The 115,294-nt window shown below is 55.3% G+C and overlaps 2 protein-coding genes across 4 annotated transcripts; one reads left to right on the forward strand and one right to left on the reverse strand.

Moving 5' to 3' along the window:
- Positions 1-33,772: 33,772 nt before the first annotated feature.
- On the forward strand, positions 33,773-43,530 carry LOC146334025 (peroxisomal membrane protein 11C-like). Its single transcript, XM_084825140.1, has 5 exons — positions 33,773-33,891; positions 36,633-36,824; positions 42,458-42,636; positions 42,871-42,921; positions 43,069-43,530. Exons 1-5 carry the CDS (start codon positions 33,826-33,828, stop codon positions 43,313-43,315), a joined length of 735 nt encoding a protein of 244 aa, XP_084681266.1. The 5' UTR covers positions 33,773-33,825; the 3' UTR covers positions 43,316-43,530.
- Positions 43,531-44,131: 601 nt separating this feature from the next.
- On the reverse strand, positions 44,132-84,707 carry LOC146334026 (rho guanine nucleotide exchange factor 18-like). 3 transcript variants are annotated; one of them, XM_084825138.1, is made up of 22 exons: positions 84,423-84,707; positions 72,127-72,194; positions 71,426-71,492; positions 68,534-68,672; positions 67,391-67,500; positions 65,743-65,883; positions 65,302-65,552; positions 64,820-64,945; positions 59,903-60,020; positions 55,728-55,976; positions 54,154-54,230; positions 52,510-52,688; positions 52,269-52,360; positions 51,793-51,981; positions 51,549-51,689; positions 50,969-51,099; positions 50,218-50,268; positions 49,865-49,912; positions 48,003-48,461; positions 47,090-47,426; positions 46,667-46,789; positions 44,132-46,570 (listed from the first exon to the last, which is right to left on the reverse strand). In XM_084825138.1, the coding sequence occupies exons 4-22, from the start codon at positions 68,590-68,592 to the stop codon at positions 46,437-46,439; spliced, it is 3,015 nt and encodes a 1,004-aa protein (XP_084681264.1). In that variant the 5' UTR covers positions 68,593-68,672; positions 71,426-71,492; positions 72,127-72,194; positions 84,423-84,707; the 3' UTR covers positions 44,132-46,436. The 3 variants fall into 3 exon arrangements, with proteins under 3 accessions (XP_084681264.1, XP_084681263.1, XP_084681265.1); XM_084825137.1 differs by having other exon boundaries at positions 44,132-46,573; XM_084825139.1 differs by lacking the exon at positions 84,423-84,707 and adding an exon at positions 79,972-80,109 and having other exon boundaries at positions 44,132-46,573.
- Between the last annotated feature and the right edge of the window lie 30,587 nt (positions 84,708-115,294).

Here is a 115,294-nt window from a genome sequence, read left to right on the forward strand (position 1 = left end):
GAAACTTTAGCCCCATTAGAAGAGACGCTTTTATCGTCCAAGAGTCTTGTGGCACCTGAAGGACTAACCCGATGAGAAGTGACATTTGGATCATCCAAGAGTCTGGTGGCACCTCAAAGACTAACCCAAGTAGAAGAGAGTTTTGGATCGTCCAAGAGTCCTGTGGACCCTGAAAGATTAACCCCATCAGAAGAGGCGTTTGTATCGTCCAAGAGTCCTGTGGCACCTAAAAGACTCACCCAAGTAGAAGAGACGTTTGTATCGTCCCAGAGTCTTGTGGCACCTGAAAGACTAACCCAATGAGAAGCGTCGTTTGGATCGTCCAATACTCTTGTGGCGCCTGAAAGACTAACCCAATTAGAAGAGCGTTTTGGATTATCCAAGAGTCTTGTGTCACCTGAAAGACTAACCCGATGAGAAGAGACGTTTGGATCATCCAAGAGTCCTGTGGTACCAGAAAGACGAACCCAATTAGAAGAGAAGTTTCGATCTTCGTAGATTCTTGTGGCACCTGGAAGGTTAACCCGATGAGAAGCGATGTTTGGATGGTCCAAGAGTCCTGTGGCACCCGGAAGATTAACCCGATTGGAAGAGACATTTGTATCATCCAAGAGTCTTATGTCACCTGAAAGACTAACCCAATTAGAAGGGACGTTTGTATCGTCCAAGAGTCTTGTGGCATCTGAAAGAGTACCCCAATGAGAAGCGACGTTTGGATCGTCCAAGGGTCCTGTGGCACCTGGAAGACTAACCCGATGAGAAGAGAAGTTTGTATTGGCCAAGAGTCCTGTGGCACCTGAAAGACTAACCCGATGAGAAGCAACGTTTGGATCGTCCAAGATTCTTATGGCACCTGAAAGACTAACCCAATGAGAATCGACGTTTGTATCTTCCAAGAGTCTTGTGGCACCTCAAAGACTAACCCGAATAGAAGAGAGTTTTGGATCGTCCAAGAGTCCTGTGGCACCTGAAAGACTAACCCAATGAGAATCGACGTTTGTACCTTCCAAGAGTCCTGTGGCACCTGAAAGACTAACCCGATGAGAAGAGAAGTTTGGATTGTCCAAGAGTCCTGTGGCACCTGAAAGACTAACCCGATGAAAAGTGACATTTGGATCGTCCAAGAGTCTTGTGGCACCTCAAAGACTAACCCAAATAGAAGAGAGTTTTGGATCGTCCAAGAGTCCTGTGGCACCTGAAAGACTAACCCGATGAGAAGACACGTTTCGATCGTCGAAGAGTCCTGTGGCTCCTGAAAGACTAACCCGATGAGAAGCGACGTTTGTATCTTCCAAGAGTCCTGTGGTACATGAAAGACTTACCCAATGAGAAGAGAAGTTTGTATCGTCCAAGAGTCCTGTGGCACCTGAGAAATTAACACTCTTAGAAGATTGTATTGTCTAAGAGTCCTGTGGCAACTGGAAGATTAACCCGATTAGAAGAGACATTTGTATCGTCCAATAATTTTGTGGCACCTGAAAGGTTAACCCCATTAGAAGAGGCGTTTGTATTGTCCAAGTGTCTTGTGGCACCTGAAAGACTAACCCGATTAGAAGCGACGTCTGTATCTTCCAAGAGTCCGGTGGCACCTGGAAGATTAACCAGATTAGAAGAGACATTTGTATCATCCAAGAGTCCTGTGGCACTTGAAAAACATGTTTGTAACATCGAAGTGTCTTGTGGCACCTGAAAGACTAACCCGATTAGAAGCGACGTCTGTATCTTCCAAGAGTCCGGTGGCACTTGAAAAACTAACCCAATTAGAAGAGACGTTTGTATCGTCCCAGAGTCTTGTGGCACCTGAAAGACTAACCCGATGAGAAGCGTCATTTGGATCATCCAATAGTCTTGTGGCGCCTGAAAGACTAACCCAATTAGAAGAGCGTTTTGGATTATCCAAGAGTCTTGTGTCACCTGAAAGACTCTCCCAAGTAGAAGAGACATTTGTATCATCGAAGAGTCTTGTGGCACCTGAAAGACTAACCCGATGAGAAGAGACTTTGGATCATCCAAGAGTCCTGTGGCACCTGAAAGACAAACCCAATTAGAAGAGAAGTTTCCATCTTCGTAGAGTCTTGTGGCACCTGGAAGGTTAACCCGATGAGAAGCAATGTTTGGATGGTCCAAGAGTCCTGTGGCACCTGGAGGATAAACCCCATTAGAAGAGACATTTGTATCATCCAAGAGTCTTGTGGCACCTGAAACTTTAGCCCCATTAGAAGAGACGCTTTTATCGTCCAAGAGTCTTGTGGCACCTGAAGGACTAACCCGATGAGAAGTGACATTTGGATCATCCAAGAGTCTGGTGGCACCTCAAAGACTAACCCAAGTAGAAGAGAGTTTTGGATCGTCCAAGAGTCCTGTGGACCCTGAAAGATTAACCCCATCAGAAGAGGCGTTTGTATCGTCCAAGAGTCCTGTGGCACCTAAAAGACTCACCCAAGTAGAAGAGACGTTTGTATCGTCCCAGAGTCTTGTGGCACCTGAAAGACTAACCCAATGAGAAGCGTCGTTTGGATCGTCCAATACTCTTGTGGCGCCTGAAAGACTAACCCAATTAGAAGAGCGTTTTGGATTATCCAAGAGTCTTGTGTCACCTGAAAGACTAACCCGATGAGAAGAGACGTTTGGATCATCCAAGAGTCCTGTGGTACCAGAAAGACGAACCCAATTAGAAGAGAAGTTTCGATCTTCGTAGATTCTTGTGGCACCTGGAAGGTTAACCCGATGAGAAGCGATGTTTGGATGGTCCAAGAGTCCTGTGGCACCCGGAAGATTAACCCGATTGGAAGAGACATTTGTATCATCCAAGAGTCTTATGTCACCTGAAAGACTAACCCAATTAGAAGGGACGTTTGTATCGTCCAAGAGTCTTGTGGCATCTGAAAGAGTACCCCAATGAGAAGCGACGTTTGGATCGTCCAAGGGTCCTGTGGCACCTGGAAGACTAACCCGATGAGAAGAGAAGTTTGTATTGGCCAAGAGTCCTGTGGCACCTGAAAGACTAACCCGATGAGAAGCAACGTTTGGATCGTCCAAGATTCTTATGGCACCTGAAAGACTAACCCAATGAGAATCGACGTTTGTATCTTCCAAGAGTCTTGTGGCACCTCAAAGACTAACCCGAATAGAAGAGAGTTTTGGATCGTCCAAGAGTCCTGTGGCACCTGAAAGACTAACCCAATGAGAATCGACGTTTGTACCTTCCAAGAGTCCTGTGGCACCTGAAAGACTAACCCGATGAGAAGAGAAGTTTGGATTGTCCAAGAGTCCTGTGGCACCTGAAAGACTAACCCGATGAAAAGTGACATTTGGATCGTCCAAGAGTCTTGTGGCACCTCAAAGACTAACCCAAATAGAAGAGAGTTTTGGATCATCCAAGAGTCCTGTGGCACCTGAAAGACAAACCCAATTAGAAGAGAAGTTTCCATCTTCGTAGAGTCTTGTGGCACCTGGAAGGTTAACCCGATGAGAAGCAATGTTTGGATGGTCCAAGAGTCCTGTGGCACCTGGAGGATAAACCCCATTAGAAGAGACATTTGTATCATCCAAGAGTCTTGTGGCACCTGAAACTTTAGCCCCATTAGAAGAGACGCTTTTATCGTCCAAGAGTCTTGTGGCACCTGAAGGACTAACCCGATGAGAAGTGACATTTGGATCATCCAAGAGTCTGGTGGCACCTCAAAGACTAACCCAAGTAGAAGAGAGTTTTGGATCGTCCAAGAGTCCTGTGGACCCTGAAAGATTAACCCCATCAGAAGAGGCGTTTGTATCGTCCAAGAGTCCTGTGGCACCTAAAAGACTCACCCAAGTAGAAGAGACGTTTGTATCGTCCCAGAGTCTTGTGGCACCTGAAAGACTAACCCAATGAGAAGCGTCGTTTGGATCGTCCAATACTCTTGTGGCGCCTGAAAGACTAACCCAATTAGAAGAGCGTTTTGGATTATCCAAGAGTCTTGTGTCACCTGAAAGACTAACCCGATGAGAAGAGACGTTTGGATCATCCAAGAGTCCTGTGGTACCAGAAAGACGAACCCAATTAGAAGAGAAGTTTCGATCTTCGTAGATTCTTGTGGCACCTGGAAGGTTAACCCGATGAGAAGCGATGTTTGGATGGTCCAAGAGTCCTGTGGCACCCGGAAGATTAACCCGATTGGAAGAGACATTTGTATCATCCAAGAGTCTTATGTCACCTGAAAGACTAACCCAATTAGAAGGGACGTTTGTATCGTCCAAGAGTCTTGTGGCATCTGAAAGAGTACCCCAATGAGAAGCGACGTTTGGATCGTCCAAGGGTCCTGTGGCACCTGGAAGACTAACCCGATGAGAAGAGAAGTTTGTATTGGCCAAGAGTCCTGTGGCACCTGAAAGACTAACCCGATGAGAAGCAACGTTTGGATCGTCCAAGATTCTTATGGCACCTGAAAGACTAACCCAATGAGAATCGACGTTTGTATCTTCCAAGAGTCTTGTGGCACCTCAAAGACTAACCCGAATAGAAGAGAGTTTTGGATCGTCCAAGAGTCCTGTGGCACCTGAAAGACTAACCCAATGAGAATCGACGTTTGTACCTTCCAAGAGTCCTGTGGCACCTGAAAGACTAACCCGATGAGAAGAGAAGTTTGGATTGTCCAAGAGTCCTGTGGCACCTTAAATACTAACCCAATGAGAAGCAACGTTTGGATCGTCCAAGATTCTTATGGCACCTGAAAGACTAACCCAATGAGAAGTTTGGATTGTCCAAGAGTCCTGTGGCACCGGAAAGATTAACCCGATTGGAAGAGACATCATCCAAGGGTGTTGTGTCACCTGAAAGACTAACCCGATGAAAAGTGACATTTGGATCATCCAGGAGTCTTGTGGCACCTCAAAGACTAACCCGAATAGAAGAGAGTTTTGGATCGTCCAAGAGTCCTGTGGCACCTGAAATATCAACCCGATCAGAAGAGACATTTGTATTGTCTAAGAGTCCAGTGGCACCTGGAAGATTAACCCGATTCGAAGAGACATTTGTATCACCCAAGAGTCTTGTGGCACCTGAAAGACTAACCCGATTAGAAGAGACGTTTCGATCGTCGAAGAGTCCTGTGGCACCTGAAAGACTCACCCGAAGAGAAGCGATGTTTGTATCTTCCAAGAGTCCTGTGGTACATGAAAGACTTACCCAATGAGAAGAGAAGTTTGTATTGTCCAAGAGTCTTGTGGCACCTGAAAGATTAGCCACATTAGAAGAGACTTTTGTATCATCCAAGAGTCCTGTGGCACCTGAAAATTTAACCCTCTTAGAAGATACGTTTGTATTGTCTAAGAGTCCTGTGGCAACTGGAAGATTAACCCGATTAGAAGAGACATTTGTATCGTCCAATAATTTTGTGTCACCTGAAAGGTTAACCCCATTAGAACAGGCATTTGTATTGTCCAAGAGTGAGCCTAAAAGACTCACCCAATTAGAAGACATGTTTGTAACATCCAAATGTCTTGTGGCACCTGAAAGACTAACCCGATGAGAAGCGACGTCTGTGTCTTCCAAGTGTCCTGTGGCACCTGGAAGATTAACCCGATTAGAAGAGACGTTTGTATCGTCCCAGAGTCTTGTGGCACCTGAAGGACTAACCCGATGAGAAGTGACATTTGGATTGTCCAAGAGTCTGGTGGCACCTGAAAGACTAACCCAAGTAGAAGAGAGTTTTGGATCGTCCAAGAGTCCGGTGGACCCTGAAAGATTAACCGGATTAGAAGAGACGTTTGTATTGTCTAAGAGTCCTGTGGCAAGATTAACCCGATTGGAAGAGACATTTGTATCATCTAACAGTCCTGTGGCACATGAAAGATTAACCCCATTAGAAGAGGCGTTTGTATCGTCCAAGAGTCCTGTGGCACCTAAAAGACTCACCCAAGTAGAAGAGACGTTTGTATCATCTAACAGTCCTGTGGCACCTGAAAGATTAACCCCATTAGAAGAGGCGTTTGTTTCATCCAAGAGTCCTGTGGCACCTAAAAGACTCACCCAAGTATCATCGAAGAGTCTTGTGGCACCTCAAATACTAACCCGATGAGAAGAGACGTTTGTATTGTCCAAGAGTCCTGTGGCACCTGAAAAACTAACCCAATTAGAAGACATGTTTGTATCGTCCAAGGATCTTGTGGCACCTGAAAGACTAACCTGATGAGGAGCGACGTTTGGATGGTCCAATAGTCTTGTGGCACCTGAAAGATTAACCCCATTAGAAGAGGTGTTTGTATCACCCAAGAGTCCTGTGGCACCTGAAAGACTAACCCAATGAGAAGAAAAGTTTGGATCGTCCAAGAGTCCTGTGACACCTAAAAGACTCACCGAATTAGAAGACATGTTTGTATCGTCCAAGAGTCTTGCGGCACCTGAAAGACTAACCTGATGAGAATCGACGTTTGGATGGTCTTGTGGCACCTGGAAGATTAACCTGATTAGAAGAGACATTTGCATCATCCAAGAGTGTTGTGTCACCTGAAAGACTAACCCGATGAAAAGTGACATTTGGATCATCCAAGAGTCCTGTGGCACCTGAAAGACTAACCCGATTAGAAGAGAAGTTTCGATCTTCGAAGAGTCTTGTGGCACCTGAAATATTAGACACATTAGAAGAGAGTTTTCGATTGTCCAAGAGTCCAGTGGCACCTGGAAGGTTAACCCGATGAGAAGCAACGTTTGGATGGTCCAAGAGTCCTGTGGCACCTAAAAGACTCACCCAATTAGAAGACATGTTTGTAACATCCAAGAGTCTTGTGGCACCTGAAAGTTTAGCCCCATTAGAAGAGACGTTTTTATCGTCCAAGTGTCTTGTGGCACCTGAAAAGCTAACCCAATTAGAAGACATGTTTGTATCGTCCAAGGGTCTTGTGGCACTTGAAAGACACCCCCAATTAGAAGACACGTGTATATCATCGAAGAGGCTTTTGGCACCTGAAAGACTAAGCCAATTAGAAGAGACGTTTGTATCGCCCAATAGTCCTGTGGCACCTGAAAGACTCACCCATTTAGAAGAGACGTTTGTATCGTCCAAGGGTCCTGTGACACCTGAAAGACTAACCCAATGAGAAGCAATGTTTGGATCGTCCAAGTTTCTTATGGCACCTGAAAGACTAACCCGATGAGAATCGACGTTTGGATTGTCCAAGAGTCCTGTGGCACCTGAAAGATTAACCCGATTAGAAGAGACATTTGTATCATCCAAGGGTGTTGTGTCACCTGAAAGACTAACCCGATGAAAAGTGACATTTGAATCGTCCAAGAGTCTTGTGGCACCTCAAAGACTAACCCGATTAGAAGAGACGTTTCGATCGTCGAAGAGTCCTGTGGCACCTGAAAGACTAACCCGATGAGAAGCGACGTTTGTATCTTCCAAGAGTCCTGTGGTACATGAAAGACTTACCCAATGAGAAGAGAAGTTTGTATTGTCCAAGAGTCTTGTGGCACATGAAAGATTAGCCACATTAGAAGAGACTTTTGTATCGTCCAAGACTCCTGTGGCACCTGAAAAATTAACCATCTTAGAAGATACGTTTGTATTGTCTAAGAGTCCTGTGGCACCCGGAAGATTAACCCGATTGGAAGAGACATTTGTATCATCTAACAATCCTGTGGTACCTGAAAGATTAACCCCATTAGAAGAGGCGTTTGTATCGTCCAAGAGTCCTGTGGCACATAAAAGACTCACCCCAGTAGAAAAGACTTTTGTATCGTCTAACAGTCCTGTGGCACGTGAAAGATTAACCCCATTAGAAGAGGCGTTTGTATTGTCCAAGATTCCTGTGGCACCTAAAAGACTCACCCAAGTAGAAGAGATGTTTGTATCATCGAAAAGTCTTGTGGCACCGCAAAGACTAACCCGATGAGAAGAGACGTTTGGATCGTCCAAGAGTCTGGTGGTACCTCAAAGACTAACCCAAGTAGAAGAGAGTGAAGAGACGTTTGTATTGTCTAAGAGTCCTGTGGCACCTGGAAGATTAACCTGATTAGAAGAGACATTTGCATCATCCAAGAGTGTTGTGTCACCTGAAAGACTAACCCGATGAAAAGTGACATTTGGATCATCCAAGAGTCCTGTGGCACCTGAAAGACTAACCCGATTAGAAGAGAAGTTTCGATCTTCGAAGAGTCTTGTGGCACCTGAAATATTAGACACATTAGAAGAGAGTTTTCGATTGTCCAAGAGTCCAGTGGCACCTGGAAGGTTAACCCGATGAGAAGCAACGTTTGGATGGTCCAAGAGTCCTGTGGCACCTAAAAGACTCACCCAATTAGAAGACATGTTTGTAACATCCAAGAGTCTTGTGGCACCTGAAAGTTTAGCCCCATTAGAAGAGACGTTTTTATCGTCCAAGTGTCTTGTGGCACCTGAAAAGCTAACCCAATTAGAAGACATGTTTGTATCGTCCAAGGGTCTTGTGGCACTTGAAAGACACCCCCAATTAGAAGACACGTGTATATCATCGAAGAGGCTTTTGGCACCTGAAAGACTAAGCCAATTAGAAGAGACGTTTGTATCGCCCAATAGTCCTGTGGCACCTGAAAGACTCACCCATTTAGAAGAGACGTTTGTATCGTCCAAGGGTCCTGTGACACCTGAAAGACTAACCCAATGAGAAGCAATGTTTGGATCGTCCAAGTTTCTTATGGCACCTGAAAGACTAACCCGATGAGAATCGACGTTTGGATTGTCCAAGAGTCCTGTGGCACCTGAAAGATTAACCCGATTAGAAGAGACATTTGTATCATCCAAGGGTGTTGTGTCACCTGAAAGACTAACCCGATGAAAAGTGACATTTGAATCGTCCAAGAGTCTTGTGGCACCTCAAAGACTAACCCGATTAGAAGAGACGTTTCGATCGTCGAAGAGTCCTGTGGCACCTGAAAGACTAACCCGATGAGAAGCGACGTTTGTATCTTCCAAGAGTCCTGTGGTACATGAAAGACTTACCCAATGAGAAGAGAAGTTTGTATTGTCCAAGAGTCTTGTGGCACATGAAAGATTAGCCACATTAGAAGAGACTTTTGTATCGTCCAAGACTCCTGTGGCACCTGAAAAATTAACCATCTTAGAAGATACGTTTGTATTGTCTAAGAGTCCTGTGGCACCCGGAAGATTAACCCGATTGGAAGAGACATTTGTATCATCTAACAATCCTGTGGTACCTGAAAGATTAACCCCATTAGAAGAGGCGTTTGTATCGTCCAAGAGTCCTGTGGCACATAAAAGACTCACCCCAGTAGAAAAGACTTTTGTATCGTCTAACAGTCCTGTGGCACGTGAAAGATTAACCCCATTAGAAGAGGCGTTTGTATTGTCCAAGATTCCTGTGGCACCTAAAAGACTCACCCAAGTAGAAGAGATGTTTGTATCATCGAAAAGTCTTGTGGCACCGCAAAGACTAACCCGATGAGAAGAGACGTTTGGATCGTCCAAGAGTCTGGTGGTACCTCAAAGACTAACCCAAGTAGAAGAGAGTGAAGAGACGTTTGTATTGTCTAAGAGTCCTGTGGCACCTGGAAGATTAACCTGATTAGAAGAGACATTTGCATCATCCAAGAGTGTTGTGTCACCTGAAAGACTAACCCGATGAAAAGTGACATTTGGATCATCCAAGAGTCCTGTGGCACCTGAAAGACTAACCCGATTAGAAGAGAAGTTTCGATCTTCGAAGAGTCTTGTGGCACCTGAAATATTAGACACATTAGAAGAGAGTTTTCGATTGTCCAAGAGTCCAGTGGCACCTGGAAGGTTAACCCGATGAGAAGCAACGTTTGGATGGTCCAAGAGTCCTGTGGCACCTAAAAGACTCACCCAATTAGAAGACATGTTTGTAACATCCAAGAGTCTTGTGGCACCTGAAAGTTTAGCCCCATTAGAAGAGACGTTTTTATCGTCCAAGTGTCTTGTGGCACCTGAAAAGCTAACCCAATTAGAAGACATGTTTGTATCGTCCAAGGGTCTTGTGGCACTTGAAAGACACCCCCAATTAGAAGACACGTGTATATCATCGAAGAGGCTTTTGGCACCTGAAAGACTAAGCCAATTAGAAGAGACGTTTGTATCGCCCAATAGTCCTGTGGCACCTGAAAGACTCACCCATTTAGAAGAGACGTTTGTATCGTCCAAGGGTCCTGTGACACCTGAAAGACTAACCCAATGAGAAGCAATGTTTGGATCGTCCAAGTTTCTTATGGCACCTGAAAGACTAACCCGATGAGAATCGACGTTTGGATTGTCCAAGAGTCCTGTGGCACCTGAAAGATTAACCCGATTAGAAGAGACATTTGTATCATCCAAGGGTGTTGTGTCACCTGAAAGACTAACCCGATGAAAAGTGACATTTGAATCGTCCAAGAGTCTTGTGGCACCTCAAAGACTAACCCGATTAGAAGAGACGTTTCGATCGTCGAAGAGTCCTGTGGCACCTGAAAGACTAACCCGATGAGAAGCGACGTTTGTATCTTCCAAGAGTCCTGTGGTACATGAAAGACTTACCCAATGAGAAGAGAAGTTTGTATTGTCCAAGAGTCTTGTGGCACATGAAAGATTAGCCACATTAGAAGAGACTTTTGTATCGTCCAAGACTCCTGTGGCACCTGAAAAATTAACCATCTTAGAAGATACGTTTGTATTGTCTAAGAGTCCTGTGGCACCCGGAAGATTAACCCGATTGGAAGAGACATTTGTATCATCTAACAATCCTGTGGTACCTGAAAGATACAAACGCCATTAGAAGAGGCGTTTGTATCGTCCAAGAGTCCTGTGGCACATAAAAGACTCACCCCAGTAGAAAAGACTTTTGTATCGTCTAACAGTCCTGTGGCACGTGAAAGATTAACCCCATTAGAAGAGGCGTTTGTATTGTCCAAGATTCCTGTGGCACCTAAAAGACTCACCCAAGTAGAAGAGATGTTTGTATCATCGAAAAGTCTTGTGGCACCGCAAAGACTAACCCGATGAGAAGAGACGTTTGGATCGTCCAAGAGTCTGGTGGTACCTCAAAGACTAACCCAAGTAGAAGAGAGTGAAGAGACGTTTGTATTGTCTAAGAGTCCTGTGGCACCTGGAAGATTAACCTGATTAGAAGAGACATTTGCATCATCCAAGAGTGTTGTGTCACCTGAAAGACTAATCGTCCAAGTGTCTTGTGGCACCTGAAGGACTAACCAAATGAGAAGTGACATTTGGATCGTCCAAGAGTCTTGTGGCACCTGAAAAGCTAACCCAATTAGAAGACATGTTTGTATCGTCCAAGGGCCTTGGGGCACCTGGAAGATTAACCCGATTGGAAGAGACATTTGTCTCATCCAAGAGTCTTGTGGCATCTGAAAAAGTAACCCAATTTGAAGACAAGTTTGTATCGTCCAAGGGTCTTGTGGCTCCTGAAAGACTAACCTGATGAGGAGTGACGTTTGGATGGTCCAAAAGTCTTGTGGCACCTGAAGGATTAACCCCATTTGAAGAGGTGTTTGTATCGTCCAATAGTCCTGTGGCACCTGAAAGACTAACCCGATGAGAAGAGAAGTTTGGATTGTCCAAGAGTCCTGTGGCACCTGAAAGATTAACCCGATTAGAAGGGACATTTGTATCATCCAAGGGTGTTGTGTCACCTGAAAGACTAACCCGATGAAAAGTGACCGTTGGATCGTCCAAGAGTCTTGTGGCACTTCAAAGACTAACCCGAATAGAAGAGAGTTTTGGACCATCCAAGAGTCCTGTGGCACCTGAAAGATTAACCCGATTAGAAGGGACATTTGTATCATCCAAGGGTGTTGTGTCACCTGAAAGACTAACCCGATGAAAAGTGACCGTTGGATCGTCCAAGAGTCTTGTGGCACCTCAAAGACTAAACCAATTAGAAGAGACGTTTCGATCGTCGAAGAGTCCTGTGGCACCTGAAAGATTAACCTGATGAGAAGAGAAGTTTGTATTGTCCAAGAGTCCAGTGGCACCTGGAAGAATAACACGATTAGAAGAGACATTTGTATCATCCAAGAGTCTTATGTCACCTGAAAGACTAACCCAATTAGAAGGGACGTTTGTATCGTCCAAGAGTCTTGTGGCATCTGAAAGAGTACCCCAATGAGAAGCGACGTTTGGATCGTCCAAGGGTCCTGTGGCACCTGGAAGACTAACCCGATGAGAAGAGAAGTTTGTATTGGCCAAGAGTCCTGTGGCACCTGAAAGACTAACCTGATGAGAAGCAACGTTTGGATCGTCCAAGAGTCCTGTGGCACCTGAAAGACTAACCTGATGAGAATCGACGTTTGTACCTTCCAAGAGTCCTGTGGCACCTGAAAGACTAACCCGATGAAAAGTGACATTTGGATCGTCCAAGAGTCTTGTGGCACCTCAAAGACTAACCCAAATAGAAGAGAGTTTTGGATCGTCCAAGAGTCCTGTGGCACCGGAAAGACTAACCCGATGAGAAGAGACGTTTCGATCGTCGAAGAGTCCTGTGGCTCCTGAAAGACTAACCCGATTAGAAGCGACGTCTGTATCTTCCAAGAGTCCTGTGGTACATGAAAGACTTACCCAATGAGAAGAGAAGTTTGTATCGTCCAAGAGTCCTGTGGCACTTGAAAAACATGTTTGTAACATCCAAGTGTCTTGTGGCACCTGAAAGACTAACCCGATTAGAAGCGACGTCTGTATCTTCCAAGAGTCCGGTGGCACTTGAAAAACTAACCCAATTAGAAGAGACGTTTGTATCGTCCCAGAGTCTTGTGGCACCTGGAAGGTTAACCCGATGAGAAGCAATGTTTGGATGGTCCAAGAGTCCTGTGGCGCCTGAAAGACTAACCCAATTAGAAGAGACATTTGTATCATCCAAGAGTCTTGTGGCACCTGAAACTTTAGCCCCATTAGAAGAGACGCTTTTATCGTCCAAGAGTCTTGTGGCACCTGAAGGACTAACCCGATGAGAAGTGACATTTGGATCATCCAAGAGTCTGGTGGCACCTCAAAGACTAACCCAAGTAGAAGAGAGTTTTGGATCGTCCAAGAGTCCTGTGGACCCTGAAAGATTAACCCCATCAGAAGAGGCGTTTGTATCGTCCAAGAGTCCTGTGGCACCTAAAAGACTCACCCAAGTAGAAGAGATGTTTGTATCATCGAAGAGTCTTTTGGCACCTCAAAGACTAACCCAATGAGAAGTAACGTTTGGATCGTCCAAGATTCTTATGGCACCTGAAAGACTAAGCCGATGAGAAGAGACATTTGGATCATCCAAGAGTCCTGTGGCACCTGAAAGACGAACCCAATTAGAAGAGAAGTTTCGATCGTCGTAGAGTCTTGTGGCACCTGGAAGGTTAACCCAATGAGAAGCGATGTTTGGATGGTCCAAGAGTCCTGTGGACCCTGAAAGATTAACCCGATCAGAAGAGACGTTTGTATTGTCTAAGAGTCCAGTGGCACCTGGAAGATTAACCCGATTCGAAGAGACATTTGAATCGTCCAATAATTTTGTGGCACCTGAAAGGTTAACCCCATTGGAAGAGGAATTTGTATTGTCCAAGAGTCCTGTGGCAACTAAAAGACTCACCCAATTAGAAGACATGTTTGTAACATCCAAGCCTCTTCTGGCACCTGAAAGACTACCCCGATTAGAAGCGACATCTGTATCTTCCAAGAGTCCTGTAGCACCTGGAAGATTAACCCGATTGGAAGAGACATTTGTATCATCCAAGAGTACTGTGGCACTTGAAAAACGAACCCAATTAGAAGAGACGTTTGTATCGTCCAAGAGTCTTGTGGCACCTGAAGGACTAACCCAATGAGAAGTGACATTTGGATCGTCCAAGAGTCTGGTGGCACCTCAAAGACTAACCCAAATAGAAGAGAGTTTTGTATCGTCCAAGAGTCCTGTGGCACCTGAAAGATTAACCCAATTAGAAGAGACGTTTGCATTGTCTAAGAGTCCTGTGGCAGCTGGAAGTTTAACCTGATTAGAAGAGACATTTGTATCATCCAAGAGTCTTGTGGCACCTGAAAGGTTAGCCCGATTAGAAGAGACGTTTGTATCATTTAACGGTCCTGTGGCACCTGGAAGATTAACCCGATTGGAAGAGACATTTGTATCACCCAAGTGTCTTGTGGCACCTGAAAGACTCTCCCAATTAGAAGACATGTTTATATCATCGAAGAGACTTTTGGCACCTGAAAGACTAACCCGATTAGAAGAGACGTTTGTATCATCCAAGAGTCTTGAGGCATCTGAAAAACTAACCCAATTAGAAGACATGTTTGCATTGTCCAAGGGTCTTGTGGCACCTGAAAGACTAACCCGATGAGAAGAGCGTTTTGGATTATCAGAGTCCTCTGGCACCTGAAAGATTTATCCGATTAGAAGAGATGTTTGTATTGTCTAAGAGTCCTGTGGCACCTAAAAGGCTAACCTGATGAGAAGCGACGTTTGGATGGTCCAATAGTCTTGTGGCACCTGGAAGATTAACCCGATTAGAAGAGCGGTTTGGATTATACAAAGAGTCCTCTGGCACCTGAAAGATTAACCCGACTGGAAGAGATGTTTTTATCGTTTAACAGTCCTGTGGCACCTGAAAGAGTACCCTGATGAGAAGCGACGTTTGGATGGTCCAAGAGTCCTGTGGCACCTGGAAGATTAACCAGATTAGAAGAGACATTTGTATCATCCAAGAGTCTTGTGGCACCTGAAAAACTAACCCAATTAGAAGACATGTTTGTATCGTCCAAGGGTCTTGTGGCACCTGAAAGATTAACCCCATTAGAAGAGGCGTTTGTATCGTCCAAGAGCCCTGTGGGACCTAAAAAATTCACCCAATTAGAAGACATGTTTGTATCGTCCAAGGGTCTTGTGGCACCTGAAAGACTAACCTGATGAGAAGCGACGTTTGGATGGTCCAATAGTCTTGTGGCACCTGGAAGATTAACCCGATTAGAAGAGACATTTGTATCATCGACAAGAGTCTTGTGGCACCTGACAGACTAACCCGATTAGAAGAGTGGTTTGGATCATCAAAGAGTCCTCTGGCACCTGAAAGATTAACCCGATTGGAAGAGACATTTGTATCGTCCAAGAATCCTGTGGCATCTGAAAGACTAACCCAATGAGAAGAGTAGTTTCGATCCTCGAAGAGTCCTGTAGTACCTGAAAGACTTACCCAATGATAAGAGAAGTTTGTATTGTCGAAAAGTCTTGTGGCACCTGGAAGATTAACCCCATGAGAGGAGGCGTTTGGATCGTCCAAGAGGGGTGCGGCAGCCCAGCCTCCCTGGGGGCGACGGGACTTGCGGCCCGACCCCTCTGGAAACGCGGGGGCCCGCCGGGAATGATGGGAGCCACGGCCCATCTGGAGGCCAGCTGCGGACGATGGACACCTGGTCCGGGCCGTCCGAAGGCCCCATCTGCAGCGACGGGCCTGCAGCCTCCGCGGAGCCCCAGGGCCGGCTGGGGATGATGGGCGGCGCAGTCCCTCGGGAAGTCTGCCCCCCGCTTCCGTCCGGGCGGGGTCAGCCCGTCTCCCTCTGCCCAGGGGAGGAAAGTTTATCTCGGCCGCGATCTCCCCGCCCGACCGGGGGGCTTGTTTTCCCCGGGCTGCTCCCGCCCCTTCCCCGCCCCCTCCGCGCGGATAGGCTGCCCGACCTCGGGGGGCGCGGCCGGGAGGGCGCTGCCCTATGAAGCGCGCCGCGCCGGCGCCCCCGCTCCACAGCGCCCCGAGCCCGCGGCTCGCCCCAGTGTCCTGCTCCCGTCGGTCATCCGCGGCGGCCGGACTCTCCCCAGTCGCCCGCCTCCGTCGGGCGGCCGCCGCCGCCTCCCTGCGCGGACTCTCCCCAGTCGCCAGCCTCCGCCGCCGGCCCGCCATGCTCTTCGACCGGCTCAAGCGCTTCGCCGTGCTGCTCGACTGCCCCGAGCTGGCCGCGCCGCCCGTCTTCAGCTCGGGCGAGAGCGTGGCCGGCCGGGTGGTGCTGGAACTGTCCGGCGAGGCGCGCCTGGGCGCGCTGCAGCTCCGCGCGCTCGGCTGCGCCAAGGTCCACTGGAGCGAGTCGCGCTCGGCCGGCTCCAGCACCGCCTACACGCAGAGCTACAGCGACCAGGTGGACTTCCTCAGCCACCGGGAGACCCTCCTCGCCCCGCCGGGTAGGTAGGGGCCCGGGGGCGGGCGGGGGGCCGGTTTCCGCCGCTGGCCTCTGAGCGCGCGCAGAGGGCCTCCCCTGCGGCGGCCCATCTCACGCTCGCCCGCTTGCAGCCCGTCTCTCTCGCGCTCCGACGCCCCGGGGGTGGGCCCGTCTCTCCCGGCCGGCGCCCCTCTGCCCAGGCGCCAGGCCGGAGCCGAGTGGGCGCAGCTGGAGAGAATCGTGGCTTCGTAGGGTTGGAAGGGGCTTGTGAGGCCGTCGAGTCCAACCCCCTGCTCAACGCAGGACTCCAACTCAGAGCAACCCTACAGAATCATCGAATAGTAGGGTTCGAAGGGGCTTGTAAGGCCATCCGGTCCAAGCCCCTGCTCCGTGCAGGACTCCAAGTCAAGCACCCCTATAGAATCATAGAATAGTAGGACTGCTAGGGGCCTACAAGGCCATCTAGTCCAACCCCCTGCTCAATGCCGGACTCCAAGTCAGAGCATCCCTATAGAATCATAGCATAGCAGGGCTGGAGGGGGCCTGTAAGACCCTCGGGTCCAGCCCCCCGCTCCATGCAGGAATGCATTGATGTGTCTCCCTGAAAGCCTGCCCCCGGCTCGAGCCGCCCGAAAATCCTTCGGTCACAGGCCCCCGCGGCTGTGGCGTGCGCTGCATTTCTGCCGCTTGGCTTCTGCACGGCAGCCCACCAGGACTTTGAGAGGACCAAAGAGCAATGCAAAGGGCCGCTGTTTATTTATTCATTAATTGCATTGATTAGATTTATTAATTGCCCCTCGGGCTGGTCGCCCATTTGCTCTGGGCGACGGCCGAGAATAAAAACAGCCCAAAACGATAAAATCCTGCGCTGAAAACGTTTCAAAAGCCCCCCGAACCCCCTGCTCACTTTTGCCCCTGTCTTTCTGCTCCCCACAGACAATGGGGGCGTCACCGTGCTTCACTCGGAGGGCTCACTCCACACCCCTCCAGCCCCGCCCGGAGTCCTGCCCAGGGTTCTTCTCAGGGGAGGCGCACGGCAAACGCCGGCCTGCAAAAACGAGTCCTCGCTGCACCCCGTCGGAAGCAATACAATTACTCCGTTAGTGCGTTTATTATATTTCTGCACTGCCCCATAGCCGAAACACTCTGGGCGGGTCTGACAGGGGGTTGGGCTGGATGGTCTGACAGGCCCCTTCCAACCCTACTATCCTATGATTCTATAGAGATGCTCAGACTTGGAGTCCTGCATTCAGCATGGGGCTGGACTAGATGGTCGTACCGGGCCCTTACAACCCTGCCATTCTATGATTCTATAGGGATGCTCTGACTTGGACTCCTGCGTTGAGCAGGGGGTTGGACTTGAGAGTCTTAAAGGCTCCTTCCAATCCTACAACCCTATGATTCTGTAGGGACCCTCTGACTTGGATTCCTGCATTGAGTGGGGGGTTGGACTTGATGGTCTCACAGGCCCCTTCCAACCCTACTTTTCTATGATTGTGTAGGGATGCTCTGACTTGGACTCCTGCGTTGAGCAGAGCCTTGGACTCGAGGGTCTCACAGGCCCCTTCCCACCCTGCTCTCCTCTGATTCTATGAACCCACGAGCAAGACCTGAGGATACGTGGCCATCAAGCCACGCAGAGCCTTCTCCGCCTGCAATTTCTCTACGCTCCTTTAAAGCGGGGTACCCTGAGCATGGCCGCCCCCTCCAGCTGCGGGAGGGTGGTCCGGCATTGCCAGTGCCCGAGGCGGCATTTGGCTCGGGGGGGGGCTGGGGGATGCTGGGAGTTGTAGTCCAGCCACCCAGGACGCTGTGGAGATGTCTTGTGTTCCACAGGTCTCTTAGTCAGCAGGCAGCCGCTTGGACGGCTGCCTGCCCCCGAAACGGCAGGGGTAAAAAGGGGGGGGTTCGCTGGGACAAGAGCCTGGCCGGCTTCTGCCAGATGCGGAACCTCCTGGTGTCACGAGGCTGCAGTGACCAACTGCTGTTCTCTTGACCCGTCTGTGCTCGAAGGCTGGCTTCATTTAGGATCCATTGGGGCTTTGGTTTGCTGTTCCTGTTCCAGAACTGGGCACAGAGAATCATCGAATAGCAGGGTTGGAAGGGGCCTGTAAGACCATCCAGTCCAACCCCCTGCTCAATGCAGGACTCCAAGGCAGAGCATCCCTGGCAGATGGCTGTCCTTCCTCCCTGGGACAACCGCCCAAGTCCTTGAAGAGGCCCAAAGCGGTGTTCTCACCCCGGCCGGCTGGCTGCCCCAGGAAACCCACGAGCCAGGCAGGAGTGCAGTTCTGCTCCCCAGTGTGCTGCCTCCGAGACAGGGCCAAGATCCTGTGCCACTTTCTGTAATCCCCCTGGGAAGCCCGTTCAGGGGAGAAGCCTGTCCTTTGGTCTGCCCTGCGCACAAAGGGCCCCGGGCCCCGCCAAGTCTCCTCCGCGGTAAACGGAGGCTTTCGGGTGCCGCTGGGGTCTAAGCTGTCTGATACGGGCAGAAGCCGTTTGGGTTTGCGTGCTGGCTCTCTCCATGCCCCCATCTTTGGAGAGCCGCAGCATTGAGCAGGGGGTTGGACTGGATGGCCTTGTAGGACCCTTCCAACCCTGCTCTTCTATGATTCTATGATCGCAGGGCCGGGCTGCCAGTAGGCCTTGGCAAGGGGCTAATCCGCCCCTCCACGAAATCCCAACTATGTCCCTTGGCCGCGTCTCTTCTTGCCTTGTGATTGCAAAAATAGCCGGGGTGGAGGAACACGGCCAAGGACACTGCCTGCCTGGCACTCCCGGCGCGGCAGAGCAGACATCCCCTCCTCAAAAGGGGGTCTCCGGTTTCAGCCGCGTCAGGGGCAGAGGAGCTGGTAACTTTCCGCCCCGCGGCTCAGCCGGGAAGCTGAATCCAGGTTCCCTGCCCCTCCATCCGATGGGGCTGCTCCTTGGCGAGACGCAGAGGTGCTCTGCACGCATGCTGAGGGCATGTTCTTGGGCAACGACGGCGCAGGGCGCTCTTCCTCACCCGTAAGACCATCCAGTCCAACCCCCTGTCCAAGTCAGAGCATCCCTAGAGAATCATAGAATGGCTGGGTTGGAAGGGGCCTGTGAGACCATCCAGTCCAACCCCCCGCGCCGTGCAGGAATCCAAATCAGAGCATCCCTACAGAATCATAGAATAGCAGGGTTGGAAGGGGCTTGTGAGACCATCCAGTCCAACCCCCCGGGCCGTGCAGGACTCTAAGTCAGAGCATCCCTACAGAATTGTAGAATAGCCAGGTTGGAAGGGGCCTGTGAGACCATCCAGTCCAACCCTCCTGCTCCGTGCAGGAATCCAAGTCCGAGCATCCCTACAGAATATTAGAATAGCAGGGTTGGAAGGGGCCTGCAAGGCCATCCAGTCCAACCCCCTGCTCCGTGCAGGAATGCAAGTCAGAGCATCCCTACAGAATCGTAGAATAGCAGGGTTGGAAGGGGCCTGTGAGACCATTGAGTCCACCCCCTGCTCAGTGCAGGACTCAGAGCACGAGTAGGCTCATCGGAGAGACTATGGTCTTTCAGATTGCCTGGACCCGAGCCTTGTAGGGATTGATAGGACATGACCAGCACTTTGAATTGTGCCCGGAAGCAGACTGGGAGCCAGGCAAGCTGTTTGAACAGGGGAGTTGGAGGTGGCAGGTGGGGTCGTGGACCAAAGGGGCAGGGCGAGAAGCACCCCAAACTCCCAGAAATACCAGCATGTTTCAGCTTGAAACACCCCTCGAAAGATTGTCCCAGAGAGGAAAGCCAGGATCTCTTCTCGATCCCCCCAGAGTGCAGGACACAGAATCATGGGCTCCAGTGGCAGGAAGCCAGATTGTGGCTGGCCATTAGGAGAAACGTCCTGACAGTTAGAGCAACCCGACAACGGAACCCGTGACCTAGGGAGGTGGGGGACTCTCCCACACTGGGGGCATTCGAGATGAATCTAGACCGCCAGGGGTGCTCTGACTTGGTTCCCTGCCTTGAGCAGGGGGTTGGACAAGATAGCCTCGCAGGCCCCTTCTGACCCTACTCTGCTATGATTCTGTAGGGATGCCCTGACTTGGATTCCTGCACTGAGCAGGGGCTAAAGTCCGGCGGTCAGTTACCTCTAAGCCAATGTCGCCAACTCCGGGGGGAAACTGCGTGCGCGCGCGCGGGGGGGGGGGGTGTTTTTATTTTGCAAGTGGCCTCCCGAAACACGTGGCAGAGCTGGGGCCAAGCGGAGCCGCCCTTTGCCCCCGTGTGCTTTGGGACACGTCCCGTGGAGAGCGGTTGGATCTGGGGCAGGGGTCACCCGGGAACCCGAGCTCGGGGCAGCGCCTCTGAGCATGCGCTGGGTGCGTCCCGTCTGCGATGAGGGCAGACCTGGGCCCCACAATGCGGCTGCCCCATCCTCAACTGGGTGCGAGGCTGGCTAGAGGACGGGACGTTTCCGTCGCTTCTGCGTGGCCTTCCGTCGCTTCTGCGTGGTGGGCTGCGGACAGGGCCAACGACAGTCCTCGGTTTGAAGGTGTCCAGTCCAATGCCAGTTTCAAGGAACAGCACCGGAAGAACTGGGTTAGCGGTGCCGAGAGAGCAGGCCGAGCAGGGAGGCACGCCGCTCACCTGGTCCCCCTCTTCCGCATTAGCGAGAAATGCGCTATATCCGACCTCCCCGTCCTCCCTAAGCGGGCATCCATGCGCACGTGCAACTTCTGTGCACAGGAGTCTCCCCGTATGCCCTCTTTCGGGACTGAAAGATCCACGAGTCCAGCACCCTGGAGTATCCCACATGGGCCGAGCCGCTAGCGAGACTGGAAACTGAGCCATGCGGGGCCGGCGCCATGGGGCGGCACAGCTGGGCACCTGCCAGGGGCCTGCTAGAGCCCCCCATCCTTGCCGCTGCACCCCCCCCCCCCGTGAGCGCCTGCCGTTTGCTTGGGCTCAGGCAACGGGGGTGGTGAGGAGGAGGAGCAGGCCACAAGGGGGGCGAGCAGGCCGACTCACTGAGGGACGGTGCCTTGGCCGTGCGCCCCCCAAAACCCGCAGCAGTGTTTCCACACCAGTCATCCCCCGCCGCACGCCCTCTTTGCAGGCGGCGTCCCTTGGCGGACAGTTTCCTCCCCTGCCCCCCTGAGGGCAGCATGCGCCCCCCCCTCCGCCCACAGTTGTGCAACCCTCCGTCTTGCTCACACAGGATGAAAAACTCAGGCCCCTTCCCTGGCCTGGAGAACCAGAGGAGCCAAAGCGGCCCGCTGCTTCCTCCCTTGTGCAATCCAGGCCCCTTCAGACAAACGGGAGTGGAAAGTTTGGGGGATGTGTTCCTGGGAGCGGCCTCACTCTCATTCAAAGTCCTGCTCCCTGGGGCGTGGCTGGCATCAGGAAAAACTTCCTGGCTGTTGGAGCAATACGACAACGGAACCCATGACCTAGGGATATGGTGGGCTATCCCACACTGGAGGCATGCAAGACGAGGCTGGACAGCCATCTGTCTGGGATGCTCTGACTTGGAGTCCTGCATTGACAAGGGGGTTGGACTAGATGGCCTTGTAGGACCCTTCCAACCCTACTATTATCTGATTCTATAGGGATGCTCTGACTTGGACTCCTGCACTGAGAAGGGGGTTGGACTAGATGGCCTTGTAGGACCCTTCCAACCCTACTATTTTCTGATTCTATAGGGATGCTCTGACTTGGACTCCTGCATTGAGAAGGGGGTTGGACTAGATGGCCTTGTAGGACCCTTCCAACCCTACTATTTTCTGATTCTATAGGGATGCTCTGACTTGGACTCCTGCATTGAGAAGGGGGTTGGACTAGATGGCCTTGTAGGCCCCTTCCAACCCTACTATTATCTGATTCTATAAGGATGCTCTGTCTTGGACTCCTGCATTGAGAAGGGGGTTGGACTAGATGGCCTTGTAGGCCCCTTCCAACCCTACTATTATCTGATTCTATAGGGATGCTCTGTCCTGGAGTCCTGCATTGAGCAGGGGGTTGGACTAGATGGCCTTGTAGGCCCCTTCCAACCCTACTATTCTCTGATTCTATAGGGATGCTCTGACTTGGATTCCTGCATTGAGAAGGGGGTTGGACTGGGTGGTCTTACAGCCCCCTTCCAACCCTGCTATTCTATGATTCTATAGGGATGCTCTGACTTGGACTCCTGCATTGAGAAGGGGGTTGGACTAGATGGTCTTGTAGGCCCCTTCCAGCCCTAGTGTTCTCTGATTCCATAGGGATGCTCTGACTTGGATTCCTGCATTGAGAAGGGGGTTGGACTGGGTGGTCTTACAGCCCCCTTCCAACCCTGCTATTCTATGATTCTATAGGGATGCTCTGACTTGGACTCCTGCATTGAGAAGGGGGTGGACTGGATGGTCTTAGAGGCCCCTTCCAGCCCTAGTGTTCTCTGATTCCATAGGGATGCTCTGACTTGGAGTCCTGCACTGAGCAGGGGGTGGGACTGGATGGCCTTGTAGGCCCCTTCCGACCCTGCAATTCTACGATTCTTCTGAACGTCCACCGATTGGGCTCTCGTCTCCTCTTTGGTGTGGTCTACCCTCCCTCCTTCCCTCCTAAGGGAGCCTTTGAACACCCCTTTGGCATGCGGCCTCCACAGGTAGCCCCCTTCCCTCCGACACCGGAGCTTCCAGGACACCCTGGGGACACGAAGCAAGGGTCCCGTTTTGGCGACGAGGCCCGCACAGGAAAGTTGGGTCCGTTCCCCCTGTGGCAGAGGGGCTGCCAAGCCCCCTGCTTGCTTTGAGGGTTGCTGCGTGCTGTGCACCCCCATATAGCCGGAATCACCCCTTCCCCCCCGGACCGGCGTCTTCCCTGAAAAACAGTGTTTTCCTCACCTGTTCTTTTGCGTCACCGGCACCGGTTTGACTGACCTGGGTCAGTAGCCACAGGCTACCCGCGCCTCGTGTTTATTGCCCGCTTCCTCCCAGGATGGAATTTTTTTATGGCCCGCAGCCCTTGCTCAATTGCCGCCTGCCTGGAAAGCAGCGTGGCTGAAAACAACATGTCTTGGGCTAAACACCTTGCGGCCGCCGAGAGGCACAAGCAAGCCCGGCCCCGGCCTTTTACTGTCTTGTTTTCGACCGCCACATTATGTGGGTCAAATGTGTGTTTTCCCTCGAAGCCGGAGGGGAAACGTCTGCTGTCATGCCACCCTATTTGTCCTGACAGTCCGGAGAAAACTGGCCAGACGCTTCAAGGGTAGGAGGAGTCATTGGGTCGGTCTGATTCGGTACAGCTCGCCTAGGATCAGATCACGGAGGAATCTGCCTTTGCCTCAACATTTATTTCGAACAAAGTATTTTTTTAATTTTTTTTTATTGCATTTATACCCCGCCTTTCTTCCTCTCGCTAGGAACCCAAGGCGGCTTACATCCTCCTCCTCCTCTCCATTTTATCCTCACAACATCAACCCTGTGAGGTGGGTTGGGCGGAGAGTCTGTGACTGGCCCAAAGTCACCCAGTGGGCTTCCAGGGCCGGGTGGGGACTAGAACCCGGATCTCCCGGCTCCCAGTCCAACACCAACCCTCCTTCTTCTCCTTCTTCTCCTTCTTCTTCTTCTTCCTCCTCCTCCTCCTCTTCTTCTTCTTCTTTTTATGCTATTTTTTATCTGCATAAGTGACATGAACAGCGCCAACAACTGAATCAGTATCAACAGCTTCCCAGCAATACAGCATTCTTAGGAGGACACAGCAATGACGAAAAAGAGGGGGGGAAAGTTCAAAATACCAGTTCAAAATACCAGTAATCTGGTTTGTCAGGCCTCCCAACCCTCCTTCTTCTCCTTCTTCTCCTTCTCCTTCTCCTTCTTCCTCTTCTTCTTTTGAAAATACTTTAAATGCTATTTTTTATCTGCTTAACTGACATGAACGGGGCCAACAACTGGATGGTCTTACAGGCCCCTTCCAACCCAACTATTTGATGATTCTATAGGGATGCTCTGCCTCGGATTCCTGCATTGAGCAGGGGGGTGGTCTTGATGGCCTTGCAGGCCCCTTCCAACCCTACTATTCTAGGATTCTATGGCCATTCATTTAAAGGAATGGTATTGTTTTAAACCGTTGTTGCCTTGCGCATCGCCCAGAGCGGCTGGGTGCCGAATGAAATCAGAGAAAGAAATGACATTATTATTAAATAATACTTTCTCCCAGTATTACATTAAGACATTTAATTAATGAAACGAATACATCAACGTCGGCCCTCCCCTGGCTGGGGAAACCCAGGGGCATTTTGGCGAGGGATGGGGCGCCTTCTGGGGGAAAGCCGCCCCTGGGGAAAAGCACGGAGGTGTGGGTCGTGCGCCCTCTCTCTCATGTACATTCATGCATGTGTGCACATTCGTGCATGCGTGTACTTTCATGCATTCGTGCACATTCACACATCCGCACACATTTATGCATGCGTGTACATTCACGCCTTCGTGCACATGTATGCGTTCTACACGGGCCCAGTTTCGGAAGCTCCGGTCCGGGCAGCCTGGTAAGACATGGAGTGGCAGATGGATCTGTGGTGGAGCCAAAGCACACGCGAACCCCCTCCTCTGCCGAGGCGCCCCCGAAATGTGACTCGGCGCTGACCGCTCCCAGATGTGGGTCCAAACATCATGACAACATCCTTCGCAAGGAGCACACTGCTGGCCGTGGGAATGCCCCGAGAGGTCAAAAACACACAGGCGCGCCCTCGGGGCAGGGCTGCGGCTGTTTATGAGAAACATTACCCCTTTGCACGGCGAGGCAAAGCTTCCAAGCCGCTCGGAAACGTCTGTTCCCCCTGAGGGGAAATATTTCACCCACCCGCTTTCGGTTTCTTCAGAAAAACAATTTCAGAAGGTCCGCGCGCCATCTGACTCAGGAGAGCACATGATGTGTTGACACAGTCAACAGGAGTGCAGCTCCCACGGCCAAGGCACAGGCAGTGGGGACGGGAGAGGGGCCCAGAGCCCTGCGGCCTCCTCGCGCTTGGCCCCGGAAGTTGGCCCAGTCAGTCAGACCAGCAGCTGACACCCAGCTGTGTCCAAAGCCGCCCACCCCTCCAACTACATGATGTGAGGCTGCAGCCTGGCATCGGTCAGGTCACCCCAGCTGGAACGCTTTTACCCATGGCGATCATACGATGGGGAACCACGTCACTTGGACACGCGAGGAGAGGGCCGTCGCGCGGCAGTACGGCCCTGCTTTGCATGGATAGAACCATGGAATAGTGGGGCTGGGAGGGGCCTGCAAGACCCTCGAGGCCAACCCCCTGCTCCATGCAGAAAGTCAAGTCAGAGCATCCCTAGAGAATATCGGATAGTAGGGTTGGAAGGGGCCTGTGAGACCATCCAGTCCAACCCCCTGCTCCATGCAGGTAGCCAAGTCAAAGCATCCCTATAGAATCATAGAATAGTAAGGTTGGAAGGGGCCTGTGAGACCATCCAGTCCAACCCCCTGCTCCATGCAGGAAGCCAAGTCAGAGCATCCCTATGGAATCATGGAATACAAGGAGATGCCTGGTGTGGAGAAAGGGGAGAGGGAGACATTCCCCCCCCTCTCATGATGCCAGGACCATGGGGGTCGTCCCATGATGCGGACTGGGGGGAGATCCAGGATGGACGACAGGAGGTCCTTCCTGGTGCAATCCACGAAGAACGTTGGTGATGGCATTCGAAATGTCATGACCCAATGGTGGGATTCGCTCCCACACAATGGTGGGAGTGGTGGCCACCCGTTTCGGTGGCTTTAGAAGGGGGGGAGACCAATTCTTGGAGGAAGCTCCTAGTCCTGATGGCTGTTGAGCAGCGGGGTTGGACTCGATGGCCTTGTAGGCCCCTCCCAACCCGACTATTCTAGGATTCGGGGTGCTGCCTCAAGTACCCGGGGCTGAGGAACATAGGCGGGAGGGTGCCCTTGCCCTCATGTCCTGCTTGTGGGTTCCCGGTCGACGGACCTTGGTCTGATCCAGCACAGCGCTTCTCGTCTCCTTGTGTTCACGGCAGAAGCAAGAGCCCAAGAGGGCACCCCGCCCTACGCTCTTCCTCCAATTAATACCCTCCCACCAGCCCGGTCTCTGGGTTGGCCGGCCACCGGGTATTCAGAGATTTTCGCTGGGGTGATGGTCCGGGAACAACAGGGCTTTCTCCACCAACACCGTCGGGCTGACTGAACTGTCCACTAAATGCCTGGGGTGGAAAAGCCTGGAGCCGGTCCTCCGGGTGTGCAGGATGCATGTCCCAGAATCCCCAGCCATGCTGGCTGGGGGCAGGGGGGCAATTGGAGTTGCGGTTCAGCCTGCAGCGGGGGGAACGGCTGCTCTGTTCCTGGGGCCGCCAGCGGATTTGCTCGGCCAGGATCCAATAACCGCAGGGATGCACAGGAGAAACAAGAGACGCGGCGTGACAAAGAGTCTTGTGGGACCTAGCACATTTATTGACGCTTTTGTGCACGTAGGATCATAGAATCGTATCACAGGATAGTAGGGTTGGAAGGGGCCAACAAGGCCATCAGATGCATCACATCACTTTTCCAGGCCAGATTCAAGGTGTCGGCTTTGACCATTAAAACCCGATATGGTTCCGTCCCGTCCCATCTCCAGGAGTGCCTACAGCCACACCAGACAGGCCGCTCCACACGGTCGGCCTCAGAAGTCTGTCCCAGCGAGGCTGGCGAGGACGAGGGGCAGGGCCTTCTCCATGGCGGCCCCCGCTCTCCCCAGGGAGCTCAGCCAGGCCCCCTCTTTGCTGAGCTTCTGCCACGCATTCAAGCCGTGGCTGTTCAGGCAGGCGTTTGGGGTGGGGTGGGGGTATTTTAGGAAAGACGGTGTTCGAATGTGGAATTGTATCATTTTGAGGATCTTTTGTGGTTCTTGTGTCAACAGACAGACACGGCCGACCCGTAAAATACACGATTTCCCCCCCTTTTTGCGGCATTTTTCACAGCAACAATGGACAGCCACAAATCCCAACAGACCACACGCGGGTCCATTTCTTTACAGCCTTTCCGATTGCTCGGGGTCTCTGTTTGGTGCGGGCTAAGTGTCCCAGCAAACTTGGCACGCCTCATCCTAACAGGACGTGCCACAGAGTGCTGTGTGTCTTAGGAGGCTGTTGTGGGATCAGCGAATTCAAGCACTAGATGCCACGTCCTGTAAAAAGGGTCCATTTCCACCTGGCCCCTTTGTGCCTGGGGATGTTTTGTGAATTGCTCCGTCAGCGCGAGCTCCCAAAAGTCTGGTTTCCGTGTAAGCAGAGAAAGTTCATTTGCTGATTTCCACTTAGCCAGAAAAAAGACAGGAATTCTTGGTGCCTTCTTGGTGCATTAGAATCCATACAGAGGGACAGGAGTCTGTCAGGACAGCCATCTGGCAGGGATGCTGTGACTTGGATTCCTGCACGGAGCAGGGGGTCAGACTAGATGGTCTTACAGGCCCCTCCCAACCCTGCTATTCTCTGATTCTATAAGGATGCTCTGACTTGGATTCCTGCACGGAGCAGGGGGTTGGACTGGATGGTCTTACAGGCCCCTTCTGACCCCACTATTCTATGATTCTATGAGTCTCCGTTCTGCAGATTCTGTCGTGGGACCTCGCCGGCCAAGGCTTCTCCGTGGCCCAGCAGAAAGCAACCCATCACCCTGGGAACTGGCGCAGGAACGGCCAGGATCCGAGCCGCGGGCCGCTGGGCCGCAAAGGGCAGGAGCCCTGGAGAAGCGGGGATTTCGCAACGGCCTGAACGCACAGAGAGTGCCTTGGTCCTGTGCCCTCCCCGGCTGGGCTCGTCCAGAACTCCACATGCCAGAAGGCCGCAGCTTCCTCCATTCCTCTTTCTTCGCACCCCGAGGCGCCATCGGGCCTTGTGACTCGGCACCCTGGCCGGATGCCTCTTCCCTGAGGGAGAGCTTCCCCTGGGCTGGGGAGGCCGCACCACTGTGGCTCTCCCTTCCCCTTGCCCACCAGCGCTCCCTGGTGGGGCCCTTTCTGACACGGCCTGGCCCAGCGTGGCACCCTCCAGCCGTGCCAGACTACAGCTCCCAGGGTCCCCAGCCAGCCCGTGCTGGGAGCCGTCGTCCCACTTCTCCGGGGCACCGCGGGCGGGGCAGTGCTGGGGTAAAGCCCGGGGCAAGTGCCCCGGGACAACACCCTGCACAAAAGTCGGAGCTGTTATTTTGGGGAGTGGGGGGCAATTCCCCCCCCTTTCCATTTGCGAACCGTCGGTGCCCGGGGTGTCCAATTAGTAGCTCATTAATTTGCCGGTATTGCCCCGCTCTTTCTTTTTTGGGGAGGGGGGGAGACGGACCCGGCCCACTGGCCCCAGGGGCTGGAACAACGAGCCGTTCCCCCCGCAAATGTCGGGTGCGATCCCTGCCTGTATGTCGGGCGCAGACCCTATTGAAAGGGAGCGCTACAGGGGCGAGATTCAAGCCAAGCCAAGATAGCCCCCACCCCAAGCTGGTGCCTGGCTGGGAATGATGGGAGCTGCAGTCCAACTGGAAGGCACCAGGCGGCTTCCTCGCCCCCTCATTACCCGCTGGCAGATGGAATCCCCCCTTCACCCACCCTGGGAGTCGGAGGAACAGCTGGACAATCTGCCTCCCCTCCCCGAAAGGGATTCGCACTCAGGCCCGGGTCAGGGAGCAGGGGTGGTGTATGGAGCCGTGGAAGCCTCGCTCCAAGAAGGGGATTCCGGCCCCAGGGCCTCTGCTCCTTTCCTCCGCTGAAGCTCCCCGAAGTGCCGACCGAAGCCCAGCCAAGTGCAGCTGCCAAGACCCATTGGACCCTATACATTCCAGACGCGGCTATAGACCGATCATTATAATTAGAGATAGACGTTGTGATATTTACATTTAGAAATATATTTCTAAATATAAATATATTTATAATTTGTTTCTTTCAGGCATGCAGGGAGCTGGACAGCCTCCCCCCACCCCGTCTTAACATGCACAGGATTACGCCCGTAGTGATGGGGATTCATTCTTCTGTTCGCTGCCTTGATTTTGTGAACGTAATTTCACAATCGCAGACGAAAGGCATGTGCTCCCAGGGTGCACAGCCGGCCCTCGTTTCGGAAAACGAGTGCACGCTTCCCGTGACCCATGTCCCCGATTCTTGCGCAGAGCGGCATTTTGGCACGAAGCCCCTGAAGCGGGGTCCGCGGTCGCAGGGGAAGGGCAGGAGCGTAAGAAAGCATGCCCCCCCTGGGAGGGAATGTGAGCCATCGCCTGTGCCAAAGGCGGAACCCAGAAAGGCGAGGGGTCCCATGAGAGCGTTTGCCCCCAAGCTCGAGGGGCTCCGAACGCATTCGGGCACGTATTTTTGCCCCCTGGGTGTCCAGAAAGGCCGAACCCTGGTCCCTGGACTGGCCCTCCCCGCAAGGGAGGACAAAAGAGGAGGCGGGCTTGCACAAACAGGGCAAATGGACATGCCCAGAGGCAAATGTAGAATTCTGGCACATCTCACCGGAGGGCAGAAGACTCTTAGCTGGTGAGCCGTGCCCCCGGCAGATCAGGCTGCCCTCTGCATGTGTTCTGATGGTCCTTACCGGGGGGGGGGGGGGGCTAGGTCTTCCCTGGAGTTGGAAGCGATGCTGCTCTTCATGCAGCCCTCGATCGCATTGGCCTTCTTTGCAGCTGCGTCACAGGAACCGAATACACGGATACAAGGTGCGGGGTACGTGGCTCCACGACGCAACCAGTGGGAAGGATCGTGGCACGGGTGCCGATCACAAGCTGGAGAGGAGCCCACAACGTGATGGGGCTGCAAAAAAGGCCAAGGCGATTGGGGGCGGCATGGCTAGAAGCAGAGAGGCCCCTTCCAACCCGGCTGGTCCAGGATTCTAAGACTCAGAGAAATCCCCTGCGGGCTGGTTGCCTCGTTCAAAGAAACCAGGCGGGAGGAATCCAGCGGTGGCCCCGGATCCTGGCCAGGCGTGTGCCTCTAAATCCAACAGGTAGAGCGGCCATCTCTGCACTGCGTTCTCCTCCTCTGAGGAGCCTGCCTGCCCGCAGCTCACACCCTTCCTCAACGCCCCTTTCGCTCCTCGCCTTTTGGTGTGACCACAGTGAACTTGGAGCACAGCACGGAGACCGCGTGGCGTTCGCCGGATGCAGCGCCCCACGTTGATCCGGCCTCGCCTTTCACAGAATCACAGAATAGTAGGGTTGGAAGGGTCCTGTAAGACCATCTAGCCCACCCTCTGCTCAATGCAGGAATCCAAGTCAGAGCATCCCTACAGAATCATAGAATAGTAGGGTTGGAAGGGGCCTGTAAGAACATCGAGTCCAGCCCCCTGCTCAATGCAGGAATCGAAGTCAGAGCATCCCTACAGAATCATAGAAAAGGAGGGTTGGAAGGGGCCTGCAAGACCATCTAGCCCACCCCCTGCTCAAAGCAGGACTCCAGGTCAGAGCATCCCTACAGAATCATAGAATAGTAGGGTTGGAAGGGTCCTGTAAGACCATGGAGTCCAGCCCCCTGCTCAATGCAGGACTCCAAGTCAGAGCACCCTGGACAGCCATCTGCCCATCCTCCCCACAATCCCACGAGGTAGGCCAGGGAAATGAACAACACCTAGACCCTAAAAAGGCGTTTCACGGCAATGGGCCATTCGAAGCATGCAGGGCAGCGATGGGAGGAATCCCAGCCCTTCCTCCCTCCTCCGGCGGCGAGGGCCTCCAGCTGAAGCAATCCGCCCCACACCCCCCTGCCCAACAACACCCATCCTGGCCAAAGGAACCTCGGTCTGCCCTCGTCTCTGTTTGCAGATGAAACTGGTCCGGTCTGGCCCAGGCGGGCCGCCAGACATGCCCCACTGTCTCTCCAAGCACAGCCGGCCTCAGCCCCAGAAACAGAGCCGCTCCTCTGCCTCTCTCCGCCTGGAGAGCCGCTCCTCTCCCTCTCTCCCAGACAGGGGAGACCACAGGCGCCAGGCCTGCCGTTTTGCTCCTGCCATCCCGCAAAACCCCCCAAGCTGCTGAGCACATCCAGCCCGTCCACGGATCCGTCCGGCTGGCTTGTGTCCTACATGTCTCCCACCGCAAAGCAGTGCTGCGGGGGTTTATCTTCAGTTCGGGGTTCTTGTCCGGGATGGCCGGCCCGTTTTCCGGGCCCGTCTTGGACGTGCCCATTTGCCCTTGTGCAACCTGCACCTTCCCTGGGGGTGCCCCAGGGTTGCCAACTTCCAGACCGCACCGCTGCAGATGTTGGCTCCCTTCCAGGGGCAGCCCCTTGCAGCCCCTCCCCGGGCCGGCACAGCGCCTCCGGGCGGCCAAAGAGGCAGCTTCCCGGCTCGGAACTGGCGCCGGCCAGAAAGGTCTGGCTCCTGCTCGGCAGGCTCCCCAGCCCGGCTGAAGAATGCGGTGGGGTCTGCTCAGCTATTTGAGGTATGCCCCCGGCCGGCCTTGGCTGCAACCCTGAGCATGTTCACGTGGCCGCGAACGCTGCTCCTCGCCTGGGATGTGCTCCCAAGGTATTCTGTCCGGCTGGATGGCCTCATAGGCCCCTTCCAGCCGTACAGTTCTAGGATTCTATAGGGATGCGCTGACTTGGAGTCCTGCACTGAGCAGGGGGCTGGACTAGATGGTCTTACAGACCCCTTCCAACCCCACTTTTCTATGATTCGATAGGGATGCTCTGACTTGGATTCCTGCATTGAGCAGGGGGTTGGACTCGATGGTCTTACAGGCCGCTTCCAACCCTACTACTCTATGATTCTATAAGGATGCTCTGACTTGGATTCCCGCATTGAGCAGGGGGGTGGACTAGATGGTCTTACAGACCCTTTCCAACCCCACTGTTCTATGATTCGATAGGGATGCTCTGATTTGGAGTCCTGCATTGAGCAGGGGGGTGGACTAGATGGTCTTACAGGCCCCTTCCAAACCTACTGTTCTATGATTCTATAGGGATGCCCTGCTTGGAGTCCTGCACTGAGCAGAGGGTTGGACTCGGTGGTCTCACAGGCCCCTTCCAACCCTTCTCTGATTCTATGTGCATGAAAACACCATTCAGATGCAACAAGGGCAAGACTAGAACCGTTTGCAACCCGAGAGCAGCAGGACGCAGAAGTACCAGGGTTTGGGCTGCTCCCAACAGCGGGAGCGCACGAACCCTGGCAGGGGGATTTTGGAGCAAGGGGGCAACATGCAAACCCGGGACGTGGCGTCTGCCTCTGTAGGACCTGGGCCCCGAATCTCCCCCCGCCCCATTCCGGACGGAACAGAGGTGATGGGCAAGCGACCTGCAGCCCTCAAGGCCATCCGGGGGTCCAGCCGTAAACAGAAGGCCGTGTTTCGAGTCTCCACATCCCGCAGGGGTCAACCCCGAGAGGGTCCTGGGGCCATGCAACCTTCGAGCTGAGGATGCTGCGCTTGTGACAGGTGTTCCAGGCAGGCGGCCAGGGCCAGGCTGCTCTGGCCCTCTGTACATGCCTAGAGGGTCTTCCTCCATGGAGAACTGGTCAAGCTGGGTGGAAGCCCCGCAGGCTATGCGTGCTTTGCTGTGGAGGGAGCCGCAGCCAGGTTGACCTTGCCTGCCTGTGGCCCTCTCCCCGTGGGATCCCCCCTTCTGCCCCCCTCGCTTATTATGGGAACACTTCTGTGCTCCTCGCCTTACAGCCCCTGGCAACCCCTGGCAGCATCTTTCCCTGCCTGAGCAAACCTGGCTGGCACATCCAGAGGTCCCCGCAAACAAGCAGGACGGGCCTGTGGGCATGTGTCCCTGCTGCCCTCAACTGGCTGCCCGGGGTCACTTGCGCCAAGCCACATCGTGCCCTCGAACCCGGAGCAGAACTCGGATCAAGGAACCGAAGAACCTCCGAAGAGCCCTGAGGCTGGGTTGGACTGGGGAACACCCAGCCCAGCCTTCTGTCCACACCGTGGCCAGTCCACGGGAAACCCACGGGTGAGGCGGGAGCGTGACAGCGCCTTCCTGCCAACATTCCCCAGCGCACTGCCTCTGAGAGTGGGGCGGGCAGAGAGCCATGAGGACTAGCAGCCCTCGATCTGCTTGCTGGTGATGTTAAGGCAGGCTTTCCAGGGCGCAATCCTACGCCCGCTTAGGCAGGAGAGGCTACAATCCCCAGCACGCTCTAGCCAGCCAGCCATTTTTGAAGCAGGTCCTGGATTTCATAGAATCCTAGGATAGTAGGGCTGGGCGGGGCCTGTAAGACCATCCAGCCCAACCCCCTGCTTAGTGCAGGAATCCGAGTCAGAGCATCTCTATGGAATCATCGAATGGCAGGGTGGGAAGGGGCCTGTAAGACCATCTAGTCCAGCCCCCTGCTCAGTGCAGGAATCCAAGTCAGAGGAACATGGAGGGAGAGATCGGAAACGGGGAGGGACGTTCAGTGCCTGGCTGGGGCACGCGGGGAGTTGGGGGGCTTTCCCCTGTCTGAACATCCATGAGGCTGCTCATAGCTCCTTCTTTCTCTCTCCAGATTTCCCTCCTTTTCCTTCCTCTCTTCCCTTCCCTTGCTGTCTCTTGGCCTCCATTTCAAGCACCAGCCGAGATTTCTTTCTTCCAATCTCTCACTCCCCCCTTCCCTCCTCCCGCATAAAAAAAATCCCTTTTTCCCCCTTCCAAGCAAGAGGTGCAACCGCCTCCCCACCTCCTCTGCTTTTTGGCCGCTCCGGCCTCCCGTCCCCCTCCGCGCGCGCGGCCTCCTGGGACTTGGTGTCCTCCCTCTCAGGCCCCGCCCGCCGGCGCGGATTGGACGGAGGCGGCAGACCCGGAAGCGTTGCTATGGCGGCGGGCCTGTTCTGCGGCCTAGTCTCGCTGCTGGAGACCTACCGGGGCAGAGACCGAGTGGTGAGGCGGAGGAAGGCAGGCTGGCCGCCCCTCCAGTTGAGGGCGGACTACAGCTCCCATCAGCCATACGTTATTTATTTATTTATTTATTTATTTATTTATCGGGAAAACCATAGCTTTGAATATAGGAATCTTTGCCGGCAAGGTGATGTCTCTGCTCCTTACTATGCTGTCTAGGTGGTCTGGTGCCCCCATCTCTTTCAGAACTTGCCAGAGTTTGTTGTGATCCACACCATCAAAGGCTTTAGCGTAGTCAATGAAGCAGAAATTGACGTTTTTCTGGAATTCTCTTGCTTTCTCCATGATGCAGCGAATGTTGGCGATTTGATCTCTAGTTCCTCTGCCTCTTCGAAACCCAGCTTGTACTTCCGGTAGTTCTCGGTTCGCATGCTGCTGAAGCCTAGCTTGTAGGATTTTGAGCATCACCTTGCTGGCGTGTGAAATGAGCGCAATTGTGTGGTAGTTTGAACACTCTTTGGCGTTGCCCTTCTTTGGAATTGGAATGTAAACTGACCTTTTCCAGTCTTGCGGCCATTGCTGAGTGTTCCAAATTTGTTGGCATATTGAATGCAGAACTTTAACAGCATCATCTTTTAGGGTCTTAAATAGCTCAGCTGGAATACTGTCATCTCCGCTAGCTTTGTTGTTACTAATGCTTCCTAAGGCCCACTTGACTTCACTCTCTAAGATGTCCGGCTCAAGTTCAGTGGCTGCAGTATCATGGCTATCAGGGACATTAAGATCTTTCCTGTATAGTTCTTCTGTGTATTCTTGCCACCTCTTCTTACTCTCCTCTGCTTCTGTTAGGTCCCTGCCTTCTTTGTCCTTTATCATGCCCGTCTTTGCACAAAACGTTCCCTTGAGATCTCCGATTTTCTTGAAGAGATCTCTAGTCTTTCCCATTCTGTTGTTTTCCTCGATTTCTTTGCATTGTTCATTTAAGAAGGCCTTCTTGTCTCTCCTTGCTATTCTCTGGAACTCTGCATTCAGTTGGGTATATCTTCCCCTTTCTCCCTTGCTTTTCGCTTCCCTTCTTTCCTCAGCTACTTGTAAAGCCTCATCAGACAGCCACTTTGCTTTCTTGCATTTCTTTTTCTTTGGGATGGATTGAGTTGCTGCCTCCTGAACAATGTTACGGACCTCCGTCCATAGTTCCTCAGGCACTCTGTCTATCAGGTCTAATCCCTGAAATCTATTCCTCACCTCCACTGTCTATTCATAAGGGATATGATTGAGGTCATACCTGAATGGTTTAGTGGTTTTCCCGACGTTCTTCAATTTCAGCCGAAATTTTGCAAGAAGCAGCTCATGATCTGAGCCACAGTCAGCTCCAGGTCTTGTTTTTACTGACTGTATGGAGCTTCTCCATCTTTGGCTGCAAAGGACATAATCAATCTGATTTCGATATTGACCATCTGGTGATGCCCATGTGTAGAGTCGCCTCTTGTGCTGTTGGAAAAGAATGTTTGCTATGATCAGCGTGTTCTCTTGGAAAAACTCTATTAGCCTTTGTCCTGTTTCATTTTGTACACCAAGGCCATGCCTGCCTGTTATCCTGGTGATTTCTTGACTTCCTACTTTAGCATTCCAATCCCCTATGATGAAAAGGACCTCTTTTGTTGGTGTTAGTTCCGGAAAGTGTTGTAGGCCTTCATAGAACCGATCAGCTTTGGCCTCAGTGGTTGGGGCATAGACTTGAATTACTGTGATGTTGAATGGTTTGCCTTGGATTCGTACCGCGATCATTCTATCATTTTTGAGATTGTACCTCAGTACTGCTTTTCCCACCCTTTTGTTGACTATGAGTGCTACTCCATTTCTTCTACGGGATTCTTGCCCACACTAGTAGATATGATGGTCACCTGAATTAAATTCGCCCATGCCTGTCCATTTTAGTTTGCTGATTCCCAAGATGTCGATGTTCAATTTTGCCATCTCATGCTTGACCACTTCCAGCTTACCTTGATTCATTGAACTTACATTCCAGGTTCCTAAACAATATTGTTCTTTACAGCATCGGACTTTCTTTTCACCACCAGACACATCCACAGCTGAGTGTCCTTTTGGCTTTGGCCCAGCCGCTTCACCCTTTCTGGCGCTACTTGGAAATTCCCTCTGCTTTCCCCAGTAGTATACTGGACACCTTCCGCCCTAAGGGGCTCATCTTCCGGCGTCAACTCTTTTAGCCTTGTGATACGTTCCATGGGGTTTTCTTGGCAAGAATACTGGAGTGGGTTGCCATTTCCTTCTCCAGCAGACCACATTTTGTCAGAACTCTCCGCCATGACCTGTCCGTCTTGGGTGGCCCTGCACGGTGTAGCTTATGGCTTCACTGAGTTACGCAAGCCCCTTCGCCACAGCAAGGCAGTGATCCATTAAGGGGACGAGGCGTCTTACAAACACTAAAGCATGTCCAAGTTGCAGCCCATTAGGGGCCCCCACCAGCACGGGGGGGCTGGCCTGGCAGCCTTGAGATGCACAGGACTGCAGTTCCCATCATCCCCAGCCAGCATGGCCCTTGTCAGGCGATGTAAATGTGCCATACGGGAAATAATAATGGCCCTTGGAAGCCCCGTCTGGAGGATGTGGGGCAAGCTGAGCCTTTGGGGGCGATGTTTGGGTGGCTGCTTCTGTTTTAGGATTTGAAGGTTTGTCCCGGGACCTGCCCAGAGAGATGGGGCTGCGGGGCAGCACAGGAATGCCATTCATCCACCGACCCCCGTTTGCTCTCCGTTCCCAAGGTGCGCACACTCACGTACGGTTGCCAGCTGGCCGGGGGCACCTTGGTGGCCAGAAGACACCCCAGGGAGTCACCGCTGGGCCGCAGCCTTCTGGCTGCCTCAGCACAGCTGAGCTGCTGCCGGACCATCCTGCGCCTCTTCGACGACCTGCCCATGCTCGCCTACACCCGCCAGTATGGGCTGGGGGCTCAGGTAAGCCATCCTGGGGCGTGGGGCCCGGTAGCTTGCGTTACACAGCCTGGGACAGCCGCCTGCACACTGCCCATATATCCGTATATGGGGCGTTATTATTCACTCCTCCCTCCCGTTTCCGTACCGCCCCAGAGCAGAAGCCCTCCAGGCGCCAGGCAGAGATGAAAGCCTTCACGTGACGTTCTGCAACCCACCGACAGACGGGCAGCGTACGCAGAAACACACAGGTGTCCAAAGCAATTTTAAACAGCAGTGAGACAAACTTGCTAAGGTCCGGTGTACTGCTGAACCTAGTTATTGCTGAACCTTAGTGCTGGGCATATTGCCGAACCTAGTTAAAACCCCGTCACGTGCTGCTGCGTGCCGAAGAGAAGAGCGGGGGCTTAGCCTGGTACTGAACAGATAACAACGTTGGCGGCTGGCAGGCCTCATTGGGGAGAACCTTCTGGAAGGGAGGGCTGCTGCCGAGAAGACCCTGTCCGTCGTGGCCACCTTCGGAGCCTCCCTCAGAGGAGGCACCAGGAGGAGGGCCTGAGATGTGGGATGCAGAGCACGGCAGGTTTGTGCCAGGACGGGCGCTCCACCAGGGATGCGCCGACTTGGAGTCCAGAAGTGAGACTGGGGTTGGACTTGATGGCCTCGCAGGCCCCTTCCAACCAGACTATTCTATGATTCTATAAGGACGCTCTGACTTGGATTCCTGCATTGAGCAAGGGGGGTGGACTAGATGGTATTACAAGCCCGTTCCAACCCTACTTTTTTATGCTACTGTAGGGATGCTCTGACTTGGATTCCTGCATTGAGCAAGGGGGGTGGACTAGATGGTATTACAAGCCCGTTCCAACCCTACTTTTCTATGCTACTATAGGGATGCTCTGACTTGGATTCCTGTATTGAGCAGGGGGTTGGACTAGATGGTCTTATAGGCCCCTTCCAGCTCTACTGTTCTATGATTCTATAGGGATGTTGTGATTGGATTCCTGCATTGAGCACGGGGTTGGACTAGATGGTCTTGTTGTTGTTCAGTCGTTCAGTCGTGTCCGACTCTTCGTGACCCCATGGACCATAGCACGCCAGGCATTCCTGTCCTGCGCTCTCTCCCGGAGCGTGCTCAAGTTCATATTCATTGCATCCGTGATGCTATCTAGCCATCTCATCCTCTGCCGTCCCCTTCTCCTTTTGCCTTCAGTCTTTCCCAGCATCAGAGTCTTTTCCAGGGAGTTTTCTCTTCGCATTAGGTGGCCAAAATATTGGAGCTTCAGCTTCATTATCTGTCCTTCCAATGAGCAGTCAGGGTTGATTTCCTTTAGGATGGACTGATTTGACCTCCTTGCAGTCCAGGGGACTCGTAAGAGTCTTCTCCAGCACCACAGTTCGAAAGCATCAATTCTTCGGCGCTCAGCCTTCCTTATAGTCCAGCTCTCACAGCCATACATTACTACTGGGAAAACCATAGCTTTGATTAGACGGACCTTTGTCGGCAAGGTGATGTCTCTGCTTCTTACTATGCTGTCTAGGTGTGCCATAGCTTTCCTCCCAAGGAGCAAGCGTCTTTTAATTTCATGGCTACAGTCACCGTCTGCGGTGATCTTGGAGCCCAAGAAAGTAAAATCTGTCACTGCTTCCATTTCTTCCCCTTCTATATGCCAGGAAGTGATGGGGCCAGATGCCATGATCTTAGTTTTTTTAATGTTGAGTTTCAAACCAGCTTTTGCACTCTCCTCTTCGCTTTCTGCCATTAGGGTGGTATCGTCTGCATATCGGAGGTTGTTGATAATTCTCCCGGCAATTTTAATTCCGATCTCTGATTCATCCAACCCGGCATTTCTCATGATGTACTCTGCATATAAGTTAAATAAGCAGGGTGACAATATGCAGCCTTGTCATACTCCTTTCCCAATTTTGAACCAATCGGTTGTCCCATCTCTGGTTCTTACTGTTGCTTCTTGACCCTCGTACAGGTTTCTCAGAAGACAGGTAAGGTGGTCTGGTACTCCCATCACTTTAAGAATTTGCCACAGTTTGTTGTGATCCACACAATCAAAGGCTTTAGCGTAGTCAATGAAGCAGAAATAGACGTTTTTCTGGAATTCTCTTGCTTTCTCCATGATGCAGCGAATGTTGGCGATTTGATCTCTAGTTCCTCTGCCTCTTCTAAACCCAGCTTGTACTTCTGGTAGTTCTCGGTTCGCATACTGCTGAAGCCTAGCTTGTAGGATTTTGAGCATCACCTTGCTGGCATGTGAAATGAGCGCAATTGTGCGGTAGTTTGAACACTCTTTGGCGTTGCCCTTCTTTGGAATTGGAATGTAAACTGACCTTTTCCAGTCTTGTGGCCACTGTTGAGTGTTCCAGATTTGTTGGCATATTGAATGCAGCACTTCAACAGCATCATCTTTTAGGATTTTAAATAGCTCGGCTGGAATACTGTCATCTCCGCTAGCTTTGTTGTTACTAATGCTTCCTAAGGCCCACTTGACTTCACTCTCTAGGATGTCCGGCTCAAGTTCAGTGACCGCACTATCATGGCTATCAGGGACATTCAAATCTTTCCTGTATAGTTCTTCTGTGTATTCTTGCCACCTCTTCTTAATCTCATCTGCTTCTGTTAGGTCCCTGCCTTCTTTGTCCTTTATCATGCCCGTCTTTGCACAAAACGTTCCCTTGAGATCTCCAATTTTCTTGAAGAGATCTCTACTCTTTCCCATTCTATTGTTTTCCTCGATTTCTTTGCATTGTTCATTGAAGAAGGCCTTCTTGTCTCTCCTTGCTATTCTCTGGAACTCTGCATTCAGTTGGGTATATCTTCCCCTTTCTCCCTTGCTTTTCGCTTCCCTTCTTTCGTGAGCTACTTGTAAAGCCTCATCAGACAGCCACTTGGCTTTCTTGCATTTCTTTTTCTTTGGGATGGATTGAGTTGCTGCCTCCTGAACAATGTTACGGACCTCCGTCCATAGTTCCTCAGGCACTCTGTCTATCAGGTCTAATCCCTGAAATCTATTCCTCACCTCCACTGTATATTCATAAGGGATATGATTTAGGTCATACCTGAACGGTTTAGTGGTTTTCCCGACGTTCTTCAATTTCAGCCGAAATTTTGCAAGAAGCAGCTCATGATCTGAGCCACAGTCAGCTCCAGGTCTTGTTTTTACTGACTGTATGGAGCTTCTCCATCTTTGGCTGCAAAGGATATAATCAATCTGATTTAGATATTGACCATCTGGTGATGTCCATGTGTAGAGTCGTCTCTTGTGTTGTTGGAAAAGAGTGTTTGCTATGATCAGCATGTTCTCTTGGCAAAACTCTATTAGCTTTTGTCCTGCTTCATTTTGTACACCAAGGCCATGCCTGCCTGTTATCCCGGTGATTTCTTGACTTCCTACTTTAGCATTCCAATCCCCTATGATGAAGAGGACATCTTTTTTTGGTGTTAGTTCTAGAAGGTGTTGTAGGTCTTCATAGAACCGATCAACCTCAGCTTCTTCGGCCTCAGTGGTTGGGGCATAGACTTGAATTACTGTGATGTTGAATGGTTTGCCTTGGATTCGTACCGAGATCATTCTATCATTTTTAAGATTGTACCCCAGTCTTACAGATGGTCTAGATGGTCTTACAGGCCCCCTATAATCCTATCTTTCTATGCTTCCATAGGGATCCTCTGACTTGGATTCCCTAATTGAGCAGGGGGTTGGACTAGTTGGTCTTATAGGCCCCTTCCAACCCTACTTTTCAACGATTCTACAGGGATGCTCTGACTTGCATTCCTGCATTGAGCAGGGGATTGGAATATATGGTCTTACAGGCCCCCTCTAATCCTATCTTTCGATGCGTCTATAGGGATGCTCTGACTTGGATTCCTGCACTGAGCAGGGAGTTCGACTGGATGGTCTTAGAGGCCCCTTCCAACCCCACTGTTCTATGATTCAATAGGGATGTTGTGACTTGGATTCCTGCACTGAGCACGGGGTTGGACTGGATGGTCTTACAGGCCCTCTCTAATCCTATCTTTCTATGCTTCCATAGGGATCTTCTGACTTGGATTCCTGCATTGAGCAGGGTGTTGGACTAGATGGTCTTACAGGCCCCTTCCACCCCTACTTTTCTATGTTTCTATAGGGATGCTCCAACTTGGATTCCTGCATTGAGCAGGGGGTTGGACTGGATGGTCTTTCAGGCCCCATCCAACCCCACCGTTCTATGATTCAATGGGGATGTTGCGACTTGGATTCCTGCATTGAGCATGGGGTTGGACTAGATGGTCTTACAGACACCTTCCAAACCTACTTCTAGAAGGATGCTCTGACTTGGATTACTGTACTGAGCAGTGGGTTGGACTAGATGGTCTTGCAGGCCCCCTCGAATCCAAACTTTCTATGCTTCTATAGGGATCCTCTGACTTTGATTCCTGCATTGAGCAGGGGGTTGGACTAGATGGTCTTATAGGCCCCTTCCACCACTACTTTTCTATGATTCCATCAGGGTGCTCTGACTTGGACTCCTGCATTGAGCTGGGGGTTCGAATGGATGTTCTTACAGGCCCCTTCTATCCCTACCTTTCTGATTGTATAGAGATGCTCTGAGTTGGAGTCCTGCATTGAGCAAGGACCTGATGGTCTCGCAGGCCCCTTCCAGCCCTGCCATGCCACGGTTCCATGGTGCTTCCGAGCAGGCCTCTCCTCTCCCTGCCCTACAGACGCCATTGATACCAGGCGCTCCCTTATTGGAAGATGCCGGGACCCTCGTTGCGGCCAGAAGTGAAGAGGCCGATATTTAGCCTGGGAGACGCTGGAGAACACGAGACGCACGCACGCACGCCTCGCCCAGCGCAGGCCCGTCCCCTCGAAGGCGAGCAAAGAGCGTGTCGACTCCCGGGGAGAGGGTGAACCAGCTGTCGCCCTTTGCCCCTGGGGAAGCCACCTTTGCCCCCGCCCTGTGTTGACGGAGAGACAGGAGCAGGGGATGTTGCAGAGCACTTGTCCGTCAGGGCGGGAGACCCCCAGCCCATCACCTGAGAGCGCGGCACCAGGAGATGCCCGTGGAGAGCGGTTGGCGCCTTTGGCGTGCAGAGCACATATCCCGCTGCAGAGCTCCACGCTGCCCTCGACGTCCGGTCCGTTTGCCCCAGAAAACCCTTCTTCATTTGATTTCTCCCCGCCTTTCCATAAAAAATAAAGGGGGTTGTGGAGGCTTTTGCCTACTGGCAGGAGCATGTGAGAGGGGTCAGCCTTGCCTCTTGGCGGGCAGGGAGCGGCCACCAAGAAGGCCCCTTCCGCTGTCTCTCTCTCCCTAGCAAGAGGACCGAGGGCTTCCCCCAAAGGTCTTTGTGCCATCCTGCTTTGCACTGCACTCAAAGCACGGCCCTGGCATGCCCTCCGGAACCCAGGCCCCTAGGGCTGGTTCTGTCGGTCATGAGGGGCACCCGTCCTCCTGCACTCGAGCTGTGTCCCCAGGACAAAGGCGCCCCATGGGGGAAAGGCAGGGCAGGGCATGGCGCGGGGGACGGGCAGTGAAGGCGAGGGGCGGGAGACGGGCAGTGAAGGTGAGGGGGGCAGGAGCGGGAGACGGGCAGTGAAGGTGAGGGGGGCAAGGAGCGGGAGACGGGCAGTGAAGGCTCGCCTGCTTGCGTGTTGCAGGAGGAGGATGCAGTGGTGCGCTGGCTCTCCGTCCTCAACAACCTGGCCGACCAGCTCTACTACCCCTGCGAGCACGTGGCCTGGGCTGCCGACGCTGACATCATCCGCGCCGACGCAGAGAGGTGGTGGGCCCGCAGCACGGCCCTCTGGGGGCTGTCTCTGCTCCTGGGGATTGCACGGTGAGGAAGGGGAAGGCAGCATGGGGAAGAGGGCGAGGACGGGGACGGCAGCGCTTGGGAATCCTTCCTCTCCGACTGCAACTCCCATCAGCCTCAGCCAGTATGGGTAACAATGGGAGGTGCAGGGCACCAGGCCCGCCAAGGCTGGGCTACCCTCCCCCCCCCCCCCGCAGCCACAGTGCCCCTGCCACGAGGCCACTAAACCTGGGTCTTTCTCCCCCCCCCCCATCCCAGCTCTCTGCGAGTTTTGTCCCAGCTACGGAGAAAGCTACAGAAACAGGCCAGGTAGGTCTCCTTTCACCCCCAACGCCTCCCCTCCCTCAGCACAGTGGCTGACCCACACGGGCCGGGGCCCCCCTCCCGCAGCTGACGGGCTGGGGGGGGGGTGCAATTCCATTGCATGTCATCAAGCCTCCCTTGCTGCATTGGCAGATTCCCCACTGCCGGGAGCTGCTCCCCACGCACGGGCGCCGTGGAGCAAGTGAGGGCCCGAGCAAAGGCCGAAGCGCTGACCATCGCGGGCAACCTGGCTGACCTTGCCAATGCTGTCCATTGGCTGCCCCCAGGCGTGCTCTGGGCAGGGAAGTTCCCGCCGTGGCTCGTGGGCCTCATGGGGACCATCTCGTCACTTGCCGGCACCTGCCTGACCTGTGCAGGGGACAGTGGCGCGACCGCCTGAGGGGCGCCATGGGGAGGCTCCGGCGGGAACGGTCAGCCTGGGCTCTCTGTCCGGTCTCTTTCCACGAGGCAGAGCTATGCTTCCGCCCGCGGGAGCTGGCACAGCCTGGTCTGCCCCACTGAGTTCCGCCAGGGGGGCCGCCCCACTGGCGGGCAAGAACCGGGCGTCTGGCTGCGTGGCGACCCACGCCAGCAATAAAAAGTAAAACCTGATGGAGGGGCTTGTCTTTCTCGGGGCGGGTCCTGGCATTACAACAGACCTCAGCAGCAGCCTCCACCTCCCCGGTTCTTTGCAGAGCGTGGCAGGCGCAATCCTGTTTGTTCGCGCAGCTGGGCACGGGTTCAGCTCCTGCGCAGCAAACCTCTTTCCACTCGAGGGCCAGTGGCGGGAAAGGGGGAGCCCTGGCGGTTGGGTGGGGCAGCAGCCCAACAGTCCCCCCCCTTGGACAAAGCTCAGTGAGGGATGGCCGCGGGGCTAGTAGTCCTGCCAAGGGCTGCCTCGCTCGCCCCGCCCCACCCGGGGCCCGCCCCACCCGGGGCCCGCCCCACCCGGGGCCCGCCCCACCCGGGGCCCGCCCCACCCGGGGCCTGCCCCACCCGGGGCCCGCCCCACCCGGGGCCCGCCCCACCCGGGGCCCGCCCCAAGAGAGCAGCCCCACTCCCCCATCCCCACTCCCCCATCCCCACTCCCCCATCCCCACTCCCCCATCCCCACTCCCCCATCCCCACTCCCCCATCCCCACTCCCCCATCCCCACTCCCCCATCCCCACTCCCCCATCTCCCCCATCCCCACTCCCCCATCTCCACTCCCCCATCTCCCCCTTGAAGGCCCTGGCAGCGTCCTGTTGGAACAGGGTGCTCGGATTCAACCCCCTCGCTAGTTTTTGGGGCCCTGGTGCTGTGGCGCCCGCAGGGGGCTGTCCGTCTGGGTGTCCCACCCAGCCTAACAGGGTCCTACTGGCCATAAATGGTGCTGCCCAGGCTCATGACTTAGCACCCGAACTCGAGCCCTGAATGCGATTTCACCAGGAAAGGAGCGGCAGCTCTCCTCCGCAGCAAGCGGCCCCGTTGCGCTTTCCGGGGAGGAAGGACCGCCCCGAGTGTGCCAGCTGTTGGCCGGGAGAGAGATCAATCAAACGAATTGATGAGGAGCAAGAGGGAGCGAAGTGGGCAGCCTGGGCTTCTCTGGCGACGCCCCACATTTAGGTATCCCCGCAAAACTTGCAGAGCGAAGCGCAGGAAAGGAGGACGAAGGGACTCCAGCGCAAATTTCATTTTTGTCGTTTTAATTTGGGGGGGGGGGGTTGTGCGTGTCCGGGGTTCAGCTGCACCACCCTGCAGCGGAGAACCCATTGCGATCACGGCCCAAAAGGTTGCCATCGTCTTGGGGTGCCATGACACCGGTGCAATCAATGCAGTAGCGCACAAATCTGACACAGCAAAGTACGATTGGACACTGAAGACCCGCCGGCGTTGCAGAGAAAATGGAAAGGGAGGCAGGGAGCAGGCCCCGCGGATTAGCTGCGGCGGAATGAGCAGCGAGGGGGGACGTGCAAATGGCGTTTGGGGCAGAAAAGGGGGCTGGGGCACTTCCCCCCAAAGCCTAGCGAAGCGGCGTCCGGCCAGCTGAGTTGATAATGCGGGAGCTGGGCCTTTTTGATAGTCCGAAGCTGGGGGTGGATGTGCTCCATGGGAGACGGACAGAAAGGGAACTGGTTTCGAAAACACCGCCCGGATGTCTGCGGTGCTCCACTTCCGTACCAACACGCACACACATAGACACGGGGAAGGGTGGCAGAAGTGGTCTGTCAGCACTCAGAGCCCCTATTGTGGAGGGAGGAGATGCCAAGGGGAAGGTGGCTGCGTGCGAGCAGGAGCGCCGCGACTGTGGCAAAGCCGCTCCTTCCCCACTGCCGCCTGCAGCCCGTGTCTTCCGGAGGCGCTGGGCTGTCCCTCGTACGAGAGTGGCGATCTCGCCGCCACTTCCGTGACATCCGCTGCTTCGATCCCGCAAGGGTGGCGTGCGGCTGGGAAGATGGCCACGTGGCTCCTGGTGGGATTTCGAACGTCAGCTGACGCTCGAGCCCTAAAAGCCAACGCGGCGGTGCCGCCTGAACGCCCTGACCCCCTCGGGCTCCCAAAGGGCTCCAGGAGGACACTGCGCCCCATTGAGCAGAACCAAAAGAACAGCCGCGGTGACAGAACAGGACCCACAGCGCGGAGCCCCCCGCCCCGGTTCATGGAGCAAGCCATCGGGGGCAGCCCGCTCTTGATGGACACAGCCTGACCAGAGGAAGGCAGGCACACTTGAGATTTCCGGGATGCAATGGCGGGATGCCCAAAGGCTCGGGAAAGAGTGCAAGCTTAACATCCTTTGGTGGGCCAAAACTTTACCCCAAAGCAACATGCTGGGGGGGATCTTAATGGTGCGGGAGGCTCACGGATCTTGTTGTCAGCGCTTGTTGCTGGCGAGGGGCCGCCTCCGGGGAGAAGCGGATTGCGGGGAGAAGCGGATTGCAGGGAACCCCGCGACGGGCGGGGCGAGGACGCGAACCCCCATCCCGAGGCAATTCTGGAAGTGGGTCCGAGGCTCTCCGTGCCCTTCGTTGGAGGAACGCTTCGGCTCCTGGGGCAGCTGCACTGCCCCTGCCCACCGGCCTTTGGAAATGGGGTGTGCCGTCGGGCCAGCCGCCGTTGCAGCAGAGTTTGGACGCTGCTCCTGGCGGCAAGCATCCCAGCGCTGCCCCGCGGACTCTGCCTGCAGAGGTGCGGGGAGCAGGCGGGGAGCGCTTCGTTGAGCTGCCTCGGGCACGGTCACAAGGGTGCCCGCCCAGCGCTGCTGGCATCCTTGTGCCCCCCAACGTTCATGGGCGAAAGGCAGCGCCGAGGCTTCCCTCTGTCAGAGAAGCAGCTCCCGAGCGCTGCTGCGCACTCTCTTCCCGCCCGAGAGCCAAGCAGGAGCGAGTGGAGGCGGGCGACGGCAAGGGGTCACACTGGCCACGCCCCTGCACGGAGAAGGCCCCCAAAGGGCATCCCCCCTTTGGAATCGATCTCTGGGAAAACCTGCCCAGCTCCGGCCCCCAAACGAGCAGCGGACAATCGGGACCTTCTCGGGCGCCGGTCAGAAAAAGATCACGTCCTCCTTACTGCTGTCATCCAGGGCAGGCGGCAGGGCGTGGACGCTGTGGGGCTTGAAGAGGCTGGCGGAGGGGGGCGGCGCTTGGGGGTGGCCGCTCGCGGCAGCGCCAGGCGGCTCTGCTGGGAGAGGAGGAGAGGAGAGGGTTGCTACAGGGGGTGGGAAGGCCAGTAGCTGGGTCGGCTGCTCCGGCCGAGCCTTGCGGCCCAACTTACCCGGCGGGGGGGCCACGCCCTGGCTGTGTGGAAAGACGGGGCTTGTGGAGAGCCGGCTCCGGGGAAATGGCTCCTCCTTGCCAGCCGGCCTGGGCAGGAGGAGCGGCCGCATGTCAAGTGATGCTAGAAGCAGGGAGGGAATGCAGGGACAAAAGTTGGTTCAGGGGTCACCCAGGAAAGAAGGGTCGATACTCCGCAGAGCAGTCTACCTGGCCCTGGCAGCCTCCAGAGGCAGTGGGCCTCCCATCCCATCATCCCCAGCCAGCTGAACGGGGAGTTGGCCCAACCGCTCTGGGAGCGCCGCAGCCCTGGACGTACCGACCAGGCTCCTGGCGCCCTGAAAACCACCACTCCTTTTCCGGAGGACCAGTGGGTGCCACGACGCCAGGCCACGAGGCTCCCAGCACCCTGTCGCTTGCTCACCCGAGCTGTCGGCCCGGTGGGAGGCGGCCTTGCCGGCCTTGCCCCCCTTCTCCTTGCTGCCCTTGGTGACAGCAGCCAGCTTGGTGGGGATCTGCTGCTGCACGGCGGCCTGCTTCTGCAGCTGGTTGGTGGTGCTCAGCAAGTGGAGGGGCACCTCGCCCTTGGGGGCCAGCACCGGGCGGCCCCCGTCCAGCGCCCTGCTGTCCCGGTGGGCCAGCTCGGCCCACTCTGGGTAGTCCGTCCCGGGGCCACTGCTTCGCCGGCTGGGTCTGAAGGGCGGCGTCCCTCCTTCCAGGCCCTCCCCGTTGAAGCTCACCAAGGAGCTCAGGCCATGCGCCTGGAAAGGGAAGGAGAGGTTGGCACCCCACACACACCAAAGCCCTCTGCCAGAAGGGCAAAACCAAGGGGGTGTGGCTCAGCGAGAGAGCCCTAGCTTTGCAGGCCAGAAATCCCCGGTTCAACCCCTGGCAGTATCCCCCGTACTCCCGCCTGAGACCCTGGACAGCCATGCCCGCCAGTCGGTACCAACACCACCGGGCGAGGTGGACCCAGCGTCTGAATGGCGGAAGGCAGCTTCCTAGCTTCCGATTTAATTCAGCACTTCATTTTGGAGCATGAGGACTAGAGTCTCCCTTGGCCTTGAGGGAAAAGACTGTCGCCCAGGGGCAGAGCCCTCCCGTCGCAGGTGGAAGGCCCCCGGCTTGATCCCCAGCAGCGTCTCCAAGCGGGGCTAGGAAAAGTCCTCGGATCATTCCCTTCAGTACTGCCTAGCTCAGCCCTGCGGGCCCACACCCTTCCCTACGTCCCCATTTAACCCCCCCCGCCCCCCCAAGAGTGAAATGCAGCGGCTCCGGCCCCCGGGCAGCAGGCAGAGATGGGGGTCCTGGTCCCCGGCTGCGGAGCAAGGCCTCACCTGGCCCGCCTCAGGGGAGAAGGGCCCCGGCCCGGCATGCGGCTGCTTCTTGAGCTTGTGCAGCTGCTCCAGCCGCTCGCGCTCCCTCTCGACAGCCCGCTGGGCCTCCCGCAGCCGCTCCAGGTCGTGCTGGTAGCCCTCGCGCTGCTGCTCCAGCTCCTGCTGCTCCTGGGCCAGCCGCTCCTGCAGCCGGCGGGCCGCCTCCTCCCGCTCCTGCAGCCGGCCCTCGGCTGCCTCCAGCTCGGCCCGCTGGTGCTTCCGCTCCAGCTCCCAGCGCTGCTGGGCGCTCCGCAGCTGCCCCTGCAGCTTCTGCACGCTGGCCAGCTCCTCCCGCTGCTTCTCGAAGTCGCGCTGCCGCTCCTGCGCCAGCAGCAGGCTGCCCCGCGTCGACTGCTTCTCCCGCTCCAGCAGGGCGCTCCGCTGCACCTCCATGTAGCTGTCCTGCTGGGCCATCACCACCTGCGAGGGGAGAGGCGCCCCCTCAGCCTCCCACCGAGGCAGCCCGCCACGTGTCCCGTGGGCCCCCCCTTTCCCGGCGCACTCCCCTACACACAGATGCCTCAGGCATTCATGACCAACAGGTCTGCGGCAGATGCAAATCTTCAAAGACTCGTGGGCTACAAAGGACGCCGCCATTGCCTGCCGCCTGAAGGGGGGCTTGCCAGCTTGGCTAATGCAGGGAGGGGGTCCCGCCCTTCCAGGGCTGCTTCCCTGCGTCGCCTCTCGTGCACTGCCACCCGGGCCGGCCGCCTGAGTGCCGCCCCGACCTTTCCCTCTCCGCTCTGGAGGGCCTTTTCTGCTGTGGCCCCCCGGCCGTGGGACAAGCTCTCCTTGCGCACCTCCGTTGCATCCCTTCCGGCCGCAGGTCATTTCCCCAGGCGTTGCAGCATTTCAGCTTGCGAGGCTCGATTCATGTACTACATTCCTATCCCCTTTCCCTCCTCTCCTGTTTCATTCTCACTGCAATGACCGTGTGAGGAGGGCTGGCCCAAAGTCGCCTGGGGAGCCCCTGTGGCAGCTCAGACCCAGATCTCCTGCCTCCCAGAACAACACTCTCGCCACTACCCCACACTGGCTCTCTGCAACTGGGCTTTTCGCTTTGCTGTGTGACAGCCAGCTTTAAAATTCCTGCCTCGCTGCTAGGTCTCTTTGTGGTCTCATTCCGGTTTCAGTCCGGCTGTGGCTGGAATGTCTTCTGTATTTTGTGCTGTTTTCCTGCCTAACGTTTTCTGTATTGTACATATTTGATCTTGTTTTATGGTTTACTGTTTTACAGATTGGATATAGATTGGATATTGTTTTACTGCGCGCTGTTTGTGACCTGCCCAGAGAGCTTCGCCTGCTGGGCGCCACGGGAGCGAAATGAATAAATCAGAAATAAAATAAGGGAACTGCTCTGCGCTGTCGTCCAGCACCTCTTGGGTCACAGCCCCACTCTCCTCCTCCCAGCTCCCCCCAGAGGCGCGCCGAGCTTTTAGAACGGGGGACAGCCGCGCAAGGAGTGGGAAGCGGTTGGTCGGGGGGTGGCGGCCTTCCGGAGGCGCTCCAGAAGGCCCCGAGGAAGCGGAGAGGCTCTGGTGGTTGTGCCAAAAGGTCCCCCGTTGGCTGCCGGGAGATGCCCCCAAAGCGTGGGGGCGCGGAATGTGGCACCCCCCCGGGGAATGGGCCACGAACCCCACACGCACCACTCTCGCACCGTCTCGGGGCTGTGGCGGAACAGCCCTGATGGACCCTCCCGAGACTAGACTTTGGGGGGGGGGGCTTTCCTCATCCAGCCACCCCCCCTGCCCCAAAAGCTCCCAGAAGTCCAGGCACATCAGTCTTGAAGGCCAAATGACATGGGGGGCAGGTGTGCAACTCACCTGGAGGTTGAGGAGCAACTGGGAGAGCGTCTGTATCCTTTGGACAAGCTGAGGAGAGGCACGAAGGGGGGGTCAGCAGAGAGCCCCCTTTGTGACCCCGTCAATCCCCCCCCGCAGTGCTTCGGGGATCCCAGATCCAGGGAGCCAAGAGGGCTTTTCTTTCTCCCCCTGAACCCCCACCGAACCGCTCCTTCCCCCCCCCCGAGAACCTGCCCTGCAAATGCCCCGCGGGGCAGCACCGGTGAGGCAGCAGCCTGGGGAGCCCAGCTGCAGCCTGCTTTGTGGAGGGCGGTGGTGGTGGGAACCCCAGCCCAGGTGTCTACGGGCAGGGAGAAATGAGAGGGGCCCAGTACCTCCAAATCGGTCTCCATGCTGCTGTTCTGCTCCAGTTTTGGGTATTCGCCCTACGGAGAAGGGGGGGGCACCAGTTTATTAGAGCCCTTATTAGAGGGCTAATAATTAAGAGTCATTTGAGCCCCTGGAGGGGGCTCATTCCCCATCCTCGGCTGCCGCCGCCTCACAGATCTCGCCCTTCCCTGCAGAAGCTCAAACAGGTAATTCCCGCCCCCCCATTATAATCCTCACAACAACCCTATAAGGGAGGGCAGGCTGAGAAAGAAAAGGCCTGGCTCAAGGTCACCCAGCGAGCTCCATTTCTGATGGGGGATTCGAACCCAGCTCTCCCCAGACCCGCAGCCACTGCTCTGACCATGCTGCTTTCTGAGAGATTGGGGAGCCCGGGAGCAGAGCCCACTTTGAAGGGTGCGGAAGGGCAGGGATGGGTCCTACGAAAGCACGCGATGTCAGCGCTCTTCTTTTCAAGGAAGAAAAACAAGCTCCTAGGCCTCACGGAGGGCACGTCTGCTGACGCCTCCGGAGCGGCTGAGCCGTGTAGGTGCCCTTCCCTCCTGTCCCAACTTGGACTGGCAGAGGGGGCGGAGGGAGGGGGCGGAGGGAGGGAGGGAGGCTGGAGCGCAACGCTTCGGGGACAGAGCCATCAATCTGCCCTAGGCAGAAGCGTCCACGAGCCGGACACACCACCATCCCCCGGGCAGGATGGGGACCCCCCCGCAGACGCTCCCCAGGGGAGCCAGCTCCACGTACCGAGCGCAACGGGGGCCCTTCATCCCCGGCAGGAGGCGGCTCCGGGAACAGGGCCTCCGGGCTGGCTGGGAGCCCTCGGCGATCCCACAGCCGCGGCTCTCCGCTGCAAACCTTCTTCTTGAAGCTGCCAGCTGGAAAAGAGGCGGCGGCACTCGGGGGGCGGCCCAGGCTATCACGCGGCCCCCTCCAAGCTGGCCACCCTGGCTCACAGCCTTCCCAGACACCCCGGAGGAAAGGGCAGCAAAGCAGGGGGGCGGGGGGAGCCAGACCAGACTACAGCCAGACCAGAAGCGGGGCCGAAACACACACAGATGCGCACCAGCCCGGGAAAGGGAGAGCCAACACAGAAGCGGCATCAATCTGCTCGGCCAACACAGAAGCGAGATGTCTCAGCTGCGAATGGCACTGCTGCAACGGGACGTCACGAGCTGGGCTAAGCAGCCAGGCAGAGCTTTGGCCTTCTCTGTCCCGGGGACCCGAGATGTGGAGAACGGCAGGGAGCGAATGGAAGGAGTGAGCCAAGCGCAGGCGGGGGTGTTTTGGGGGCTGCCCGTTCCCCCATCGGATCCCCGCGGCTTACTTTTGGGCAGCCCGGTCGTGGTGCTGTCGTAGCCCCCGAAGGTCTCCGCTCGCCTCAGCAGGCCGGGTCCAGGGGTGTCCTCGGGACGAGGGCTCCCGCTCCCACCCAGCTGGGCAAACAGCAGACCCTGCAGACCCTCCACTGGAAGACAGGAGCTGGGTTCAGCGCCGGTGCTCACAGGCCAAACAGTTCGTCCTCCTCTCCATGGCGCCCACCCCTCGGCTCCCCCCGCTGCTGCACCCACCTTCCATCACGGCCCTCTTCAGGATTGCCTCACCCTGCAGGCTCTCCGGAGACTCCGCTCGGCAGAAAAGCCGGCCCCGGGAGCCGGGGGCCGGGTCCTCAAACCCGCTCATCTCTGCCATCTCCAGGTAGATCTGCTGCTTCTCGCTGAGGCGCTCCAGGATTTGCTCATCTTTCACGCTCAGCCGGTCTGGAATTGGGGGGGGGGGGGGAGAGAACGGAACCTCTGAGTGCTCGGTTCTCTGAGGTCCGGAAGAGCCCGCCCCGCGTCCGGAGGAGGGAGGAAAACCCGGTGTGGCGTCCCGCAGCTTCCCTTCTTTCGTAGGAAGGGGCTGCCCCCTTCTTTCGTAGGAAGGGGCTGCCCCCTTCTCCGGGAAGGAGGAAGCCACGCGCCCTCTGGGGGTGTTGCCCCCGAGCAAGCGGGCCTGCCCTCCTCGCAGCTCGCGGGACTCCGCTCTGCAAGACAAGAGCCGTCACCTTGGAATTCCTTCAGCTTGGCCGCCCGCGCTTCGGCCCCTCTCCGCTCATCCTCAAGGTCAGCGAGGATCCAATTGTCCTCGTCGGGGCAACTACGGAGAAACGGAGCCCAAAGGCCCGTCCGTCATACGCCAGCCAAGCAGGACGCCCTCTGCCACCTGCCCGCCCGCTCATGCTCTCTCTTCCCCCGAGGGGGGGGGAGCAGGAAGGGGCAAGTGGGGGTCGCCCTCTGCACGCCCACCTCTCCGCTGCCCTGCGGATCTGTGCCATCCAGAAATTCCGCTCCTCCTTGGAGCTGGTGTAAATCTCGTACATTTCCGGCCCTTTCAGGGAGGCGCTGATCAAGAACATGGCCCGCTCCTCGCTGGCCACTTCCCGGGCGATCAGCTTCTGCAAAGAGATCACTGGCGGCTTGGAGTCCTGCAAAGCGAGAACCGGATCGCCGTCACCAGAATCCCCGGTCCACCTCGGGCAGCCTGAGGGCCTCGGGCCAGCGGAGGGCTTTCTACCAGCCCAGACATGCCCCTATCAGGGCAGGGATAGCTTGGCGTCAGGCACCTACACTCTGGTAACCTCCAAGTTAGACTACTGCAACTGTGCTCTACGTGGGGCTGCTCTTGAAGATGGCTCAGCAGCTGCAGCTTGGGCAAAACGCGGTGAGTGGACTGAGAACAGGGACAAAAAGGCCCCAACATACGGCACCAGTTCTGGCCTGCCTGCCTGGGCTGCCTGCACGTTTCCAAGCCGAATTCACGGCCTACGAAGCCTGACACGGCTCGGGAGCACAGCACCTACCCATTCACCACAACTGTCCTCTGAGGCCCTCCTCTGAGGGAGTTCGGAGTAGGGCAGCAAGGGAGAGGGCCTTCTCGGGGGTGGCCCCTGAATTGAGGAACGCTCTCCCCAGCGAGCTGTGCGAGGTTAAGAGTTCCCTCTCCTTCCAGGCAACTGATGGCCAATGATGGGCTCCGTAATGCAGCAGTCGAGTGATTTGCGGTTCTCACTGATATTTTCGTTGTCCATTAAAATAGCACAACCCCATAAGACAACTGTTGTAGCTGTTTGGGGTTTTGCGTGTTTGGGGTTTTGCGTGTTTTAATCTCACTGCGCGTCAACGTGAGTCTTTTGAAAGAGAGAAACTAGTAAGAAATCCAATCACAACAACGACGTAGCAAAAGGCTACATAATCATCACAATACTTCATGTCTATGCTGCAGTTCATGGGGAGCATGCAAAGCATCTCTCTCTGTCTCTCACAGAATCATCGAAAAGTAGGGCTGGAAGGGGCCTGTCAGACCATCTAGTCCAACCCCCTGCTCACTGCAGGACTCCAAGTCAGAGCGTCCCTACAGAATCATACAAAAGTAGGGTTGGAAGGGGCCTGGAAGACCATCTAGTCCAACCCCCTGCTCAATACAGGACTCCAAGTCAGAGCGTCCCTACAGAGCGACCCCAGCCATACTCCAGCCATGGAAAGGCTGTGCTGTGCTCAGCTCAGCAGCGGCGAGCAGGGCCCGCCGCCCCATTCTTTACAGAATGGCCTCCCCAGGTCACAAAGCGCGGGTGATTTCGCTGAGCAGCGCCCAAGTGGTTTGCGACATTCCGGGCCGGGGGGGATTAAGGGGCACGTCCGAAAGACATCCGAACGAGCCATAGCCCAGCCCCAAGAAAGGCGCATTGCTGCTACGATCCCCACTGAGCATTGGAGGGCTGAGGCCCAGAGATCATGGCTTCCTAGAGGGGCTGGGGGTCAGGGCCAGTCTCCGGCTCTCCACTGGTTGCTGGAGGACGGCTCCTCCATGCCCCTGTGCAGGCACTCGGAGAGGCCCGAGCGCTCCAAGTCGCCCGCCCCGCCTGCCCACGGCGCAAAGAGTCGGACACGTACCACGGAGGCAAACATGTACTTCTGGTCTTTCTCTTGCAGCAGCAAAAGCACATCCGTCAGCAGAACGGCCAGGATGTCTGCCGAGGTGAGCAGAGAGGAAAAGGAGGGAAAGAGCATCAAAACCCCAACAACAACGGACAAGCGGAACACCCGGGAGGCGCTCTTTGGATTTTGGTTGCTGGCTTTGGCGTGCCCCGCCCTGCAGACTCACCCCAAGCGGAACGCCACTTTGGAGGCTCTCTTGCCACCACGTTTCTCCCCTTTGGATTGGCAGCGACTTGGGGGTCCCTTCTGCGCCCACACACACGGCCACGTACGAGCGGCACTCCGCTCTGGGGGCACGGCGGTATGTTCCATTCGTTAGAGTGGCTGAACATGGCCCGGCTCCAGCTGTTTTGCTGGCCCGGGGGGAATTCAGTTGCCCAGTGGCCGCTTCCACACACGCACATGCTGCACTTATTACGGGGAATGATCCCAGATCAAATGAGTCCAATACTGCATTTTCCAAGTGGCGGCGGGCCTCCAGGGGGCGCTACTTGATCTTTAGCTCAGAGGCCTCCCCCCTCGAGGAAAGGGAGGAACAGCAGCCTCACACAGGCTCCGCTGGCAAAGCCTGGAGGGGGGAAGAGAAAGCTGGGAGGGGAGTGGGGATGAAATGGGGCATCCGAAAGGCAGCATGCCTGGCTGGAACGAGCCTGGCAGGAGCGAGTCACAGTCTGGCCCTGCTTTTTATCCTTTTAACTGCTGTGTAATGCGCCGAGAGAACGCTTGCCATTGGGCGGATTAAGAAAAAAACATTGTGAAGAAACAAAGACGCCTTTGGCGGCAAGGCTCGCTTCTTAGCTTTTCGCAAACGCCACAGCGCAGCGGCTCTGGGCAAAACAGAAGTTGACCCCAGGCGACTTGGCTGCTTCTGCTGCCCCTCTTTCGGTTTCTGGGCAGGTGGGGCAGCCAGGAATTGTATATAGTGCCGCAGCGGCATAGGATCCTTGGATCCTCAGGCTGGAAGGGACCGGCCAGACCATCGAGGCCAACCCCCTTCTCGATGCACCTTTAAAGGCACGTCACTGCTCCTTCACCAGCCCCTGCAAGCAGGTGAAAGGGGGCACCGGGGGACACATTTTCTTGGGGGGGGCTCTGACCTCACGCTGCTGGGATCAGCACCCCTCACCCCCAGGGAAGAGAGGAGCAGAGGCGAGACTCTGGGCAAGTCCCACAGAACCAGTCAGGGTTCAACTGCCGAGGGACGGGGGCTGGGGGGGATCACCTACGCGAAGAGGTGGGCCCGACATGCTTCTCAGGAGTGTGGAGGGGTGCCGAGGCGGTGCATACTCCGAGCCGCCGCTCCCCCATCCCCTTGGGAGCCCGGCTCGGCACCGACAGCTCCCCAGCAGAGCAGCAAGGCCCCCCCCCCGTCTCTGGACCGGGCCAGCGCCCCGAGAAGCAGGTCATCAGGCTCCGCTAAGCACCCTCAACTGGGAAAGCTGACAACGGGGCGAGCGCCCCCCTCCTGGAGCGCCCTGCCAGAAACAGCAAAGCGGCGACCCCCCCCCCCGCCGTCGAAGGGGACACACCTTTCAGGCGCCCGGAGGCAGCTTTCCACGACAGCACCCCGTCCACGAGGAGGCGCCGCTGCAGCATGTCCTCCTTCCGGAAGACCAGGCCGTTCTTGAACTTGCCCGAGGACCTGAGCTCCATCTTGGCCACGATCTCCCGCAGGCGATGCCCTTTCTCCGCCTCGTTCACCTTGGCGTCCACCGCGGTGATAGCCGCCTTGATCAGCGCCAGGGCTTGCGTCAGCTCTCCGTACTCCTGAGTGCCCGCTGCGGAGGAGAGGCCGAGGAGCGGGTTCAGGAGAGGAGAGGAGAGGCAACTCAGGGCGTGTGGGTGGGGATCATTTCCAGCGAGGAGCAGGCTGCAGACTCGCAGACAGATCTCTGGCGGCACGAGTGTTCAGGGCCCGGGCGGTGCAGATGGAACGCGGCTGGTAAAAGGGGTCCTTGCCCACACAAGCTCATGCCACAGTAACACCTGCCCACCAGCAACGACTTCAAGGACGGCTTTCCCCACTCCCGACCAACCCAGGGTTTAGGGGTTTGCCTGCAGTGTCCTCCAGGAGCGCACCCACAGCAGGGACTTTTCGGTGGCGGCACCCCAGTTCTGGAACACCTTTCTTGGAGAGACTGAGCTGCCCCACGACGTCGTCACTCAGGCGCCAGGTAAAGACGGCTTGTTTGGACAGGCTTTGGGGGGGTCTAGGCAAGGGCTTGGGCTGTTTTGGGGCACTGCTGTGGCCGCTTTCTTGGATTTTATTTTGCTTTTGTAGTGTCAGGGTTACGACTTTTCTCGTTCGTGTATCTGCAGTGTTTCGATGCAGTTTCTGGAGTGGTGGGCCTTAACGGAGAGCGTGTGTTGTATAGTTTTGACACTGGTTGTTGGCTGCCCTGGGGTCCCTACGAGGAAGGGCAGGACGCCCATCGTGAGCAGGGGGTTGGACTTGATGGCCTTGTAGGCCCCCTCAAGGCCCCTTCCAACCCTACTATTCTATGATTCTATGAAAATTAAAAACAGTGATGTATTATTCTTATCCTGCTCTCCGACTGACTGACTCGGAGAGGCCGGCAGGGATGATAAATGCAATACAAAGAAGAAATGAGCTTAAAACATAAGACAGGTGAGACTGTTAAGAATGCCAGGGAAATCACATGGCCCATGTTTTGGGGTTTTACCCAATCCTCAAGGACGATTGGCTAAAGATGAAATTGAGATTCTGTCAGGATACAGATCACCTCTGGATACAATAATGATTCTTTTTGGTTACGTCAAGGAAGTTGTTCCATCTGATGACGGAGAGATGATAAAATATAAATAAAAGTATGGGAATATAGGTTATATATATATATATGTTAAAGTATGGGAATATGGGTCATATATATATGTTAAAGTATGGGAATATGGGTCATATATATATATATATGTATGTATGTTAAAGTATGAGAAGTTAGGTATATATTAAGGTATGGGAAGTTATGTATATATTAAAGTATGGGAATATGGGATATATATATATATGTTAAAGTATGGGAATATGGGTCATATATATATGTTAAAGTATGGGAATATGGGTCATATATATATGTTAAAGTATGGGAATATGGGTCATATATATATATTAAAGTATGGGAATATGGGTTACATATATATCTTAAAGTATGGGAAGTTATATATATATGGTTAACTAACATTATTTATTTATTACAGTCATATCATGCCTTTTTTCTGCCTTAAGAAACCCACGGCGGCTTACATTCTCCTCCTCCTCCATTTTATCCTTACAATAACAGCCCTGCGAGGGAGGCTGGGCTGAGAGGCCGTGACTGGCCCAAAGTCACCCAGTGAGCTTCCAGGGCCAAGTGGGGACTCGAACCTGGATCTCCTGACTTAATATAGTACGGGTTAGAGAGGGAAGACAGCAAAGTAACTGATTGACAGAGCCGGGCAGTATGCCAGCGAGGAGGATTGTTTATACATATTCCTGTTTTCTTCTTACTTCTTTTTTATATTCAATATGATATACTTTCTATAAAGTTTTGTTTGGGTGTGTATAGATATGTACACATTCATATATATCTCTAGAAATGATATTATTTAAAATATAGCTAGTATGAAATATATTAGTGATTGGTTATTATCTCTTATCCTTTTCTTTTTTCACACTATTATTTCTACTCTCATTATTATGAGACTTTGATTACTAGTATCTTTAGCTGGCTAAATTTTCCACCTCTATTATTATATATTATCGGAAGGGAATAGATTATTGGAAGGGCATATATTATAAGTTGCCCTTCAGATAATATTATATATTATCTGAAGGGCAATATACACTTTGTGGAAATGAATTGTATGTTTCCTTCCGTGTTATAAGACTGACGATACGATCCTGAAATTGAAGGTAGTGAAGTGTAATCACGGCAACGATAGAGGTATAATTTTTAAAATAGAATGATACTTGACGTCTGTGTGCAACGCAGTTAAAATTTAATCCCTTGAAGGAACTTTATTATATTTTTTCTTTGCTCCTTTTCCTTTCTTCCCCCTTGCCTTTCTTTCGATTTTCTCTTTTCCCCCTTTCTTTTTTGCTTTTCCTCCTTCTTCTTTCTCCTGCTATTGCTGTGTCCTCTTGAGAACACTGCATTGTTGGAAACTGTAGATAATGACTGGGTTGCTGCTACCATTTCATTTATAAAGACCAAAACTAGAATAAAAAGTGTTTTCAACAAAATAACAACAACAGATTGATAGAAAAGTGGTCATCATTTGTAATGTCACCGGTGCAATAAAGAATCAGGAGGACGTACGGCCTTTTGTGTGACTGGGAACTTTGTGATATTTGCTGGTTTTGCTGATCAATTTGATTATATTCTATATTGTTTGAACTGATGATGATGATAAATGGTAGGGGGGGAGAATTCCAGAAAAACAAAAAAGAGCTTCGGCTATTGTGCGGCATAGAAATGAAATAAATAAAAAATCAGGCAGGGGCGAGATCTAGAGCAGCCTTTCCCAACCTGGTGCCCTCTGGGTACATTAGACTACAATGCCCAGCATCCCCCGGGGCCCAAAGCTGGGGAAAGCTGATCTCACAAGACACGCAGGCAGCCCATCAAAAGGGAAAGGTCTCCAGTTTCTCGGGGGGAAAGACTCCAAGGAAAAGATGCGAGCCCGGCCTGCCACGGGAAGGGCCCAGCCTCTCGGGTTCAGCCTGCAAACATCCCGAAACGGCACCGAGGACGGGGAGCCCGAGGCCGACCCGAACTGGACGGGAGGACGGTGTCAGCCCAGTGTGCGGCTGCTGCAGAAAGGCAAACTCCGGGAGAGGCATCATTAGAAGAAGGAGAATAAAACCGCCCATATCCTACCGCCCCGGTACAAATCTAGGCCACCCTTGGGATACCGTGTCCAGTTCTGGTTGCCACGTCGTAACACGGATCTTGGAGAGGTGGAAACGGTGCAGAAGAGGGAGAGGTGGAAACGGTGCAGAAGAGGGCAGCCGAAACGACCCAGGAGCTGGAGCATCTCCCCTTGGAGGGAAGGTGGTGACAGCCGGGATTGTCCAGCTCGGAAAAGGGGCAAGGAAGGGGAGACAGGGCAGAGGCCTGCCAAATTCCGGTGCGGGGAACATGGACGGGGAGACATTCCCCCCCAGAACCCAAGGGGGTCATCCCACGAGGCCGATTCGGGACCGAGCAAAGGGCAGAGCCAAGCTCTGGAATGCGCCCCTGTGCGACGGAGCGGCAGCTGCCCCTTTGGATGGCTTTCAAAGGGGGCGGGACAAATGGCTACTAGTCCTCATGGCGTCGCGCTGCCCCTCGCATCAGAGGCGGTGCACCCAGGTACGGCACTTGCCGGGGAACGTGGTGCTCATGCCCTGCCTGCGGGTTCCTGGGCGGCAGCTGGCTGGCCTCTGTGCGAACAGAGCGGGGGGCAAGACGGGCCCTGGGTCCAATCCAGCAGGGCTCTTCTTAGGACCAAGAGCTCTGGGAGGTGCCCTAAGGGATTCTGCGCTGCTCTTGCACAGGGGAACGACGGTTCCCGGAGCAGGGCAAATGTTCCCCCCAGCACTGGGAGCGAGGCTGTGGGGTCCGATCCAGCAATGGCCCAGCCTAGCCGCTCTGCTCGAGGAAAGGGGAGCTGGGCCGAGCGGGGGCGCCCACCGAGGGGCAGAAGGGGGGGCAAAGCGGCGCACCTTCCGTGTTCTGGATGACCCGCTCCACCAGCACAGGATACTTCATGATGCGCTGGGTCACCAGCAGGGCACATTCCTGGACGCCCAGCCGCCTCACGATGGACGAATTGCTGAGTTTCTAGGGAGCAACGCACACACAGAGAGAGAAATATCCGTTTATTTGCACTGATGTGTACCTTTTTTTGGGGGGGGGGGGAACATTTTGATTTATTTTATCTTTGCAAAGGGAAGCAGCAGCACCAAAATTGCCGACAACACGATCAATGCCATGATTTCCCAACAGCACAACACTCCGACGAGGACCCCGCAATGACAGCGAGAGAAGGAAAAAGGGGGAAAGGCATGACGCATCTCTTCCACCTGCTAAAAAGCCATCAGCGGGAAAACCCGGCGACGGCAGAAACGACTGAGGAACGACACGCTTGTGCGGGCGAGACAGGAGACCCTTTCCAAAAGCCGTGGGAGGATGAAGCCCTTCCCTGCCCGCCGGTGGCCAACGGGCCTCTGCGGGTTCAAGCCGTCCTCAAAAGGGCCCCTTTTGCAGATCTTAGTCCTCGGGCGGGGGCACAGGGAGGCAGAGGGTCATGGAATCATAGAAGAGTAGGGTTGGAAGGGGCTTGGGAGACCATCCGGTCCAACCCCCTGCTCAGGGCAGGAATCCGAGTCAGGGCATCCCTATAGAATCACAGAATAGTAGGGTTGGGAGGGGCCTGGGAGACCATCCAGTCTAACCCCCTGCTCAGGGCAGGAATCCGAGTCAGAGCGTCCCTACAGAATCATAGAAAAGTAGGGTTGGAAGGGGCCTGGGAGACCATCCAGTCCAACCCCCTGCTCAGGGCAGGAAACCGAGTCAGAGCGTCCCTACAGAATCATCGAAAAGTAGGGATGGAAGGGGCCTGGAAGACCATCCAGTCCAACCCCTTGCTCAGGGCAGGAATCAGAGTCAGAGCGTCCCTATCGAATCACAGAATAGTAGGGTTGGGGGGTCCTGTGAGACCATCCGTCTAACCACCTGTACAATGCAGGACTCCAAGTCAGAGCATCCCTGATGGATGGCTGTCCAGCCTCATCTTGAAGGCCTCCAGTGCGGGACAGCCCACCGCCTCCCTGGGTAAATGGTCCCATTGTCGTATTTCTCTAACAGTCAGGACATTTTTCCTGATGTTCAGCCGCAATCTGGCTTCCTGCAACTGGAGCTCATGATTCCGTGTCCTGCACTCTGGGAGGATTGAGAAGAGATCCTGGCCTTCCTCTCTGGGCCAACCTTTCAAGTGCTTGAACAGCGCTATCCTATCTCCCCTCAGTCTTCTCAAGGCAAAATATGCCCAGTCCTTTCCGTCTCTCCTCACAGGGCTTTGTTTCCAGTACCCTGATCACCTTAGCGCTGAGTAGAGGGAAACCAGGACTTCCCGGGGTTTGGAAGCGACGCTTCTATTCACGCAGCCCCAAATCGCCTTGGCCTTTTTTGCAGCTGCATCACATATCTTAAGGAGCGCCTCCAGCAACACCAGACAGGCCGCTTAACAAGATCAGCCTTGGATGGCCTTCTCTCTGTCCCATCAGCCAGGACAGCTAGACTGGTGGGGACGAGGGAGAGGGCCTTCTCTGTGGTGGCCCCCACTCTGTGGAACTCCCTCCCTAGGGAACTCCGTCATGCCCCCTCTTTAATGGGCTTCCGTCGTGCATTAAAAACGTGGTTGTTCAGGCAGGCATTTGGGGTGGGTTAGGGTATTTAAAAAAAAAAAATTATGGTAAAATTTTATTGTTTTAAATTGTTTTATGGTGGGTTGTACATCGCCCAGAGTGGCTGGGTGACCAGTCAGATGGGCGATTAATAAATTTAATAAATAAATAAATAAATAAATAAATAAATGGCGGGCTCATGATCAGCTTGTGGTCGATGACAATGCCGAGATCCTTCTCGCTCGTCGTGTTGCTGAGCCACGTACCCCCCATCTTGTAACTGCATTTGGTTTCTTTCTCCTAGGTGCAGGACCTGGCATGGATCCCTATTAAACGTCATGCTGTGGTTTTCTGCCCAGCGCTCCTGCCTGCCAAGATCCCTTTGGATTCTGTTTTTGCCTTCCCGGGTATTAGCTGTCCCACCCAATTTTGTGTCCTCTGCAAATCGATCCGCATTCCCTGTGGATAGTTTGCATACAGCAGTGGAGAGAAAGCTGGACCCCCCTGCAACACTCTTCCTTGGTCAAAATGCCGGAAACGCATTATGACAGCCCCCCCCCCCCCCCTTGGCCTCAGCGCCCGGCACACAGAGGTCCACGTTTTCACTTGCCCGGCCAGCGGCCTCTGACAGGCTCTCCTAGAGGCCCTACTCGTCGGTTGCCCTTTGCAGCCATGGGGCGGGATCCTCCAGCAAGGCAGAGCTTACCCCCTGTGCAGGTGGGGAGGCGAGCCCAGCCCAGCCTTCATTTCCTCCCCTTAGCCTTTTCCTAAAATAATGGGAAGGAAGGTATTTGAAACAGGGCTGCTGAGAAGCGGAGGCCCAGCTGGGTAACCTTAAGCCTCTCCACTTCATGGTCTCAGGGGTCCCCTGGCCCTTTAGATGCCTACTTCAGATTGTGGGAGGGCGGGAGGGAGGCCAGGCCTGCCCTGTTTTGCCCCCCCCGGCTGAGGGGGGCCCTGGGCATTTACCCTGAAGGCGCCCCATTGAGACGGGCAGAGGGCACGTCCTGGGGACCCTTCGAATCCGACCAGGCTACCCTCTCCTGTGCCTGGCAGAAAGCCGGCCTCGAGCGGCTTCCTTCGACTAGGCGCGCACTTGAAAGGTCCGCCGAAGCTCAGCATCTGGTTATCAAGCGTGTGTGGTGGGGGGGCGCCACGTGCGAGGGAGGCAACCGCCCCACGGCATCCGGCACTCCCAGAACGGCACGAAGCCACATTCCAGAGGACTCGCACTCAAAGAAGCCCGCGAAAGACTCCCATGGCCCCCTGAAGACTGGAAGATGTATTCTTGGGGCGAAGGGCTTTCCGGACTGCTAGAGGGCGCTTCATCAGAGGCACAGCATGAGCCTTCCCTGCCCTGGTCCCCTCCCGACGCACTGGACTGCGATTCCCAGCATCCCCCCAGCCAGCAGAATTGCGCCAGATGAGCTGCATCCGAGAGTAATAAAGGAACTGGCAGAAGGAGTCTCAGAACCGCTGTCTATTCTCTTTGAGAAATCATGGAGGACGGGGGAAGTGCCAGATGACTGGGGGAGGGCTAACGTTGTCCCTATCTTCAAAAAGGGTAAAAAGGAGGAACCTGGGAACTACAGACCAGTCAGTCTGACATCAGTCCCTGGGGAAATTCTGGAGCAGATGATCAAGCAATCCATCTGGAAGTACCTTGAAAACAATGCAGTGATTCCTTGAAGCCAACAAGGATTTGTCAAAAACAAGTCCTGCCAGACGAATCTGATCTCATTTTTGGATCAGGTCACCTCCCTTGTGGACCGTGGGAATACTGTGGACATCATATCCCTCGACTTCAGCAAAGCCTTCGACAAAGTGCCTCTTGATCTCCTGATGAGCAAACTAGCTCAATGTGGGCTAGATGAAACAACGATCCAGTGGATCCACAGTTGGCTACAGAATCGGACTCAAAGAGTGCTTATCAATGGGACCTTCTCAAACTGGGGAGAAGTCACGAGCGGGGTACCGCAGGGCTCAGTCCTGGGCCCAGTGCTCTTCCACATTTGTATTAATGACTTGGAGGTGCAGGGAATGCTGATCAAATTTGCAGATGACACAAAATTGGGAGGGATAGCTAATAGCCTGGAAGACAGAAACAAAATTCAAAGTGATCTCGACAGACTGGGGTGCTGGGCAGAAAACAACGGAATGATATTTAATAGGGAGAAATGCCAACTTCTGCACCTCGGAAAAAGAAAGCAACTGCACAGTTACAAGATGGGGGATACATGGCTCAAGAACACGACAAGTGAGAAGGATCTTGGAATTGTTGTCGATTACAAGCTGAACATGAGCCAACAATGTGATGTGGCTGCAAAAAAGGCAAATGCCATTTTGGGCTGCATTAATAGAAGCATAGCTTCCAAATCCCAGGAAGTACTAGTTCCCCTCTACTCGGCACTGGTTAGGCCTCATCTGGAGGACTGTGTCCAGTTCTGGGCACCACACTTTAAGAAGGATGCAGACAAACTGGAGAGGGTTCAAGAGAAGGGAAACAAAGATGATCAGGGGCCTGGAAACAAAGCCCTATGAAGAGAGACTGAAGGAACTGGGCATGTTTCGCCTTGAGAAGACTGAGGGGAGATAGGATAGTGCTCTTAAGTCCTTGAAAGGTTGACCCAGAGAGGAAGGCCAGGATCTCTTCTGGATCCTCCCAGAGTGCAAGACATGGAATCATGGGCTCCAGCTCCAGGAAGCCAGATTGCGGCTGAACATCAGGGAAAGCATCCTGACTGTTAGAGCGATACGAAAATGGAACCCATGACCTAGGGAGGTGGTGGGCTCTCCCACACTGGAGGCATTCAAGACAAGGCTGGACAGCCATGTCAGGGATGCTCTGACTTGGATTCCTGCATTGAGCAGGGGGTTGGGCTGGATGGTCTTGTAGGCCCCTTCCAACCCAACTATTCTAGGATTCTGTGAAGCCGGACAGCCATCTGTCAGGGATGCTCTGACCTGGATTCCTGCATTGAGCAGGGGGTTGGGCTGGATGGCCTTGTAGGCCCCTTCCAACCCAAACATTCTAGGATTCTACGATCCAACACATCTGGAGGGCACCAGGTTGGGGAGAAGGCTGCTCTGAAGCGGGACAGCTTCATCCACAATCGACGCACCATTGCCACGTGACTCTTGGTGCCCCCCCCCCCCGCACGAGGGCCCAACAGGACAGGGTGAGGGCCCAACAGGACAGGGTGGGTCCCCTCCCTCCTTCTTCCGGGTCTTTACCTTGATCAGGTTCTGAAACTTCTTGCTTTGCTGCAGCAGCTCTTTGTAGTGCCCCACAGCCTTGCCGTGGCTGCTGCAGAAGACACCATATTTCTCCTTCATCTGCTCTCCCGTCTCGCCGGAGAACTAGCTCGGGGGCAACAGAGACCAGGACGGCGTGAGCCGGGGGGGGAGGGGGGGGAGAGCGCAGTAGTGCTCCGGCTAGCCCGGAAGCAGGTTCCCAGGCAGGCTTTGCAGACGGCGCCGCATTTCTGAGCATGCCCCGGCCCCGAATCAGAAGCAGGGGGCACCACAGGAAAGGTGTGGGGGGCTCTAACCGCACATCCTCCAGTTGCGCTTCTCCGGTTTGTTGCGCTCTTGGCTCGGGACCACAGAAAGCCCCCCACGCGGTGCCGCTGTACCAAGGGGGCCTAGAGGGAAGCCCTCTCCCCCTGCCACCCCGCTTTGCCCCACGGGCGAGCGCCGCCGCTCCCCCGGCGCACCTGCTGCACCAGGAGGTCGCCGATACTGCAGATGACATAGTTGCGCTCGCTGCCTTCTTCCAGGGCCTCCTCCCGCCGCCCCTTCAGCCGGAGGAGGAAGGCCTCGTGCAGCTCCAGCAGCTCGTCCACGCAGGGGAAGAGGCGGCGGATGACAGTGTCGCCGAACTGCAGCTCCTCCCGCATGGCTCGCGAGTAGACCTTCAGCATGATCTTCAGGGTCCGGACGTGGTGCATCTCTGTCTGCATCAGTTCTGTGGGGGCAGCGAGGGGCGGGGGAAGCAGTGTTGGCGCCAGGCTCCCGTCGCAGATGGAGGTGGCACACATGGAACCATCCCTCCCCACCAGCCCCAGCCTCCTGCCCCCGTCCCCAGCCTCTCCACAGGGCTTCAATGTGAGAGAGCCGGACGACGGGCTGTGTGGAGAGGTGCCCGGTGCTCTTACCATAGATAATGTCCTGCCTCTTGATGACGTCCTTCTCCTGCTTCTTCATGTAAGGCTGGTCCACCGCCAGGCTCCAGGACTGGGCCACAAACTCCCGGGCGTCCGCCTCCAGCTCGCTCCTCAAGGAGGCAAAGTGGGCATCTGGGGGGAGGAGGGTGAGGAGGAGGGAGAGGGCCGCCCTCCGTTCATTCACTCATTCGCACGCACACACTCAGTGCCTGATGGAAGCTGGGCAACAGCGTGGCCCAAGCTGGTGCCCTCCTGACGCGCTGGACTGCAATGCCCGCCCTTCTCCGGCTGGGAATGATGGGAGTTGCAGCCCAACACATCCGGCGGGCGCCAGGGCGAGTCAGGCTGCCCCACGCATCCAAGCGGCATCTTGCTGTGATCTGCACAGCCCCCCACCGCCCAAATGGAAGCCAGTGCTATTGTCCCCGTATTGGACACCCACAGGGCACGACTCTCGTTACTGAGTGACGAGGTGCCCCAAATTGCAGAACTGCAAGCCTGCCTCAGGTGGCTTTAACAGGGGGTGGGCAGAAGGTGGATCTCAAACTGTTTTGAATGTCACACTCCCAGAATTCCCTGCCAGCACGGCCAGGAATGCTGGGCGCTGAAGCCCCAAACACCCGGGACCTGCCGTCGGCCTTCCCTTGGATGAGAATAAGGTTTTCGATGCCGTCGACCACGGTACCCTTCTGGACAGGCTGTCTGGGCTGGGAGCTCAAGGCTCCGCAGTGGTCCCGCTCTGCCTTGGAGGGCCGATTCCAGGCGCTGGTGCTGGGGGGTGATTGCTCTGTGCCTTGGCAATTGCACCCGGGGGTTTCACAGGGCTCTGCTTCATCCCCCATGCTGTTTGATATGTACCCACTGGGGGAGGTTATCCAGAGAAGTGGACTGAGGTGCTATCAAGATGCGGATGACCTCCAGCTCTGCCCCTTCCTCATCGGATCCAGGCGAGGCAGTGGCTGTCCTGGATCAGTGCCTGGGCATAGTATCGGACTGGATGAGGACCAATGGCATAGGAATGAAATCAATCAATCAATCAATCAATCAATCAATCGACTCGGGGAGGGGGCGGATGAGGCGAGCTATGAGCTAGAAGCAAAGCTCAGGAGAAGCACCTGGGCGACCCCAAAACGGGCCGGAAGGGAGCCACCTCAACCCGAGACCCCAGTCCGGCTCTCCTTCCTGCCCAAGCGCGCTCCGACAACGAAGACCATGAAAGGCGGCCTGGGTTCAAGGCCCAAGGAAGCCGTTTCCTTGCAGCTCCAGGGCCCGCTGGAAGACGAGGGGGCCCCAGCCGAGCCCACAGCGGAGGGAAAGCCGCCACCACCACGGCAGGGAAAACCATTCAAGCGCCTGGATCTGGTCCTGTCCATCTAGCCCCGCTGCTTGCCTTCCCGATCTCCAGACACCCCCCTCCGCCTCCCCTGCTCCAGCCCCTTTCCGGAAGAGATGGGGACAGCCTATTTGAGGGGATGATCCACCCCCTGCAATGCCCCCCGGAGGCAGGGCATGCAACTGTCTGTTGCAGGCCAGCGTCTGAGAGCAAGCTTCTTCCAGCTGTGCTGGACTGCAACTCCCATCGTTCCCAGCCCCTCCCGAGCACAGCCCCCTGCTCCAGAGTATCCCCAGAAGCCCCCACCTTCCACAAAGACAGCCTCGGCTGTCGACGCAGCCAGGGAGAGGGCATCTTCGGGGGCCGGCTTGGGCTTGAACACACCATCTCCTTCGTCCATCTCTCCCCCGGCGAGTCTAAACGGGCAAAGGGAAACAGTGGGACCAGATAAGCGCCCGCCTGCCATCGCCGGGCACCTTCCTCACACAGGCGTGCCAGAGTCCGTGGGAACAATGCACCGAAGAGAGAGATTCACGGGCCAGCAGGCAGACTGACTCCGGGGAAACGACGCGTGCACAAAGCTTGGCAAGCTCTGCTTGCGCCACGGATGGATCCGATGGGGACCTCTTGGCTGCTGAGGGGGATCTGCTGAGGGGGATCTCCTGGGGCTTCTGCCTCAGAGCCCATTCTCCTCTCATCGCCCCCAGCGGCAAGTCTCCGATGGCCAGCTCACGTGGGACAGAAGCCACCAGTCCTCCGGACACGTTCGCTCCCGAGTACGTGGCTAGGCGTTATTGGGGACTGGACAGCAACCTCAGCGGGTCAAAGTGAGCCTCCCCTCCTGCTGCCTGACCGTTCCACATTCCTCCCCGAAGAACCTTGAAAGGGCCCTGCTGGATCAGACCCAGGGTCCAGCTCGTCCAGCATTCTGCGCGCACAGCGGCGACGGGAACCCCGAAGCAGGATGTACCGCAACAGCACCCCCCGCCCATCTTCCCCAGCAACGGGAAGCCGCCGTCTTCTCTTCCAGGAATCTGCCCCCCTCGGATCCCACTTCAGATGGGCGGCATGCTGTGCCCATTTCCCAGACCACCGGCTTCGCGCAGCTCTGTTGAAAGGTGCACCATTTCCCCATTGCCACCCTGATCCGAGGAAAGCTGCCGCCCTGCACGAAAGTGGGGGGCGAGGCACACCAACCAGGCAGCGGTGCCCCCTGCCTTCTGTGGACCTGCATGTCGTAGAGCAGTATCGCAACAGTATCGCAACAGAATAGTGGGCAGGCAGCCCCCAGGTCTTCCCTGACACCCCCTCTCCACAAGCCATGGAGTGTCTGCCTAGGATCACGGCATTAAAATCAGCACTGTATGAAGAGCACAGCTAACGCAGCTAGAGAAAGAAAAAGCCCCCTTTCGGTTCGGGCAAAAAGCACCCAGGCAGGCGCCTACTCACCCAAGCTTCACGGCGGCGCTCAGCTGCGATGGCGAGCTCCCCCTCTGCACGATCGTCATGCCGAGGCTGTGGGGCAGGCCGGGGGTGCCCCCATCCGGGCCCAGCAGGGCGCTGCGGGGGTGCTCCTTGAGGGAGGTGGCTACGGAGGCAAACACAGAGTTGGCGCTCAGCAGGTGGGGGGCCAAGGGCAGCCCCCGTCCCACAGAGCGCGGCTGGAGGGCGGACAGGACCCTGGAGGTCAGCAGCTCGTTCTCCAGGAAGACGCTCTCACTCCACTTGCTGGGAAAGGAGTTGCGGAAGCGCAGCTCGGGGGGGCCCTGGCCGCCCGTGGAGCCAGCGCTCCCCATGGCTGCACGGCTGCTCGCGGGCAGAGTGGCCCGGGTGCGTGCTGCCTTTATACCGCCGCCCCAGCCTTCTAGAAAGGTCGAGCGGTGTGGACGCTCTTTCGCTCCGTATTGGCGAAAGCAGCAGCAGGTCTGAAGGGGAGGAAATTGGTCCCTACCGAGCCGATCGGCTCTGGAAATTGCAAAGTCTCTCGTTTAGTGAAACGGGAGAGGGAGACCGATGGGAGCTGTGCCAACATGTAATTATTCACACCCTTCCACACGAGGCAGGGGGAACGCTTCGTGTCAAAGCAAGGAGGACCGGGGAGCAGAATGGGGGGGGGAGCTCACAGCCGCCCCCCCCCCCCGCGAGATGGTGCAAGGGTGAGACTGAGGCCCTCATGAGACGCAGCCCCGCAGACGAGGCGCGCCGAAAGAAGGAGGCAAACGCATCCTGGCCCACGAGACTGCAGAAAAATCCATGCGAAGTTAGTATAATCAGGGCGACGTTGAAGCTGTTTTAAAATAGAAAAGACGAAGAAAGTGTCGCTGCTGTGGTTGGGGGCATGGGAGGGTGGGAAGCATGGGGGAGGACAGGGGGTGTGCACAGGAGCCCCTGACCGCCCCGAAGCCCACAGAGAGGGATACATCAGAAGCTGCCCCCGGGGGTTGGACTAGATGCTCTTACAGACCCCTTCCAACCCTACTGTTCTATGATTCCATAGGGATGGTCTGACTTGGAGTCCTGCATTGAGCAGGGGGTTGGACTAGATGCTCTTACAGGCATCTGGGAAATTGATCGGGGGCCCTGGGAAGCACATTTGAGGCCAGGGCGCCATGGGCCCAGGCCTACCAGCGCTCCTCCCCCTGCTGCCAGGGCTTCAGCGTGCTGTCAACCACAAAGTGATCCTCCTGGCTGCCTCTGTCAAGGTAGACATCAAAGGGAGGGGAGGGGAAGGGAAGGGAGGGGGACGATGGGATGACAACAGAGACGCCTCTGGGTTGGCCCACCTAGCCCTGTATTCCTGGCAGCAGCAGCTCTCCAGGGTTCCAGGCAGGATTCTTTCCCAGCCCTACCTGGAGAGGCTGCCGGGGATCGAACCGGGGACCTTTTGCAGGCCAAGCAGGGGCTCTACCACTGAGCTATGGCCCTTCCCCTCCCCTGCCTTCCTGCATGGTCTGATTCGAGTCGCTTTTTTCCATTTGTGGACCAGGCCCACCACAGGCCCAGCGGGCCCGGTTTTGGCGGCACAGCTGGGTCTGAAAAGCGGGATCCACAACCGATGGATGGGATACAAACCCCGGGGAGGAAGGGCTGCTTCGCTGCAGCCTTCCCCGAAGCCAGGGCTGGGCTTTTCGCCACCCTCTGCCTGGCCCGCCTTCCCCACCCACCCCTTTCCCTGGCGCCCTGAAAATGGGCCACTGAAGGCAGAGCGGCCGTGTTCCGAGTTCAGTTAGCACGGCCTGCACACCGCTGAGAGCTGCCATCGATTGCCTCTCGCAACGGCCCAGACAGCCGGTTGCAAAAACCCTTCCAGCGCCGCAGCGCTGCCGCAGCACAGCAAGAGGGTTTTTTTTTCCGTCACAGCTTCCCCCTCGCTGCTGCTTTGCACTGCCCAGGGCTCAAACAGGCAGGGCACGGGTAGCCATGACAGGCTGGCCCACCCGCAGTCTATGGCAGCTGCCCCGGGAGCCCTTCCAGCTCCAGGGAGGGATGGCAGTCCTACTAATGACACCAAACCAAAACCCGCTCGCTGCCGCCCCGCTCCCGCCCAGTCTTGCAAGGCCACTTCACGGGAAACGTTCGAGACCCGCACTAGAGCGCTGGAATGATGCTCGAGTGTGTTGAGGAGCGAATCCGTTTCTACCGTTTCTACCATTTCCACGAGGAAGCACCAAGCCCCGCCCTAAGCCCGCTTCATCCCCAGGCTGCCGGCCATGCAAAAAAGAGGGGGGACCCCGAGAGGTTCTCAGCAGACAACCAGGAAAGGGAGGAGGGACCTCAGGGGGCATCTAGTCCAACCCGCCGCTCGTGGTGAGACCTACAAGGCAGGATTTCCGAGTTGGAACCCTCTTCGGAAAACCCCTACAGGGCAACAAATCCGCCTCCCCAACTCGTTCCAGCATCTACCGTGGGGCTGGGCGATTTGCGTGCTCTGCCCCCTTTGCTGCCTCCCCCCAATAATGCCCATTTTGGAAAAGATTCTGGGGAACGGCCCCCCGTGGAACGAGCTCTGGCTCAACCCCAGCAGACCATCCGGATGTCTGTTTTTCCATTTCACAGCTACAGGCTCGGCAATCAATGATGAAGCCAGCTTATTGATTTCCCCCCGCTCTCTTATTTCTATCCCCTTCCTCCTCTGTTCTTTGCGGTTGCGCAGCCGGGGAGGGGGGAGAAGTGGGATAAAAATACCCGGGCATGCAGAGGACCGGAGGTTTCGAGAGCATTCTGGATCATTCCCTGGAGAGGACAGGGGAGCTGCTCCTCACGTGCTGGCCCCGCTCCTCCTCTCCGAAAAAGGCGCCTGACAAAGCCTTCCAGCAACAAAAAAGGGTCTTTCCCACTGACCTGGACCGGAGCTCTGGAGGGAGCTACGAGGGGAGCCGGGTGGCTGGAGGAGCTGCAAATCCCTTTGCTGCGAGAGAAAGGAGACACTCACCGTTCGGAGCAAAGCAAGGGCACCCGGCCAGGTCCCCTTCGGCCCTGGGCCCATCTGGAACTCACTGCATGGGGCTCGCCCCCCCACACCCCTCCTGGAGCTGGCTGACGAGAGCATGGGCCCCGGAACGTCTCCAGTGACGGCATGGAGCCCAGGTCATCAGACATGGCTCCCCTTCGCCACACCCCCTTTCCCCAAGCCACTGCCCCACCTGGGGGACCCCTGGCCTCTGTGCAGCTTTGAAAAGGCTCCAACGCCTTCCCAAAGCCTGGGTGGCAGGAAGAGCCCGAAGCTACGATGTGCTGGCATTTCCGGGATGCGGGCCTGACCCCCTTCTGCCTTTGGCCCCGCTCAGCCCCTGTGCGTGCCTCTGAGATCGAATCTGGCCTTGAATTTGACCCCTGTCCTGAGGCATACAGACTGGCTCGCTTCCGAGAGTCGCCCGGGACGACCTCGCCGGGTTTATGGCTGCACGGGTTCGAGTAATCGAACACATCAGGCGAGCTTTCGAAGACGGTCCGTCCCACTTTCACGCAGGTGCCTCTGGCCAAGCCCAGCGGGCCTGGGTGGGGACTTTGTTGGAGAAGATGGAGGAGGAGGTCTGGCCTACCTTGGGCCTCGTGATGCTGCATTCGGGCAGGAGGGCTGTGCAGGTCTTGTGGACGTTCACTGCACAATCTGAGGAGGCAAAAAAAAGAGAACGGGGATCTTTCCGTTCACCTGCGGCCATCCTCCAGACAGCCGCTCTGGAAGGCCCCCAGGATGTCAGCTAGCCACCAACAGAAACAGGAAAGAGGCCTGTGCAAAGTCTGGCTGGCGCAGAGGAGGAGTCCCAGACGGCGCCAACACGCTGCGCACTGCTTTTGCACGAAGGCAGGGAAGGAGGGGGAAGACGATCCACTCCTTCAGCTCTGCCGGTTTGATGCTGGCGTTATTATTGCTGTTATTTGGAAGCACGCCTGCCCTGCTCCTCAGCCAAAATGGGCTCCCGGAACCGTGCCCGATCCATAAGCGAGCCTGTCCCTCCCTGCCGCAGGCGGACGATGGGGAAAAAGGCAGACGGCACACAAGGAAGAAGGGATGGGGAGGGAAGAGGAAAACTTGAAGCGGGCTTTCAACCGGGCTGGAGGAACGGCCCGTCTCACCCATCATCTTGGGAGGAGGGGGGCAGGGGCCACCGGAGCAGGTCCCGATGTTCCTTCTGCTCTTTCCCTCGCTCTGTCTTCTTTCCCACGTGGCCCGTCGATGTCAGTTTGCCTGGGGGGAGCGTGGCAGCAGTTACACCCCCCCACCATGGGGACATCTCCGCTCAGCCAGTCTGGCAGGGAAGGAGACGCATCCAGCTGCTGCCCTGCACGTGAAGCCTCATGCTTGCAGCACCAGACCAGCTTGGGTGATTCGGAGCCTGGGCGATTCGGAGCCTGGGCGATTCGGGGCGAGGGCCCCCCAGCACCCCCCTCTCCACTCCCCATTGCCTCTTCCTTGCCTGTCATGTCTTTTTTAGACTGGGAGCCTGCAGGCAGGGGCTGTCTGCTTCGTTCACTGATGGCGAGCCGCCCCGGGAGCCTTTTTCTGGCTGAGGAGTGGGAGAAAAAGGCAGCCAAGACATACATCACAAAAGAACTCAGCCCTGCCACAGTGAAGGTGGGCCCTGCCCTCACCCAGCTGTACACCGGCCTCCCCAGCAGGGCTGTTGTGAAGGCGATAGAGGGAACTCACGAATTACGTGTTTGAAACGAAGCCGTCTCGGCGGCGGGCAACAATGCAAAGCCATGAAAAGTGTAACGCATGAGAAACAAGACCGTCGGAAACAGCATGGCATTAAGACAGCTGCGCAGTTTAAATGGGCAGACTGGTCTTTGCCAAGCTGGTGCCCTCTAGATTTATTTATTAAATTTATTAATTTAAATAAATAAATTTAATTTATTTAAATTAAATTTATTACACTCTGGGCGATGTCCAATAACGGAAACAGTTGAACACAATAAAATTCTACCTTACAAACATCGTATTTCTAAAAATACCAGAACCCACCCCAAATGCCTGCCTGAACAACCACGTTTGTAATGCGTGGCGGAAGCCCATCGAAGAGGGGGCATGGCGGAGTTCCCTAGGGAGGGAGTGCCACAGAGTGGGGGCCACCACAGAGAAGGCCCTCTCCCTCGTCCTCACCAGCCTAGCTGTCCTGGTTGATGGGGCAGAGAGGAGGCCGTCTGAGATGTGTTGGACTACAATGCCCGGCATGCCCCCGCCTGCAAAGGCTGACCCAGCTTAAAAAGATGGGCCTTCCCACCCTTTCTAAAAGCCAGGAGGGTGGGAGGCCGCATCCCACTCTTGGAGGTCAACGCTGGAGAAAGCCCTTCCAGGCATGCCCCACAAACGGGCCTCTGTGGGTCACGGGGCCCTTGAAAGGGCCTGCCCTGCAGCTCTTTGTACTTGGGCAGGTTTATTTTATTTATCTATTTATGTCATTCCTACACCGTCCAAGAGATGATGGGCGGCTCGCAAACATTAAAACCAAACTGCAATCAAAGAATATAAAATATATAAGACATTAAAACCACAGAACAATGATACAACCGGAATAAAACTGGAATGAAACCTAGCAGCAATGCGGGGCTTTAAAAGACAGATTTCAGGCAGCAAAGCTCAAGGTCTAGAACGCCAAAATGCCTGGGGAAAAAACGAGGCCTTCACCTGCGGCCAGAAGGAATACAACGTAGGTGCCAGCTGGACCTCACTAGGGAGCCCTTTAAAATAACAGAAATAACAACATGGGGGAGCCCCCACAGAAAAGGCCCTGCTCCGAGTAGCCCCCCCCCCGCCTCACTTCCTCTGGCGGGGGCTCCCAGAGAAGGGCCGCTGAGGGCAATCTTACGGTCCAGGCAGGCGCATACCCTTCGGAGGACCTGACCCCAAGCCATCCAGGGCTCCGAATATTAATGCCGGCACTTGGAGTCGGGCTCAGAAATGGACCGGCGTCAGATGCGCAGCTGGGAAAGGGCTAACGCCAGAGGAGCTTGTCGGCCAGCCTCCGCGAACAACCTCGCTGCCCTGTTCTGGACCAGCTGCCACTGCTGGGCCACTTCCAAAGACAGCCCCACGGACAACGCACTGCAGTAATCCAGGCGAGAGGCGATCTGAGGGGGGATACCGGAAGTGAGGGCATCGTCGGCACACCAGCCGAAGCTGACAGAAAGTGCTCCGTGCCAACTTGGTCTCCTTCAATCCCGTCCTCAAAAGCCCCCAGACCTGGTGGAAAACCAGCTCGGATTCTTTCTGCCGCCCTCTACCTCGCCTTCGTCTGCCATCGCCCCGAGGATGAATGGTGGGCTGCAAGGCCCTGGGGACTGGGACCCACCCGCTTTGGCCACGCAGAGCGCTATTTGCAGGGAGGGCGACCCATAAACAGCAGCAGAGCGGCCCCAAAATCCCCGAGACTGGCAGGCATCCAGCCCCCTTCGCCCGCCCGACGCCAAGAGCGGAACGCCAATTTGCCCGTTCCACAGTCTCCCATGTCTTCGCGGCTGCCCTTCGCTCTACAAAGAGACAGCATGGATCTCACTGACTTGTAGGGTGGGAAGGGGCCTACAAGGCCATCCAGTCCACCCCCTGCTCCATGCAGGAAGCCTGCTTCCCAGGCGGCCTCCCACCCAAGGATGAACCTGGGCTGCCCCTGCTCAGCTTCTGAGATCGGGTGCACCCAGCCCCTTGCTCGCCCCCAAAGCCTTTCCCTCCCCACTCTTGTTTCTCCAGCGGAACCCAACCCAGCGACCAGACCGGTGTGGCAGCGCAGAGGAGGAGGCCAGGAACACAGAACAACTGGCGTGGTCCCTTCCTGAACGGTACGCAGAGCATCTTGGAAGTGGAAACCCCTCAAAGCAGGCGCCAGCCAAGCCCGGCCTCAGAGCTATGTCGCCCACCGACTCGGTTTCTTTCAAAGGCAAACCCAGGCAGAGGCCGTTGCGAGCCTCACACTGCAAATCTGGGGAGGAGGAGTCCAGTCAGCGATCAGGGCGAACTGCTATATCATTGCAGCCTAGAGTTGGAGGGGGACACTGAGGCCATCAAACCCACCCCCGCGTACTACAGGGATCCCTGACGAGAGGGCTGGCCAGTCTCTGCTTCGATACCTCCAGGAATGCGGGGGGGGGGCACCACCTCCCTAGGCAGCTGGCTCCATGGCCTGACTGCTCGGACTTCTTCCTGATGGTCATCCAAAATCTGCCTTCCTGGGGCTTCACCCCATTCTTTCCTGTCCTGCAGTCGGGGATGAAAGAGAACAGGGGGTGGCCCAATTCTGCGTGACAAGAAACCTTCAGGGGCTGGAGCAGTGCTATCCTATTCTCCTTCAGTCTCCTCTTCCTGAGGCTAAACATACCCAGTGCCGTCCATCTTTCCTCACAGGACTTGGTTTTAGTCCCCCGATCGCCTCGGTTTTCCTTCACTGAACTCGTCCCAGTTTATCAGAATCCTGCAAGTGCAGCATCCAGAACTGGAGATGGTATTCGACGTGCGGAGCAGAGTGGAACTGTCACTTCCCGCGATCCTTAAACTATACTTCTACTGATGCAACCCAAAATCGCATTGGCCCTTTTTGCTCCTGTATCGCACTGCTGGCTCATATGCATGTATTTATTTCATTTCTATACCGCCCAATAGCCGAAGCTCATATTTGTGCACAGAAACAGCTCGGAGGGCCACAAGTGGCCCTCGGGTCTCACTTTTTGCATCCCTGGCCTAAGGGCACAGCCAGGCAATCTCACTCCCATCAGATACTGTCCAAATCCACTGTTTCGTCCACTGGCAAGACCTCACGATGCTAAGACGTGCCCAGCCGGGCGTTTCCACAGAACCGAGCCGGGCCCAGCTATTGTTTCAGCTTAGAGTGGGGCGGCACGTCAGCCCCTCTCTTGCCTGCAACGCCTGTTCCGGGCAGGGTAGGTCAACCCCCTTGGCCGACAAGGCCGGACAAGGAGGCCTCATTACACAGGGGTGGTTGGGGCAGCAGGGGGAAGAGGGACAAAGGGAGAAGAGACAACCTTTCATACGCCGGCAGTGCAGGCTCGCCACCTGAACCTGCAAATGGCAAAGCTGGCAACAATCTCATGTGGAACTCACTGCTGCAGGATGCCGTGATGCCCACTAGCTTAGAAAGGCGGCTTGCTGTTTTTTTAAAGGATTACATGAATTCTTGGAGGAAGAGGAACCCCGCCAGCGCGTCTGCCACCAGGAGAGTAATACAAATCAATCAGTCAAAGCAGTCAGAGCCATGAGAGCTCAGCAGAGCCTCCAGCAGAAGACACAGTCTACCCTAGGTGCTGGGCATAGCCCCCATGCCCCCCACCAGAGCCACCTAAAGACATCTGTTCGCTGCTTGAATAATGAGGGTCATCTGAAAGACCGTATCCTCCCTTATGACTCGGCCCGTGTCCGGAGATCTTCTGGGGAGGCCCTTCTCTCAGTCCCACCTGGCACGTCTGGGGGGAACCCGGGAGAGGGCCTTCTCGGTGGCCACCCCACAGCTGCAGAATGCCCTTCCCAGTTTCAGCCTCCTTTTGCGGAGGCAGGCTAAAACATTCCTGGTCCAGCAGGCCTTTGGGACAGAGCTGGAACCTGGGGGTCAGCTGCGGAATGCCGCTTCAAGACGCGGTTCTCGTGTTTTAATATCACTGTAACCATCCTGCTGTTCAATTCTATTTTAACTTCGGTCTATTTTGAACTGTATCTGTTTTAATGTTTGCAAGCTGCCTTGCACCCTAGTACTGGGACAAATACTTGACTTCGGTCCCGGGCCTGAGGTCTGACACCCTGGTCTAACTGAAAAATTGCCCCCCACAGCAGCCCCTTCCCTGGCAGCCACTCAGCTGGCCGCATCAGCGTGTCGGTTCTGCACCGGGCACCGAAAAGTTCCGGCTGCGATTCAGATGCTGACAGGCGGGCTGAGGAGACCCAGCCTTGCTTGGGGCACCGAGAGGTTCGCCGTGTTTCTGACACTGGACAGGCAAGCCCAGCACAGGGATGACAACGGCTGTGTGTCGACTGAACGAGCAAACGCATTTTTAATTCTGATTTGTAGGCCCACATGCTTTCACCCGCTTTGCAAACGCCCGCTGCTTTCCTGGTTCCCGCAGGCTCCAGAATTGGGGGGCAACGAGTGACGAGAGCAGGCAGAGAGGAGGAAAAGGACGGACAGACACGGCCCCAATGTGTCCTCCTCACCGAACCAGGAGGGCTGGAACGTCTGCATAGAACGCGCACCGAGGTTATAAGGAACCCTGACATCGCCCTAAGTCGAATTTCTGTGGCACGTCAAACCTGACAGCACACGGAATACACCCACCGACAGCAGCAGGGCCAAAACTGAGACCAGGGTTCTGAACAGACCCGGTTCCTCTGCAGCGATGGGAACCTTCTTCTCCAACAGCCAGGCAGACATGTGGCCTCTGGACACACCTTGCTTTTAAGAGAGAAGGCGATATAACCCAAGGAAGAAACTCTCAGCCCAGAGCCTTCCAGCTCGGCACAGACCTGAACCCAGAGATATCGAATGCGGATGGTTTTTGAGAACTGGTGCCCATCTTGCCCCGGTCCTAGTTCTTGGGGTGGCAGGTGGGGGAGAAAGGGCCTGGTTTCCCCTTTTATTTGGCACACCTCACACTCCCCCTGCCTCTCAAACAGCAGCCCTGGCCGCAACACACAGCATGGCTTCCCCAGAGCGCTGTCCGGTTCAGGCTTCCCCTGGGATTCATCTCACTCTGGCTACATAAAGAGTGGGAGAACACAGAATCATGGAATAGTAGGGTTGGGAGGGGCCTACAAGACCATCGCGTCCAAGCCCCTGTTCAATGCAGGAATCCAAGTCAAAGCATCCCTATAGAATCATAAGGAAGTAGGGCTGGAAGGGCCTATAAGACCATCCAGTCCAACCCCTTGCTCAGTGCAGGAATCCAAGTCAAAGCATCCCTATAGAATCATAGAAAAGTAGGGTTGGAAGGGGCCTCCAAGACCATCAAGTCCAACCTCCTGCTCAGTGCAGGAATCCAAGTCAGAGCATCCCTATAGAATCACAGAAAAGTAGGGTTGGAAGGGGCCTGCAAGACCATCAAGTCCAACCCCCTGCCCAGTGCTGGAATCCAAGTCAGACCACAAAAATGTGCAAGTTTTCAGCATCTCCAGGGCTCTTTGTCAAACATGATTACAAAAACGGGGGGGACGGGGACGGAATTGATGGTGAAGTCACGGTGCCTGCACATTCAGAGTCCAAAGATGAAGTGGAACCAAGGCACAACGGAAACTGTGTCACACTGAGTCAGCTCTTTGGTCCACCCAGTCCAATGCTGTTGACACGGAGTTGCAGCAATGTCTCTCCTGGGGTTCAGGCAAGAGGTTTTCCTGCCCTACCTGGAGATGCTGCTGGGGATCGCACCTGGGGCCCTCTGCACGCAAAGCAGGGGCTCTGCCAGCTCAGCTACGGTCCTTCCCCAAATTGGGGGGAGGGGGGCGCTGCAGATTTTTATTTATTAAATTTATTTATTAAATTTATAAGTCACCCAGCCACCCAGATATTCACATTAAGGTTTTAGCAATGTGATGCGGCTGCAAACAAGGCCAATGCTATTTGGGGCTGCATGAATAGAAGCATCGCTTCCAAATCCTGGGAAGCCCTAGTCCCCCTCTACTTAGCACTGGTTAGGCCTCATCTGGAGTACTGTGTCCAGTTCTGGGCACCACAGTTGAAGAAGGATGCAGACAAGCTGGAGAGGGTTCAGAGGAGGGCAAGGAAGATGACCGGGGGACTGGAAATAAAGCCGTATGAGGAGAGACGGAAAGAACGGGGCATGTTCCGCCTTGAGAAGATTGAGGGGAGATAGGACAGCACTCTTCAAGGACTTGAAAGGTGGTTTCAGAGAGGAAGGCGAGGACCTCTTCTCGATCCTCCCAGAATGCAGGACATGGAGTCATGGGCTCAAGTGACAGGAAGCCGGATTCCGGCTGAACATCAGGGAAAATGTCCTGACTGTTAGAGCAATACAAGAATGGAAGCAATGACCTAGGGAGGTAGGGGGTCTCCCACCCTGGAGGCCTTCAAGACGAGGCTGGACAGCCATCTGTCGGGGATGCTCTGACCTGGATTCCTGCATCGAGCTGGGGGTTGGACTGTATGGTCTCATGGGCTCCTTCCAACCCCACTATTCTATGATTCTAGGCTCTTACTCAGACACACTGGGTCCTTTCGCCAGTGGAGCACCAAGGGGAAGGAGGGAGCTGGCTGAGGACTTCGAGTAAAAAGTCAACTGAAGGCTGCTTAACCTAGTAGCTGGAGAGGATGAACCTTCGGGGACTCTTGGCAAAGAGGAAGCTTTTCTCCACCTCGCCAAATATGCCATTCTCAAAAGCCTCCTTCCCTCGGACCGGAGCGGCATTCCCGGGCTAGCCCCTGAAATCCTGTCACCTGCAGAGCCTTTCAGGGCGTGGATGAGGAGGGCAGCGCAGAAACGAAACGTGTTCTCACTCCCTGCTTCCGGAGCGCCTACGGTCTCCCAAGCGCTGTACAGATATCCGAGAAGATTCACACCACAAAGCCAAACGGGGGGTTGTCAAAAGCAGGAGCCCCGAAAGCTCAATGGGACGCCCGCTGGCAGAAGGCAGCTACCTCCCCTCGGACGAACAGGTCGCTGTGTTCCGGTGGAGCTCCCACTGGTCTGAAATCAAAAGTTACTAGTCCATAAGCAGGTATGCCAGCTCTCTCGCCTGCCCTGGGCCTGGATCAAATCAGGCAATGGATGAGCACTAAAGTCAACGGTTCTGGGGCTGCCCTGTCCTCCTTGGCATTCTGCTCTGGGCCCGGGTCCGGCACACTTAAGATTGCACATGGGGAAATGCTGGAGAAACGGGGGGAAAGGTGCCTGGCACAGCAAGAGAGAACTTGGCTCTCCACGGAACTCACAAGAGAACGTAAGCCCACGGCGAACACGCCTCTGCCTAGAACCCCAAGGAGCTTGCCCCAGAGCTCCAGACACAACCCCGCAACTGGGGGCGCCACAACAGAGGGCCCCACACAGGGAAAGCAAGGGCAGGAGGAGGGCCCCCGGCGGAACAATCTGTCTCCTGCAAGCGGCACCCCCAGGGCTCCTGAAATCGCCCACTTTGCTCGCCTGGACAGGAACGCTCTTCCCCTCCCCATGTGCTGGGCAAGGTCCCGGTCCAGATGGAGGGAGTGGAACAAGCTGTCCCTGCAAACGCCGCCCGCCCCAGGGAAGAGCTGGGCACCATCACTGCATTCTCCCCCTCCCCAAGGAGCACGCAGCCAGGGGGCATCGCTCCCTCTAAAGCTTCTCCTATGCCCCCTTGCAAACACCTCCTGGGCACCCAGGTTCAGGGACTCGGTGCTCTGGCTGCTGGCTACTTCTCCCCCCGTCCCCCTTTGCTGTCCACAGGCCATTCTCAATGGCGCCGAGTCAGGACAGCTATCTATTACACCCCCATGATGGGAGGCTTGGGAAGAGGCGTGGGAGGGAGCCGTTGTGCTCATGGCCTGCTTCTGGGCTTCCCCTTTGGGCATCTGGTCGGCTAAGGTGGCAACAGAGTGCTGGACTAGAAAGGCCTTTGGCTGGCTCGCCAGCGCTCTTCTTATGTTCTAGACCACCCCACACCCCCACGAGGGAGGCCCTCCCCACGCACCCACTGGCTGTCCATGGAGCTGACAACCGATTGCCTCCCAGCAAGACAGAACAAGCACACCAAACTCAGAAAAACGGAGTCGGCTGCCAGCCAGCCACAGGGATCCATTCCAGCTCTCCACCGCGTGAAAACGGCCGCGTCAGCCCAACCGGCAGCGTTCGCTTCTTGAAAGCGCTGGACTTTGGGTTTCTCCGGCTCAGGGCACATGTGCAAAGACCCGGGCAAGACTGTTGCCCTGTGTTTACGTGGTGGCAGAGCCGGGCAAGCGAGGCAGAGGAGTTAGCTGAGGCAGAAAGAAAACAGCAGGGCGGATCAAAATCGATGGTTTAAAAAAAAAATTAAAATGGATTTTTGGACGCTTACACTTAAATTACACTAAAATTTAAAATGGATTTTTTTCAGCAGAGCCTTGTGTTGACCTATCAGTCATGGGCGTGTCATTTCTGTTCGCTACTTTAGTTTCTTGGGAGGGCAAGGCGGGGCCCTGGGATGGAAGGAGTTTGTTCAATCTGTTCCGCCCATGTTCCGTGGGGTCTTTCATTCCGTTGCTCGCGCACTACAGAATGGTCAGGAGTGCAGGAGAATTTCATTGCACTTGTGCAGGCACGCATTAATGCCACTCACCCCCCCAATTTTTTAAAGAAGTGATCTGCATTCATTTGAATCCATTGTGGACTTTTCTGCCATCCCTAACTGGGCCGAGACAGAATGAAACAGAAAAGAGCAACACTGGGAAGAAAAACGGGAGAAGACAAAATGGTCCTCTGTGCATCTTTCTGCATTCTCAGACTATTTTTGCATTCCTGTACCCACTTGTATTCTTATCCCCACTTAACATCCTATTTTCCTTCAGTGGGGTTCAGTGGGGTTTACTCCCAAAACCACATTGAACTCAAAGGAAAATATGATGTTAATCTCAAATTGCCACGCATGTTGGTCCAAAGAAAGACCCTATACAGGAATATTTTAAAGACGTCCCTTCTATAGATAAAAACGAAACCATGCAAAAATCTGTACGGCAAGATGCAAAGTCTGCTGGCAAGAATGAAACGGCGTAAAGAATTCTCCGTTTCGTCGCAAATCCACATGGCTTAGTGGTCCGATCGGCGCCACTCTTCAGAAAACACATGAACAAACGGGACGGGAAGTTGGATGTACATCACTGGTTTAAATCGGCCTTTTCTCTTGCCAATTTTAAATCACGACTTCTATTGCCATGACTCAAATCCAACAGGGAGCTGGTACCCTGGAAAACTCCATGGCTGCTCCCCTGCTGCGCATGAGTCCAGCGCACAGGAGCTCTGCTGGGGTGAGCAGCTGGCAACCCTCACCCGCCTTTCCCGCTCCGCCCCGTTTGAGAAAGGCTCCGGCTTGGCCAAACACGCCGCGTCTTTACCGCTAGGAAGTGGCAGATGGGGCTGGCTTTCCCTCTCTCCAGCAGGCTTCAGGACAGGGCTGAAAGGGCGGCCAGGCAGAGAGCTTGACGTCTCCCCCCACCGCACCCCCAGGGTCCCTGGACAGTGAAGGGGGCAGGGCTCTCAGGGTGTCAGCAGTGGGATATGAAAGTCACTTGGGGCTGCGGAGGACATTAAGTTCTTGAAAGGGGTTTCTTAGCTGCCTGGCAAGACCCTGGCCTTCCCAGGGCAGCTTCTAAGAACATGGGCTATGGTAAGGGGACTCACTTGCCCAGGCAGAAGCCCTGCTGGCTCAGGCCGAAGCCTCTCCAGGCTGGCATCCTCGCCACCACACCAGCCAGTGACTATGGGAAGCCCAGGAGGAGGGCGGGAGCACAACTGCACCCACCATGATACCACGCTCATGCTTGGGATTGTGAAGGGCCTGTTGCCTCTGACGTCGGAGGCAGCCGCTGTCCATCTGGCCCAGTATCGCCTACTGGTACTCTGGTACTCCTCCAGGATTCTCCCCTGGCCCAGCTACAGGAGATCCTTGACGGGGACATGAGGGGGCTGAGCCCAGATTCTGCGCGAAAGCAACAGGCCACCACTGAGCTAAAGCCTCCCGCTCTTGGCGTCCGCCAGTTGTTCCAGACTGCAGCTCCCACCAGCCCCAGCCAGCATGGCCAAGAGCTAGGGATGCTGGGAGCCGTCGCCCGAAACATCTGGGGGGCGCCGGGTTTGGGGAGGCTTGCACCAGGCCGCAGCGCGTGGCCACTCGAGGGTTGGCTCATCAGCCGAGTCAAAGGGCTATTTCCGAACCGGGCCCACACTACGCAGGCAGGGCCCCCTTCGGAACAGCAAGCTGAGGACTGTCCGGCAGCGCATGCGCAACAATCCCACCGACCCCCCCCCTCCCCGAGAACTGGAAACAACACAGGGCGCAAGCCAGGATGCCAAGTTCCTAGTCCTCAGGGGTCTAAAGCGGCCTCCAAATTTGTCGGGCCGCAGCTTCCCAGCATCCAGGCCCATCCATCATCCTGGCTGGAAGCGATGGGAGCTGCAATCCAACACATCCAGGGGGGACCTGGGAGCTGGGAAGAATGATGGGGCTTGCAGTTGAACACCTCTGGAGAGCAACAGGGATGCAGGATGATGGCCCTTCCAGGCCAAGGCATCTGGTGCGTGCAGGCTTGGGTGGAGGCTGTCTGAGACCCCTGAGGACTAGGAACTTGGTTTTCTGAAACTACAGGATGATTAGTTTCTCCCAGTCCCACTGCACACGCCGTGCAGCACACAGCCTCTGCGGAGAGCCCCCCCCCCCGCACATACGCAACAATCCCACCGACCCCCCCCTCCCCGAGAACTGGAAATAACACAGGGCGCAAGCCAGGATCGCAAGCTCCTAGTCCTCAAGGACCTAAAGCAGCCTGCCCCAACCCGAGGCCCTCCAGACGGGTAGCAGCTTCCCAGCATCCAGGCCCATTGGCCCTCCTGGCCGGGAACGACGGGGGCTGCAATCCAACACATCGGGGGGGGGGGCATGTGTTGCCCCGGGCGCTGGGAAGGATGCTGGGGCTTGCAGTCAAACCCCTCTGGAGGGCACCAGGGACGCAGGATGACGGGCCTGCCCGGCCAAGGGATCTGGCGCGCGCAGGCTTGGGGGAAGGCTGTTCGAGACCCCTGAGGACTAGGAACTTGGTTTCCTGAAACTACAGGGCGCGGGCCGCCCCGGCCCCCCCGCACACGCCGTGCAGCGCGCAGTCTCCGCGGAGAGCCCCCCCCCCGCTCCCGGCCGTGAGGGGCGCGGGGGCTGCCCAGGACCGACCTCTGACGTCACCACAGCGCGCCGCCGGCAAGGCCGCCTCGCCCGCAGGCTGCTGTGCCCTCGGGCCGCGGGGAGGCGACCGCGCTCCTTCCCTCGCCCGAGCAGGCCCGGCCCGGCCCGGCCCCGCCGCCGCCGCCGCCTCACGACGACAACACTTCCTCCTGGGCCCCGCCCGTCCCTCCCGGGCGGCCGTGCGTCTCGCGAGACCGGCGAGCTCCCGCGCCTCCGGCCCGCGCGAGGCGGCGCCGTCTCGCGAGACTCCTGAGGCGGCCCAGGCTCGGAGCTCTCGCGTGAGCCGCGCCTCCGGTGTCCGCTGGGCCCCGCCCCTCGGCCGCCGCGTTCTCGCGAGATTCCGAGCGGGGCTTCCTCGGCCCCAGCCCAGCCCGTTCAAAGATCGCGCCGCTCTGCGGCGGCGTAAGGCAGGGCTCTTCGCGGGGGTGCAAGGTCTTGCGAGATCTCCGTTGCCTCGGTAACCGCGTCGGCCTACCCTTGTGGGCCTTACGCATCCCCCTGAGGGAGAGTTTGAAAGGGCAATATTATGAAATTGTAATATAAATGTAATATAAGACATTTAATATAATAACTTTTTTCATGTAATAGGATGAGAGTATAAAATTATGATATAAACTTAATACAGGATTTAATGTAATAATTGATAACATGAGAAAATGAGAATATAAATGTAATATTAGATTTAATATAATAATGTGATATGCGATATGACAAAATTAGAAAAGTGATATTCGATTTAATGTAATAGTTTATAACGTGATATGAGAAAATTAGAATGTGAATGTAATATTGGATTTAATATAATAGTTTATAATGTAATATAAAATTAGAATGTAAATGTAATATTAGATTTAATATAATTTAAAATGTAATATTATATAACTCTAATAAAAATTAGACTATAAATGTAATATGATTCATTTAATGTAACATTTATAATGTAATATTCAATTATAATATACATTTAATCTAATATCTTTAATATAATAAAATGTATAATGTAACATTGTGGTAAGAGTGGAACACACTCACGTTAATTGTATATTGTTATATTATAAAATTCTAAATGTAATATTATAAAATTCTACATGTACTACTATAAATTAATATCTATATGAAATTCATAATAAATTTCATATAATAAATCTAACATTCTAAAATCATTCTAAAATTATAAATGTAACATTACAAAATTCATGAAAACTGTAACATTATAAAATTATAATTTCATCTAATAAAAATACCATTAAAGACACGATATTTTTCTCCACAAAAGGATGCGAAGCTTAGTTGCCCTTTTAAAAATAGATATGTAGAAAGAAAATGGAGAAACCGCCCCGAGCTTTCAAGACAGCGAGGCTTGATTTATTTAAAGTGTCCTTTTTATTTTGTTCATCAGAAATTTACATGTCGCCGGAAAAATAAACTAAATCATTGAATCCTAGAACAGCAGGGTAGGAAGGGGCCTTTAAGACCATCGAGTCCAACCCCCTGCTCAGTGCAGGACTCCCAAGTCAGAGCATCCCTATAGAATCCTAGAAAAGTAGGGTTGGAAGTGGTCTCTGAGGCCATCTAGTCCAACCCCTGCTCAACACAGGACTCCAAGCCAGAGCATCCCTGACAGGTGGCTGCCCAGCCTCGTCTGGAATGCGTCCAGTGTGGGAGAGCCCCCCACCTCCGTAGAGAATGGGCTCCACATGTATTTTATTTTTACTGTACTATTTTGTAGGTGTTTTGATTTCCTGACGGCGAACTCCGGCGCATGTTCTGACAGACGAACGGCCGGCGCCTCCCAGCGGGACCCAGCCAGCAATGCCGGGAGCTGTAGGCCTGTTTTTCAGTCTGAACGTGTGCAGGATTGCGCTCTCATTTCCTATCGTGCCCCCGCACCCCAAAACCCCTATTTTTTTTGTTTAATCGTACCGTCACACACATTTATCGCTTCTCTGTTGCAGGGGCCTCGGGAAAGAAGGTGGCGGCGGCAGCCAGAAGCAGCGGAACAAAGGGCGGGCCGCACGCCGGCCTTGCCAAGAGCAGGTACAAAGCTGGCCGCCGGATGGGCAGGGTGGCGCAGGCAAGCGTGGAGGAGCCCCGGGGAGCTGCTACTCACTCCAGCACTGCAGCCCCGATCGGCTGGGCAGGATCCTGCCACGTTACTAGAGAAGGCCCCGGGTGCCAGCTCATGCCCATGCAGCGCGTGCCTCTCGTCCGTCGCCTCCACAGCCTCCTTCTCCCGGGCTTTGTGCTTACCCTGAAAGAGAAAACGGCGCGCCGTCAGCCCTTTCCAAAGCAGCTCTGCCTTGTCCCAGGGCAGACCCTTTGCCCAGCGATCCCCTACATGGTCCTCCTGGAGTGGCCTCTAGCTCTGGAGGAGCCCCTGCGTAGCGTGGAGAAGGTCCCAGGCTCGGTCCCCGGCAGCAGCTCCAGGTGGGGCTGGGCAGAACCCTGCCTGAAGCCCTGGGGAGCTGCTGCTGCCGGTCCGTGTCGACAGCACTGGGCTGGATGGGCCCAGGGCCTGACTCTGGGTACAGCAGCTCCCGATGCCCCTGTTTTGCCCTGCTCCGTCCCTGCTCTGCAATATGGAGCGGGGCCTGAGCAGCTGCCAAGCTCCGAAAACAGCCTTATGTGGTTCCCCCTCAACTCCTGGCACTCAGACGCACCTCCCGCCTTTGTGCCTGGAGACCCCATTAAGCCATCCCTGCGTAGAGCAGCCCTTTGGCCAGCACCATGAGGACCAGAGCCTCACTCTGCCTTTTGGGGAAAGGCCGACGCTCAGTGGTGAGAGCCCTTGCCTTGCATGCCGAGGCCCCGGGTTCGATCCCCGACACAGAGGCACCCCTCACCTTGTCTTTCTGCCATGAGCCTGTGACGCGGCTGCGCAGGCTGCTCAGCCTGCGTTTCACCTTGGCGCCCCTCTCCGCCTTCTCGCTCTTGCCGGCCCCTCCGTTCCTGTGGCGGGAAGGAAAGGAAGAGCACATTCGGCTGGTGAGAGATGCGTTCGTTCTTTCGCGTTCATCCCCCACCCCTTCGGCACGCAGTGCCCCCAGGGTGGAACGCGTGCTGCAAGACGTTGATCGGCAAATGACGCCAACTGGCGTCCGAAGCAGATCGAAGCAAATCACGGTGCACGAGCGGGCGAAAATGGCTCAGGTACGTTACAGATTACAGGCCTCTGGGCAAGCGCCGGAAATGGTCACAGGCCCCTTCTGGCACGAAGGCCTTTGGTGCACAGAAGCTGGCTGCGCCCAGCACGCCCTAGCCAGGCATCGGGCAACACAAACATGCTTGTCCTGAATACTTAAATGAACAGGAAGCCTTTTAGCTTCTCTGCTGTAGCCTCACGCAGGGCAAAACGCTGCTTGGTCCGCTATATGCCCCATCTGCAAACCAAGCCTGCTTTGTGCCTTCAAAAGACTCAGCCAGATGCCAATTTCAGGCACGATCCTACGCACGTTAAGACCGGAAAAAGGTCCTTCAACTCCCGGCTGGGGAATGCTGGGAGCTGTAGGCCTTTTTTCTGTCTAAACATGCATAGGATTGCACCCTTCAGCTAAATTAGGCTGGCTGTGTTGGCCCCGCCCTCGTTGCCTCTGGCCCCACCCCATTTTGCCCCTGGCCCCGCACCCTACTGGAAGGCGGCTCCAAAGACCTCCTCTGAAACTGAATTCAGCCCCCGGGCTGAAAGCGCTTCGGCGCCCCTGACACAATCTATGATACGGGCAACAAAACCATCATATAACTGTGCCCGGGAAAAGCTCAGTTCTGCAACCTGCATGCGTTCTGCTGCTTGCACAACCATGAGGACTAGTGACGTGTTTGCTCAGCTGAGTTTCTCTGGGCGCTGAATTCCGATCCCAGTAACAGAATTCTGCTCTTGTCAATAGTGCAGTCCTGGTTATGACCTCCATGAAGAGGGCTGGGGTGGAAAGAACTGCAAAGTTACAAGCCAAGTTTCTCATGAAGTAAGTGCCTGCTCGATACCTCCGGGAGCATCACCATATTCCCGAGACCATCTCTTAGGGCTCCTTCACCCTGCGCTTTTCTCCTGCGATCGAGATGGCTCCATTACAGACGTTTGCGGGCTCTTTATATGATGCCTGCACTAAATGCCCTGTGGTCCATTTTTAAATAGATTGCAGACCGTGAGCTATCAAATGACCCCCGTTGTGTTCCGCTTCCGTTGCCTCCGCGGAAAGAGTAAAAGCGGCGAGAAGGGGAGCGAGATCAATGAAAGATAAGGGAAGACCCGGCTCATAGCATCACAGAATCGTAGAACAGTAGGGTTGGAAGGGGCATACAAGACCATCTAGTCTGACCCCCTGCTCAGTGCAGGAATCCAAGCCAGAGCACCCCTATAGAATCACAAAACAGTAGGGTTGGAAGGGGCCTACAAGACCAACTAGTCCGACCCCCTGCTCAGTGCAGGACTCCAAGCCAGAGCGTCCCTGACAGATGGCTGCCCAGCCTCATACGGGGAGAAGGGTTAGGGGGAAAGGGGGCATGTGCGCAAGGCCTTGTGATCCTGCGTTGAAAACGGCAGCAGAAAGCCCTGTTTTAAATGCCGGATTTTAGGCTGGTGTCGAGATGCCATTAGTCCTCATATAACTCCTCAGGCTCGGGAACAGCAGCATACAGTATGTATTGCTGCAAGCCGCCTTGGGAGGGCTTCTGCCCTGAAAGGCGTCCAAGACATATTTTAAATAAATCAATCACATGCCCTTGTGCTGCCCCTCCAAACAGCTTACTTACGCATTAGACAGGAATTCAAACCAGGTCAGGTTCTGTTGGGTTTCACCACCGCCTTCAGGGACGCACAGACCCTCTTGAGCACTGTGGGGGATGGACGGACACACATCAGCACAGACGGATCAACTACCAAGCTGCTACTGCGCTTCGAGGGATGGCAGAGGGTTTCCCTCCGGTTCCGTTGTGTTACGCTTTCGCCGACATTTGCAATGCTCTCCGCAATTCGGGCCAGGAGAAACCCAGCCTGCCAGAGGCACACCGATTCATCCCAGGGCCTTGAGCGCTCTGCTTTGCGAAGCCTGGGTTCGAATCCCTGCGCATTCAGCCCCATGAGTGCTGAATTCGGCTGGCGCCTCTTTCTTTCTGGGAGGCTCCTCGTCTTCAACAGCTCCGTGGCAGGCAGGCGTGTTGCGCTCCTCTCCGTGCTGGGAACAGCAGCACTGCTCAGCTGCGTTCCCACATTTCGTTGCCGTATCAGGATGTTCTACAGTTTGCAAAACTGGCATATTTGGGGAGGGATTTTAAAAATCCAAATGCAGGCGAAAGAGAAATCCACAGAGTCGCCCGTCCCTAAGCTTCATTAGCCTGGTGAGGGGTCCAGGCGAGGGAGAAAAGCCCCATCGGTCCAGGAACTGCACCTGATCCTATCCTGTTGGACCAGTGAAGGGCAGAGGGAACAGCCTGGGTGCTCTGTCACTTGGGCAATAGTGGTTGTTCAGAGGAGAAACACAGAGTTGTGCAACACAGAGCGATGGTGGTGGTCTAATCCCAGTCTGGGGCTCAGGGGTGAGAAGCATTCATGCTTTAATACGAGTATCTTCCATGCCTGGCATTGCCGGACTGCCCCTCCCACAGATCCCACCCGACCTCCCTTGCCCCTCTTTCAGAGGCTCTCTGTTGGATTCTCCCCAAGGCCTCCCAAGGCCTTCCAGACTGCAGCTCCCATCATTCCCAGCCAGCATGGCTCCCACAGTCCAACGCATCTGGAAGGCCCCAGCTTGGGGACGGCTGTTCTAGAACCGCCAGCCGTGCCCAGTTCGGCACAAACCAGAGGGCAGATGGCTGGCGAAAACAGCAAACCATCCTGGCCTGGGATGCTGATCCCCAAAGACTCACCCATGGTACTGTGCTAGCTCCTTCAGCACCTGTTGAACCATCAGCCTGTCGGAAGAAGGAATTAAATCAGAGATGCGGTTGGCGCCCCCCCTGCCACGCCTGACCTGGGACAGGGTCTGGCTGAAGCAGGAATGAATGCTGCTGGAATGCCCCAAATAGGTGTTTTGGCCATTAAAGCAAGGTGGTGAGCAGGACGCTTACTCTGGGGCTATGAGGTCCTTCTCGCTCAACTCCAGCGCAGGCGGCGTGATCCCTGAAATGCAAGGAAAACAGAGTAGCACACTGGGACTGGGTGGGGGCCGCTGTCCATTCCCAGGAGGGGCTTCTCTCCTGGGCAGAAAGCCCGGCCAGCTGCAGGTCGAGTGACTTGTTGGCCGCAGCGAGAGGTGCAGCTGGGCCCTTTGAGAGCCTGGACTTCATGTTCAGGCCAGGATCTCTTCTCGATCATCCCAGAATGCAGGACCTGGAAGAATGGGCTCAAGTGACAGGAAGCCAGAGTCCGGCTGAACATCAGGAGAAACCACCTGGCCATTACAGCAGTACGACAATGGGACCAATTCCCTAAGGAGGTGGTGGGCTCTCCCACCCTGGAGGCATTGAAGACGAGGCTGGACAGCCATCTGTCAGGGATGCTCTGACTTGGATTCCTGCACTGAGCAGGGGGTTGGACTCTATGGTCTCGTAGGCCCCTTCCAACCCTCCTATTCTATGATTCTCTAGGGATGCTTTGACTTGGATTCCTGCACTGAGCAGGGGGTTGGACTCGATGGTCTTGTAGGCCCCTTCCAACCCTACAATTCTATGATTCTATAGGGATGCTGTGACTTGGAGTCCTGCACTGAGCAGGGGGTTGGACTCGATGGTCTTGTAGGCCCCTTCCAACCCTGCAATTCTATGATTCTTGGAGTCCTGCACTGAGCAGGGGGTTGGACTCGATGGTCTTGTAGGCCCCTTTCAACCCCACTATCCTATGATTCTATGTTGTAAGAGGGGAGGAAGGGCCTCTCGGTTCGTTGGCTAGCTGATGGTCCACTAAATCCATGAAAAGCAGAAGACAAAAGCAGACAAGTGCACCGTCTGCCCACCTTGTAGCCCCCTCAACTCCATGCCCAAAGGTATGGCCTTAACACATTAGAGGAGATACGCCAGGGATCTGAGCGCCATCTGGCCTTGCTGCATTGTCAGGATGTTGTTCTGAGCTCATCCTCTAAAATAGAAGTCATACCGAGATCTACATAGAATCATAGAATAGTAGGGTTGGAAGGGGCCTACAAGGCCATCGGGTCCAACTGATACATACTGATCTTAAGATAATAAAACCTTCCTTTATTTACTGAAACGTGGGTGGGGTATCTGTTCAACTTGCATTGGATCCTCTTCCCCCCAGCCCCCCACTTTTCCCAAGTGGGCAAAAACGAAGATATACTTTGGTATCGTGGGGTGCAATTGTATGCATGTGTAGACAGAGAAAAGGCCTACAAATTGCAGCATTCCTCAGCCAACATTTCTAGAAATGTTCGATCCTCTGATAGACCCTACCATTGCCATCGCCAGGCCCTGTTTGTGGATTTCTCAGAAGGACATAGAATAGTAGGGTTGGAAGGGGCCTACAAGGCCATCGACAAAGTTCACCCAGTGCAGCTTCGGTCATCCTGGCCCTGTGCCTGGGAGAAGTTTCTCCCCCAGAAAACGGGCCGTCTCTGGGTCTGGAGCCGTCACCTTGACCTGTGCATCGGTTCCACCACAGACCTGGGGTGCACTGACCCTGAATCGCTCCACCTGCGTGCATTGGATGAATGGAAGAAAGGTACAACCCCCAAAGAGGACTACCAACCCACAGGGACGGGAAGCGAGACCTCCAGGCTTCGGGACATCCATGGGGAACAGAAGCTGTCGCAGGGGGAAGGGGCAGACTGGGACCTCAGCCACTTCCCGCCACTGCCAAAATCCTAGAAAGAGGAGAAGAGCTTGTCAGTATGGCCCCGAATGCCATTAAAAATATAAGACCACCCAGGTTGGATCGGGCCAAAGCCTGCCAAGTCCAGCATTCTGTTTCCTTGGTGGACAACCAGGTGCTTCAATGGGGAGCCCACAAGCGGGATGCGACCGCAATATTCATTTATTACTTTTGTCTCTCGTCAGTTGTCCTCTGGCAAGGAGGAGGACCCCGTGAACCGCCTTGGGTTCCTCACTAGCAGGGGAAAGGCGGGAAATAAACGTAAGAATAAATGACAATAATCCGCACACAACCAAGTCTCACCCCATGGCCAGCCTCTTGCCCAAGGGCCAGGTGCCAGGGCTCGATCTCCACTTGGACCACCTTGGAGCTGCTCCCTAACGGCCGGGCCTCAGGCGGCGACAAGTCCGGAAGGCGCTTTTCCTTTTCGTCCCCCCTCTCTGTGTCACTCCCCAGTTCCGACGCATCCAGGCTGAACCTGATAGGGGGACAACATTGGATCGAGAACACGGCAGCCTGGACTCTACCTGTCGTAACACCTTCAGGTTTCTCCTGCACACCGGCTTTAAAAGCATCCCATTTTAAGAAGCGGAAACAGGCCCTAAGTTGCTGTGGTTTGATCAGCGGCTGTTTATTATTTGGCTTTTCTGCCGTTAGATGGTTTCTTATGTTTAGGAGGTGGTGAAGCAGTCTGAAATTTCGTGAGTTCGAAAAGGGGATGGAACATGCTTCAGTCACCGAAGCTTCTAGTGTGGATGATGATTGCTAAGGCCTGAGAAGTTTCTAGCCCTCATGACTCTGAAATAGCGTGGAGAGTAACTGGTAAGGTCTGAGAAGCCCTCCCCTCCCCACAATGGCACTGTGGGAAGGAGCTTTATGAAGGGTTATGTTAATGGTTTTCTGGATTTTATACATGTATCTTTATATTAGTTGTAAGCCGGTTCGGAAGGATTCGCATACTGGCACATAAAGAATCTCTCTCTGTGTGTGTGTGTGTGTGTGTGTGTGTGTGCAGTGGTGTTAAGTCTGCTATAGCAAAACTCATTCAAGAGTCTTGTGGCACTGTAAAGGTGAACAAATTTATTCTGGCAGACGCTGTCGTGGACATCAGATGGAAATTAAAAATTGGAATCAATAAAGTGATGCTGAACAGGATTGCCACCAGGTGTGTGTGTGTGTCTGTGTGTGTGTGTGTGTCGCAAGGGGGTGTGCAAAACATGCCCCCTTCAAGAGATTCCTGACTTGTGGTGCTGATCCTGTCCTCCTGCAGAAAGTAGAGGAGGAACGAGAGGATCGGCTATCCTTGACTTGATCCTAACCAACAGAGATGACTTAGTGGGTAAAGTAGCAGTTATGGGAACTCTGGGGGAAAGCGACCATGTTGCACTTGAGTTCTTGGTTCTAAGGGAAGCAAAAGCCGAGTGTAGCCCAACCTGTACCCTGGATTTTAGAAAAGCTGATTTCAATAAACTCAGAACAGTGATAAGTAAGGTCCCATGGCAAACGACTCTAAGGAGAAAAGGAGTCTGAGATGGGTGGGAGCTTTTAAAAAAGGAAATTCTCAAGGCACAATTACAAACAATTCCAACCAGAAGAAAAGGCAGAAGACAACAGAAGAAGCCAATGTGGCTTCCCAAAAAGCTTAGAGATGACCTGAAAACAAAAAAGGACACATATAGGAAGTGGAAAGAAGGCCAAGTGACAAAGGAAGAGTACAGGTAGGTAGCACAGAACTGCAGGGACGGCGTCAGGAAGGCTAAAGCTGAGAATGAGCAGAGGTTAGCGAGGGAGGCTGAAAGCAACAAAAAGGCTTTCTTCAGATATGTGCATAGTAAAAGACAGTGGAAAAAAATGGTGGTTCAGCTATTCAGTGATAACAGATGGCAAGGAAAAGGCAGAGGTGCTCAATTCCTACCTTGGCTCAGACTTCTCCCAAAAGAGGTCTATGACCCCCCTGGCAAAGGCGAAGGACAGGCTGAAGGGGCAGGATTGTCGCTTGAGATAGATAGGCATATGGTCAAGGAACACCTAGTTACTTTGAATGAGTTCCAATCTCCAGGGCCAGATGAGCTGCACTCTAGAGCAATAAAGGAACTGGCAGAAGAACTCTCAGAACCGCTGTCTATTCTCTTTGAGAAATCATGGAGGACGGGGGAAGTGCCAGATGACTGGAGGGGGGCTAACGTTGTCCCTATCTTCAAAAAGGGTACAAAGGAGGAACCTGGGAACTACAGACCAGTCAGTCTGACATCAATCCCTGGGAAAATTCTGGAGCAGCTGATAAAGGAATCCATCTGGAAGCACCTTGACAACAATGCCGTGATTACTCGAAGCCAACATGGACTTGTCAAAAACAAGTCCTGCCAGATGAAGCTGATCTCATTTTTGGATCAGGTCACCTCCCTTGTGGACTGTGGGAATGCTGTGGACATCATATCCCTCGACTTCAGCAAAGCTTTCAACAAAGTGCCCCAGAATATCCTGATGCACAAACTAGCTCAAAGTGGGCTAGATGAAACAACTGTCATGTAGATCCACAGTTGGCTACAGAATCGGACTCAAAGAGTGCTTATCAATGGGACCTTCTCAAGCTGGGGAGAGGTCACAAGCGGGGTACCGCAGGACTCAGTCCTGGGCCCAGTGCTCTTCCACATTTTTATGAATGACTTGGAGGAGGAGGTGCAGGGAATGCTGATCAGATTTGCATATGACACAAAATTGGGCGGGATAGCTAATACCCTGGAAGACAAACAGAATGCAAAGTGATCTTGATAGGCTGGAGGACTGGGCAGAAAACAACAGAATGAAATTTAAGAGGGATCACTGCGAAGTTCTGCACCTCGGAAAAAGAAACCAAATGCACAGTTACAAGATGGGGGATACGTGGCTCAACCACACTACAAGCGAGAAGGATCTTGGCATTGTTGTTGATCACAAGCTGAACATGAGCCCACAATGTGACGTGGCTGCAAAAAAGGCCAATGCTCTTTTGGGCTGCATTCATAGAAGCATCGCTTCCAAATCCCAGGAAGTCCTAGTCCCCCTCTACTCAGCACGGGTTAGGCCTCATCTGGAGTGCTGTGTCCCGTTCTGGGCACTGCGCTTGAAGAAGGATGCAGACAAGCTGGAGAGGGTTCAGAGGAGGGCAACGAAGATGATCAGGGGACTGGAAACAAAGCCCTATGAAGGGGTGCTCTGACTTGGGTTCCTGCACTGAGCAGGGGGTTGGACTCGATGGTCTTATAGGCCCCTTTCAACCCTACTATTCTATAATTCTATAATTCTATGATTCTATGAACCTTCTCCCCCCCCCCCCAATTCCTTTCCCGTTTTGGCAATCTATCAATGGTCCCCAACTGTTTCTGAATTCTTCGAAGCTCCGAAAGGTGTGCGAAAGGGTAAAATGCACAATTAGTGTGTGCAGTTTATTCCGTGCTGCTCACAGCTGTCTTCCCTGACGTGGTGCCCTCCTGCTGTGTTGGACTACAACTCCTGCCCTTCCCATCCCTGGGGAGGATGGGAGTTGCAGTGGCTGGGAAAGGTGGGAGTTGGGCACCAGGTCGAGAAGGCTGTGCCTATGCCAAGCACGGAAGCCAGGTTGACACATCTGGATTTTGTTGCTTCCGTCGTCACTACAGACCCAAGAGTCGGGCTGGCGGGACGCTTTGCCATTTTTAGTGTGTATCTTGCTTGTTTTTGAGTGTTTTTCCCCCATTTGTGAGGAACCCAAGGCAGCTTGCATAGTCTTCCTCCTCTCTATTTTATCCTCACAACAACCCTGTGAGGGAGGTTAGGCTGAGAGTCCGCGCCTGGCCCAAAGCCGCCCAGCGAGCTTCATGGCCGAGTGGGGATCTCCCGAGTCCCGGCCCCACACCTGAACAACTCCACCCCACTGGCTCCCCTGTATCAATCCTCTCCACTGTAAGAGTGGAAAGAGCCAGTCAGCCCTCTGCACACCCTGCTCTGTTTGCCCTCCAACGGGGTGGTGAGATTTGGGGGTGTGGGGGGCTCCAGAGCCTCATGGGCACACTTTGCCCGGGTCTTCCTTTGCAGGGCCTCAGGAGAAGCGGAGTGCCCGCTCCGTTTTGACAAAGAGCCCGGCCGAGATCCCAGGCGGAGATAATTCCCCCCTGGGCACCTTATAAGGAGGACGGAGTTATAAATAGCCCCCCTCCTGGCTGAGCCACAAGATCAATATTGCTCATTCGGAGCTGACGGGGATGCGGGGGGATGTCTCCCTCCCCAGATCATTACGGCCGCAGCCTTAAAAAGGAATGCCCTGTGACAGGCCCAGAGCGTCGAGGCACAAACGTTCTTTTTAATTCCTGTTTACAGGCCTGCCAGCCGTCCCGCTTTCTGGGACGGGGGGGTGCGTGCGTGTGTGGGTGGGAGGCCGAATCCGGGTTTGAAGAATGCCTTTCCTCTCCCCGCTAAGAAAGGCGTTCTCCAAACTTCGCATCTGTATGGCCCTGGGAAGCCACGCGTCCCAAGCTGTCATCTGCAGCCTCTTGTCTGTGTATGTGCCGGCGTTCGAAGTGAGGCGGGAGCAAAAGGGATCCCAACAACAAGTGCTTGGCTCTTACTCGTGTGTAAGTTCCCACGTCCTCTGCATGTCACTCAAGGCAAACTGTGCCTAACCTGAGCTGCTCGCTCGCTCCCATCTAGCTTTGGCAACCCCGCCTCAGTGAGACTTGACGGAACAGAGCAGATGCTTAGTCACGCCGAAAGCATGGTTTGCACGTAAGGCTAACACAAGGTTTCTATAAACCATGGTTTCTTGCTCTACTCAGGCTTGCTTGTTTAAACCATGGTTTGTTTTCATAAACCATGTTTTCATAAACCATAAACCATGGTTTGTTTTCTCAGTCCCTGGGTTGTTTCTTTCCATCCTCCTTCGCCGCCTCCCTCCCTGTAGTCCAGCTGCCTTTGCAGCACTGCATTACTGGCCTGTAAAGAGGCTGGCTGTTTCTACCGCTCTTGTCCACCACCTCTGTTGCCTGGCAAAACAGCCCACGAACAGCTCACCGTTCTGGGTTCGCACCTTACAACAATCCGTGGTTTAAACAGCCCACAGTTCATAGTCCAACAACAAACCGTGGGTTCTCCTTGTGGGCTGCTTGGGGTGAACAACTCATAGTTAACCCATAGTAACAACAGCCCTGCAGTTCAACAAACCACGTTGAATTAAGCCACAGTTCGTCGCTACATGTGAACCTGGTCATAGCCTCGGACGTCCGATGAAAAATGCCATTTCTTTCTTAATTACTTTTCGATCCCTCCCATATCCTAAGTTGCTCTGGTTCTCCCCTTATGTTACCCTCACAGCAACCCTGTGGGGGTTAGCCAAGGGGGAGATGACCGGCCCAGGGTCACATACGGTGACCCTACAGAGGACAGGCTGCCCTATGGAAGCCCATCTGAGATAAGGGAGATACCTGGAACTGGGGGTGTCTGACTGAAACGAGACGTTGCCACACAGCCCTGCAGGTCCAGGTGCTGAGGCGGCTGACAAGAAGCAGCCCTCCTGGGAGCCGTGGGTACAGGAGAGAACAACCAGCCCTGCCCTATCAAGGCTGCCCCAAAGGACCTGGAGCACACGGAGCAGCCCCAAAGGGTTCCTCTGAACACAGGCAGAGTGCATCCCTTGCAGGGACTGAGGGCCAGAACTCTGGCCGGGGCTTTGGGGCCCACCCGAATCCCTGCTGGCGAGTGCAGGAAAATGACAAGGGTGGCGATACTTTGTCAGTCCTTTCCATGTGTGAGTGCTGGAAGCACATCATCGTTTCTTTGCGGGATTTATATGCCACTCTGCACGTGACATGATTCCTGAGCGGGGAACGAGAAGCAGAATCAAAATGCAGAGTTAAAATATTCAGAATTGGATTGTGCCAGTAACATTGTGGCTGGCCAGTCAGGGAAGGCTTCATAAAGGAGAAAGCGGACGCCAAAAACTAAACACTGGTGCCTGCCTGCCATCAACAGGCAGGGAGTTCCGCAGAGAGGGAGCCAATGCACTAATGGCTCTGCATGGACTCCAAATGGACCGCTGGTCCATGCGGAGCCACCAGGAACTTCTCATCTGATGACCTCCGTGATATCCATTCTCTCGGGGGTCTGCAACCTTTTCGGACGCAGGGGGATTATAGACTCAGAGAATCATAGAATAGTAGGGTTGGAAGGGGCCTACAAGGCCATCGAGTCCAACCCCCTGATCAATGCAGGAATCCAATTCGGGGATTTGTGAAACTGCTGTGGGCACCGCCACAAAATGCCTGATCAGGGGATCGCCACTTTGGCGTCTCTACCTAGATCACAGATCATAGAATAGTGGGGTTGGAAGGGGCCTTTAAGACCATCAAATGCAGTCCCCTGCTCAATGCAGGAGTCCAAGTCAAAGCATCCCTGAGAAGTGTGGGACAGCCCACCACCTCCCCAGGTCATGGGTTCCGTTGACGTATTGCTCTAACAGTCCGGACGTTTCTCCTGATGTCCAGCCGGAATCTGGCTTCTTGCAACTGGAGCCCATGATTCCGTGTCCTGCACTTTGGGATGATCAAGAAGAGAACCTGGCCTTCCTCTCTGGGACAGCCTTTCAAGGACTTGAAGAGCGGTCCCCTATCTCCCCTCAGTCGTCTCTTCTCAAGGCGAAACAGGCCCAGGTCTTTCCATCTCTCTTCGTGGGGCTTTGTTTCCAGTCCACCTGTGTCTCTGGATCTCAGGTGGTGTCTCATTCAGCAGACACTTCTGTTTCATGTCTGCTGGGCACCACAGCGGCTCTTTAATGAGGGACTGAGTAGAGTTGGTCGTGGTCCCCTCTGCTCAGCACTGGGCAGGCCTCATCCAGAGTGCTGTGTCCAGTTCTGGGCACCGCACTTGAAGAAGGATGCAGACAAGCTGGGGAGGGCTCAGAGGAGGGCAACGAAAGTGATCCGGGGACTGGAAATAAAGCCCTGTGAGGAGAGACGGAAAGAACTGGGCATGTTGAGCCCTGAGAAGAGAAGACTGAGGGGAGGTAGGAGAGCGCTGTTGAAGGACTTGAAAGGCTGTCCCAAAGAGGAAGGCCAGGATCTGTTCTCGATCATCCCAGAGTGCAGGACACGGAATCATGGGCTCCAGTGACAGGAAGCCAGATTCCGGCTGAACATCAGGAAAAACGTAAGCAATAGGACAATGGAACCTATTACCTGGGGAGGTGGTGGGCTCTCCCACACTGGAGGCATTCAAGAAAAGGCTGGACCTGTCAGGGATGCTTTGACTTGGACTCCTGCGTTGAGCAGGGGGCTGGACTGGATGGTCTTATAGGCACCTTCCAACCTTACCATTCTATGACTCTATAACCGTCGAATTTGGCTAATTGCAGGCAGTGCAATGCAGCTAAGGCTTCTTTGAAACGTACGTTTTGGTAACGTCCCCTAGTTGCTTCTTTTCTGGAGGAGGTTACTACACAGAAAGGTTTTGTACTTGTACTGGAACAGCCTTTAATATTCACTCTTAAATTATTTCCCTGCTTCATGGAAATGAGCAAATGGTCTGCGCAAATGGATTCTCTGCGCCCTTTTAACAGCCGAAAAACTAATATTGCAACATTGGATGGATAGACCCTCGTCTCCTATAATGCAAGGGACTGAGGACCTGACAAAACTTTCAGTGTTTGAACGGGTGGCATATGGACAGCACCTTCAAGCGGATACTGCCTTGGATATTTGGTCTGCTTTTGTTGAAACCCATGTACAATTGCTAGAATCATAGAATAGTAGGGTTGGGAGGGGCCTGCAAGACCATCTAGTCCAACCCCTTGCTCAATGCAGGACTCCAAGTCAGACCATCCCTGACAGGTGGCTGTCCAGCCTCATCTTGAATGCCTCCAGTGTGGGAGAGCCCCCCACCTCCCTAGGTCATTGGTTCCACTGTTGTATTGCTCTGACATGAAGTTTTTCCTGAAGTTCAGCCGGAATCTGGCTTCCTGCAACTGGAGCCCATGATTCCGTGTCCTGCACTTTGGGATGATCGAGAAGAGAACCTGGCCTTCCTCTCTGGGACAGCCGTTCCTCGAAGAGCGCCATTCTGTCTCCCCTCAGTCTTCTCTTCTCCAGGCGAAACATGCCCCGTTCTTTCCGTCTCTCCTCACCAGGCTTTGTTTCCAGTCCCCGGATCACCTTTGGTGCCTTCCTCTGCATGCATTCCATATGTATGCCTTGCTAGGGATATATACAAATCCATCCACATATATTACACAAATGGAAGAAAGATTCTAAAAAGTGATTGGAGACACCATGCCGGGGATCCCTGCATTATCTCATTCTAATCCTTACAGCAACCTGTCAGGTAGTTCGGGGGTATTTCCCCCCTATTGCACCCCGGGGAAGGAGAGGCAGAGGCAGGGGGACATGCTTTCCCCAAGGCTGTCGTGTGAGTTGGTGGCAGAGGCAACCTTCAAATATGGCCCCGGAGCCTCAACCATGGTGTTATCGGAGCGTGCCCAAGATGAAGTTGTGTGAGCCCCCACCCCAGCCCCACTCACCTGCGCTGGGCATCTGCTGGAGACGCGGGGCTTTCCCAGCTGTACCGCCGTGAGGCGGACATAGACCTGACCAAAGCCGAGAAAGATGCCTCAGGCTGCAGGGCCGGCTCTGCCCCAACGAAGCCCCCCTGGCCCCCAGAGCTGCAGGAGCAGGCACAGTCCTCATCCAGGTAGTGGCGGGCCGTCTGGGGGCAGGGGGCTGTGGCGAGCCCCTCCCTGGGGCCACCCTGCAACCACCATGCGCAGTGCTCGTCTGTGGGCCCGGTGAGCCCCAGGTCCTTGTAATACTCTGAGCCTTGGAGTGCAGAGTCTATGGAGATGAGGTCCTCTGTGCTGCTGTAGATTGTGCCAGGGCAGCGGTCCTCATCCGGAGAAGGAGCGTCATCCTCCTGCCAGGGGAGGAAAGGAGGGACGTGATTGGTCTACTGATTCATTTATCGTGCTTGCCTACCGCTGGACGAAAGACGAGCTCAAGGGGGCAACTGTGGCAGCAAGGTGGCAGGGGCACCCTCTCCTGCCAAGAGGACGCCTCTCTGTTGGTGCCAAACAGCCTTCCCCAACCGGCGCCCTCCAGATGTGTTGGACTGCAGCTTCCATGAACCCCAGCCTGGCTAGAGAAAGCAAAAGTGGAGACTGGAAAGGGAACACCCCCCCCCCCCAGTGTGGCCTCTTTGTCTGGCCTCTGGAGCGTTTCGGATGCTGCTCTCGACTCCCCTGCCCAAACACCTGCAAGCCGTGGGACCCGCGAAGGCGTGCCGCCCCAGAGGAAACAAAATGGTGACAGATCGGAATCATAGAATCATAGGATAGTAGGGTTGGAAGGGGCCTACAAGGCGATCGAGTCCAGCCCCCTTTCTGTGGGGTCTCTGTGCACCGCTGGGGTCTGCAGTGCAGGGGCGCAGGACCCCTGGCCCAAATCCTGACCCCCCGGCTCCTCAATCCAGGCCGCAGAGCGGAGGAATCCCCACTGCGACTGTTGATTTCTAGCGAAGACACGCACCGAGAGACACGCCGAGACATCCTTCGAAGCCCAAGCCTGCTACCCAGGACAGAACCTGGGACCTCCTGCCTGTGAAAAAAGCGCTCCCCGCTGTCCTCTTTAGGCCACCCCCTCCTGCGTCAGCCCATCGACCCATCAACAGGCTCAGCATCGTCTCCTCTGCCTGGCAGCGACTTCCTCGGCCAGGGCCTCGGGGGGAGCAGGGCCTTTCTGAGCCCTCCGGTCTGCGTCCCCTTCAACTTGGGACCTTGCGAATGCGTGGCAGGGCGTCCCACCGCTGCACTGCAGAATTTATTTATTTATTTATTTATTGCATTTATACCCCACCTTTTTTCCTCTTGCAAGGAACCCAAGGCGGCTTACGAAGCGCAGCCTAGAAGCCATGATAGACTCACAAGCAGAAACACATGCATAGAATCCATGGCGAGGGCAGGATGCGCCTGATCTCGGCAGCTGAGCAGGGCCAGCCCTGGTTAGTGCTTGGATGGGGGAGCGCCTGGGAATCAGGCGTCCTGCGCGGAGCAGGGGATTGGACTTGATGGCCTTGTAGGCCCCTTCCCACCCTACGATTCCATGTATGATCCACTGGCCCAAAAAACATGCTTCCCACTGTAGCACAGGGATGGGACCGGGGTGTGTGTGTGCGCGCAGACAATGGGGCGGAAGAAATGCCCACCCTTGGGGGATGTGAGGGCCGGGGCAGGGCCAGGCTTTGGAGGGCCTGTGGGCAAGGTAGGTCTCCTCTCACTGCCAAGGTCACCCCTTGATCTTCTTCTTCTTCCTCATCACTGCTACCACCTGCTTTCCTGGCAGGCAGAGAGCCAGGGAGCAAGGAGGCCATGGCGTCTCGTCCTCAGGGAAGAGAAGGAGGGGCAGGTCTGGGGCATGCTTGCCAGCAGGCCCCTGCTGGGGTGCGGGCCTTTGGTTCTGGAGGAGGCAAAGCCTTTGGCCCCCCTTCTCCGAGCTGGTGCCCTCCACATGTATTGGCTTTCCGCCCCCTTCAGCTCCAGCCAGCATGGCCAGCAGTCAGGAACGCTGGGCGCTGGAGTCCGAAACATCTGGAGGCTGCCCGATTGGGGAAGGCCAGCCTAGAGAGAGGCCCAGCTCTCGCCGCCATCATAAACCTGTGTCAGGGCTGTACCAGCTCAGGGGAGGGCTCCTGCGACGGTACAAGCCTCTTTCTTGATATAAATGAGGATTCCTTGTGCAGAGAAAGGGAGACGGGTTCTACACTCCTGACAGGCCACTTTCGTATAGAGGAGGAGGAGGAGGAGGAGGCCCACGAACCACACATTGGGCCTGAAGTGGTACAGCCCAGACCCAGGTTGAGCCCCCCCCCCAGCAGAACATGCAACTGGGCCGGATCCGGCGGCAAATGCTTACCCTCTCCTCCGTCATGCTGCCAAAGAAGACCTCATCCCCTGCTATCGGGGTTGGCGGCAGGGTGTCTGAGCTGCTGCAGCTCGAGGAGGGGACGGCACGGCCGCCAGGGCAATCCCGTGCCGCTGGCTTGCACTCCGACCCTGGGTGAAAGGAGCAGAGGTTGGCCAGTTAGGGGGCAGAAAGGCCAAGCCAAGAGGAGCCGAGGCGCCCTTTCTCTCCCCAGCTGCTGGAAGACGCAAGAACAGTCATGGCCTCAACCAGGCGCCCGCCGGACTTGTCAGGCTGCCTGCAGTCTGGCCTCCCCTCTCACCGTCCCTTGCTTTGCCAAGCTGAAGAGGAGGATCTGTCCCGCTGCTTGTCTCCCAAGGAAAGCTGGGTCAACAAACCCCCCAAGGAGGTTGAAGGATGAGCTGGACCCCTCTTGGAAGGACGAGCTGGACCCCTCTTGGAAGGGCGAGTTGGACCCCTCTTGGAAGGACGACCTGGAATCCTGGCCCTCGGAGGAGACGGCCATCAGCCCTTTGTAGGTAGTCCCCCTCGGACTCAGGCAGATGCTGAGCGACCCCTGAGCCCCCGGGAGTGCCGGGACCCAAAGGTTCAGGCCCAGCCAGCTGCCAGATGCAGGGGTGCCTGCCTGAGGAATAAGGACTCCCTGCGAGGACAGGCATTTCTGTGAGGAGACCGTTCCTCTCAGGCTGAAACGTCCGCAGACCAAAGCGGGGCCGATTCAGTCTCCCGAGGACATTTGTGCCAACCGAACTGGGATCGGGGGCAAGATGAATGTGCGTGCGCATGTGGCAATGTGCAAGTGCTTTTGGCCGCTCACGTTCGGCGCACCAACTGAAAGCCTTCGGTTCTAGGCACCAAGTGCCGGAGCAAGGCCAGCACGTCGGCGCCCAGACCTGTTTTTCCCTGAAAGCCGCCCCAGCTCCTCTCTGGCATTCCCTGCATCCGGACTCTGGGCGGCCTGCTGCCCTTGCCTCGGCACTGACCCGGGCCGCTTCCCCGGAGCTCTGCCCTTGCGCTACCGCGAGCAGGATCCTGGGCGAGATTCCCACGCTGGTGTTCGCTCAGGTGGGCCTCTGCCGTGCCTGCTTGAACTGCATTCATGCGCTCCTTCACATCACCGAGATGCAGCCGAATGCCCCGAAGTTCTTACTCTGCGCCTTTCAGTAACACGCGGCGCAAAGCTGGGCCTTCCCCTCGAAACGCTCCGTCTTGCAAAGCTTCTTCAGAATTTGCTGGCGGGAGTTAATGGGAGTCCTGCATTGAGCAGGGGGTTGGACCCGACGGCCTTGTAGGCCCCTTCCAACCCTACTATTCTAGGATTCTATAGGGGCACTTTGCCTTGGAGTCCGGCATTGAGCAGGGGGTTGGACCCGACGGCCTCGTAGGCCCCTTCCAACCCTACTATTCTAGGATTCTATAGGGGCACTTTGCCTTGGAGTCCGGCATTGAGCAGGGGGTTGGACCCGACGGCCTCGTAGGCCCCTTCCAACCCTACTATTCTAGGATTCTATAGGGGAACTTTGCCTTGGAGTCCGGCGTTGACCAGGGGGTTGGACCCGACGGCCTCGTAGGCCCCTTCCAATCCTACTATTCTATGACTCTATGATTCTATGAGGCGTTCCTCCTTAGCAGCTCTGCCTAAGACTGGGGTGACTCGTGGGGATCAGAATGGAGCGTGTCCCTCACTCTGTTCGAACGTTTGCCCGGGCCCCGTTGCACGGAAAGCTGGGCAAATGAGTCAATCGGCAGGGATATAATCCCGGCACATGAGGGCAGTCAGAGATGCTGCAAGGATGGCAGGAGGGAGGAGTGGAAACCAGAGCCGAAAGAGAGCTGTCACGCTCCTTTCTTGCCGCATCCAGCCGGCGCTGTCCTGTCCCCTTGCTCATCGGTGGCACCCAGGCCTGGGAAGGCAGCCTGTGCCTTTGCCGCCCCCTGCCCCAAATCTCACTGTTGAGGCTCCCACCTGACTGGCTGCCTTCAGACGCCAATAAATCAGGCCCGGGACATGCCGTCCTGTGCAGGAGAGGCTGCTGTGCCGAGAGAGGGAGCGCCCAGGGCTGCAGGGAGACCATTTTAGGCAATGTGCAGGCCCTGCAAGGAGGGGAATGCCTTCCTCTCTTGCTCTCCCCCGCCACGCTCTCCTCCGCTTGCCTGGGGCTGCTTGACAGTGGTTAAGCGATGCCCAGGTAGTACCATGGAGAGGGACAAACTGTGCAGAAGCATCCAAGTGGCGGGGGCTCGGGGGCGGGGGAGAGGAGCCTGCCGGACCGGCACACGCTTTCCCCTCATGAGCCAAGACCGCTTGCCCTGAGAGAAGGCAGGCGTTCCCACATACTTCCAAAGACGTTTGGGGCAACTCGCCAGAAGAGAAGGACGGAAAAGCAGACTGAGGCCACCAAGGCCCAGCAGCGGCCAAGCTGGGATATTCCCATCCATCTGGGCAGCTGGGATATTCCCATCAAGGGTTGCCGTCCTGCTTTTTCCCCCTCCTCTGCCCAATTCAGCCTTTCCCAAGCTGGTCCCCTCCAGACGCTTTGGCCCACAACACCCAGGCTGCTGGCTGGGGCTGATGGGAGCTGGTGCCCAAAAGATCTGGAGGGGCCCAGGTTGGGGGAAGGCTAGGCGAAGGAGCAATCCTTGGAAGCCAGAGTCGGGGAGCCTTTTTATTTATCTTATTTGCTTATTTATTACATGTATAGCCTGCCTTTTTCCCCTCCAAGGAACTCAAGGCGGCGTACATAATCCTCCCACTCCTCCATTTTATCTTCACAACAGCAACCCTGTGAGGTGGGTTGGGCTGAGAGTCTGTGATGGGCCCAAAGCCACCCAGGGAGCTTCCATGGCCTAGTGGGGACTCGAACCCGGATCTCTATAATTTGTAATAATATAATCCTTGCATGGAGCAAGGCGTTAGACTCGAGCGTCTTGTAGGCCCCTTCCCACCCTATGAATCTATAATCTCTAAATCAGCAGTATGGGCTGGATGTGCTTGATCTCAGAAGGTAAGCAGGGTCAGCCCCGGTTAGTCCTGGATGGGAGACTGCCTGGGAAGCTGGCTTGCTGCATGGAGCAGGGGGTTGGACTAGATGGCCTCGTGGATCCCTTCCCACCCTATGAATCTCTGATCTATGAAAGAGGATTTGCCACCCTCTGGATGCGGGGAGGCCTGTGTGCCCTTCAGGGCTACGATGTCCTGGCCCAAAGCAGCAGCCCTGTGATATGATAACAAACTGGCATGAAGAGGAAGCCAGAGAACCAGCCCACCTTCCCCGCCCCCCAAGAGAGCTGCCCCTCTGCCAGCCCAGCTTCCTCTGTGCCTTGGTTGCCCCTTGTTCCAGGGTTCACCTCCGGGCCAAGAAATGACGTTTAACCTGAGAGTTTAATCACACTTTCCAGGGACAGTTGCCCGTGGTCTTCTTTGAGCTTGTTTGCACCCCGGAAAAAGCAGTCCCCTCGGCTAGTTGCAGGGAGCACATTTCTGCTCCTGGGTTCTGCACCACCCCCACCCCCGGCCACTGGTCAGCCACACGGACCACTTTCAGAGTGTTGGTGGTTGATTTTGGGGGGGCGGCCAGCAGGATCTTAGAATCCTAGAATAGTAGGGTTGGAAGGGGCCTATAAGACGGTTGAGTCCAACCCCCTGCTCAATGCAGGACTCCAAGTCAAAGCATCCCTATAGAATCATAGAAGAGTCGGGTTGGAAGGGGCCTGTAAGACTATCCAGTCCAACCCCCTGCTCAATGCAGGACCCCAAGTCAAAGCATCCCTATAGAATCATAGAAGAGTCGGGTTGGAAGGGGCCTGTAAGACTATCCAGTCCAACCCCCTGCTCAATGCAGGACTCCAAGTCAAAGCATCCCTATAGAATCATAGAAGAGTCGGGTTGGAAGGGGCCTGTAAGACTATCCAGTCCAACCCCCTGCTCAATGCAGGACTCCAAGTCAAAGCATCCCTATAGAATCATAGAAGAGTCGGGTTGGAAGGGGCCTGTAAGACTATCCAGTCCAACCCCCTGCTCAATGCAGGACCCCAAGTCAAAGCATCCCTATAGAATCATAGAAGAGTCGGGTTGGAAGGGGCCTGTAAGACTATCCAGTCCAACCCCCTGCTCAATGCAGGACTCCAAGTCAAAGCATCCCTATAGAATCATAGAAGAGTCGGGTTGGAAGGGGCCTGTAAGACTATCCAGTCCAACCCCCTGCTCAATGCAGGACCCCAAGTCAAAGCATCCCTATAGAATCATAGAAGAGTCGGGTTGGAAGGGGCCTGTAAAACCATCGAGTCCAACCCCCTGCTTGATGCAGGACTCCAAGTCAAAGCATCCCTGACAGATGGCTGTCCAGCCTCGTCTTGAATGCCTCCAGCGTGGGAGAGCCCACCAGTATGTTGTGAAGCTGCCAGACTAGAACTGAAGAGACCTGGTTTCAAATCCCCATTCCGCCATGAACCTCAGTGGGCCAGTCACTCTCTCATCAATCTAGCTTCCCTCACTTGGTTGGGCCAGGGAAAAATAGAGGGAGGGGGACCCCGTACATCCCTGTCACCCCTTGGGAGAAGTGAGACCTTAAAGTGAGAGGTAGCGTGGCTGGCTGGGGCCTCCTGGGAGTAGTACATCTGGAGGGCCTCAGCTAGGGAAAGCTGATCTAGGTGGATGCATGGATGCCTCTTCCTACCTTGCCACTGTCTGGATCTTGGCTGGAAGCCGCTGGGTGGATGGGAGGCTTCTGGAATGGAGGCCGCAGGAAGAGGGACAGTGATCTCCTGAACTGGCCAATCACACCCCAACATCCTGAAGTGGGGAAGCATTCCCTCGGACTGGGGGCGTTGCTGGGAATGGGCCCACGGGGCCGGGCCCCGGATCTTGTTTCCCAGGGCCCCAAGTGTCCATTTGTGCCAACGGAAGGGTTTTTTCCTCAGCTTTATTGCCATGCAGGGGACGATTTTCAAGGGGGATTGTGTCTGGGGAGGGAAGGGCAACTGGGGTAACAACTCCCCCCCACATCTCCCCCCCACATCTCCCCCCCACATCTCCCTGCATGGAAATTAAGCTTTAAAAACATTTGCCATTGGTTTGGGATGATGTGGATCCAGGCGCAAATGTAGGGAAGAACGGATTTGATTTGAGATGACCCGGGTGCGAAAGGAATCGGCTGGCTTTGCCTCCTGTGACCTTTAAATCCGACCTCGCTGTTATTTCTTAATTTGAATATGGAGAGATATGTTCGCATATGCAGAACTTACAGAGGTGTGTGTCCTGTGGGCCCTGAAAACTTCGATGGCCTTGTAGGCCCCTTCCAGCCCTACTATTCCATGACGCCTTTGCCTCAGACGATACCGAACGCTGGGGCTTGGGCAGGGAGACTGCAGGAGCTCCGTAGCCCCCACACTGGGCCACCCTTGGTGATATGTTACGGCTTCTTGCACCCAGGAGTACATTGGGTTGGTGCAAATCGCCCCACTCTTCTTTGTAAGGCTTTTAACAGGGATTAGCCCCAGCAGGGATTTGCCCTCTCATAGGGCCGCGTGTAGGAGACAAGGCCTTCTGAGGGCTCTCCAAAGCGCCCCGCCTGCTCCCAGGGATATTAAGCAGGTTCTGCAGTGGCTCATCAGAAACCCAGCGGGAACCATAAAACGTTACAGCAGCGGGACCGTGGCTGCGTTCCCCAGGCCCCACGCGTGGGGGAGCCCGCTGCAATGTGTGGTAAGAAGAAGTGCAGGAGGAGAAGAAAGTGGGCAACGGTGGTCCCAGGGAGATTTCCACGGGGGGGGGGGTCGCTCAGAAAGATGAAGAGAGCATGGTTTCCTGTCCTCAGCACCGATATGGGGGCAGCTCCAAGATGCAAGGTTTGGAGACATGCAGAGAAGCTGATCCCCTCCCCCACCACAAAAGCTGTTGCTCCTTTGGGAAGACCCCGATGCGGGGTCTACGTCCACATGTTTGACTCTGCCAGACCACCCAACCCTCCAGCCGCAGCTCCATGGCTCATGTGCACACCAGCCTCCCAGCTCCCGCCCCCAACCCCCCCCCCCCATGGATGCAGTAAGTCAAGGCTGTGGTGGCTGAAGCCAGAAGCGCACTTGGAAGCCCCGGGAAGGAAGAGGAGAGCCAAATATTTATGCTGGCTCCACATCCCTCTCCTGGCACCCTGCCTCTCCGCAAGGGTTGCAGAATTTCCGCCTGCCCCAAGGGGCTGCCCTGCTCCGGGCATGGGCCTGCGCCGCATTACCTCGCTTGAAGGACCATCGCTTCATCCAGCGCCTGGAGAAGGACGGCCAGGAGTGGTTGAGGAGAGAGTCAGCCATGGCACAGGGGGGAAGCCGGTCTCTGTCTGGGCTGTGCGGGATGGAGGAGAGCAGCCGCGCAGCTCTGCCGGGACTCCAGCCCAGAAGGGAGTGGGAGAGGCGGCAAGCAAGGGCTTTGTCAAAGTCATCAGCTGAGGGAAGGCAGCGGGAGCCAGGCTGGCTTCAGACACGCGGCCTCCTCCTCCCTGCACGAGCCAGAAGGGCTCCTGGACGAGGGGGATGCAGCCACATCCCAGGCAAATTATACCCCATTGCCACGCAACGTTTCAAGTCACGGGGACTTGCTTTGCCTTCACTCCTGCACCCCGAACGTTGCCAGCGGGCGGGGGCCGTCTTTCGCGCAGGTATTGAGCGTGGTCAATGTCACCAAGGAGATGCGTTTAAAATGAACAACACACCGACGTGTCCTGCGGAGCAGAATGTCAGAAATGACAGTCGCGACGTTTCGGCCATGGGAACTTTGTGGGGGAGAGCCGCAGCTCAGTGGGTCAAGCCCCTGATTTGGGCCCGGTTCGATCCCTGCCAGCATCTCCAGGTAGGGCTAGGAAGGAATCCTCTTCGAAGAGCGGCTGCTGCCATTCAGTGTCAACAATGCTGCGTTAGACGGTTTGGCTCTGTGGCTGGGTTCACACAAAATGACGAGCCAGGGTGCAGGTTGAACCATGGATGATTGTGTCGTGTGACCCCAGCCACGCTAACAAACCATGGTTTGCTGTTGGGTTGCGAACGGTGGGTTGTTTGTGGTTAACAAGCCATGGCTTGCTAGGGCAGCTGGGGTCACACAACACCACAACCCATGATTCAATCACCCACGGTTCAGTGACAGCCCACACTCGGGTTTGTCCTGCGGCGTGAACTGGGTCTGTACAGAGCAGCTTCCCGTGGTCCTATGTGGCAGAATTCCAGGCACCATGCTCCCTCCTGAAAAACAGGCCTGGGGCAAAAAAGTGCCGAAGCCGCCTCGCCTAGGAACATATTCCCAAGCAACCTTGCCACAACCCGTTTTAAAATGTGGATTTTTAAATGGATGAGCCTGATCTCGTCTGGTCTCCTAAGCGAAGCAGGGCCAACCCTGGTTAGTGCTTGGATGGGAGGAGGCCTGGGAATCAGGCTTCCTGCATGGAGCAGGGGGTTGGACTCAATGGCCTTGGAGGCCCCTTCCCACCCCACGATTCTATAATCTTATCAATCAGCAGTATGGGCTGGATGTGCCTGACCTCGTCTGCTCTTGGAAGCTATGCAGGGCCAACCCTGGTTAGTGCTTGGATGGGAGGCGGCCTAGGAAGCAGGCTTCCTGCATGGAGCAGGGGGTTGGACTTGATGGCCTTACAGGCCCCTTCCAACCCTATGATTCTAGGAACTCTATTTTTAAAAAGTGGACATTGTGCCCAACTGAACACCAGGAGATAAGCTGGCACTCTAGACTTTACGTTGGTGGGATCTACTTAGCTTTGCATGAGAACCCGGGCGGGGGGGGGGGAATCCAGCTAAAGTCTGACTTGGGGTAGACCCATTGACAGGAACGGGACTGACATCCCTAGCTTCAATTCAGTAGGTTTACTCTATGTAGGGGGTTGGACCTGATGGCCTTGTAGGCCCCTTCCAACCCTATTATACTATTCTATGATCCTATGACTGATGCTGGGTTTCGTCCCCCGAGGTCCGTCAGCCATCGCCAGGCGCGAAATAGCGGCTTTAGCAGGCGGGCAGGGAATTGCAGGACAAGGGTGCCTCTGAGCACGCGCCCCGCCTGCTGTTCAGCATCGGTGCGGCAGCTCCCACACACCAAGGCTCGCCTCCAGGCTCCCTGCGAGCACCCCGAGATCCGGATGTGGCTTCTGCCCAGCCTGGGTCTACAGCATCAAGAGAGGGCCCGGGGGAGGGGGGTGCCTGGAAATGGATGTGGCGCCGATTTCATGCCACAACGTGGGTCCGGAGCTGACGTTCCTCTGCCTCCTGCACCTCCGGACGCAGCCATTCCCGGACGTGCGAGCCGGCCAGCGTCCCAAGTGTGCGGCTTTATTGCCCCACCATTTTTATTGCACTTGTATTCATTTGTATCGGGTCGCTTTGACGCCACGGCATTTCGTGCTCACCACTGAGAGACGTTTGTGGGAAGTGGCGCATGAATCTGAGGTCATAAACAGATCACAAACCCCGCAAATCAAGAAGGCGAGCGGGAAGCTCTTCGGATCCTTTTCTCGCCTGCCGGAGGCCTGTTGCAGAGCAGTGCAACAGCCTCCCTTGCCAAGCCGGCCCATTTAGGCTCCTGCGGGCCCTCCGAGCACATGGGTAGGTGATGCTCCTTTGCCCCCATGTTCCAGACATGGGCATGCGCCAGACGAGGAGCCACTTTGCTGTGGTGGAGAAGCGGCCCTATGCCAACCAAAACCCCTGGACTGGGCCACCCTGTCAGATCCAGGGCATGCAGAAAGGCCGGGCCATGGGCGGAGAAAAGCTGGAGGCGGCTTCTCCCGCTGCAGGCCGAGGTTCCCCCCCGGGCAGCCAAGGGTGCTCTGTCCCATCCGCAGGGGCGGGAGGTGCCAATACCCGACTCCACGCCAAAGGGCTATTTTAAAGCACTGCTTATCTTTTGGCCAGGGAGACCCTGGTCTGGCCACCCTCCGCTGCAGTGGGTGGGCCGGCCTCCATGCCTCCAACAGGCTCAGGTCAGGTCCCAAATACGGAGGCACCTCTTTGGGGGAAGTCTCTCCCAGCGCGTCCGAAACAGGAGATCGGGGCGCCAGGCAGGCCGGGCGGGTGGTTCTTTGCTCCCTGCCAAAGCAGCGGCCGGCCCTGGAGAAGGGTGCTGAGCATGGCATGACTGGAAGGGCCGGGCTAGGCGGGGCTCTGCCGGGATCCTGCCCCCTTTCCCTGCCAATCCTGGAGACGCGTCTCCCATTTTTATTTCTTGAACTAATTCATGGGCGCCGTTGAACTAACTATGAACTAACGTCTCATGGGAGCCGTTTGTTCGGGGCAGGGGCCCGCCCAGGGCGGTGCACAGCACCAACCCATGTGACAAAGAACGACGTGGTCTTAAAAGCAGCGAGACAGACCCAGGCGCCAGCGCAGGGGAGGGCGCTTGTGGCCTCCAGATGTGGCTGGACGACAGCTCCCATCAACCCTGGTCCCTGGCCGTGTTGCCTTGGGGCTGGTGTTGTTGCACTTCGACTCCCATCAGAGGGGGGCGAGTATTCCCCACCCCGTCCTTTGACAAAAGATCCCCCCCCACACACACACCACGCTTGATGTCGCATTTGTTCCTGGGGGCCCAGGCCCTCGGGGAGCCTCTGACCCCACTCCTTGAATGGTCAGCTTTCGTCCAAGGAAGTCCCTACCCCCTTCCCTTGTGGAAACGGAAGGTGTGTGGCCAGGATTGTTCCCAAATGGCTTGCAAAAACCATGGACAGTGAAGTGGCAGCCCCCTCAATCTGTCTATCTTTACATCAGCTGTCTCCAAGCGGGGCCCTCCAGATGTGTCAAACTACAACTCCCAGCAGCTGTGTGAGGTCTTCAAGGGGCCCCGAGCCAACACTGAGGAAGCGATGGCATCTCAAGAGTGAGATTGCAGATGGTCCGTTAGAAAAATAGTAGTGGAATACCTGTGCCAGGACCGACTACAGAAGATCGCAAAGGACCGTGCAAGCTTCCGTGTTCCCCAGAACTGTTCTTTGGGCTGGATGTGAAACAAAGAAAGGTGGTGGTGGTGATGGGGGGCGAAGAGGCTGGGAACGGTAAACAAGCCCGGGGATCCAAGCTAAGCGTTGAGAGCTTCAGATGCTTTGCATGGTTTCATATTCCAACTGGGCCTGCAACACAGTTCCTCCTCTGTCCCTTGGTGTCCTGCATTGAGCAGGGGGTTGGACTCGAGGGTCTTGTAGGCCCCTTCCAACCCTCCTATTCTATGATTCTATAGGGATGCTTTAACTTGGATTCCTGCATTGAGCAGCGGGTTGGACTAGATGGTCTTACAAGCCCCTTCCAACCCTCCAATTCTATAGGGATGCTTTGACTTGGATTCCTGCATTGAGCAGGGGGGTTGGACTGGATGGTCTTACAGGCCCCTTCCCACCCTGCTATTCTAGGATTCTATAGGGATGCTCTGACTTGGAGTCCTGCATTGAGCAGGGGGCTGGACTAGATCATTTTACAGGCCCCTTCCAACCCTGCTATTCTAGGATTCTATAGGGATGCTCTGACTTGGATTCCTGTACTGAGCAGGGAGTTGGTCTAGATGTTCTTACAGGCCCCTTTCAACCCTCCTATTCTGATTCCATAGGAATGCTCTGACTTGGATTCCTGCACTGAGCTGGGGGTTGGACTAGATGGTCGTACAGGCCCCTTCCAATCTTACCATTCTATGATTCTATAGGGATGCTTTGACCTGGAGTCCTGCTTTGAGCAGGGGGCTGGACTCGAGGGTCTTGCAGGCCCAACCCTCCTATTCTATGATTCTATAGGGATGCTCTGACTTGGATTCCTGCATTGAGCAGGGGGCTGGACTAGATGGTTTTACAGGCCCCTTCCAACCCTCCTATTCTAGGATTCTATAGGGATGCTCTGACTTGGAGTCCTGCATTGAGCAGGGGGCTGGACTAGATGGTTTTACAGGCCCCTTCCAACCCTGCTATTCTAGGATTCTATAGGGATGCTCTGACTTGGATTCCTGCACTGAGCAGGGGGTTGGACTAGATGGTCTTACAGGCCCCTTCCAACCCTGCTATTCTAAGATTCTATAGGGATGCCCTGACTTGGATTCCTGCACTGAGCCGGGGGTTGGACTAGATGGTCTTACAGGCCCCTTCCAATCCTACCATTCTGATTCTATAGGGATGCTTTGACTTTGAGTCCTGCTTTGAGCAGGGGGGCTGGACTCGAGGTTCTTGTGTGCCCCTTCCAACCCTGCTATTCTGCGATTCCCTTCCGCCTTAAAGACCATTCCCCACAAAGAGCTCTGCTAAACGTCAAGGCTCGCTCTCTGGATTCCGTGACATTTTACATCACGGCATACGGCGAAGTTCATCTGGGGAGGCCCTTACCTTGAATGCCGTGGCCGCGTCCCCCTTGCTGTCCTCCCTTCTGGGCAGCTTGCTGGCTCACTGCTGGGACAACGGGTTCAAGCACTCGGCTTCCCCTTTTCTCAGGCAGCATCTTCCCTCCCCCCCCCTCTCACACACACATCCAGCTGTTCCTGACTTGCCCCTCATAGAATCATAGGGTGAGAAGGGGCCTATGAGACCATCTAGTCCAACCCCCTGCTCCATGCAGCAAGCCTGCTTCCCAGGTGGCCTCCCATCCAAGAACTAACCAGGGCTGACCCTGCTTAGCTTCCCACATTAGGCCCATCCAGCCCATACCGCTGATTTATAGATTATAGAATCATAGGGTGGGAAGGGGCTCACGAGGCCATCGAGTCCAACCCCCTGCTCCATGCAGGAAGCCTGCTTGCCAGGCGGTCCCCCATCCAAGGACTAACCAGGGCTGACCCTGCTCAGCTTCTGAGATCAGGCGCATCCAGCCCTTTGCTCGTGCTCCCCCCGTCTCTGCAACGACTCCCCCCTTCCCCCAAATTGTGAACAGCACCCTTCTTGAAACCACAGCCAAGGGGAGCGGCTGGCTTGCTGGAAAGTCCAAAGCCGAGCTCAGGTGTGCCCCACAGGGGTGTCGCCGCAAATCAAGGCCCAATGAACGTTACTGGATCGCCCCTTTTTTTACGTCTCGGTGTCCTGAAGACACGAAATGCAGCTTGGGGCAATTTTAAGGCGCCTTGGAGTATCTGCTGGCCTGTTTGGACGTACACAGAAGGGCACGGAAACAAG

This window comes from Heloderma suspectum, chromosome W (genome assembly GCF_057233095.1).
Source record: "Heloderma suspectum isolate Gila_16-S chromosome W, 16-S_ref, whole genome shotgun sequence".
NCBI lineage: Eukaryota > Metazoa > Chordata > Lepidosauria > Squamata > Helodermatidae > Heloderma > Heloderma suspectum.

What these genes read in the sequence shown, in the direction of transcription:
- LOC146334025 (XM_084825140.1), top strand. Translation starts at nt 33,826, where the DNA reads ATGGCGGCGGGCCTGTTCTGCGGCCTAGTCTCGCTGCTGGAGACCTAC. An exon ending in ACCGGGGCAGAGACCGAGTG is followed by an intron (nt 33,892 to 36,632) that starts GTGAGGCGGAGG and finishes TCCGTTCCCAAG; the next exon opens with GTGCGCACACTCACGTACGG. An exon ending in AAGCTACAGAAACAGGCCAG is followed by an intron (nt 42,922 to 43,068) that starts GTAGGTCTCCTT and finishes CTGCATTGGCAG; the next exon opens with ATTCCCCACTGCCGGGAGCT.
- LOC146334026 (XM_084825137.1), bottom strand. Translation starts at nt 68,592, where the DNA reads ATGACGATCGTGCAGAGGGGGAGCTCGCCATCGCAGCTGAGCGCCGCC. An exon ending in AGTACATGTTTGCCTCCGTG is followed by an intron (nt 52,689 to 54,153) that starts GTACGTGTCCGA and finishes CTCGCTTTGCAG; the next exon opens with GACTCCAAGCCGCCAGTGAT. An exon ending in CAAGCTGAAGGAATTCCAAG is followed by an intron (nt 51,982 to 52,268) that starts GTGACGGCTCTT and finishes CCCCAATTCCAG; the next exon opens with ACCGGCTGAGCGTGAAAGAT.